Source organism: Corylus avellana, chromosome ca4 (genome assembly GCF_901000735.1).
Source record: "Corylus avellana chromosome ca4, CavTom2PMs-1.0".
Taxonomy (NCBI): domain Eukaryota; kingdom Viridiplantae; phylum Streptophyta; class Magnoliopsida; order Fagales; family Betulaceae; genus Corylus; species Corylus avellana.
The window spans coordinates 33,740,837-33,877,797 of NC_081544.1; the positions used below are offsets into that span (position 1 = coordinate 33,740,837).

Sequence of the window (136,961 nt, forward strand, 5' to 3'; positions counted from 1 at the left end):
ATAGATTATCGTTAAAAGTTTTGACGTGTATAATTTTATATTAATATTATAATAAAACCAAAATCCTAGCATATATATACAAATTAGTGAATTACTACCCTAAAACAAATGCATGCACGTGAACTCTAAATGGTTTATAGTCACTGGATTAAAGTGGAACACACACGTGGCAGAACATGTGTACTAGTGGCCAAAAAGGCAGAGAGTTGGCTCAAAAACTTTTATCCGTAGGATTTAGGCCAAATCAGAGTTGACACGATGGCCCCAATACATCGTTATTGAACGTGACATTATTAGTCTGGGTGGGTTGGGATATAAGACGACATTTATTGAGTTACATCACAATTCACGGCCTATATTATTATCCCTTGAATACTTTACGCAAAAAGCTGTGTCTTTGATCCAAAACAATACACCTTTCTCAAATAAATACAAGAGAACCCGTATAAGACCCATCTGCTCAATTTAGACAATAATTATAAGAGAACTCATATTACACAAATTATTAGCAATTTGAACAACAATTATTGCATGATTCGTTTTCCCCTGAAACGGGTTGGCGTTCACTACAATGCAAAATAAAAAGGACAATTCAAGAAAGAATGTACTATATAGATTGGAGTATAAATCAAGTTCTCCAAATGGGTGGTCAGATTCTACTAGAGTGCACCACAAAACGTAACTTGGGCATGAGGAAAAATAGGTCAGTAGGTTACAATTATTATGCAAGTACGTTATAGCTATGTTCAAGTTCTATGTGCCGAAAGCAATCCCTCAACCAGATATGTATAGGCGTGACACAACTGCATCAATGTGATATGTATGGCCATCAATGCTTTGATGGACAGCAGTACAAATATTAAATACCTTAATACCCATCAAAAATAACTACTTGCCTATGTTTATTGGACACAAATTTTTAGGAAATTTTTTTCCACCCACTATAATAAATGCTAATAATCATCTAACATATTTGAATTCCTTAAAAATTAATGTTTTGGTTCCGGTCAATCGAAATGTAATAAATGACTTTATGAATGTTGTAGAAAACATGCATTTCTCTAATATTACACGACACTTGATATTTATTAGAACTGGTTTCTGTCCTTTTCTATTCAACCTTTTATTTTATTTTTAGGGTTTAAGCTTCAACATTGACATGTTAATGCTCTTTCCAAACCTTGGAGGTCTCTAAACGTCTTTCTTCCTCCAAATATTTCTAATTGGATGATCTAACAAAAACAGAATGAAATTGGAGAAGGCAAAATCAAAGACAATTTCGATCTCTCTATCTATCGGATGTTGATGCAGATTTTTCACTCTCAGATTGAGAGATGGGGGCACGCACCTCCAAAAACACAGGGAGAGGCCATCGGAGTGATGTCAGCATGGAGATGGCAGTAAGATATTTTCTCTAAAATAATATCTATGAAGAGCTTTTTTTTTTTTTTTTTTTTTTAAGGATATTCTAATATCATATCTTTCATTTAATAACGATCTTAAAAAAAAAAAAAAAAAAATCTAGATGGGTAATTTCATCATTAAATGACATTATCTTTTAAACTATCAATTACGACAATTTACTCTCAAAATTAACAAAACAATGATAGTGTACCCTCCCCAATGCTAGCAAAATGACGAAATTACCTATCTAAAATTTTCAATAAGACAAAAATAACCTTAAAATTTGAAAGAAAAAAAAATTAATATTTTGGTTTTTATTTCAGTGAGGGTAATTTCGTCATTTTGTTAAAATTGTTGGTACATTGTCATTGTTTTGGTAGTTTGAAGGGTAAATTGTCGCAATTGATAGTTTGAAGGGTAAATTATTATTGTGGTGATAATTCGGGTGGGTTAAGTGAATTTTACCCTAATTAAAAAACATGGCTTTAAACAGGAAATTTTACTTTTCATTCTGCAAATACTTTTTTTCAATATTTTGTCCTCCAGCATTGATATCTCACTATGGATGCAGCCTTCATATGGGGGGGGGCGCTACCGTGATAGCTCGTTGTCGGCTAAGAAACCCGTATACTGGTTTTTGGTGGTTTACCTAACTAATTTGTCTGTGTCTTCTCTGCACTCACAATGCTAATTAAATACCATATCTTCACATTTATGCCTTATTTGGTCACGGGGATTAATGAAACAATAGCCTACAACAGCTTATGCCCATTAAATCCTGGGAAGCTTGGATCCATGGTAATTCAATTCCGACAGTAAATATGAGGGAGAGTTTTTACGGACTTATTTTATCTGATCAGATCCTGAATAATCGGTTCACCGGTTCGAATAGTTATATCTTAGAGAAACTCGCTCACATTTGCTGTCAGAAAGCAATTTGCGCGAATAATCCGGATCGAATCACATGCAACATTGCATTTTCGTATCATTTTTTTATTTTGTTGCAGAGGTATTAAAGAAGTTGCCAAACCCTACACAAGAGTTGGTTGAGGTTGAGGCATCAATAAATGAATGATCCTCGTTTATTTCAAATGCAACGTCTATCCTGAGTTTTGGAACACATTTTTTTGTTGGGCACACAATGGGCAGTGCCAATCTCCATGAATGGACCTTAAACTAAACCCTTTTTTTTTTTTCCTGATACTAAGATTTGTACGGCTATGATGACACCAACTGCTCTTTTCATGGCCCATCAATTGCCTTCAATTCTGCTGCACATGGAAACACAGGCCAATAAGTGCGGGGAATGGTTACGATCAAGAGATTGAAGACCTATACCATGTGGGGGACTGAGATCCCCCCCTCCAATTACTGTAATTGGAGGGGATCTCATCCCCGCCAGGTGCCATTTGGTTGCAGTTTCCAAGTTTGAAGTTTGACAGCCAGTAGGCCATTATTAAACTGAGTTTTCCTTTACTTCTGCCAAATTGAATTAGCATCATTCACACTAGTTTAGCAATTTCTTACTTTTATTTAAAATAAATAAAAAACGCTAAAAAAGCTCAAATTATGGATCTCAAATGTAAAATATATTTTGTTGCGTTTGTGACCAGTGCACACCGCTACATGTAATATGCACTGTTCACACATCCATCTTCATTAATATACTATTTCTCTCTCCACATCTCTCTTTACCCAAAAGTTGAAAACAGGATCTTTAAGAAAAATACAATCCTTAGAAAAAAAAAAATAAAGAAATAATATTTAAATGATATAGATAAAAAGAAAAAAAAAATCTGATATATAGTGTCCTTTAAGCCTCATTAATTAAACTAGATAAAGTGGGTTTTAATTAGTCATTCTGCATAAACCAATGTAAATGCTCTTATAGCTTATTTGATAGGAAAATGATGAATTTAATCATTTAATTCAACTTGTTTAAAAAACTTAATCTGCTTGCAATGAAAGGTGCACAATTTCTGTCTCTGTGGATCATTTTCAGCAACAAAATTTAAGCTTGATCTTTCAAATTTGGGTATTTCTTCCAATAAAATTGATCAAAATTTCAAATCATAATAGGATAAAGCATCAGTGATTTGGTGAGGTCTATCATCTATTGTTTTGGGTAAGTGATCTACTGGGATATCTCTCAAGAAGAGAAAGATTGCCCTGTTGGTCTCTAATGCTGTTGCAGATAATGTCCATTTTTTTTTTTTTTTAACATTTGTTTGCAACCCAATTCTTTTCCTTCTCAAATCTGTTTTAACCCTTCCACATTTTGTCTAAACTACTTCTATGTATCTCATTTTTCCAACTCTATCCTATTGACTTTACACGTGTGGGAGTGAATGATTAATATAGTTAGGCTTAAACCCATATGCTTAAACACTTAGATATGATTAAGCGATTTTCTATTATGCTTTTCCTTAAAAACGCCCCATTATGTCAATCTCCTTTGCCATATTCCATCTCCCAGGCCCCAAGTACTTGATGAATCACCGAAAAAAAAAACCTTATCAATCATATCCATTTACAAACAAAACCCCACCATATAGAATATCGAAAACCTTTCTTATTCGGTTATTCCCAGAGATTATCCAATCTCAACTTTATGTGTGGTGTGGGACACGCGGAAAACATTTTCCCTGATAAAGAAAATGCATAGTGCCTTTCATATTCAGGCTAGCTAGTATTCATTCACCACTGCTTCCAGCTTTTCCCATACATGATCCTGTTTAATTCATTCTCTCTCATTTTCAATGACATTTGAACAACGATCCTGCAGGCAAAAAGTGAAATCGCTATTTTTTAAACCGAAACGAGCGTTTTGAAGTGGCTAAAACCAAGTGGAGCATACAAAAATTAACATATATAATGGTTTAGGTGCAGGGCCGATCGAAAACCCACATGCCACCCCACCCCCCCCATTAGTTAATATCTCTGTCATGATCGATCCCTCATCTCTCCCCCTCTGTATACCAACTCCAATAGGCAATAGAGAAAGAAAGGAGCCCCATTATTTAAAAAGGGAACCAGATTCTTGCGTTCACATTGCCTATAACTTTGATATCTCGCTAGAGAGCAGTCTTATGAATATTGCTTTCTGACTGGTGAATTCTGCTTTCTATTTTCTAGCAATGGACCACATTTCTCTGCCTGCAAACCATGTGTGCCCGTGCCACTCTGCTTAACCCGCAAAATGGGAACCGTTGTTGATTGTTTTATAAAAGCTTTTTCTTCTTATTCTTGTTTTATTTGAATAGTAATAAGAATTGACTTATACATATAAACATGAAAAGAGTTTTGAATTTTTTTAGAGAAAAAAGTAACCAAGACCAAGTTTTGATCTATGAATCCACATGTTATATATATAAAACAAGTTGGCTCTCTCTCTTTTTGTGTGTGTAGAACAGACACTGACACCAATGCACCTCCGCATTTCATTCTGATACATCTCCCTGGCCTTCAATTTGGACATGGATCAGTAGACTTTCATTTGGGTTTCTGTTTAATTAGTCATAAATCATATAAAAGTACTCCAGCATATATAAATATATATATAGACTAGTTTTGGAATCTTTTTTAGAGCTGATGATATTAATAAACAAAAGTTAGATATTGGTGATTGTGATTGGCCGTGGAAAATGTGCAATGGGGGGAGTTAACAAGACTGTCCATTTTGATACTCTTAAGGAAGGTTCTGAATAATCTAAGAGGTCTCCTCTCCTGTCACAAAGAAAAGGATAAAAGTTTTCTTTTTATAAGAAACAACAGTTCTATCATTAGGAGGAGAGGAGAGTAGTTCTTGATGCGGATCTCGAAGTGATCTCACATGTACACCCAATATTGATCTCGAGATATGACAACCCATCACAAATTTCGAGGTTAATTAAGTTTATGATTATATTTGGAAAAGATTCTACCAACTCCCTACAAGTTGTGCCAACATTGGGTATAATTTTGGAGTTTAATTTTCTGTCAGAGTATCTCAGTTATAATTAAGGTGATGCCTTTTTTTTTTTTTCTTTTCTAACAAAATACTTTGAGAGAGATCTAGAGATCAGAGAGAGAGAGAGATGCTTGCTGCATATATATATATCATAATTCCTGCATTATTATATGATTAATTACATATATTTAAGCAACATACTAAATAATTTCTCAAACTTGAGTACTCAACACTGCTCAAACATTCGAGCCAGTTCAAAAAGATTGAGTGCTCTTTCTATACGGTTTTCAAGATATGCCCATTGGTGTTACTGTCATCTTATCCTACGTACGGGTGAGTGAACATGAAGTAAAAGTTGGTTTGTAGATGTTTTCTCTGTGCCTTTCCACAGTGCAATTGAACTTTCCAAAAGAAGCTACCTGCAAATGGGATTTTGATAGATGTGGACCAGGAGATGATATCATATCAAATATTGTTATACAACTTATTTCCTTTAATACATTGATAATCTCTCTTCATTATAAAGTAGCTGTTTCCGCATTCAAAAATTAGGGTTTGTTGAAGATCACTTACTCCAGAAATGTGTTGTACCATATGAGCTTAATGCCATCAAGTACAATGCTTGAAAAATCTATGTGCATAATGTACAAAGGCCCACAGCATGCTAATTTCAGCAGTCTAGGAGCTTTTTAACATGTGCAGATCCACCCACGCCAGGCAAAGCCTGAACATAAACATATACACGTACACTCAAATGTATGTTGAAGATCATGGCTACTAAAATAATTCAAAGCACTATCGAGAAATCGATCTTAGCTGCCAAGCACATGATTTATCCATGGAGATCGAGCCACTACAGCAGAACTAGGTAGCTAGCTAGGCTTGAATGACGTAATCATGACAATCAGAGAATGATAAAAAGAAACTTTCCAAGTAACTAAAAATGGAGCAGAGAATAAAGGACATGCCCTATATCCAGTATCGTTAGATTAATTATATGGTTTTCTGTCTGTCTTCTTGACATCATTCTCCTCACCACCCTTTCTAATTCAATATATATTCGTGTGACGTCTCTGAATCGTAATGCCCATGATCGATCACATATTTGTTTCTCTATTTTGCGGGTGCATTATTATTATTTTTTTTTCATTTTATAAGCCATGTGAGTGGTCCTTTCGCTAGTGTTGAGGGAATGATAATGTGTGGAGCTAGAGACCCACTTGTGTGCAAAGACAAATTAAGAGGGTGGTAGTTAGAAGTAGGGCCAATTGTTCCCATAAACAGTTATACAACACATCCACTTCTTCTAGGCTAAGGCCACTGACCCATGAGAAGCATTGTACTGATGGATAAGCTGTTGTTTCTTCTACATACTCAGAATTGTTTATTTTGTCGCAAAATGGGTGTATTCAGAACCTCTAATCTGTCACTTCAAAAGTTTATATTATCATAATTAATCAAGCGTTTAATTATCGCATGATACATCTACTTTCAAACTAACTCTTTCTTCTCTTAAGCATTGCAGCCACTTCATACACTTTGTCTCCAACATAATACCTGGATTGAAATTTTCTGCCCGCAGACAATTGAGAGAAGCTCTTAATATAACTTATTTGTTTGAGCAAGCTTTAGACTACTCGAGCACCTGTACGGGCAAATTGACCCTATGGAATGCTTTTCTTATGCAGGGGTGGATCGGGCTGCAATCTAAGCAAGCAATTGCAACCGATCCCAATTGCACAACGCTCTACATCCAACAGGCTAGGGTTACAAACAGGCAACCGGGTTGTGTTCGTATGAGTGAGCATATTTCATACGAAGCATTAGGCGAGCAAACTACCTGTCTACAACAGAATAAATCAATTGGGTTGTTCAACATGGAAAAGTACATAAACAGTTCTACAAGTTCGACCAGGCACTCATGATGGCTATTTTCAAACCAAATATGAGTTAAAACACTCGCAGAAGGGTATGATATTCACCAAACGTTAAACACTACGCATGGCATTTTTTTAATTTAATCACTGTGAAAAGAAGAGAGGGCTGGCCCATTTCAAATCTTCCTCTTTTTATATTACCACCTCTAAACCTACTATGGCATTACACATATAGTTGGTCACCAAACCCTTGTGGTCCGAGTGGTGTAATTGGAGAACAGAAACCTCATTCTCACCAAACTAATTAGTCCCAACCACTAACAACTGTTTCTCCTTTACTGTTAATAGTGGAGTTGTTTAGAGGTATCATAGATGGATGGAGATGCTCTACAATTCCCTCAACAAATTGTAAAGGGCAAGTAAAATTGTAGATCCAGAGGGAGGAGGCTGCTCCCTGCCCAAGCAGAAACCAAGTAATGAAACAAGCGGTTTCATCTATTAATTTCAGAGAAAATCCTAACAGAGGCCATAAAAATTTTCAAATTCATCAATTTTCCCCCACAGAAAACAACCTAAAAACAGGTGAGCTGTGAGCAGGATCTTGTTCATTCCCATTTCAATTTCCAAACCAAACCAGGAAATTTCGTCGTATCCTCTTCCTACGACCCTTTTTGCCCATCAAGAATAATGAATTTTGCAGGTGGACACGCAGATACAACTTCACAGCAAAAGAACGTGAAATAGAAACGTCATGCAGCCAAAAATATTTGAAGGTATACAGAGTATTAGAGACATGGAGCGCATAATATTAATATCAAATGCATAATGTGATGGGCAATAACATATACTCTTCCAAAAAGAAAAAGATAGTAAAGAAACAAAAGCAAGATCCAAAAGCCAGTTGCTCCATCTTAATCAAGCTGCAGCCATCGATCGCCATCTGCTTGGAGGTTCAACCGATGGTTCCACCGCATCTGCAGCAAAGGTAGAAACAACTTTGGTCGTACTAGCTTCCAGATTTCTTCTACCTAAACGTGAACTTTAACAAGCATTTGAGAGAATTCGGGTGCGCCATAGAGAACAGTAATTTTCTTTTTTCTGCATTGATTTTATTTTTGGGTCAGGGTGTAATAGGAAAGTAGACACTGTCCCGGAAAGTCACTCTTCCACAACATTCACAAGTTCATATTCAATCAGTGACAGGTTGTTATCCTCCTTCACGGTGAAATCGGCAGGTTCAGTGACTTCAACACGGCCCCACTTGTCCACAGCAAGCCTCATCGATCCTTTGAACATGTCAATTTTAGCATTACGCAGGATCACAGTGCTACCCTCTTTCATCAAGTCCACTAAACAACATCAACAATAAACAGAACAATTAAAGAAGGGAAATTCAAACAAATGACGGTATTTAGTTAGTGGTTATTCACGAAAAAAAATAAAAAAGAGAGGTTAAACCTTCATGCCTGTCCAAAAGTAATCACAAATTAATATATTCGTAAAATTTAACCAGTTATACGCATACTGACTCTTAACAATAATTACAATTGAATTACATATAAAAAAGAAGAAAAAAAGTTAAATTTCGGTCATTTGCAAATCCCTCCAGTTCAAATAAATTCAACAAAGTTGGATAATTCAAATTTGCTAGAAAAAGTGCTCCTTTAAAGCTATACAGTTGACATACATGGGGTAAAGCATTTAAAACTATACAATTGACAGGTTACTGTTTATGTAAAGCAAATGATCAGTTAGATCTTGTTATGATAAATTGATAGTTTGGATCGCAAAGTAGAAGAAATAAAATAAATTAAAATATACCAATCATATAAAACAACAAGAATTACGTGGTTCGGCTTGAAAAGCCTACATCCACAAGCTAAGATGATCAAAAGAAGAAATTCCACTATCATACAATGAAGTACAAAATAGTGGTGAAGAAAAAAACCACGCAAACCCAAAATCGCAATAGACACAAAGCTTCATATTCTCCCAAAAGAGAGCTTTTCATAAAAGACAATTTTCTCTAACTCTCTTGTGCAATGGCCTGATCCAAAACTAAGAAGCCAAAGAAAAAAATTATTTGCTTCACGTGAGCCATAGAGTGACTGAAAATTCTCTCTCGTTTCACTTTTTTTTTTTCTTTCTGGCAAAATGCAAGTCCCTTTTTGCAAGAGTGAAAGGTGACTAGGCCTTTAGTGTAGGCTGCCAAAAAAAATCCACTTCAGAGAAGGACTACATATTCGGTTAGGAAAAGGACTTCTACAAGAGTATTTAATGCTTTCTTATCCCATATAGGAAAAAAAAAACTTGTACTTTTCATGTGATTTAGACTTGATAGATTTCAAGTCACATCACAAATCTCCACCGTCACTTGAATTTTATCAAGTCACAACACAAAATCTCCTCATGACTTTTCCTCTTAAACTCACAATATGCAAACATCAGTCATGTCCAAACAATGCTTAAACTTTAGAACAGGAATTGGTTTAGTCAACATATCTACTAAATTTACTGCTGTGGCAATTTTCTTCATTGTAATGTCACCATGTGTCATAACCTTCCAAAAAGAATCAATAATAATTGTATAAATTCACCATGAGTCATGCAAATGATAGTAACCTTGAGCTTAGGGGAAAGAAATGTATATTTTATAGATGTCTACGGAGTGAAAGGATACATCTTATGGCACTCCGATCCTAACTCACCCAAAATAATAGTAGTAGAGATGTTTTTTTTTTTTATGAATTGTTTGGACTTGATTGGTGTTTCATAACAGAATATAAGGAACATATGCCACTCCAATCCTAAATCACCCAAATTTATATTCATAGAGACAATTTTCAGATGGTTCTTCTGTTACTTATTGCCCTATGTGAATGATATACTTATTGCTGCCAAAAGCATGATACAGATTAACAGATTGAAGACTCAACTGAGTAATGAGTTTGTAAAGAAAGATTTGGGCGATGCATGGGGGAAAAAAAATTAGGGATGGAGATTCACCAGAATAGGAAGCAGGAAAATTGTCCTTATCACACAAAAAGTACATTGAGAAGGTGTTTCAAGGTTTTGGTATGTCGAATTCCAAACTAGTGTATACTCCACTTGATGCTAATTTTAAACTTTCAGCAGCTTGATCACCGCAGAATGAGGAGTCCGTGCCATGTGTTCCTTATTCTAGTGCAACTAAGAGCATTAAATATGCTAAGATTTGCACTTGTCCAAACATTTCACATAAAATTAGCATTGTTGATTGCCATATGGCCAATTTTGGAAAGGTTCATAGGCAAGCGGTGAAATGAATACTTTGATATCAACGATGCACTATAATTGCTAATTAAGAGTGATGCAAAGCCATTATATTGGGGCATTCATTGACAATGAATCACAGCTTACCACATTGCTGGTGGAAAGAATCTCCTAAATGTTTCACAACCTACCCAGATATCCATAATGTTCATATCAGATTGATTGAACAAGTATTCTAATCCTGGCCCCACAAGGTTAAATACTAACCAGCCAATCTAATTACTTGTAGAAACTTCTCAATACTCTTATCACCTATACTAAAAAGCACCCCATTTCAAAGCAGAGGATCTAGAATGGAAAAGAAAAGGCTCAGTTGGTGCTCCCTTGCTGGAATCATCAAAGATGTACATATAGAATTTAAACAATGGTTTGCAGGACAGAGCTTACACCGTTAAATGCATTTGCATGCAATAGTTCCAATATTAGCACAGTATTCTAACTCTAAAAAGTTCATATTTAGACAGTCCATAACATAAAAACCAGTCTAAAACTGAAGAAGAGGGCCACTCTTTTGATTGCATAAACACACCCACCAAGAGCAACACTTGCATTATTTGAACAGTACTCTAGCCTCTTGAACCAATTGGGAATCAGGTCTATCAATCAAATAACTGCATCAGGCCATCTATAGGAACACCCAGCCACAAGCCAACTTTCCTCTTCACAAAGATGGTTGACTGTTCAATAAAAAAAGTAAAACTTAAAGCTTATTTCTTTTTTACCAAATGACAGGTTAATCAGCCATGTTAATTACTCCCTAATCTGCCATTCAGATACGTGCCACCAACCTATGTCTACAGTCACCTCTTAAATGCATAATATGAAAATTTTCTAGAAAAAAAAAATGTTCTATGGACAGACAGACATTGATCAATACAGCATGATCTTATAAAACACTTACAAACCATACCAAAGAGATTAGACAAAACACTGTACTCTTCTTTTGTTATGAGTACTCTCTACACTTGATGCATGTTATATAAATCCACTACAGATCTAAAAACCCCTTCAAAAATGAAAACAGCAACAATACACTGCCACAACATAGAAAAATTATAAATAGTCCATAGTTCAAAGATACATACCTTGATCATTTCTAGCTGTAAAAATAATCATTCCTGTCTCATCACCCACCAAGCATTCAGCAATTCGCATTTGGCGTACTTGAGGACCATCGGCACGACCCTTCTGCAATACCATCTTGGTACTGACAACCTTCACTGTGAGAGTATGCCCAGTAGTGCCTGGGCGAAGCTGGTCAACCTTAGTGAACACTGGTTTCCTCAATCCTGGTTTAGATTCTGCCATTTTTGACAAGTCTACAAGAACACACAGCAGTAAATCATTTCGTAAGACAAAAACATAAACTAGAATTGAACACTGTAACAGATACAGAACTGGCGGGGCAGGGGGAATATTGTAGTTTTTATGGCTTTCTCAATTTTTCTTAACCAGAAAGAAAAGCCCATTATGCTTATTTTGGTTGCTGAGTAGACAAACAAAAGAAAAGAGAAAATTAAATATTGGAAGCGATAGATGATTTCGTCATTTGGAAACCAATCCACCTCAAGTTACGTCTTCCACCAAATTGAGTTGGCCCCTCAGTTTCTCTAAAAAAAAAAAAAAAAAAAAAAAAAGATCCAACTTCTAATGACTATCTTTCTACCACATCTTCTCATCCACCAAACAAATCATAGATATATTCGTGGGATCAAATGCAGGACTTGCATATAAATTGCATACACACATTCAAGGATTCTTCTAAATCTCAAAATTACACCTTTAAAACTCATGCATATTATCAATCACCTTCTATATTCCTCAATCGAACACAAACAAAAAATCCCTAATTTTCCTCCGAAAATTTCAGATTTCGATGGTTGAAGTAACGGATCAAAGAGAAATCAGAGCAAAATACGAACTAAACATCCAACATCGAGACGCCAATTGCTTTTACAGATAAGAAACAAATAAGGAGAAATTAGAATGTTAAATAAGATCTCAAATTGTACTTACCAAAAATAAAAAAATAAATAAAAAGATCTCAAATTCTAGATAACGAAAAGCTTTAGATTTAAAGTGAAGAAGAATGAGATCGAAAAAATAAGGGTTGTGGATCACCTTGCTTCGAAGAGCCCTTTGAGAGAATGTGCGAATTGGAGAGAGGGATCTGAAAATGCGAAGACGCCGTCACAGTCGGCTCTAGAAAAGGTTTGGTATGAATAAAGAATAATGACCCTTGGTCTCAATCACGTGACGACAAATCTTGACCTTACACGTGCTTACTCTCTCTCTCTCTCTCTCTCGCTCTCTAAACGCTGTTCGGCTGTTCCCAACTTCGATTTTGGAAAATGCGTTAAAATTGACCACATTTTCATTGAAAGTGTTTTTTTTGTTTATCAAAAATGGATTCCCAAATATTTTTTACTAACAGAATTTAAATAACAAAAATTTATTTAATTTCATTTTGAAAAGACATATATGTAATATTGCCAAAATGTTTAAAGAAGGAACAAATTAATAATAAGTAATTTATTTCATTAATCTTTTTTTTTTTTTTTTTTTTTTTTTTTATGTTTTGAAGGTAATTAGAAAGTTAATATAATTATCAAAGCATTGATCTTTACATATTTTGAGCAAATAGAGAAAAGTAAACATAGATAATATAGAAACTTATTCTTCCTTGCTTAATTTCCATCTTGCATTACATTATTTGAGTAATATCAATGTATTCTTAAATAAGTTATTGTTAGAGCATTCACGTTGATTTATGTATATTTTTATGCGAAATAGCTATTCAGAATCCACTTTATTTAGTTTAGCTAATGAGTTTTAAAAGACACCATACATCTAATTATCTATTTTTTTATCTATATCATTTAATTTTTTTTTTCCCTAAAGATCTAATTTTTTTTTTCTTATTGTATTTTTCCTAAATATCTTATTTTTCAACTTTTTTTTTTTATAAAAAATATATATATAGATGTGGAGAGATAAATAATATAAGAAAATTTTAGGAAAAGAGAGATATGAAAAAGAAATAGTATATTAATGAGATAATATGTAAAGTACCTGTTTACAAATGCAAAAATAATAAAATAATTACGTGATATATAGTATTTAACAAATGCAGATAGGTGATAGTGTTTTAAAACTATACAAATACGTTCAAAATAGTATTTGTTTTTATCTTTAATTTTCTTTAATTGAAAACTCAGAAGTTATCTTATCATTTGCCGAAGATTGGTTTGTTGAATTAGTTCTTGATCAATATCCTTAACAACATCTTAAACATTTTTAGGAATAAATTTACTTTTGATCTTTGTAGCTTGGGGTTGTGACAATAAGATAATTAAATATTTAATTACTCTATTTTAATTAAATAACTCAATAAGCTAATTATAAAAATTATAATTTATTAGTATACAACTTGGATATGCAAGAAAGAAAAAAATATATATAAGCGTGAGAGTATGTTTAATCCATTTTATGCAGGCCAAACAACGCCTATTTTGATATCTGATTTGGCAAGCAACTATTGGAGGACATGGATTACGAAGGAGGTAACCTCCACACAAATGCTTCTCTGTTGCCCATTCGGTACGGGCACACACTGTACGGTAAGCGTCGTATAAAAATGTCAGAAAAACAGAGCGAACAGATAAGCCGTTAGAGGCAGTTGGAAAAATTGGGAGCCAAGCCATGCTCACATCCACAGCTTCTCAACTCAGAACCTTCCACTCTCTCTCACCACAACAACCAAACCCACTTTCTCCCTTCAGATTTTCCCTCACTTTCCGAGAAAATAGGAAGAAAACCACTTCCACCACCACCAGCCCTACTTCTCTCGCCCAAACCCGGGTTCCTACGCTCCCTCTCAGAGTCTCTGCTAATTCCCAAGCTGCGCCTGCTTCTACTGATGCGTCTAAGCTGTCCCCCGTACCCTCTGAAATGAAGGCGTGGGTATATGGGGAATACGGCGGTGTGGATGTTTTGAAGCTTGACTCCAAGGTGTCGGTGCCGGAAGTGAAGGAGGATCAGGTTCTGATCAAGGTTGTCGCGGCGGCACTTAACCCTGTCGATTTTAAGAGGAGGCAGGGGAAGTTCAAGGCCACTGATTCACCTCTTCCGGTAATTGTCTTTGTCAGTTTTCTTTTGGGATGTTTGTTTGGTTACTGAGATAATGCGAGGAAGACTAGGAATTAACAAATTTGATCAAATTTGTTTGTTGGTTATCGACCCAAGAATCCATTCTTAACTTAAAAAGAAATGGAGGTCTTGAGATTGAATTTTTGGGTATGGTTTTTCCATAATTTTTACTTTTTTTTCAGCAATTAAGTATAATGTGTTAGGGAATTTTTGTTATTATCTGTTGGGATTTCAATGTTTTTTGATGTTTTTTGTTGTTTATTGGATGAGTTTGAGAAATTTGTGGGCTTATGATGTCTATCTATCATATATGATATTGTGGTGTGTGGTGGGTTCTTTTGAATATTGACTATGGGGCTTCAATTTGTTTGGCCGTAGACTGTTCCAGGCTATGATGTTGCTGGTGTGGTGGTAAAAGTAGGCAGTCAAGTAAAGGACCTAAAAGTGGGGGATGAAGTATATGGAGACATAAATGAGAAAGCATTGGAAGGGCCTAACCAGTTTGGCTCTCTTGCGGAATACACAGCCGTTGAGGAAAAATTATTGGCTCCAAAGCCAAAGAATCTGGATTTTGTTCAGGCTGCTGCGCTACCTCTTGCAATCGAGACTGCCTACGAGGGTCTAGAAAGGACAGGGTTTTCTGCTGGTAAATCTATTCTTGTGTTGAATGGTGCTGGTGGAGTTGGAAGCTTGGTAATTCAGGTATGACTTATGAGGCTTTCTAACTAATTGGTGAAAAACTTAGTTGTATTTTGTTAATCTCAAATTTTGTTTAAAGAATGCCTTTTAATTTTTGTTCTGTGCATCCTTTTCAATTTGATGAGGTGTTATTTGTTCAATCTGCATATCTGATTAAATCTCGGATTGAGCTATAACTAATGCCATCTCTTGTACCTTTACAACATTATATATCCTCTTATTTTCACTTGTCTCGTGTTCTTCCATGGAAGTGATTGATCTCAATCTGTCATCATATCCAATCTGTTTGCACTTTTATTACTGATGGGGGTGTGTTTGCTGGCAAATTTGTTCTGTCATCTACTTACTACTTGCGTGAACATGTTTACATAACATTGATGATTCTCTCCTGCTTTTGATTTCTGGTTTTCCTATGTTATTCATCAGCCTATTAACTACCATTAGAAAAAGAGGAAAATTACATGCCTAAGTGAAGATAAAACCTTTAAGTGAGGCATTTCCAGATATCCCACTTCTCTATTTTCTTTTTCTTTTTTAATTATTGTTTTATTATTTGTTCTGTTGATGCAGCTAGCAAAACAAGTATTCGGTGCTTCAAGAGTTGCAGCCACTTCAAGCACTGGGAAATTGGAGTTGTTGAAGAGCTTGGGTGCTGATTTGGCTATTGATTACACCAAGGAGAACTTTGAAGATTTGACAGAAAAGTTTGATGTTGTCTATGATGCTATTGGTAAGATTTTGGTACTTGTCTTCCATGCCTCCATCGTTTAGATTAATTCATGATAGGTTGGTGAAAATTATTTATATTTGTTTTCTATAATGACAGGGCAGTGTGATAAGGCAGTGAAGGTAGTGAAAGAAGGGGGCAGCGTTGTGGCCCTAACCGGTGCTGTCACCCCTCCTGGCTTCAGATTTGTGGTCACTTCCAATGGAGCTGTTCTGAGAAAACTGAACCCATTTTTAGAGAGTGGAAAGGTGAAGGCGGTTATTGACCCCAAGGGGCCATTTCCATTCACCCAGATTGTGGAGGCTTTCTCATATATTGAGACAAACAGAGCAACTGGAAAGGTAGTCATACACCCAATTCCATGAGAAGAATGGAAAACTAGTCAATTTTGCATCGTATTGAATACTATTATCTCTGTATTAGAATGACAGAGTGAGAATGAATATCAAGATCAGCAGTGCTGAGTGCTCTTAATCATTTTCATTCCTTTTGTTTGTGGCCCATTATTCTGTGGTTCTTGCTGTCGATGGATGAAATTATCCTAATTATTTTGAATGATTCAGGAACAAATCCTCCCCAGAAAAGGGAAAGCAATCAATCTACAAATATTGTGTTGGGAGACTAATGTTAAGAACTATTTTTTTATCTTCCTAAAGTTGATGTGACTTTTAAAATTACCATTTAATCAAAATTCAAATATGGTTCCTAGCATTACTTATGTTGATAAACGTTGGAACTTGGAACACTGTAGTAAAAAATTCAATTCAAAAGTTTGAATTAATTATAAATAAGCCTAGATTCAACTAACATAAAAGCGTACTCGTTAAAAAGGCTAAAAAGCCTAGGAATATCTACAATCACGAGCTCACCAGGTGACAATTAAACAAAAAATCTAGTATAAAAGAGGGTCACCATCCCAAATCGATAAAGAGTTGATTTCTTCCTAATAGAGGTTTCTCTGTAGGCCTCTAGCCGATATATTGTTTCCTTGTTTTGCAGGTGGTAGTTGACCAATCCTACCGTCCAAGAATCTACTTTCGCATCTACTATTAACATTATGAATCTATGATCACTACACAATACCGTCTTCAATGTCTTGCCTGGACGGATTTCCATTTCTCTCCCTCATTCCCCCTGTTTGTTGTACTTGCCAGAAAAAGAAAAAAAAAAAAATTATATATATAGAAACTGTGTAATATTGAACAGGGCTTGAAGGTCCATTGCACTGCCTCCAGGCCTGAAGAAGTGGAATGGACCCATTCGGTGAATTGAACGTGTTGGGCTCGTTTCTGACTTGTGAAACTAAAACTCCATAAGTTTCTCCTATGTTTTTTTAGTCATTTTTAAAATTATTATTTAATCAAAATTTAATAATAATTTATCATAAACTAAATAATAATTTAAAAAAAGTTACATTATTTTTAAAAGAATACAAGAAAACGTCCAACACTACTCTGAAACTCTACAGCCGGACTACGGTATGGTACGAAGAATTAATATATTTTTGACTAATCTTTATGGAGTAGATCTATGCAGACAGATCTGAATCTTCTCTAATCCATAATGAATTGAAAGATATTTAGTTCATAACTAAAATTTTTTTAAAAAAATCGTAGCACCACGAATATGTCATGTGACATTTCAGTAAAAAAATATTAAAATATTAATTAAAACTTTTAAAAAAAAAACTACAATAATAATAAAAAAAAATGGTGGCCGGCCACCACGGTTGGACCTTGGGTGGTCCGGCCACTCCCAATGAAAACTAAAATAATAAATGAAAAATGATATATATTTATTCGTTTTGACCATTGGGGTGGCCGAAATACCCTCAAGGGTTATGGAGTGTTCTGGCTACTTTAATTTTTATTTTTTAAGTTTTAATTAATATTTTATTATTTTTTATTGATGCTACAATTTTTTTTTAAAAAAATTAATCATGAATTAAATACCTCCCGTCAATAATTGACTAAAGGGGATATTGTACCATGCATGCAGCTCCCCTAGTAGGTCATATCCATATCGACCATTTAATTGCTCTCAGGTGCGGCGCAGGAAGGGCAATAATTATATATGATATTTCTACATCATTTAAAGCTAAGTCTACAGTGGATTACTCATTACATATTCGACTACCAACATCTCGCGCAACACTTAAAAAAATAAAATAAAAATAAAAATTATAAAAATAAAAATAAAATAATGTGACTATTAAAATTATAATTTATTCAAAATTTAATAATAATTAATTATAAATTTAATGGTAATTTTAATAGTTACATTATTCTTGAAGGAATCGAACTTAAGAGGGATATAAGAAAAACTTGTAACATTACTCTTTTTATATATATATATATATAGACAGAAACTTTTTTCAAATCAATCTGAATGAAATATCTTCAAACTCATATAAAATAAACACAACCTTTAAAAAAAAAAATTATGTAAAGTAGTGTTAAGTGTATGTAAATATTTAAAATACACATTATATGTTGCCTAAGTTAATAAAGTGCTATTAATGAGATTAAGAATTTAATGTATATTTTAAATATTTATAAATACTTGACACTATTTTACATAGGTCAGAAAATATTTCCTCCCTACTGGTTCAGAGAAAATTTATATATATATTGTAAGGCAATTGATGAAACCAACCTCTGTCGGTGAACAGGTGAAGGTATTAATGCAATTACACCATGCATGGTACTAGATGTTTGGCACTACTGAGCATATTTATTTTGCGCTACCTACTTTGATTGCTTCCATCGCGCCGCGGGCGATTTTTTTTTTTTGTTTTTTAAGCAAAAAAGGAAAGGGGAGACTTTGATTACTTAAATATTTCTAAAACGCCACACAATTAAGTATAATGTAGCCTCTTTTTATTTATGTATTTATTTACAAATCATAAGTTAACCCAACAAAAATTGAATCCAATCTTAACCCAAACTACAGAGCTCTCGGCCCTTCTCCTCATAAAATAGTTTTGAGAACATTTCCCTTCTATTCTCCGCTCCTACCTTCCCCTCTTTTTTTATTTTATTTTTTATTTTTTATGTTTGTAGGTGTTCTCCGACCTCTCCGTTATGCGTTCGTTCACCTTCCACTGTGTTGTGCCGTAACCCGTTCACCTCCTCCTCGGCTTTTGCTGCTGCTGCTTGCTGGTTGTTTATTTTGAATAAGTGGTTTCTTCTCGTTACATTTGCCCTCATGAGTGAGGAGGAATAATTAGATGTGACGGATAATTAGGTGTAAGGGGCTATCTTTCATGGCCGATTTAAATAAATTTTTTTTGAAAATTTGGCTACTAATGTCTTAGATCTAATCTGCTCGGAGCAGATCTACTCTTTAACCATATTGAAGTTATAGATAACACCTAATTGTAATAATTTTTTTTTTATATCTATGACTTTGTAATTTTATAGCATGTGGTTGTAATTTTTGCAGAGTTTTATACTTTCTGTTGTAAGAGCTTTTACTCTGCTCTGTAAGAGCTTTATGCTCGTAATTTTTAATCAATGAAATTATCAAATTTATGTAAAAACAAAAAAAAAATTAAAAATTAAAAAAAATCCCAAAACGGAGGAAAAACCAAGTTGGTGCGTGCGACATGCTGCAGATTGAAGAACCGAAGAAGAAAATTAATAAACACTAGTGATGGATGCATATTTCTGAGAGAAGCAAAATAATAGAACAAAGCGATGCCCTAGATTTACAGGAGCTAGGAGGATCTGCAAGTCAATGACTCGATGGTCAGTTTACTCATGAGTTGGTCTGTCTTTTTTTGAACAATAAAAGGCAACGTGCTTTCCGAAAAAGAAATGACCACAATAAAAGACAACGTGGGAAAGGAAATAAAAGTGAAGGCTTTGGTATCGGGCCGAAGAGGACAATAGAGGGGATGGCCACAAGTGTGGGGCGGGGCCTCGTCACTCCTTGCATGATTGAAGGTCTTTCTGGTTAAGCAAATTAATGTGTTGCATCGGCCGCCTGACATGTACATGGAACTCCCATGCTGTTTACATTTTAAGTCATCACTTGCATGTTTTAATTTGCTTTCATTAGGTTCTAGAATCACAGAATACATGTCCATTCACATTTAATTTATTGGGGAAAAAAATCGCAAGCTTCCCACATTAATTGGTAATTGAGAATGAGTGGCATTCCAAGCTTGCATCTCCTGCACGTCTCACCCAATACGATTCTATATATGAACTATCAATTCATCTCTCATTTTTTTGTCAAGAGAAGAGACAAATTAATAGTACGATCCAATTCCAAGCAAGAGGATCCAGTCTTTCATTTTGCATTTGTCACAAGACAAATCAAATCAAGAGGAGTCGAAATAAGGACACTAACTATATGGTACCGATTGATGGGGAAGAGATATATATATATATATATATATATATATATAAGCCAGATTCAAAGAGATACCGTATTGGTTTTGCTTTTTACCATTGTGCTGATTAGTCTATATATTGAATAAAGTGACAATTCACATAAAATATGTTTTTTTCTTCGATAGACAATTAACTTAATTAACATAGTTAGGCATAGAAAACAAACCAAAGCCCTCCATGGTTTAACTCTCTAATTATCAACAATTGTATAGTACTAGTGGCCTGTTATAGGAATAGTTCCATTTGGGTTTCCTAGCTGTAAATGTAATAAATAGTACAAAAATCATTTCATTATTGACAATAATTCAATAAACAAATAATAAAAAGCAAATTAACAGTGTATGGTGTAGGCAAAAGAACAGCATCCCTATGCCAATAAATTACTCGAATTTATTGGTAGCATTTTTGTCGTTGTTTGTGTAGTCTTAATGCACCTACCACAAATAAACAATGAAATAAAGAACGTTTTAGTCTTAACTGCTGTCTCCCTCTGCTTCATTTTAAATACAAACCAAAAAATCCATGGCCTCTTCCAAAACTACAAGGGCTTCGTTGACAAAAACTCACCCATGTGCTTCACAGCGCCCAAAGCTAAACAAAAGCCCAAAACGTTAGACATACAAAGCCTTTACAGGAGTCATATCCAGGCTTACTTCACTAGCCCCAGCCTCCATCTCTCTCTCTCTCTCTCAGAAAAACACAAAAATGGAAGCAGAGAAAGAGAATCAGTATAAGAAAGGGCTGTGGACAGAGGAGGAGGACCGGATTCTGCTAGAATACATACAGGTGCACGGGAGAGGAAAGTGGAACCGCATCCCTAAGGTGACAGGTAATTAAGAAACTAAACTAAGATATGATCTATTTTCATCATCAATCATTCCTTCTTATATATATATCTGAAATATGGCTCTCGTAGGTTTAAAGAGGTGTGGGAAGAGCTGTAGGTTAAGATGGCTCAATTATCTCAGCCCCACTGTGAAACGCGGCGGTTTCTCGGAGGAAGAAGAAGATCTCATTATCAGACTCCATAATCTCCTTGGAAACAGGTTCCCATCATCATCTCCTTCATTTTTTTTTTTTTCTTTTCTTTTTTTTTTTTTCCATTTTTTCTATTTTTCTGTAGAGATGAGATTGGTATGTTGTTTGACTAGTAGTATTAGTCGTTTGTTTGACTCAGATCATGCTTCCAACGTCAATGTTTTTGTTGGAATTTCATTTATTAATTTCGTTTCTTCCATGCTCATTTGAAGCATCATCAAACATGTAGTACTACAAGAACAATGTCCATGGAAGCAATCACAATGCCCTTAAAAGTATCCTTTTCCAAAAGCTTTTTGTCAATCGAAGGATATTTTTCCAGAAAGAAAACTACCTTTCTGGAGGAGACACTTTACATGCCTACAAAACTGTGTTTGATCAAATTTTAAACAAAATTTTATTCATTTCACACTATTTCTGTAATTGGGTGTGTGAAAATGAAGTTAAAAAAAAAAAAATAAAAAAAAAAATGAAGTCATCAGAAACTGAAAGGTAGTAAATGCTGATACTTAAATGTGTCTGCTGTGTAGGTGGTCGTTGATTGCGGGGAGGGTGCCGGGAAGAACCGACAACCAAGTAAAGAACCACTGGAACACTCATTTGCGCAAGAAACTTGGCATCAAAAAGCAAAACAGGAAAGTTGTGGGCGCGTCCAAACAGCACTCTACTGATGAGGCGGAAGAGAGACACCAACTGTCTTCGGAAAATTCGCAATATTCTAAGGTCTCTCACAAGAGTGACGCCAAATTGATGGAAGTGAGGACAAATGACAAGGCATTGACTGCCGGGACTGAGGCATCTAATGGAGAATCACAATGGATCATGAGCAGGCATTTTGCAGAATCTTCGCCGTTGATTTCGGTTGATCATCATCCGATTCTGGACAGTCCAGGCTTCCTGGAACTTCTGGATGGGTATCCTTTTGACCTAGGGTGGCAAAGCCTCTGATTTTTTTTTTTTTTGGGTTAATAAATAATCCATTTTTGTCGCTAATCATTCACCTCTATCTTGTACGTCCTTCGGATAATTTTTTATTTTTGTTCCATTAATTTACTTACAGTTGTACGTATATCATATCACATTATTATAAAAAATTAAATAATGTGATAACATATTCATCCTGTATGTATATTGACATGTACATCATTAAATTTATAAGATCTAATCTAAATCATAAAACAATTACTAATTCGAGTTTTGTAATAAAATATTACAACCCAATATTTTAAAATTTAGAAAGACATTGAAAATGCAGGATACTTTAGGAGTAAGTGAGATATTCTTAAAAATTAAAAAATTAAAAAATTAAAAAAGGTAATGGCTTTTGGATAATTTAGGAGGCCAAGGATTAAGTGCGCTTGGGAGTCATGAATCATGATAATCTGAGCTGCCTTAAAAACAAGAAGGCAATAGACTAATAATTAATTAATCAACATGGGGAGGACATAGAAATTGTAATTTGAAAAATAAATAAAATTGTAATTTGATTAATCAACAACAAGTGGCACGCATCTCTTGCTAATTAATTACTTAAAAACTATATTCCTTGGGAAGATTGAAATAGCACTTATGGCTGTCAATAAGACACCCATTATGAATTATGATTGCGGTTCTGATTTTATCGAAACGATCAGTGTATGTATCTTTAAACCATTTGTTAGTGCTCTTATTATTACAATCACTCTGTGGGTCTTCTCAAGTAATTATTATCCTATAAATTTTATTTTAATGTAATTAATTTGCTCTGTTAGGATATGGAAAGTGAACAATCAAATTAATCTTGAAAATTAGCTCTTTCTTTAGCTAGGTTTTTGTTTGCTTTTAAGTAGGTCTCTTCATAAATTTACAGTTTATTTAATTAACAATATATCGCATAACACAAATTATTCTATATATTATATTTATATTTTATTGAACTGATGTAACAGTATTTATCATTTATTTTATTAAAATTAGGGCATGAATTCAATGATTTTTCGGCTCTCGTCGTTTGACATGTATATGCCACATGATTGATAGATAGATAGATAAGAGGTTACACTTGCTCATTTATTTCGTCAATACGTGACGATAACTTGGAAGTGTGAGCCATTTGAGTCAAACAGAAAGGTGGAGGTTGGAGCTTTAGCGAGGCCCGAGGGCATGGGTCTCACTTCACGTGGTTGGGTCCATTATCCAGAAGTTTGTCTCTTGAGAGTTGGTGCATGACCACAAAAAAATTATTACGATTAAAATAAATTAACTAGTATTGGAAGATGGGCAACTGCCAAAATTTTACGTTATTGCAAACTTTGTTGTTTTTCTCCCAAATCCCGTTAAACCTTCTACTCGCCCACGCCGTATATATTTTCAGACAAAAGAGAAGTGTCTTTTTGTTTTGTTTTGGATACGATCATGCCCAAATCTCAAAAAATAATTATATAGATATAAAAATGTGTTTTATATATATATATATATATATATAGCAAGCAAAATAGAAAGGGAAACAAGAGGTTAACTTTTGTAACATGCCCTTGTTACAAAACCTGAAACCCATATGGAATAAGAAAGCCCAAAGGGAATTAGTTTAGGTAGACCTAAACCTGTTTGACATTTGTTGTTACAAAATACGCAAAATCTATATTGAGTAAGCCCAAGTTCCCAACTATGAGAAAGTATCCTAGTTGGGAAAGGCCCAAAACAATTCTATTTATTGCACGTGTCTCCATCTCAGTTTCTCAATCTTAACAATATCACTTTTGTTCAAATCTACTTGAAAACTATACCAATAATTAATAAATAGAATAACTTTGAAAACAAATTGGCACATAAACTAGTCTCTTAAAAACGGATACATACATGATAGAGTGTGATGTTGATAAAACTAGGCATAGGGTTCAAAGTCTAAGGTCCAATTAAAATAAAGGTTGAAACTGTCGAAGACTCCCTCGTTAGCATGACCTGAGGCTAACACTACTTTAGTGATTTCTTATTTTGTTGGTGATTCGTCGTCCAATCTAACACTACAAAATCTATTATCATTATATTGTAAGACGGGGGTGTGGCAAAACCATCTTAATGTGTGGGATTCTTTTGTCACCTCAAATAAGGTATTTTTTTTTTTAGGTTCTGTCTCTCCTCCCGCTCAAGTGCTAAGTCCACCCTTGACTGGGGTTGTTTGATAGGCATATTAGAATAGAGAAAGAAAAAAGATGAAACACATAGATTTTATGTGGTTCAACCTATGGCCTAGTTATGTCTACACATCAAAGTCTTTTCTTTGGTACATATTTTCTTTTCACTTGATTATTCGATTGTATATAAACTCTATTTATAGAGAAATAATTTGAATGTTACATGTCTATTTTACTTCTACATTAACAACCATAATTGTAACTATTGTCTATTGTCTCTTGAAATGTTGGAACAACTTGAGATCTTGTAACTATTGTCTCTTAAACTAGCTTTTGTAACTATTGTCTTAATAACGCGAACGTTTAAAAATCAATCGTCCAACAAACAATTAGTTAAATTAATGATAACACAATAAAAAGTGAGTTTAGATGATTAATAATAATAATAATAATAATAAAAAGTATTATTCAAGTCATATACCATAATATTATATAATTTATTTCCAAGTGTTATTTCATGGACTACTGCAATATGTGTCCAAACGTTATTTATGACAACATATACACAGTACGCACGGTCGGAAAACAAAAAAAGCTTTACGAGACCAGGACGACAATGGCAGATGCTCATTCCGACAAAAAGAGTGAAATTTTGGACTCAAGATCCCAGAGCTTAAACGTTCCATTGACAAAATCGTAATGTGCACCCTTGAGAGCTAATGTTTTCTTCCCCACAGCATCTTTCACAAACGGATACGTCAGTAAGTTTCCCAGTGACACATTCACAGCCTCCTGCATTAGGTCAATTAATTCACATATTTTGAGCATTTTCATTTGCCTTAATTAATTGTGATTATATAATAATATGGTGCATCGTAATTTACCTTCTCGCAGTTGGTGCACTGCTCCGTGAAGCTCAACTCACTGTGATCTGTCTTGATCTTGGCCTTTGCAGGCGAGCAGATTTGGACCCATTGCTCAATGAATTCACTGAAATTTCAATACACATAAACAAATATTTTTAATTAATGCCACGTGTCCGTCATTAATTTTTCAGTTTTGGGTATAATTACCCATATCCATAATGTACAGTAAACTATATGTATCCCGAATCCTATGTTGACATGCGAAGCCATAATGGATTAATATTAATTAAAAAAACAAACATATCATATATCATATGAGTACTCCTAGCTATCTCTTTCTGATAAGTTTGAAAGATGCCATTCTTGCTTTATCTTACTTTTTGTACGCTTCCAAGAATATGGCACCACTGGAAAGTGAAACATAAAATGTTTTTTTGGTTGACATGCTTATATATATATAGTTTTTTTTTTTTTTGTTCTCAATTTTTTGGATATTGGAATAGGTTTAACTTTATAGTATGAATTTTATTTAATTAATCGTGCTAAAAAAACTATGCTCTTCACGGGTCATCATGTTAGAAGACTTGTACCTGGCCGTGGTCCCATCGTCCGGGATATTCATGAGTCCCTTTATACCACCACAACAGCTGTGTCCAATTACCAAAATATTTTCCACCTGAAATTACATTATTCTCTTTTGGATCAGTACTATTAGAATAAAGGGCAAAAATAAAAAATAAAATAAAAAAAAGTCATGCAAGTACTTTTTCTTTTTAGCCAAACTATTCTTACTTTATTTTTTATCTTCTTAAAACAATTCAACCAGCGCAATCATTTATTACGAGTTTCATAATTTATAGGACTACTATGAACAGTTGCTTAATGTTTCTCTTTATCTTTAGAGTAATGGTAAGTATTATTTTTTTATCCTTTTAAATTTTGTTTAAAACTGATGTAGCTTTTAAAATTACTATTTGATCAAAATTCAAGTATAATTCATCTAAAATTTAATGGTGATTTTAAAAGTCAACTTTAAGAGAATTTTAGAATGACAAAAAAATGGTACCTAGCATTACTCTTATCTTTAATGGTCTATCTCTCAAATTGAAGTACAGACAATGAAAAATGAGCGAAAAGGGAAATGTTTATTATAAACATGATAAATGATTACGATTCCTCTCAAATAACAAGTAAGTTTTAGATATCGAAACGCTTGAAAAATGTTATGTATTACAGTTGAAAATTAAACATATTTTTATCAGGTTTTTGCTCTCTTATGTTGTAAAAAAGCTTTGAACAAAAACTTATCTTTGATTTTTATGAAGAAAAAAAAAAGCATTTGTACAAAAGTGAAAAATGAAACTTTTTGGAAGAAAATTCTATTTGGTTACCTCGATAACATGTTACATTTTAATATATAGCATTTTTCAAGTGTTTCGATGCCTAAAAATGATTTAAATTATGTAATTTAAGAATAAGAAATAATTTGTTCATATTTTTTTTCTTCATATTCTCTTATAAATTAAATAGATCAATTATTAAATTTGTAGGATATATCATTGACTTATGTAAAGTTTCTGTAAGCCTACAAATTTAATAATTAATTTATAATATAAGAGAAAAAACAAATATGAGCAAAATATTTAAAGAAATTGCGTTTACTTTGGAAACAGTGACTAGACATCACGTTTCCCCCACGACGAAGAAACGAGTGTCCCTCCCACCAAAAGAGAAACTACCACTAAAGAAATAGATGACGTGTAAGAATATAGGTGGACGGCAGAAAGAGTAGGAGGGTATCGTATTCACCTTCAGATGCAAAACTGCATATTCAATGGCCGCTCCCGCGCCTGAGTATTTGTTCTGTAGTAACCAAACAGATATAATTAAAAAAAAAAAAAGATATTAGAAAAATTAAAACACGGCTTTCTGAGGAATTGATTAAGAGTTAGGTTAATGTCCTTCTCCATAATTCATGACCACCTGCCGGTTGTCGGCTGTCGCCAAGCGTGGCAACATCCAACCCAATCAATATATGACACCTAGCAGATAACTGGAAGTAATCTAGCTAGAAACGAAAACAAAAATATATTTCTGGGCAAACCTTGTCGTATGGCGGGACCATATTGGCAATGTTTCGTACCATAAAGGCTTCCCCCGGTTGGAAATTCAGGATATGGGAGGGGCAAACACGGGAGTCTGAGCATGCAAATACCATAAACTGCGCATCAAAAACTATGTTAGAAATTAAATATAGCAAGTGAAAATAATTATAACTTATTTTATAATGTTTTTATTTGGAAAAAGAAAAAGGAAAAAAATTGTTACCAACAGCAAAAATCAGATAAAATTACTTCGTGCAATCTTTTTGGGAAAATGATATAAATGCCATTTTAAACTAAAAAACAAAACGTTACTGATAATAGGATAACAAACCTTGGGCTTCTGTGTTTTGGCAAGTTCACCGTACAGTACAGGATTCTGTCTGAAAAAAGGCAACGCCGTAACACCAATCAGTGTCTAAAAAAGTAAATTACTAATACAGACAATCCCTCAGTTAAATAACTTTATCCATCAATTAAATAAATTTTCCATGTTTTTCTACGGATACAACTTTTTTTTTTTTTCAGGAATCCTTGAAGCTTACTGAGCCCCAACAATCCGGGAATATCCCAATTATTTATGCTTTTGGCATCTTAAAAGTACCATAAAGTATCATGCTATTTCAACCATACAAATGTCTGCATCACGAACATTTAAAATAAGTGAACCGCATAACTTCCATATGTACCTTCAAATGCCTACACAAATTCATTGATGCCATTGCAGATAGAATTTTGAAAAGCTTTGTACTTGTGGACTAAAATTTAGGATAATTATAAATTATACTACAAATATCTTTATAAACTGTATGACAATCTATTATTAATAGGGTTAATTACTTTTTTAGTAGTTATGTTTTCACGCTTTTATTTTTTTCACATAGGTTTCAATTCATATCATAGATGGTAACTGACTTATAGGTAAATACCAGTTTAATATTCGGTATTCCTTATCGCCATTCCGTCAGCCAAACTAACAAACTGCAATATATGTAGTTTTGGCCACCAACTTTTTGGCCATTCGGGGTGGCTGAACCACTCCTTAGTATATTACCATGGCAGGGGTGGCCAAAACTATTACCATGGCAGTCTGTTAGTTTGACTGATTTAATGGTGCCAGATGTATTAAATTAGTATTTACCCATAAGTTAAATACCATCTATAATACAAATTCAAACGTATGTGAGAAAAAATAAAAACATGAAAAGCTATGTACTAAAAATGTAATTAAACCTAATTATTAAAATAATAAAATAAAAAATTGACTTATCAATTTAATTAATTAGTGGCTTATATATCAACGGTATACCCTTGATAATTTCATGGATTATAAACTGGCGCCTTAAATTTGTAACTAATTTATAATTAAAAAAAAATCCATTAGTGATTTACCTACCAAATGGTAGTTTGTTAAACCGAAAAGGACCAAAGCCATATCCGAATCTACTAGTTATATATAAATTACCAATTAATGGACATGGAAAGGGTAATTTGGGCATTTGGAAGCAAAATGAGGGAATTTAAACAAACAGCATGTTCCAGCTACAGCTTTCCAAGGACTTTGAGAACGTACTCGAAATTCTGTTTCTTGAAGTGGAGGAACCCGCTTTTGATCCTCTCGACCGGATCTGACGGCATCGAATCGGTCGCCTCCAACTCGGCCGTTATCTGTTTGATCTTTGCGGCGGCGATGCCCTCGAGGTCAGCTTTGTCACTGTAACAGAAAATTGTTTACCAGAGTCAGATTCTCAGACTACAATCAGTTCAGGTGGGACCCGTGTGACGAACGGCTGATCTAAGCCGTCCATTCTGGGTCCCACTTAGAAAAATAACGACCTCAAACGCGTCCACAAATGTTGTCTGAATTAATGATGGGAGCTCAAGAATGGAATGCAAAATGACAGTATAGGACGGAAAATTGTTGAATATTTACTGAAATGAGAAACTACGGTCCAAGAGGACTGCTTGTTTGAACGATAAAGCAAAGAGAAGACCGCGTACCTGAGAAGGTTCGTGAGTTTTGCAATGGCCTCCTCGTATGACTCCGTCGCCATGTCTTCTTTCTGCTAATTCCAAGAATTAACATAGGAAAGTAATAAGTTGTGATTCACCGAAGGAAATGAACAAAGAATAAACTAAACCGTTTGATATTTCTGATAAGAAACTGAACCGTTTGATATTTCTTTCAGATTTAAAAAAAAAATAATAATAATAAATAAAAATCGGAGCATGGTTAATCAAAGAGAATTGATCGGATTCATTTCTTTAATGGGTCGGCCCCAAAATCAGATAAAACACAGTTACACAAACATGTTGTTTTGAAAATCGTCAGATTCGTGTAAAATTGTAGGCATAAGAATTCAGCTCAAACGATTACAGCAGGATCGCATTTCTTGTTTGGATGAACAACACCAAATTCTCAGAAACAACGTTGGGAGAGAGAGAGAAATTAGATTCAGAAAAGAGCCCAAAACAGCAAAGCAAGGCTTACGAGTCGCCCAAATTCGAAATGAAAGGAACAAGAACCGTGGGCGAGAATCAGATCGAAATCGTTTCATAAAGACGTAAAAACACCGAGAAAGCGTGAGTACTTGCAGAGACAGGAAAAAAAGAAGATCAAAGAGCATCTGTACGGACCTTTCTCAGAGATTCTTGCTGGTTTCGAGTTTTGGAAGAGAATTAAGAACCTAATTAATCACGCACTCACTTTCTAACAGGCTCGCCTCACGTATGTATAGGGTGCCCTGAGAAAGCCAAGGCATGCCTCTCGCACTTTATTGTATTGACCAATCCAGCTCAACTTCATCGCTTGGACGATTAAGCCCCAGGTTAATTCTACAAATTACGTACAGTTACGTCTTCTATATGCATACCTTCTTCTTCTTTTTTTGTTGTCTCGAGGGCAATATTTATTGATCAAATTGTAACCGATAAAGCTTATCTATTTGTACAAGTGTCTGAACAGTTCAAAGTGCTTGTTTGAATAAGTAAGACTCATAAAATAATAATAGGAAATGCTAGATGTTTTTGTATTTTTAACTGTGATTTAATTTTTAAAATTACCAATAGATTAAAAGTTAATAATGTTAATATTAAATTTAGTGATACTTTTAAAAGTCACATCACAATTGAAAAGACACGAAGCAAACACTAGAAGAGCACCTACCAGTGCCCTAAAAAAATATAATTAGTCGTTTAAATATTTCATGTTAGTATTTTAATAAGAATAATAATAATATTCTCTATAATTATTCTATATCGGTTTAAATAGAGTATTTTAAAGTTATTTTTATGTAAGTTGTTTAAACAAAATAAAAAGAAAGACACATATAAAATAGGGAAATGTTAGGTGTTCTTATAGTATTTTTTTGATGTTCGTAGCTTTTAAAATTATCATTATTAATTTTTAATTTATTAGTGATTTTAAAAGCCACATCACAGTTGAAATGAGACCAAAAAAACACTAAAAAAAAATACCTCATATTTTCCTATAAAATAATAGGTCGGTGTGAAGTTGACGCATTAAATAGGATGATATTACAGCGTCACATTCCATAGTTTTATCCCAAAAGAACAAAAATAAAAATCCAAAAATGACAGAGATGAAAAACGCATTATATGGTGACATGTTTTTGTGCGTGGCCGGAAATTAATAGCAACGATTTTATCGTTTCAGTGTAGATGGGGTGTGACAACCGGCCATGGACCAGGCACTCAAGACCGTGAGATGGAGACGGGTCTGCGAGCAGCGGTTGTGATTGGGCTTCAAATATTTTACTCCTGACTGATGGGAGACCAGCTCAACAAGAGGAAAAAGTAAAACCGATGGCTTAAAATATGGCCAGCGGGTGTTGAGGTGGCTAAAAGTCAACTAAAGACGACGTATGTGGTAACCACGTGGTGGGTCAGGAGTGGATGACGACCAATAATTTGGCTCACCTTTGTTTTTTCTGAAAGATAACATGACCCACATTTAAATATATAAAAATGGGAAAGTAGAAAATAATTGATGGCTGTGATCAGAAAGTTGAGTGGGTTGAGCGCGCGACTGGATTTTGTATGATTATAGAGGCTTAGTATGAGTCACGGGAAATAAACTATTTTAAATAACATAAGAAATATATATTTTTTTAATTTCAATTATGAAATTGTTTTTCTTCATCTAATCACGTTCCTATAGTTATGGCATGACCTAATCAAGGGGGGTATTTTGTTTAATCCGATCCTATTCTTGCTCTACCATTGTCATACACTCATCATAGTCAAGATTAGAGTAACGTATAAATCGGATGATACAATGGCCAATTGGATATTCCTTGGAGTAACTAATTAGGGCCATTTTGGAGGGTTTTAGTTTTAGTTTTAGGTTTTTTTTAGCTATGGTTTAAATAAACAATTGACCTTGGGGTCGTTTTTTCAAAAAAATAAACCTGTCAATAAAATCTACTTCATAAAATTGACAAAAGCAAAAATTTGTCAAACAGTCTAAAATAAGAGGTTGCGAGACTCGCTCGCTATGTTTTAAAAGTTGAACTTTCCTTGAAAATTCTATCCAATAATTAGAGTTTGACCTATATTATCCTTTGGATGTAATACTCCACTTCATTGACACATAATATTGTTCGTTTTTGGCTTTTCCTCAAACCAGACTTTTCAGGAGGTCACCCATCCCTCTATTACTTTCGCAGAAGCACGCTTAACTATAGAGTTCTGATAGAATCATGACTATCACGGTTTTAAAACACGTTATTAAGGAAGTAAGTATACATTTAAGTACATTTCCATCTCCATGTTCAGGCAATGTGGAACACCACATCGAAGGCCATGATCCTCCAAAAAAAAGAGTCAACATTTTTTCTTTTTAAATATTTTTAGCCCCATAAAGCTAGTTTCTTATGAAGTCCTTTAACAAAGTCAGCATTTTTTATATAAAGTGGTCCTTCAGAACTAATTTTTAGGCCCCCACCCACCACCACCACCCTAGAAAAACTTAATTCCGGCCCTAAGCCAATTAGAGGAGGCTTTTGTACGTCATACACCCTTCCTTGACTATTTTTAATCCCCAACATCTTTTAATTGTTGATATGACTTATCAAATTTTTCATCCAATGAAGAGGCATTTGGAGGAAGACTGTAATGGACCATATCATAAAGTGGGTGCTGATTGGACTTTTGGATATAGGACTAGAAAAGAAATGCATTTTTGGACCGATATTGAAAGTAGGGTACAAAAGTTAGGCAAAAGTTAGAAAAAAAAAAAAAGAAATAGCAAACCATCCAATTAAGCAAGAATGGGAGATACTAATGCGCTTCGATCGGATAAATGGGATTTTTCGTCAACACGGCGTTAGAAACAACCGGGCGAGAAGTTGATGACCCCAGCCCAGGTAGACAAACTTAGCGACAGCCAACAGGTTCATGGGATCTTGTAAAGATTTTCAACGGGCTGGACACGCAGATTAGAAGTTTCATTTGCTGCATTTAAATTAATAAAATAAAGTATTTAATAATAGTTTGGATCGGCTCTTATGGATAACCGAGGAAAACATTTTTCTATTTTTTCCCACTTCGAATTCACATGGCCGTATATTTTCGAGGGTCCGCAATTCACAATGAGTGGCTCACAGCCTCCACGTACACACTGAGCAATGTTATCAATAAGAAGTTAAGATCCAATGAAATTGTCACCCCAATCCAGAACAGTAGAAGGGTTAACGACCTTAAAGCAAGCCAGAAGTGTTTGAACCGATCCTAAAATCATGTTTGATGGTGATTCGACCATTCTCTCACCTCGAAGGGGTGGTCAGGTTAGGTCGATCACCCCCAAAATAAGTGAGAACGAGAGACAATTAAATATTATTGATCTAATTCGTTTCTAAGAGCATTTACAATAATTTTTCTCTCATTTTCTCTAAGTTTAGGGAACTAAACTACTTTTTGCCCCCTATTCAAATACACTCCACAATAGTTTCATTTTATAGTTCCCTATAACATTAAAACATTATTTATTTTACTTTTGTTTTGTTTTTATATTCATTTATTTTGCATTGAAAAGTGTGAGAAGAAAGAATGTCATTTTATAATTATAATAAACTATATGGATTGTTACAGTTGAATCCAATGTAATGTTTAGGGAAGATATAAGGAAGCTATTGTAAGTGAGTTTTTGTGATTTTTTTGAGATTTTTTCTATGTATAGGAAAGGGAAGCAGCTTAAGAGTAGCTGCTGAGAATACTTTAACCGTTCATTATAAATAAACGGTTGAAATTGAGTGAATAGTAATTCTATACAATTCTTAAGAATTACAAGGAATCTCAAATGAGGTATGCTAAAGCAGCATATATAGTAGGCAACAAAGAGTGCATAGTTCTATTGTACACATTATTATTTAAATAGCTTATTTTAGCCCAACTTTTTAACCGTTACAATGCACGCATGACGCAACATTACATGCATGTTGGTGTGAGCTATTGCTAAGATCCCTTTTTTTTTCTTTGTTTCTTTATTTGGCAGATAATATCCTTCCTTTTGGGATCATATGATTAAAATTAAATGACGTAACAAAATCTTAACAAGTGGGCTCCTCTCCTACTTGGATTAATCTCTCTAATTAGTCAAATTAAACTTTCTTCCTAGGTAGTGGACTTGCTTTCCCTTTCCCAATCATTCATCGATTTTAAAATATATATGTTAAGGCGATTAATATTTTAAAGAGGTTTATTTCAAAACCTTGGCTTGAAGGAAGGTTTTAGGTTCCCTCTAAAAACATACCTTAAATTACCTCTTTTTAATATTCATGTTTGTAACCTTAATTAATTATCACTCAATTCAAAAGCTTTTTTATTTTTTAATTATTTTTTTATTAAATTTTAATTTAATTATATTACATTAATCACTCACTCACATTTATAACATTTCTTTTTTGAGACTAATCTCTTAATAGTCTGCCACCGTCTTTACACATTTGATTGTAATACTATACTGAACAATATTCCACTAATTAATTGGAAGAAAAAAAAAATCCATGTGGGTAATTACAGTTAACAGAACTTACGAAACCTTGCTTGTACAGCATAGCATCAGGCACTTCCTAAATGTTCCAGCCATGGTTCCCTTTGGGTAATCCTCAATCTCCCCCCTATTTCAGAACAGAAAATTAAACAAATTATAAATAGTACACGTACAACAGCAAAAACTATACTTGAAATAGGGGGCGGTGCATGATTAAAAGGAAGCCAATAAAGCACTCCATTATTGACTACACTGTGCGCGCAGTGTATGTGTCTGTGTGGTGTAAAATCCATTAATATTTGCTGTAAGCCTGTAACCCTAATAAATCCAAGGGGTAGCATGTTGGGAGAGAGAGTACCAGAGAGAGAGCTAGAAAATTTCCAGCAGGGCTTGTTAGAAATCTGTAGGACGTACGCTTTGTTTGGATTAGATCAGTGGGTGGGAAACATCAAACATAATAAAAGGTCAGGAGCCAGAAAACTGATGGAAGTCGTGGCCATCCATGGCAACGTACGTACATGGAAGAATTGGTGAGGGCCTATGCCCTATGGAGTAAATGGTAATGGGGGAGATAAAGAAAGCGACTACCATCCTCATCCTCATCCTGTGGATGAGATTCCCACGTTCCACATTGCTTAATCGTCTAAAACCAGTCATGGTGCACTGGTTGATAAACATGTCTTTTTTTGTCTTCCTACCAAACAAATTAAAGCTGTCTTATTTTCAGAGAGTGACTTTTATAAGGAGAGGAGGTGGTGTAAACCTACTCCTTTGTGTCCATTGGCCACTCATCAAGTGACGCCTTAGTATTTTAGAATAAATTAGATAGACTCGCCCGCCACTCCAAATGGACTGGGGGTGGCCCGCGCGGCCACCTCTACCCATGGGGTGGCTCGCCGGCCACCCCATATGGGCTGGGGTGGCGGCGAGCCACCCACAGCCCTTCCCCATATTCTTAAAGAAAAAAAAAAACAAGATAAATTCCACTTAATTCCCTCAAACTACCACTCCAATGACAATTTACTTCTCAAACTATTAATTGCAACAATTTACTCCCAAAACTACAAAAACAATGACAACGTACCCCCAAATATTAGCAAAGTGACGAAATTACTCCTATATAATTTTTGATAAGACAAAAATACCCTTAAAATTTTGAAAAAATAAATAAATTTTAGTATTTTTGTTTTTATTTTAGTAAGGATAATTTCATCATTTTGTTAAAAGTAGGGGTACATTGTCATTGTTTTGGTAATTTAGGGAGTAAATTATCGCAATTAACAGTTTGGGGGGTAGATTGTCATTATGGTGATAGTTTGAGGGGATTAAGTGGACTTTACCAAAAAAAAAAAAAAAGTACTAAAGCTATATAATCTGGTGTTTTTGTTGTTATTTGGATTTGTGCAATAATCTTAGGTAGCAACTGCTTATTGGTGGGCACAAATCAGCTCCTTATAGAAGTTATTCTCCTTATTTTCAACATTTGACTCCTAACCTTTTTTTCTCCTCTTGTTAATGTTTTTTATAGATTTTTTTTTTAAAAAAAAAAAATTGAAAAAAGTGTTTGGATGTGATGTAAAAGGAAAAATAATTTTGAAATTGTGTGTTAATATTTTTATTTAAAAGAGAGAGAGAGAGAGAGAGAGAGAGAGAGAAAAAAAAAAAAATCTTCGGGGGAATAGACTAGTTTGAATTTGATTGGACCATATTTGTGGCGGCCCGAAGCTAAACACAACCCATTGAGCCTCCGTACAGTATTCTCATTTTGGGCCAATAAGTTTGGCTGAAAGTAGCTAAAACTCACCGGTGTGTGCTTATGCGCTCGGATAATACTAGACATTTGAGTACTTTTTCTCAAATGATCTAGTCCATTCAATAAATAAATAGATTTATTATTTTTTTTCTTAAATGAATGCGGGGTCCAGATTATTTGGGAAAGGGAATTTGAAAAAAAGTATTGGGATGCCTGGCAGCCCTCTATGTGCTCTTCCAGTCTTCCTTCCCCCTCTTTGTTTAAAAAAAAAAAAAAAAAAAAAAACTACTCCTGCATTTATACACGTACATCAAAATTATAAATAAAAAGGAAAATGTTTGGGTTATAAATTTTAGTATGTTTTTTTATACTTAGTAGAATAATTAAGTAAAAAATCTGGTTAATCATATAATCTTAATTAGTTTATTAATTATGAAAGGTTATATCGATTTGTAGATAACTTTGTAGTACTAAGCACAAATTGAGATGATAGTCTCTGTTATACTTATATTGTTTAGTGGTTGACTGGATAAATATTAGGTGGAGTAACTGTTTGTAAAAAAACTTACAATAAAAGTTGTAGGATTTATAGGAGCACTTAAAATATAGAGACATGATATACATTCTCTTTTGTTTCTTCTCTTATTCTCTTAATTTTTAAAATTACCATTAGATCTCTAGAGTGTACGTGAATCCCACACATAAGCTCGTAAATTTAATGATGATTTTGAAAATGGAGAGGATGAGAAGAACTGAAAGAGAAAAACAATCATTTTTAAAGAGAAATACTACGGTTTCTTGTGGTGTTATGCTAATTTTATATGAATATTATTTTCTAAAAGAATATGAGGGAGAAGTGAGATGAGTTTATTTTCTACTTTTTTATAAAATAGGAAAAATTATAGTTTACTCCCTAAAGTTGACAGCGTTTTGCCGTTTGTCAATTCAAACACCAAAGTTTTAATTTTTGCAATCCACCCTTTCAAAGTTTTATATTTTTGCAATTTGACCAATTGTATAAAAAACTTTCCAGATTACCCATAATTTTTTATTTTTTATAAAAAATAAAAATTATAGGCAATATGAGAATTTTGAGCTAATATTGGTCGAATTAAAAAAAAAAAAAAAAAAACTGAAACTTTGTGGGGTGGATTGCAAAAATTAAAATTTTGATGTTAAAATTGAAAAACGCTGTCAATTTTGGGATAAATAGTAATTTTTCATATCAAATAATATCCGAAAAACACAAAAAGAACTTTTCCCTTTTCCAAATATAAAACACAACTTCGGTCCAAGGAAGAAGTGATGGAGATGGAAGAGAAACTTTATGAGATTCTCACCAATTGTGTGTTCTCAGATAGGAGAAGGCAAATTTACTCAAAATCTCAAACAACCTACCTATTTATTGAAGTGAAATGTTGAAACAATAAATTTCATAAATGTTTTCTCATATTTTGTTCTTCGAATCAATACATCAGGGGCAACAACCCGAATCCGCGGATGAGAATGCCATGGCCAGTGATGACGTCGTAATTTTATTATAGCTGAGTTTAAATCCCATGATGTCGTCTATGGAAAACAACATGAAGACAAAAATGGCAAAACATTCCATGTCGTTTGTAAATAAGACGGAAAAGCCTCAAACTACCGTGCAAAAGATGTCGTAATAAGAGCAACAGTAAAGGATAGCGCAGACGGTATCGCATGTTGAACAGCGAGCTGCGGTGTGAAAAATGAAAATCAGTACGGAAAAATGATGAGCTCTTTGACCTCATTGGAGAAAGAAGGAAGAGAAGCTGACCGCCGAATTTCGATCATCTTCTACTACAGGATTGCTAATCAGCTCGTCCACCAGGTCCTTTCTTTCATCTAACAATCCCTTTTCAACTTTTTCGTTTATTTTCTATATCCTTATGTATATTCATTTGGATTTTGGGTAAGGCAAAAGCATATAGGCATGAGCTTGCGAAATTTTTTATTATTATTATTTTTTTAACTTTAAATTTTTGCGGATGAAACTGTGTTGAAAATATCCCCTTTGGTTAATAATTTCTGTGATTTTAAGGGTGCTTTTAATTGATTAATTTCTCAAAGGGTGCTTATAGCACGTTGTAGTATATGACCCAGATGGTGTCTTAATCTTTGGTAGTTAGTGTTGTTCAGATATGTGCTGGTGTCTTTCTTTGCTTTCAACTATGGCCTTTTAACTTGGATTTTAGTCTTTAGATGTTAGTTTTGGTTTCATTATTGTGATGTTTGAAGATCAGGACTTTTGTGCCTTGTAGTTGTCTTTTATAAAATAAGCATCTTAAGCTGAAGATATATATGACAAAGAATGAAATTTGTGTTAGAGTGTTAGATTAAAGCTAACTTTCTTTCTTTCTTTTCTTTTCTTCCTTCCTTGTTGCCTCTGCCAAGCATCTTTTGCTCACTTTTTCCCCCACCCTTTTTCCCTCTGGGCCTCTGTGGTCTCAGAATTTTTACTGGTTTTTTCTTGGTTTAGTTATCTACCACCATTTCCCTCCCCTGCTTCAGCTATAACTTGCTCTTCCTGTTTTGCTGGTGAATCTTTATGGGCTTTCCTCTCTGCTTTGATTTGTTTGTTTAAGCTAATAGAAAGAGGTAAATTTAATCGTTTAATCAACTCTTTAACAATTTTCTCATTGCAGGAGCCCAAATTTCGTAGGTGACTTGGAATCTTTTTCTCTAGTTTTGCAGAAGGATTGACGTTGATAGGTATGTTTAAAACTGGATTCGCAGGCTCTCTGAAGTTATAAATCAGCATCGGAGTTGGACGACACCATTCAACACAAGAAAAGCTTCGTTATAACAAGGTACATACAACATCTTGAGTCTGCTGTCGTTTGATGGTATCTATCAAATATAGAAGTAGGGAAGATGACAATTGTGAATGAAACATGTGGTCGACATAAAACGACTTGCAAGTTCCACCACTAGCTTTAGGTGTTTGCATTGGCATATGTGTATCTCAATAGGAACAGATGGGTGTGTTTGCTACATGAAGCATGGAGTCTGGATGGCACATGAGAAATGAACATAAACATGAACTTTTTTAGGTCTATCTTCCTTGAAAATGAAATGTTAAATTAGAATTTATTGTGGCTCCAATACTCTCCCTGATTTACAAGGAGTCCATTGAAGAATGGGCAACTTTGAAACCGCTAGTGGCCTGTGGTTCACTATCTCATGAAGGTTATGCCCTTCTAAATGTAAGTAAGATGATGGTAGAAGTGTCACTTGGCAATACTGTTACTTCACTTATGAGTATTTAAGGAAATAAATTTTAAGATTTACTTGTAAGAGCCATGCTTTACTGTTTACAATGTGTTTTTCATTGTTGACTTTATTTCTAAAGAGGGTATTCGGTATTCCCCTGTATTTGGAATTCATGAATGATTGGAAAATGTCTTTGAGAGGGATGGAACTTCCATAGATATTATTACCTCTCAGTGGCCTGTAATTCAAGCTATGATGCTGAAGTTAAAAGATTATAATAAGTTTAGAACTCTCAGGGAGAATAGTCCTTTTTCTTTCATATTTTCTGAGATCCAACTGGGATTGTTTCTCATTTACTGTGATTACTTACACAGGTTAGAAATTCTGTCCTAACAGAATTGAGGGACCCAAGGTATGAGATTTCACTTTTTCCACAGAAAATACGTCCACTTCAGGGAACCCCAATACAAAATTTCAAAGGTTACCATTTCTATGCAGAATCTTCTTCAGTGCCGAATATAAATTTGTGTTTCTGTTTTGCTATAATATGGCCTGGTGATGATTTATTAAGAAAAATCTGGGATGGCATCTATACACTCCATGGATTCTAGAACTAGTTGCTCCCCGCTTGAATTGCATTGTGCAACCATTAAGACAGCCAGCACATGTCAGCGTATTATCGTTCATACTGTTACTCTGTCATCTCCTTCTCCTATAATCTCTTGCATAGAGAGTTTGCCTCAAGGTGCACATGTTTCACATATTCCAGTGGCTGATTCAGAGCATGGACACTCAAAGTCATCTACTGAGTCAACCACATCTCAGGTCTTGCGAGATGTACATATAGTAAGAACACATGAACTGCGCCATTTTTTTGTTTTGATTTATTATTTAAAAAATTCTTTGTTATTTTTATTGTTTGGCATCACTGTATTCTTCTTTTACAAAATCATGCTACTAATCCCATGCTTCTTAGCTTCCTAAAAAATATCTTCTTACTTTCAAGTTCCATGTGTTGCTTTAAGCGCATGCCTACTTTATGGTTATATGTCATTGACTTAAAAAATAGATGGCTAATACGTCAGTGTCATATTCGTTCTTAGTCGCCACGGTTGATGGAGGATTTTCTTGAGCTTGCTAAAGAAAACACGGACAAGGATCTGGAAACCTGTGGAAATCTTGGCGCCTTTCTTGTAAGATTAATGCTTTCTCTCTACATTCTAGAGCCTGAAATATATTGTCATCCTGCTGGAGTTGCATACAGCATGATTGGCCCAATTTTGTTTAGGAAGTTTTATCCATTAATATGGGATGGTGGGGATTGATTTGAGGAGTATGTATTGCTAAGTTAAAGCTATTGTATGATTATTTCCTTCATGTGTCCAGGAAAGAGAAACATTGTACGTAACCACTCTGATCATACCCAAACAGGAATCGACTTCCAGTTCTGTTAGTCTTCAAGGCCTTTTTATTCCTCTTGATTGTGCTTTTCCATAATGTGTAATTCCATTACTGCTTACCTCTGACTTAAATTCTGAATGACAGTGTCAGGCTATAAACGAGGAGGAAGTTTTTGCCATTCAAAATGAGAGATCTCTTCTTCCTGTGGGTTGGATCCATGTATGCACATCCATCTATGCTTTTTTTTTGTATCATTCCTTCTCTTGTTCGCATATTCATGTGTTCTAATGCACTGTCAAAGACTAGAAGTGCTCGAGTCTTGGCATCAATAACACTATAAAGTTTGTCAAGATTGTCTATTTTTGGTAATAGTTTATACATACTATTGTTTTCTTGATGTCTATGTTCATTTTTGCTGCTTCCACACCAACCAGAATGCTTTTGACATCTTTTATGATTATCAGTTATTCTCCTGCTTTTGCTTCATGTTTGATCAGCTAGCTTCTTCTTTTCTTTTCTTCTGTTTTTTTTTTTCTTTCTTTCCTGTTTTTTACTATATTTAGATATCCAGCTCATTCTGGATGGTAGTTAGCTGTATTTGTTCACTGTTGCCTAACCCTTTATATTCATTTTCAGACACATCCTTCCCAAAAATGTTTCATGTCATCAGTAGATTTGCACACTCAGTATTCGTATCAGGTAATTGACTGAGTTAAGTGCGGGCGCCCTTTGTCATTAATTGAGGAATTACATTTATTTATTTATTTTATTTGATTTGAGTGCCCAAATAGTTTGTAGCTTCCTTTCCTTAATGCACTGGGAGTTGCGCCTTGTCCGTACAGGAGATGATTTTATGCCTCATACAGCTCGGGCCGAGGACCAGGGGAATTTTCTGCCTCATAAAATTTATCGTTTTCTTCTCCTGACAATATGGTGGAAGGTTGTCTTGATCTTTTGGGCAGCAAATTGGCATATCATCCTACTTAGTTATTTCCAATGAGCGCTAGTTGGCATTTACTCCCTCCATGAGGATGGTATGGAGGGTGTAGATATTGGCTCAAGAACCTCATATTGCTCGTGTAACTTGCCAATCAGATTAATAGATAAACCCCTACCCAGTTATAGTAATTAGGAAGGACTATGGTGAGACAGTATACTTCAAAAATCATACTGAACTGGGAATTAAAATGGAAAGATATTCAAAATATTTTTGAACAAATATCTTGGCCAAAAAACAAAAGAAACAATTGGCTAATTATTCTGCTAATCGGCCTGCACATAGGATAACCAGAAATTCTGAATGTTTCAAGTCTATATCAGCTTTTATTCAAAATTTGTTATGAGGTAGTTTTAGCTTTTGGGTACTTTGTGTTGATTCAAAATACTTGGCCTTTTTTTTGCATCCTATTCCCCTTTTACTTTCAACTAGTTTTAGTAGTATTACTTGCAAAGACTAAATAATGCATGGAATAGTTTGTTCTGGTTCCCAATTGGTTAATTGGAAGACAAACTTAAAATGCTTCTTCTTTTTTCCCAGGTAATGGTCCCTGAGGCTTTTGCCATTGTCATGGCTCCAACTGATGCATCAAGGTGTGTAACTCTTTACATTGTAGTTTAACTGTCACCAACTTGGGTGGAGGGGAGGGGACTAACAATGCTTGTTATATTAGAAATGAAATCGGCGGTGCCTTCGTCTGTGTTCTGGATTGGACATATGCACCACATACTTTTAACTCTCTACTGATTCTCCTTTTAGTTCTTGTTTATTAATAGTGCTGTCTTTAGCTCACATTTGATGTGACAATTTGTTTTGAAATACAATGTGTGTAGCTCAAGTTTAGTATAAGTTTGTAAAATATGTAAATAAATAATACTGCTTAAGAAATACAAAGTAAAGAGATACTTGGACAGCATCCTTAAGTTTCTTTCTTCATAAAAGTAATTATTTCTACTGCAGTAGAGGCAGTTTCATCTTTTCACATCTGATAAGAGTAAATTTATATGGATAAATAATACTATTCAGAAACTTATGAAAGGAATTTCCTCCAGGAGCTATGGAATATTTCGGGTATCCGACCCGGATGGAATGGGTGTTCTGAAAGAGTGCCAAGAGAATGGATTTCATCCTCACAAAGAACTAGCAGATGGGAGTCCCCTTTATGAGCATTGCTCTTATGTCTATAAAAATTCAAATCTGAGGTTTGAAATCTTTGACTTGCGTTGATATCCTGAGTTGCTTACTCCTTGCAACAGAGCTTGGCTTGAGGGGTTTGTTCCATATAATGCTGCTGCTATTTATAATAATACCTTCCTGTTAATTGTATGTACATATTTACTATTTAGAGTTAAATAATGAAGACGAGCTGCAGCCTTCCGTGTTGATTTAGGAAAAAGAAAATATGAGCTACACTTTTCTTGTCTATTTCCCTGTCGTTGCATTAGATTCTGCCTTGTAATAAGGTTTTTAAGGAACAAATAATCATTGAGTGACTTGAAATATATATATATATATATATATATATATATATATATATATATATATATATATATATTTTAAAGGACAATTTTCTTCAAATCCAATCTATTTAGCTGACACGTGTACAAATTACATGTGATTTTCTTCAATCTTGTTTTAAGAATGAATGTGAGAATCACGTCTTTGTAATTTTTTTTTTTATTGCTTGCTTATGAGTTTCTGGATTGAGATCCTCTAGAATTTTTTTAAAATTTGAGATTTTCAAATTCATAAATCTCAGTTGTTTATTTAATCTAAGCGTCTAAAATAGACTATGTTTTAATATTTAATGAGGAAGCTATCCTCAAAAAAATTTAATAAGTCATATTTTTTCATGGGTAAAATGAGATGAAGGTAGTTTTGAGAGAATGGGCCTGGCTGTGGATATGGTTGGGGCCCAGAAACTTCTACAGTGCTACGTACGTTGTAGTAAGCCTCCCAAGAAAGATCCAAAAGGAAAGAATAAAAAGCGGTGACCCTTACCCCACCCACTTGGCTTGTAAAACAAGAAAAGTTGCTCTCAAATCCTCCTCCTCTCTGAAACTTCCCCACTCACTTCCTTCTTTTTTCTTTTTCTTTTTCTGAGCAACTTCTCGCGCAACTTCATCCTGTTAGAATAAGTTTCCTTTCTCACTTCCTCGTTTGATTTTCCTGTCTAATCTACACGTTGCTTTCAAAGTTTCTCTCAACAAATTTTGGAAGAGGACGGATATTTGTTTCACGCATTCATCCAAACAAGACTTTGAATTTTTCTTTTTCTTTTTTTTTTTTTTTTAAGGTTTTTGTCAAATAATGGGATTTGGTTCCCACCGTTTCCACGTCAACAACTCGAAATTAGATTTCTTGGGGACCATTGGCTAATGTTTACAACTAAAGTAATATTTTTATTTTTTCTATGAGAGAAGCATGCTTATCCCTTGCAATTTTTTAATGAAGTTCCATACTCCCAATAGATTACAAGTTGGCATATGTCATTGACCACCACCGATGACGAATACCTTTTGTTATTTATTTTATATGAAAATAACGTTATTTCCATGATGTTTCTTTCATTCTGAATCAGCTCCCTTGCTCTTCACGTGCCCATTATTAATGCAATGCGAAAAATCTCAAAATCATAAAAGGTAACCAATAATTGAGCCAACCCCACATTAAAGGCTCTTCTTAAATTCAACGGCCATCAATGAAATTTGTATATATATATATATATATATAATAAAAGAGAGAATTCGATAATCTTAAATCCTGAATAACAAAAATATAATTACAATTATTACTGTTAACACTGAAATTTATATTCACGTTAACATCCATCCAGTAATACTAAATCCAGAGCTGAGAATTCGAAAACCCCTACATATACGGAAAGCTTCTATTCTGCTCATATTTACATAAATTAATTATTCAATAAATTAGCTACAACAAATCCCCCTCCCCCAAAAAAAAAATTAATAAAAATTAATTAGATTCGCGCTTAATCAATCAGAAGGGATGCACATTCCTGCTTAACCCGTTCACGTTCGTAAAAAATCCAACTCTGTACGGCAAATAAGATTTCCGCTTATCTCCCTCCCTCTTGGCCCTATTCTTCACGTAGTGCGCCTCGTGCGCCGACGACGCCGTTTTAGCACCCTTCACTACCCTCTTCACTTCCACTTTTCCCACCTTCTCCTTCTTCTCAACGCCGTCGTTTTTCTTAGCCTCCGTCGTTGGTTCGCTGCTTGGCTTTGCGTTAGCCGACGAATGGTTCAGGAACACAAAGGCGTCGTGGCCGTCGCTGTTGCTCCGCCGAACCAAGTCCCGGAACCTCCAGATCTTCGAAAACCCCGTGGAGTTGCTCTTCTTGCTCAGCTCCGCCTTTCCGGACCACTCGCAGAACGGCCCGGCGGGGGCGCTCTCCTCCAGCTCGTCTGATTCCAAGGTCGACGACGACGGAGGATGATCGCGCTCTTCGACGAAGAACCTCCTCAGCGGCGGCCGGAGAGCCGAGGAGGAGCCCTCCTTAGGCTTCGAATCGCCGTCGTAGGCGTCGGCGATAAGGAGATCTTGGTTGAAGAGCGGGAATATCGGCCGGATCTGGCCGTCGGCGAATGCGTCGTCTGCGGAAATCGGAGATCCGTCGGGATTCACGCAAGCAAACGAGAACTCCTCCTCATCTTCATCGTCTTCCTCCTCTTCGCTGTTTTCACCTCCATCTACTAATTTCTCATCCAAAGCTTCCATTTTAGAGGCTTCTTTATCTTCCATATCCCCAGACTCGCAACCAAAAACCTCTAGTTTAAGCTTTGCGCCGAAATCTCCGCTAAGTTTATCCGCTAGCTCTGTGTATTCGCTCGCAGGTGGATAGAGATTAAAGGCCGGAGAGAGTGCCAACACTGAACCCGCTTGCATCTTTTCAAAATACTTCAATCAATGAGGCAAAGAAGGCGGAGGATATATATATAGGGGATTTTGAATCTGTTGGGGATGGGGTGTGGGGTTTAAATAAATAAGGTGGTTGGTGATTGTTGGGGGAAACCAGTACGAAGTTGTTAAGTTTGAACGGGGATTTCTTAATTCTTAATAACAGTGTTCGGGGAAGAAACAATGTTGATTTACGTTGCTAATAAAGCCGAGAAAACGAGTAGCGGAGAGCGCGTAAGTGGGCCCCGCCCCAGGTGTTGGCAGACGGTCCGAAATATCGGTGAGTGTGTGTGTATGTGTGTGTGAGGTATTTACGGTTCTGGCCTTTTCATTTTGACGAGTCGTTGTTGGAGAATAGTACGGATATGGAATGAATGACCCGCTGTTTCTTGGTTCACAAGGACCACGTGTTCACACATACATACACGCGGATTATTCCTGGGTTGCCCACGTGTTTCGTTGGTAGCTTCTGGAAGGACTTGTTAGTGGATCAGATTCCTCCAGGTCTAGAGATGGGTAACTCATGAGAGCCAGTGAGTCACGGATGAAGTAAGGGCTATGCTAACGTAACGGAGTCTGTCAGCCTGTGATTTTGGATAGCAATTGCCAAAACATGACTAGGAGGTTGATTAGACACAAAACATGACTAGGGAGGAGAAACAATTAAAGTACGTAAACCTCGTTATCATCTAATGTCAGTCTGTCACCGTCCCTTGCCAATTCTGGGGAGGTGGCTATATGGGCCGTATCTCCTCCCTTTCGAAATATACCAGTTTTAGGAGAAAATGACTTAGATTAATCACGACCCACGAGCCACATGTATATTATCGGCTGAGAATGTTTCAGATATATTTCGTATCAACGTTGGAGGATAAGGATTTAGACCCCTCCAATTAAAAATAAAAAAATAAAACTGTAATACCAAAAAAAAAATAGATTTTTTTTTTTTTTTTGTAAAAGTCAAGCTGAAAGCTTGAGTTTGAAGAAATGTTAGATTATATAATATATTTGTATATTTGTCTTGATGTTTTTATATATATATAATAATTTTTTGTTTGTAATTAAATATTTAGGATTTGATAAATTTTTAGAAAAATATTAGGTGTTCTTATAGTATTCCCCTGATATCTTCTCAACTGTAATGTGACTTTTAAAATCACCAATAGATTAAAAGTCAATAATGATAATCTCAAATTTAACGATAATTTTAAAAGTCACGTCACAATTAGGAGAACACTAGAAGAATACCTAATATTTTTCAAACTTTTTATATTAGTTTTGATTTTTTCTTTCTTCTAAATATATATCATAATTGTTTGTATGTAATTAAATCTTTGGGATTTGATACATTTTTCAGCTCCAATAGTGATTTTAAAATTACATAATTCTTGAAAGAACATAAAAGTGACATGAAAAGGACACCGAACATTACTCCGCAATTGTATAACATTTCCAATTTTTTCTTTTTGTTCTTTCTGTTGCTTACTAAACATATATTGTATTCATTGTTTTCTTGTCGTAAGTGATGATATCATAGATTCTCCTTTGCTTAGTTGATTATCATAAGGCATGACGCAATTTGATTAGTTGACTCAACGACATATTAATTATATGTTTACACTCTAAATTTGCATACATTTCTCCATTGAATTATTATGTAGATCGATCTCAATTTCCTTACGGCTTAAGGATCGCAGTTATTTACTGACGAAGCCATTTCTTCATTTGGGAGACTTTTAATTAGTAGAAGCAACCCCAACCCCAACCCCACCCCGTTGACAAATCAAACATTTTTGGTGTAGTTACTGCCTAATATACGCTGCCAGCTTCGAAGAAACCCGCTAACGCTTTCTTTCTACGACCAAATTTGGTAAGATGGCAGTCGCTTTGACCGCCATTGATGACCGAAGAAGAAGCTTCTAAATCCATGGAAGTAGGGTCAAACTCATGACTCGCCACCCGTGCTGTGGTTTTATCAACCTTTTAAACAAATGCAAATAAGACCCTTTCAAAATCACGCACGTTCTCCCCCTGCAGCCTTGCTGCGGAAGAGTTGTTTTTATCACAAGTTGCACTTTTCAAATATTCAAGCCTAGCGAGAGGGATGAGACTAAGGCTGATATTTTCAACATGATTTGTAATTCGACACTAATTCAATATAAAATTAACGACGGTTAATATAGAATAAAGGAGAGAGAAAAAAATACAAAAATTAAGGTAGTTCGGCATATAGCTTGCATCCATACATTAAAACCTTAATAAACTACATATTTTCTTAATGTATAATTTGCGTACATAGCTATATTTATAGAGCTTTGACATAATTTTAAAAACAAATCCCTTGAATTAAGGGTAATTAATAACAAATCAAACCAACAATAATGAATCCTTATTAATCAAAATAATTTATATCCTTAATAATGATTATCAATTTTTTACACAACTTGTAAACTCAATATGAAATTAATAAATTAAGATTAAAGATTCTAACATGTTTGATTAAAGTATTAATCCCTTTATATAATCTTATATTTATACATTAATATAAATATAATTAGTAAAAAATATCTTATATTTACATTAATTTGGTCTTAACCCAAATTGAAATATCTTATTATAATTAGTTGCATGTTGAAGATCAATCAAAGAAAAAAAAGGGTTATATAATAAGGGATTTAAAAAACAGAAAAAGGGTGGCGGGGAAGAGGTCAATGTGTACTAAATAATCTCATCAAGAAAGTCCCCCGTTACCTAAAAAATAAATAAATAAAGAAAAATAAAGTCCCCCAACTTCTTGACAAACTCATAAAAGTCAAAATTGGTTATGAGAATCCGAAAGAAACGACCGCCCCGATCGAATCCGGTGGTGCATTCAATGAAGGGGCATCCCTGTGCCCTTATCCCCTAAGGAAAACGACAATTTTTATTTTTATAATTGTTAGCACTAGCTAGCAGACCACCGGTAGGACGGCGGGAGCGTATAAAATCTGTGCTTGCTGGCCTGTTTGGCAGACGGCTGTAAATTCTATTGCCCACTAAATTTGGGGCAAAGAAAGATTTGATTGAAGCCTTATCATCTATATGATAAGGGGATAAGGGGATAATTTCTATATAGACATGGGTATAAATCAGTTTTTTTTTTTTCCCATCAATAAAAATAAGTCACCTAAAATTACTGTACCGTTTCAAATAGACACTAAAACACCAAATTACATAAGTTTTTCCATTTTTTTTTTTAAAGAAATTGTAAAAGGGTTGAGGGTGGCTCGCTGCCCACCCCAACCCCTCTGGGGTGGCCAGCAAGCCACCCCATATGGGTGGAGGTGGCTGCACGGCCACCCCATGGGCGCGGGCCACCTCCAACAAATCTAAGGTGGCTGATAATAGATTTACATCAATTCCTTATAAAAGTTATCCTCGTCTGATAATAGATTTTTTTTTCTTTAAATTTGAGCATAAAAAATCTAAGATGAGGGAGGAGCTCTATGATTTTTTTGGCCAAATGGATAACCGCTAGTTGCGGAGACGTAAATGCTTTCTTAAAAAGATCCGGAGATAATTGTGATATTCAAAAAAGTTAAGTGAACTTTTGTAATTTTTCATGACAAGGACAAGGAGACAGAAATGGAACCGAGGATGTCAGAGGTATAATCGGGGATAGTTTCTAGTGAGCCCATTTTGTTTAAATAAAAGAGAGAACTCATTATTGGAAGGGCTTTATTTGAATGTAACTTACTTTCGACTTCTGAGGCCCATCAAGTGATTGGGCTTTGTCTTAGAGACCACGGTCTGGTTTCCGCTAAAGGTTGGTCTAAGCTTTTTGGGCTAGATTAAGTTAATGAACAACCAAGTACTACTAACCACTCCGCCACGCCACACTTAGGGCCTGTTTGGAATTGCGTTTAAGGGGCCTAAAAGTACTTTTAACACTCAAAAAGCTCATTTGAAGAAAAAAATAATAGTTTGGTAAAAAAATTAAAAGTGCTTTTACGGATATAAAAAGCCTAAAAATGGCCAAAAAAACACTTTTGGCAAAAGCTTAAAAATGAAGCTTTTGCTCAAAAGCTCTTTTTGACTTAAAAGCTCTATTTCTCAAATGCAATCCCAAACATGCTCTTAACTGCAAGCCTAATCGTACAACAGTTGTTATTGGAAAATTTTGCTTAACCCTCTAATTATCATGCTTTTTGTAAATTTTTTGAAAGTTCAAAAATTTGTAGGTAATGTCCTATGTATTAGCCCACATGACCATGGCTAATACATAAAACCAATGTCCTATGTATTATCGCTTTTCACTGTAAGTTAGATAATAAACTTCCATCTTTTTTAGGAGGAAAAGTATCATTAGATTATAAAACCAATGCTATAAAGATTGCAAGTTGAAACTTGCTCAATTTACATAATGGAAATTTAGCCTCTGATATTAAACTAATGGTAATGGTTATAAAAAAAAAAATGAAAGAAAAAATAAACAAACTTCACATATTGGAAAAAGAAAAAGAAAAAGAAAAAGAAAATGGAAACAAACAATGCAACATAACTATTTCTTATGGCCTATAAAAAAATATTTGGAGTACTACATTTTGGACAGAGTTTTTTTTCAAACTGTGTTGGAAGAATTTTATTCAACCTAGTCTATAAAAGTGATATGTGTCCCTTAAACATGTGAAAAACACATTTTTTTTTAATAGTATGGACAAAGTTGAAATAAATTTAATTGAAAGCTCATGTTTATCTTACATGTTATTAAAAAAATGAACTCATATCACTTATATAGATTAGATCTAAATAAATTCTTCCAACCTAGTTTAAAGAAAAACTTAGTCCATACATTTTCACCCATCATAAATTAATTGTGGTATAGCCATCATGGTTGTCGTCATCATCATCTCTCTCCATCTCCGCGAGTCCTTTTATAGTTGTCTTTTTAACTAATTATTTAGTTATAGTTAATATAATTATTTACTACGTACACACCTTTGGGTTGATAGTTCAAAATTAGAGACTTAATATATTAAAAATAAAAAGAACATGAAAGAACGGCCCAATGAGGGAGAGAGACGACAGAAGATAAATTAGAGACATTATTAAAATTGTGTTTAGTGACCTTTTAGACAATGTATTGGGACATGTCAAATGGCACTTTCGCTTGTGTTTCACCTCCACGCTATGCTCCAACCCACTTGCTAAATATTTTGATGACGAAACTCATCAATCATGTGCCTCTAATAGATTTAGTGGTCAGTTTAATTTGTACCAATTATGTACCATGTGTTTTTTTATTTTGGTTATTGCTCTTACAATAACCAAAATTATCCCTCAATGCTAACTTGTCTATTAAATAACTAATTATCCCAAAAGCCTAAATGGAGTCAAGGTTCGATCTCAGGACTTTTGACTTTAATACCATGTTAAATTACCAGATATTCCAAAAGTTTAAACTGGTAGGAAAAGGTAAATCTAATCACTTAACGATTACTTTAACATTGTCAATTCCAATCATTTTTTATTTTTTTTCCTTTAACAATGAAAGATAAAAAGGTTGATTGAAACTGCAACGTCATCATTGTAAATAGTTGAAAGATAAAAAATGTGATTTTTAAGATTACCCTTCTAACAAATGTTGCATTAATATTAAAAAAACACATTTTTATCCTATAATTATCTCATGCTGACGATGCGGCTGTTCCGACCAATCTTTAGGCTTTTTTTTTCTTCATATTTTATTATTTTTGAATCTCTGGCTTTTATTATTTTTTATTTTTTAGTTAAAAAAAACGGAATAAGTTTCGTGATTTATATGGGAGGAGTACTTACAATAGGAAATTAAAACACCATGGAAAATTTGGCGCAAAAGAAATTTCCAGCCAGTTCAAAGGATTATAAGTTGTACGAAGAGGTCGGTGAAGGTGGCAGTGCCACCGTGTACAGAGCTCTCTGCATTCCGCTTAACGAGATCATTGCTGTCAAAGTTTTCGATCTGGAGAAGTGCCATAATGACATGGTATATATATATGTGTGTGTGTGTGTTGCTGCTTTGCAGTTTGTTGTGCTGTAGATAATTGCATGTAGAGTTCCTTTAAGAATGATGTTTGCATTATATTTGTTTTTGGGATCGTTTTGTACAGGAAGCTATTCGTCAAGAAGTACAAACAATGAGCTTGATTGAGCATCCAAATCTTCTGAGAGCATATTGCTCCTTCGCAACTGGCAGCAGCCTCTGGGTTGTGATGCCTTACTTGGCGGGCGGATCATGTCGTTACATAATGCAATCTGCTTATCCAGATGGGTTTGAACAGCCTGTTATTGCCGCCTTGTTGTATGAAGTTGTAAAAGCTCTTGCTCATCTTCATGCCCAAGGACTCATTCATAGAGATATTAAGGTATCCAATCCCTGTCATAATGTTTTGCAAGTTAATTTGTCTACGGATCTTTCAGTTTTTGGTTAATACTGTTGATCTATTATCTCTGCAGGCTGGGAATATATTGGTTGATTCAAAAGGTGCAGTCAAGTTAGCAGACTATGGGTTGGTAGCAAGCATGTTTGATACTGGTAGTAGACAGCGTGCAAGAAAAACGTTTGCCGGAACTCCATGCTGGTGCTGATCAATTCAACCCTGCAAATCTCACTACTGTTGGATTGTCCAAAGCACTACTTATTGCATACTCTGTTTGAGTCGGACTAAAAAATCTTTCTGCACTACTTGTGTTTGTAAAACTCTCACCCTTTTTGATTTTCACAGGATGGCTCCAGAAGTTATGCAGCAATTGCATGGATATGACTTCAAGTGAGTGGGTGATTTAGGGACAATAGCTCCCCCCTTATTGTGGATGTCTATAACTAACCTCTAGCACTTAATAGTTCTTTTGTTTAGAGGGAAACTTTGTAATTGTCACAATGCAACAACTTGTTGGTTTTTGGCTTGGAAAATGCTTGGGTACTACACCTTTTACAACAAATTATTTATGAAATTGAGGTGGAAATCCATAAGTGGTTAAATGATTAAGAGTGTATGGTTGATAAGTCAGCTACTAACTAATTAAATTGATAAGTAAGATTTTTTGCTTAATCATTTTACCAATTATTGATTGCTGACGTTTGTAAAGAATTTTGTAATAAAAGTTGTAGTATCTTTAGGGGCATTCTTTGGTCTTTAATATTGGGTTGTTCCACACAAGTCTTTAAAAAGAAAATGATACTATTAGTGATGCCTTGAAAAAATTTGAATTATGACCTTGATTTGAAGTTTCTACTGTGCTGAATTTAACACTGACGTTTTTGTAATCAGTTAAACTATGTGGAGTTATTATGCATGTGTTCTTATATGAGTTTCTATGAACAGAGCAGACATTTGGTCATTTGGAATAACATCTCTAGAACTTGCTCATGGTCATGCGCCATTCTCCAGGTATCCACCCATGAAGGTAAATCTCTGGACATACTAATCTGTATTTTGCAGATTGAGTCAAGTATTGGTATAATGTGAATTGGGTACAGGCCAGTCATCTCAATTTTTTTTTTTTTGTGTGTGGGTGAAATCCCTTCTTTTTCTGGCATCTTGAATGCTTTATTTCTTGTCCACTGCAGGTATTCCTGATGACCGTACAAAATGCGCCACCTGGTCTTGACTATCACAGGGACAAGAGGTTTTCAAAGGTGTCTGCCATTTAATTGAAACTTTAACTTCTTTTAAGGCAGTAGCTTTTTATGTATTCCTCTGAAACTGACCATCCTTTCCAGTCATTTAAAGAGATTGTAGCTGCTTGCTTAGTAGAGGATCCAGTGAAGCGCCCTACAGCAGAGAAGCTTTTGAAGCACCGCTTCTTCAAACATGCACGCTCAAATGAATTTCTGGCTCGGGGTATTCTTGATGGCCTTTCTCCACTTGGTGAACGTTTTAGGATGCTGAGGGTCTGTATTCTCATTTCAGTACTCATCAACACTTCTTCTGAAAGCGGGCATAATTCACATCATTCATGTTTTTATATGCCTTCTTTGTACAGGAAAAAGAGGCCGACATTGTGCATAATAAGGCAATGTATGAGTCACAGGTAATTACTAACGTTTTGTTTGGCAATTATTGTTTAAGGATCCTAAATAAGAAGTTGCTGCATAACATGTGGATTATTTTTTCTTCATTCCCAAATTAGATTGTCATGCTGGCTTGTGCTATTAGCTGGAACGGGGGTTGGCTGTGGAAATAGTAATGATCTTTCATGCTAATCACAAAAGGTGCCGTAAACATTGTAAACCCACCTAGGATGTTGTTGTGTGACTAGGCAGTCAAATCACTTACGGCCATTTGGGGGTGGCTGATTCACACCCAATGGACCACCGCCTATTTAGTTAAAGCGGGTGATTTGACTATCCCCTCTATTTTTTTATAATTAGTTTTATAATTTTTTTTTAATTGTAAGTGCCACATGTCACAATATAATTGTTGCTAATACGGCACATTAACAAATTTTGTAATTTTTCTTAGCCCAAGAAGTGTTTAGTCACTTTTTAAACCCCATAGAGCTATTTGTCACAATCCCAAACCGCATGGACCAATTTAGCAATTTGTCCTTAGTATTGTTATGTTATATCCCAGCATTTGTACTGTTGTGCATCAATTATCATAGTGCTAATTTCACTCTCTTTCGTCATGCGTTTAAAAACTCATTAGTTACTGCTCAACTTTGATCTCAATGGCCTAATTAGATAGATTTCCTTGGTTGACCTTGCAGCGAGAGTACATACGGGGAATCAGTGCATGGAATTTTGATCTAGAGGATTTGAAAAGGCAGGCTGCTCTTGTAAGTACGGTAATCCCTGCTTGTGGATGTAGGATTAACACCCAACAAAGTCTGTGTGCTGTTTTCTCTTTCTTTCTCTTTTGCTTTTCACTGAATTTGATGGGTTTAACAAACTGATCACAAACATATATACAGAGTGATGCCATGCTGATGCAAAAATATTGTTTTGCGTTCAGATTCAGGATGATGATGGACTTGACGACTTAGCTCTTCTAGCAGAGAAACTGTCAGGGGAAAGGTTGAATCATTCGAATGTAGCAGAATCTGCATCCTCCCAGGAGGTAAAATCCTGTGCTAATTACAAATGCAACTCAATCTTGGGCTTCCAGGAATTTGCATGACTTTTCCAGATATTTATCATCTACTTTCTACTTGTATCAGATTGGGCGTAATTATCTTCATCGTGTTGGTAGTTCTCCAGCTCTATCTCGCGTTCAATCTCGTGAAGCACTTGAGTCGTAAGTATAAAAGAAGCTTTGTTTTGGTATGATCCCATTGACGACTTAAATGTGTTTCATGCTAATTACCTCCACTACATTTGCAGCGATCAATTGCTAACTCCTCAAAATAGAGATAAGAGCAAGCTCCCATCTGGTGTGTTGTTTATGCTCTCTCTGTTTAGTTTACATCTACTCACATTGATTCAATTGTTCACAAATGCTTTGTTAAATTGCTCATGCAGCAGAGGATGCATTCGAAGAAATGGGTTTCCAAAACAAGTCCTGGTTCACAATCAAATTTGCAGATTCCAGACCTAAGGTACCCCGGCAAACCCATTTCATCATGTTGTTCAAATATTTTGAAGCTTGGAATTTTCATCCTTGCAATGGCTTTTCTGAGAATTGCCACTCATTTTTCTCATTCAGGATACTCCAAATAGCTTCACCAATCCCTTTTCCGGACAGTCTATAAATTCTATGGCTTCTGCAGACACCTATGTTCTTGTCAGGGTGCAGTCTATGTTACAGCAGAATGCAATACAAAGGGTGTGCACTATTCTTTGTTTGTCTACTTACTAACTAGCTTATACTTTGGCTTTTTCTCATCATTCTTCATAATTCTGGCAGGAACAAATAGTAAAATTAATTAGATATGTTAATCGAACCACAGGTAATGCTTATTTTATTATTAATCATTTCTTTCTGCATTTTCATGTTGAGTTTCCCACCTTCTGTTTGTTGATGTTGTATTTGCACAATGAAGGTAATAATATAGAGTATGCAGGGGAAGCAGGCAACGATGATCGCCTACAGGTACAAACACCTTCTTATGAACCTCATTTATAACTTGCTGCAATAGTAGCAACAACTCTGGTTGCTTTGAATTTACCCTTTCACAATTTGCAGGCATCTCTAGCCTCTGCAAGGGAGAGTGTCTTACAAGCTCAGGTGATCACCATGGAACAAAGGTGTGTGAGATACACCCAATGCCATTTCACTACAATTGTTTCATTTAATTGATAAATCTTTACTGTCACTTCTCTGTAATGTCAGCATTGAAAAACTTGTTGAAGAGTTACAGAGATGGAAGACAAAAAAAACAGAGGTATGTAGCCATCACTGAAAGATTATGCTTGGTAAAATTTATTCACTTTGGTAACTATGCTTTCCAACATTTAGAGCCTGATATAAGCATATGTGGGCTTCTTCTGTTGATCAAGGATTAGATTTGACATTTAGTAGTAGGGAAAAGGTTTTCTCTAGTGACAGCATGCAAACCCATTTTTGAAATCTGTAGAATAAAGTTTAAATTGGACTTGGTTCTCTGTCATGCAGCTGGAAAAGCAATTAACAGCTTTGCTTGACAAGTAGGGGCCATTGGGCCACTGGGATACTTAAGGACTCATGAGGGATTTGTTTAAACGTAAAAAGTCTCCTATATTCTCAATTTTCAACTTCTTAAGTACACCGTATCTTGGTCAATGTGATCTGTGAGATTCAAATGCATAAATATCCATTTGTAAATTATACTCTATTGACAATGCAACAATTATCTTCCCCAATTGTCTTTTTTTTTTAAGTATGGCTTGTATTCTATGTCGGTGTAATGTAAGTTGAAACTGTCACATTAATAATTAAAGAAGCATTGTACAAAAACCAAAGCTTGTTATTTGTCTATAAGAGCGTTTGAAATTGTCACATCAATAATTGGAGATGCGTCATACATGCATGACGCAAATGAAAGCCTTAAAGGGTATGTTCGACAAAAAAAAATTGTGAGAAAAAATAATTGGACAATCGTAGGAAACAAAACAAACCCTTTAAGAACCAATTGCACTAGAACCATTTCAATCTCTTGGCTAAAACTGGAACGGGAAGAATCCAATATACACTCTCGGTTTTTAACGTCAAAAAAACATCCTTCCTTGCAATGCATCCGCTTCGCTAATATTTGTATTTTGGCCGCATCATCTTGCTGCACAACATGAGAGAAAAATGTCAAACTTAACATCTACATGGGTTTGACATTTGATAAAAGAATGCGATCCATCATGTAGACATGCATGAAGGAGAATTGAACCAAATTAAAACATGTTTAACCAAAAAAAAAAAGAAAAGAAAAGAGAGAATAATATTTTATCAAATGCTGTCCCAAAAGTTATCCAAAAGTCCCTGAAACATCCAACGTGTAAAATGAACTTTCCAACAGAAAAAGGGTCAGCCGTGGGGTTGGAATCGTAATGTTCACCCAAAAAGTAGTTTTTATTTCTCCACAAACTTTCAGAAAGGAAAATAGAAATACTTTTTGAAAATCATTCTTAAATATATCTTTGCCATTAAGCAAAAGCGGGTCGTTAGGACAATGTTGTTTGGGAAAGTTTTTATTTTTATTTTTATTTTTAGTAAATGCACAAAAGTGAGTCAGCAGAAAAACACACCTTGTGCGTGAGTTTTGACTATTTCAGCTAACAACTCATCTCCAACAATGAGCCTCAGAATGTGTACAAATTGGTGTCGCGTGATCTTCAAGTCCTGTGACCAAAAATCATAAGCCCAAAGTTAAGAAAACAAGAACATACATATATACCCCAGAATCACATGAACAATATGATCATAGACTTACCCGTAAATCCTTGTGTCTTTTTTCAATCAAAGCCATTTGAGAAGGATTCAAGGACCTTGAAAGTACAGATATCAGAGCAGGAATACTCATCCGTGGCGTTGTGGATGTGGAAACATTTGCAGGCACGCTTTGAAAATCTGACAAACCAACCAAAAATTATATAAGTTCAATTCAAATTCAACATCATTAAAATCCAAAAAGCAGAGGATTGAAATGGCTTACGATTTAAGCAAGCGGGGGCCCTGAAAGTAATGATGAAAGCAGGAAGGATGTAGGAATTCATGAAAGCACTCCACACAATGAGTCTTCTGGGATCCGAGGGATTGTCCACGCCGGAATCGAAGTTCTGGGAGCTCGGATGAAACTGCTTGGAACCAGGATAAACGACTTCCATGTTGCCCATAATGACGCGGCATAGCAGAATATGCCTTAACCCGTCTTCGTCAGCCACAGAGGAAGATGCACTGTGAAATATTAAAACCATATGATTAAGTAACGCAACAATTAATGCTCTGTTTGATTTCTCGGAAACAGAGGAAAAGAAAATACAATTTCGAAAGTTTTCTTTCACCTTTATTTTTTTTTTTTGGTTTTCTAGTGAATATCCTCTATCTGATTTTCCTTTAAATTGGGTTTGAAGAAATTCTTTCGACCTAATTTATTAAACAAATGTGATTCTTTATAAATAATGCAAGTGACAATTATATGCATTTGAATAGACTTTTGGAAGAATTTCTCTTGCCACCTTTCTTTCTTGGTAATTAGAACAGGGGCATGCACTACAAGTACGCAAGAAATTAATTAAAATTATACTAGTCGTTTTCAGAATTACCTGTCAATGGAAAATTTGGCAGAAGCCAAATGGAGCCCATCACCATACGAAGGGCCATGCATGGGCCTTGTACACAGGCTAAACCCATGTTTCAAAATCCCAAGAATTTCATCCCTCGCACCGCCATACCAAGCATACCTCGTGTTAGCATTGCCTCCACACTTTCTCGCCACCGCCTCGGAGAAAATCTTATACGAGTCCAACCTAGCTTTCTTGGCCAAGCTGGAGCCGGTGTTCCTGTGTATTGCCACAACGTCGGTGTCCTTCGCAGCCGTTCCCATGCCCAAAAGAAATACTCTCTTCAGCAAATCATGCTCCACGCTCCCTTCCCCTATGCGAATCAATTCCTCCCCAGAAAACAACCCCAATTCCTCACGACGAGCACTGCTTTCTTCGGTTACAGACCCGGGATCCGAAATTTCGTCATCATCAATTGTAATAGAGATTTGGTCTTCAACATCAATTACTTCCATCTGTTCATCCACAAAATCGTAACCATTAATATTTCTAATTAAACAATTTACATTTTACCAAAAGCATTAAATAAATATCTTGGAATTTCAAGAACTTAATTCCCCATAAATTTTTTTTTTAAAATAAAATAAAATAAGAAGATTGGGGAGATGATGACAATACAAAGCTAAAACTAACTTCCAAGAATTAAAAGTCTAGGAAAGAAAGAATCCACGAAGAAAAAAGAAAAGGTTGAAGAGAAAAGAAACCTTTTCAAGAAGATTGTGGTGAAGAAACAAATTACAATGCTGATTGTTGAGCAAGTTGCTTGGAGAATCAAGAAGGTAAATAAGAGGGTAGAAGCAGATATATATATATATATATATATATATAGGGAGGTGGTCTTTGGCGGTTGAGAGGTGGCACAAATATCGTGCCGCTGTTTCTCAAGTGGAACAGATCAAAGTCGGCCACGCCTTTCTCTATGACCGTGCAGGTGTCGTATTCACTATTAATTCGATTGCGAAGTTACTGGAATGCCCTAATACTATATATATATATATATATACAAGAAATGAGGTGGATTAGGATTAGGATTTCGGTTACTTACGGGGCAAGTTATGATTAGTTAATACGTCACCTCATGCGTGTTGTGTGTTTTTCTTTTCTTTTTTTTGGTTTTATATGAAAGTATATTAGGGTTTTCGTGATGGGTTTATTTTAGTTAATTTTTTCTTCAATTTTTCTCTTCACGTGGCTTTGGAATACACCATGTTTTGTTTTTTCCAAAACAACAATGGGTTTATTTTAGTTATTTTGTTTTATTTTATTTTTTTAAATAAAAATATTAACAAATAACCAAAAACATCAAAGCACGTACTATTTTCTTGATGATACATCTTGTTGGCCAAGTATCATTTTTTCTTTAAGAAAATCAAATTATATGTGGAAATATATATATATATATATATATATATATATATATATTCTTATTTTGGAGGAATCTATTTTTCAATGTTTTAAATAGTTCCTTCAAAAGAAACGGGCAAAAAAAACATTTTTCCTTTATGTAATTCTGTGAAACAAATATTTCTTTAACAGACAATAGTGAATTGGTCTCTACAAATTCCATGAACTTTTAATTAAGGATATAATTTCTTTCAAATCAGTCTGAAGGAAATATTCTCCAACCCATTTAAAATAGTACCAAGTGTCACATTTTTTTTTTTTTTGAAGGAATATTGAGATATTCATTAAATCAAAAAGATCCAGAAAAGATCACACAAGAAAAAGAGATTGTTCCCTCCTTAATTACAATATCACCTATACTTGGTGGGGTATCCCCACACGGGTGATAGCCAATTTTGCAAGCACATGCCCAACAATATTGGCGTCCCTCAAGACATGTAAAAATCTAGCATTCTCGAAACCACATAGCTCTAACTATATACCTTCTATGACCTGTCTAATGCTACTAAAACACGGTCCTTTTACGTCAATAGCTTTGATAACTTGCACGGCGTCACCTTCGAGAGGAATATTATCAAAGCTTATTTCTTTGCTAAACAAAACGGCATTCAAGGTTGCCATGGCTTCTGTCGTGGTGGGATTTGCTATGGATTTAATATTTAAAATGTACGTTAAATTCTTAACGTCATTATTAGCAGTTTATTAACTTATACTGAATTTAATGTGTCTTTTAAATGTTTACAGACACTTGTCACGATTTTAAATGGGTTGAAAGATATTTTTTTCAGACTAATTTAAAGGAAATTTATGTCCTTTAATTAATTGTTTAAACTTAATGCATATTTATTAGTGATTTCGTGGATGGTAAGTTACTTCTTTTCCTTTTAGATAAGTTAAAAGAAATTTTCTTGTTTTTCTTCTCTTTCTTTTCTCACAAGAAAATTGCTAATATTTATATTTCCTATTTTCTTATCTTAAATTTGAGTTTGACTTGCTTCCAGATAATTTTGTAGAAGCTGCCCCTAATAAAAGAATAACAGAAATTCTTTACCAATCCTGTAATTATTACCATTTACTTTTGCACGAGAGATCTTTAATAATTTTTTTTACTATTTTACCCAAAATCAATTTGTCTCTATGCACAAAAGTAAAAGTGAACCAATCACGTCCATTGGCCTGGAAATTGAGGTGTCAATTTCAGTCAATTGGATCACATTCCATTATTCCAACTTCGCTATTTTTTTTATTTCTTTTGTTCTGTATCAAATAATATAATAAGAAAAGGGGAAAACCTAATCCAAAAAAAAAAAAAAAAAAAAAGGTATTTTCTTTCATTTTATCCAAAGTGCCTATGACCTTCCAAAAGACACTATAGCATCCAATTAGGACCTATTGATTAAGTGATCAAACACAACAAATTTTTGGCATGAATGCTCAATGTTATGTATAAGCATATACCCTCAACATGTTATGGTCAGAGGAGAAGCATAGGATATAGTAAATGATTTGAGAAAAAAAAATGACGTTATTGGAATCGATACGGACAATTGATCGACCCTACAAAAATTATATTAAATAGTTTTCAGTCAGTTATGTAGACCATAACAGAAAAGTAAACGAAGCAACTCATAATGAAAGTGAGTATTCATTCATCTTTGGAAAAATATAAATGAAATATTATTCTATACTTGTTGAACAAGTTGTTTCATTTCTATAATCAAATCCTACAATATTTCCCTAAAAAAACATTCCAAGCATTTTCCAACTAGTGGATCCGAGTGCGATTGCCACACTTGAGTGGATCAAGCCAGGAGGCCCAGTATATATCTATCTTATAATTCTTAGACGCCCCATTATCTAGGCGGGTCCGAATTGAACATCCCCGACCCGGAAAACAACGCGACCGCCTTCACCTATTTTTTCGTTACGCTGTAAGCCGAAATTCAAGGGCTCTCTACCGTTGGATTTAACCAACCGAAAGACATAATACAGCCAAGTAACAGGAGATTAAGACAACGAGGTTAACGAAAGTCTTCTAAAATGTGTACAGTATTTTAGGACTTAGATTTTCTCGTATCATTGTTTTGAAATTCAGAGGTCCAATTTTTATTATATTAATATTTATTATAATATTTCTTAGTAGAGAATTTTCTTTCAAACGAGGTTGAATATATATTTTCTCAATATAACCTATTAAACTGACATATGTTATTAAAATATTTGATTCTCAGATGCATTTATAAATCATATATTAGTTTTAATAGGTTGCGTTGGTGTACAGATTACCACAACGGCTTCAGGTTGCCTTTCAGGTAGGAGTTCTATTTGAAAAAAGATAGAAAACGTAAGAAGCCTGCCGACCCTGAAAGACAGGAGGGACTTCGACGCCCAAGTTAAGAGGGTATAAGAGAAAAACTTTCCTAGTAAGGAGAGTATTATTAATAATGTATAGAATTGTAAAATCGTATACCTTAAGCCTTATATACACGTATATAGAATATTGTAGAGTCTGCAGGAGGGGTCATGGTGGCTTAAGCCCATCGAGCAACAGATTGGTTGGACTTTATATGGGATGTGAGCCTTCTTCTTAGGTGAGTATTTACTTGTAAATCTATTTAGAAAGAATTTTGAAATGTGTGTTTTGAAGTTGGGATGGGCCTTGCTTGGATTTTGTATGGGGAAGTAGGTGGGCCTTACAAGCTGGATTCAAGGAATTAAGTCAGTATTTAGTGTACTCCTAGTTGATCATATTATTTTAAATATAAAAAAAAAAAAAAAAAAATTGTAATATATGAAAATAGTAATAATTTGGTTTGATATAAATGGTTAAGATCTAAGTAGGATACAAAATGGAACACCGTAGAAATTCTAGAACATCCCAATGTACTAAAAAAAGGAAAGAAAAAAAAAGCTGAAAAGAGAATTTCTTGGGTTCTTGTTGTTGTTGGATGGTATTTTGAGCCTCGATGAAACGCGCCGGCCAACTCACAACCAAATTTCGGCAAAACGTGTGAAAAATGGCTCAGAATCCCATGCAAAGCCACGCGTCGTAGCTCCATTTTCATGCAACCCAGGTTGCCATATTTCTCTGGTGCAAGTTTTGTCTCATGGAGTTCAGCTTCCATTGATCATATAAATTTAACGTTTGAAAGAAGGCAGAATAGAAAGATCAATTTGAGAAGCATTTGAAAGGAAAGAAAAAGAAGAATATATACAAAGGAGAATGTCAGGCTCGGCGGGAACGCCGGGTTCTTCTTCAAATGAGTCTCCTCCACCGCCGGAAAGCTCGAACTCGCCGCCATCTTCGGGGTCTTCGCCTCCACCGGAGGCTTCATCGTCGGGTGGGAAAGGAGGTCCTCCCCCACCAATCTCATCCTCTCCTCCACCGGAGGGTTATTCTTCATTCTCTTCGCCACCCAAATCCTCTCCTCTTCCACCGCTGCCTCCTGATTCGGATTCGAAATCAAAGGTGAATGGACCGCCTTCAAAATCTGGTTCCCCGCCGCCTAGTTCGTCGCCAGGCTCAAGTTCTGGTACCCCTCCACCTCCATTGAATTTAGGACCTCCGCCACCATCATCGCCATCGAATTCGAAAGTTCCACCACCACCCCCATCGGCCTCTCCTCCTTCTCCTCCTCCTCCTGGTACTCCTGATAGCCCTGCCAAACAATTCCCACCTCCATCACCATCACAAATACCCTCCCCGCTTTCTCCTCCTCCTCCTTCTCCTTCTCCTCCTCCTCCTCTCCTTCCTACTTCTTTACCCGCTCAAAAATCTCCACCACCTCCATCCCTTTCTCCTCCAATATTAGCCAGCTCTTCGGATGCCAATCCCCGTTCACCGCCGCCCCCCCAGATCTCGCAACATTCCAAGTCTTCCCCACAGCCTCCGCCGTCCCATTCTTCCTCCAACACCAGAACTGACGGTTCCTCCTCCAACTCTAAGGGTGGCTCCAGCTCTCCGTCAGGATCAAGTGGGAGTACTTCTGGGACTTTCGTTGGGGTGGCAACGGCGGGGGTGTTCATCGTAGCCTTAATTGCAGTCTTTTTTGTGGCCTCAATCCGGAAAAAAAGAAGAAGAAAACAACTCTATGGCTCCCATTACATGCCCCCCAAAAAGGTTTCTGTAAGAGCAGGTAAAAATTAATTTTGGGTGGTTTAATTTGAGCTCGATCTGCTGAATTGCTTGAGTTATTTTTATTTATTATTTATTATTTTTATTATTATTATTATTATTTTTTATCATAGATGATGGATATTACTACAACCAGCAATACCCAATGGGGAACAATATTGTAGTAGATGGTTATAATAATTCATCAATTGCAAGTAGCTATGGGAGTCAAAGGGGAGGGAATATGCAGCATGGAGGGGCGGCCGATTCTAGCGGCGGCATAAGCAGTGCAAAGTCCTTTTTCAGCTATGAAGAATTGATGGAAATAACAAGTGGGTTTTCTCGCCAAAATGTTCTGGGTGAGGGTGGGTTTGGGTGCGTTTACAAGGGCTGGCTGCCGGATGGAAAAGTGGTGGCAGTTAAGCAGCTCAAGGCCGGTAGCGGGCAAGGCGAGCGGGAGTTCAGGGCTGAAGTCGAAATTATTAGCCGTGTTCATCATCGGCATTTGGTCTCCTTGGTGGGCTATTGCATCTCTGAGCATCAGAGATTGCTCATCTATGAATTCGTTCCAAATAAAACTCTTGAGCATCATTTGCATGGTAATTAAGTGGAATTAATTTAATTTTGTTTGTTTTCTCACCTTAATTATGATCAAACAACATTCATGTCTTTGAATATTCTTAATTAGGTAATGGAATGCCGGTGTTGGATTGGACCAAAAGAATGAAGATTGCTTTAGGTTCTGCCAAGGGTTTGGCATATTTACATGAAGATTGTATGTATTTATTGAAAATGGAAAACAATTTGTATGAACTCCAGTCAATCTGATATATATCAGTATTTTTTTTTTTTCTTCTCACTGTGATCTGTTTAATTCTAGGCCATCCAAAAATTATTCACAGAGACATCAAGTCAGCAAATATTCTCTTGGATGATGTTTTTGAGGCACAGGTTGCAGACTTTGGACTTGCCAAACTAGCAAATGACACGCATACCCATGTTTCAACTCGAGTCATGGGAACATTTGGGTAGGTTTCAACATCTGGAACACCTGAGCACCATTGCATATTGAAGGTTTTCATGAATATATGTTTCCTAGCTTTCTTCTCTTCCCGAGGAAGATGTAGTCACAGTACTATAAATGGCAAATCCCTCTAACAAATGTGGACAGAGTCGAAGGGGGTTAGGTTAGGAGCTTTCGGTTGCCGTAACAATTTTTTATACAACTCATAAATTAAACACGAAATTAGCAGATTAGAGTTGATGGGTCTAACCAGTTTAATTAAATAGGTCGAGTTAAAGTTGACCTATATAGTCTTTTGCTAATATATCGACTCAACTCGAACATGACATGTGAACACAAATTATCACCCTTTCATGGTAGTGTTTGACCTCTCAAAATTGTTGCAACTTTACATAATCAATGTGGAATTTGGGTTTCAGGTACTTGGCACCCGAGTATGCATCAAGCGGAAAATTGACAGATAGATCAGATGTATTCTCATTTGGAGTTGTGCTTCTTGAGCTTCTCACAGGGCGCAAACCAGTTGACGCAACTCAGCCTTTGGGGGATGAGAGTTTGGTTGAATGGGTATAAATTTTCACTGGACATTCTCTTTAAATGCTTTAGAAGGGTAATGGGTTTTCTCACAATCCTCTCTTGGTTCCTTCTGAACAATGTCTTGTCAGGCTCGCCCACACCTTATTCGTGCCCTTGAAACCGGTGATTTTGGTGAATTAGTAGATCCACGGCTTGAAAAGCATTATGTGGAGAGTGAAATGTTCCGAATGATCGAGTCAGCTGCTGCTTGTGTTCGCCATTCTGCTCCAAAACGGCCTCGCATGGCGCAGGTGATACTAATAAACAGCAATTTCTGATTCCTTTTTGTTGCATGCAGTCAATAGAGAAACTTACTTTCACCTCCATCAATCTTGTGGGTGTTAATTTCAGGTGGTGAGAGCACTAGACAGTGAAGGTGAAATGTCTGATCTCTCTAATGGGGTGAAATATGGGCAGAGCACTATATATGATTCAGGCCAATACAACCATGAAATTTCAAGATTCAGGAGGATGGCAAACGGCAGCGATAGCTCGGACTATGACATGTACAGTGGAGAATTCAATTATAGAGAAACATCTGGACCTCAACCTTCAACGAGGTTCCGGGATGCTTCAAGTGGTGAATCAGAAACTAGAGCCATTAATCCACAGAGCGGTGAACACAGATATGGCAATGGCCGTCGGTTTTAACTAATTCGATCTGATTTCTTCTGCACATTATTTGACTAGAAAAAAAAGCCTATCTTCTGCTTTGTTTGACTTTTAATCTCACTTAACTATTGTGTAAAGCTTTTTTATTTTTATTTAATGTTTTCTTTGAGAATCTTGGTTTGATCATAAGTCCTTCAAATCATCATCAGAGTGGGGGAAGCTTGTAAAGTGCAAGTTTTATTGGAAGATAATTTTTAGGGACAAATACATTTTACCCACCACCCATTTGTACTTTGACTTTTAATATTTAAAAAGTGACACTTAACTACCTCAAACTTTCAAATTATTGCAATTCGACTATTCTGACTTTTTTTTTTTCCCCAAAATGCCCCCATCCCAAGTTAAAAAAAATAATAATAAAAAAAATTAAATTAAAATTAAAATTAAGGGGTGTCCAATCTGGGGTGGCCGGCCACCCCTTAATTAAATTTTTTTTTTTTTTTTTTTTTAAAAAAAAAAACTTGGGATTGGGGCATTTTGAGAAAAAAAAAAAAAAGTCAGAAGGTCAAATTGCAACAATTTGAAAATTTGGAAGGTTCAAGTGTCACTTTTTAAACATTGGAGATTAAAATACAATTGGGTGGATAGTTCAGGGGTAAAATGTATTTTCCCCTAATTTTTAATATCAACAATCGTGTCTTATCAACACCTGGGTAAGACTACTTTTGTGAGAATACTTGTGATAAAGTTTTTTCTTATGGTGTAAAAAGCATGTTTGGAATTGTGTCTGAAAAATAGAAATTTTAAATCAAAAAATGTTTTTTGGCAAAAGCTTCATTTTTAGGCTTTCATCAAAAGTGTGTTTTGACCATTTTTAGGCTTTTTAGACCCTTATAAGCGCTTGTAATTTTTTTTACCAAATGGGTATTTTTTTTTTCTTTTCAAATGGACTTTTCGAGTGTTATACACACTTTTAAACATCTCAAACTCACACCCAAACAGACCCCAAGTATATTACATATTTAACTCGTTTCTGCTAGAAGAAATCACCTTAGAGTGTATGGTTTTAAATTCCAATTGAAGCTTTTTCTGAAAGCTATTATCCTATAATAATATGAAAATTAGGGACGGAACCAGGGGCAGGGGGCCATGACCCTCCCTAATCTTGAAATTTTCGATTTCATGTGCTTACTGTAGGTGGATTATCATATCAAAAGCTATTACCAGGGAACATAAGTGTTAATGTGACATGGTAGTTTTATGTACAAGAATCAAGTTATTGGTTTGAGAAGGAACAAAAGGCAATACATGAGTGTAAAATCCGCTAATTCATTCAAAATAAGAGTTTGCATGCCTATATTTCTCACAAATGAAACAAAAGGTAAGAAAGTTACGGATAAGACCAACTTGATGAACCCCGACCATCATGATTCATAAACCAAATGAAGAAAAAGTACAAAATAAGAAAGTTACAATATCAGCATTTTCTACTTTCATTTTTTCCAAGATATATTTCACTAAATTTGAAGTTCACAGCACGTGTCAACAATCATGCAGCATCAAGTGATGCTATATGGATAGAGGAGGTGTAAGAAAAAACTTTGTCAAACACTTCGCTTTCTGGAGTCAATACAGAATACTCGATCTACTGTCTGATGTTCGAGTCTATTCTTAGCTAGGTCGATCAAACACTCCCTCAATTTTTGTGGTTGAATGTCCTTCTTAGCCTGGGGAACACATACAATGTTGTTTTGTATCAGAAAGATGATCCAGTGAAATATGATCCCATAACACATACAATGTTTTTTTTATGGTTTTGGTTATGAATTTGGACTGGCAAATCCAAGACATTTAAGCAGTTTACCACTGATTTCATATCTCCTAATTCCATGTTGGTATTCCATTGCTTGAATCTTACCTCAACCTTGAGAATGTTCAGGACCTTTCCACAGAATGTGGTGATATTGGCATCAGCTACTTGAAGCCCTAACGAATTTAAAGCCTCCATCAACCTCATAAACCCACCTCGTTTCTGCTCACAGTAGAATTTAATCAAGAGTTCTGTTTGGCTCACTTGGTTCACTTCCACTTGCACCTAAGGAAAGGTTTCAGCACATAAGAGAATGGAGCATTTACTGAGACATATTAAAATAGCAAACTGATCGATCACAGACATTAGTAGTCATGACATCTAAAGGTTATGCTAACTCGGTGTTAAAATATTAATTAAATGATTAAATTCACATTCCTTTCTAACAACTTAAACTTTTGGGATAAATGGTAATTTGAAACTATTTACCTCTGTTTGCTTCTGTTCTACAAAGCTTGATGAACCGTGGTTCTGCTCAGTAGGAGGCAAACATACGGTGCTGCCATAGCGTATTCTATCTGATGTTGCAATCTTCAACTCTGCTATATTCTTCTTGTAGTCCTCTTCTTCCACTTCCCTGAGCACATCCTGAAGTTGCTCCACCTCCGTCTGCAACTCTTGTATATATTCAATTGCATCTCCGAGAATCGAAGCTCTATCCATCTAGAAATTCATTAAGTGAAACAGAATAAAAACGGAGTAAAAATGGAGAAAAAAAGAGCAATGTATTAAAGGAGACCCATTCAATATTGTAGTATTTGACAGATATCAATTATCTTAACCTTGGTTATCTTTGGGACTAAAGAGCGTAGAGTGAAAAGCCCATCTTTAATCCGGTTCCTCCTTTTCCTCTCGGTGACAAGATTTTTGGAATGGAAACGTCTATCTGGCTTCTTGATAACATTTCCTTCACCATTTTCTATCATATTGCCACAGTGTGAAACCAAATCTGCCTGTCGCTTCAATGAACTCTCGTTTTGCTTGTTTTTTTTAGAGCCAGAAGATTGTCCAATTGACTGCTTCACAGAGCCATGTAGATTTATATAATCAGAGTTTAAATCAAACAAGGGACAATCATTCGAAGGATTGGAACTGCTGGATGATCCCTCAGCACTAGGATAGGAGCTGGACTGGGTCACTGGAGGCAGAACCTGTATCTTTGGATTGGAACTTAACAAGTGCAGGGTAAGTGGCCAATGTTGTAAATACTCCTCAGACAATTGATCAAGATGATTTTCATTGAGGGTCAGACTGGTATAGCTACAGGCACTCATGGCTCCTTGGTCCAAAGAGAGATCACACTTAGTGGTGATTAAGTCTATGATCTTTTGATCTTTTGGTATCTGAAAAGAAGAATTATATATTTTCAGAAACTGGAGGAGAATATCCAAACTACCAATGCAGAAATTAAAACAAAGAGCAAAGCAAATCTTACATGCTTGGCGACAAAGAGCTCAATAAGCCCACCAGCAACTGGGATCAGAACTTGGGTTCCAATTGAATCCTGTCAAAATAACATTTTGGGCAAGTTAAAGCATGTCTTATTGGATGAAGTACTAACACCTCTAAGCGTTCTGATAGTCTGTCTAAATTCAGTCATGATCCTTTGAAACATGGTGAACTATGATGTAGAAGCTCTACAGGATGTCCTATGTCTTAGCAGCATAGTCAATTTTTCAAGCATATCATCAACTACTTGATAAGGGACTTTTAAGGAAAATGTGTCTTACAGCCTGAAGCCTGGATCTCTAGGCTTTCGGCTTTCGGTTCTCAGTTTTCGGTCACTAGGAAGCTGGCATGGGCACAAACTCGATCTAATTAATCAATATGAGATAGATAAACTAAAATTTTGTGAAGATCAGAGGACTTTCGAAGTACAACTGGCTTAAAAGCTATGGTTGAAACCTAATACGAATGGACCAAAGCTCCACTGAAACATGCCATGCATTCTATGTTATCTTGGGAATATGTGATCAACCTCAAACCCATATCAATAGGCTATGTTATCTGAAAGCAAATTGGTATACCCACATTTGAAGTATCTGAATCTGAGGCACAAATCCACCTGGGTTGGGCTGATATCACAACCTCTCCATGCAACCTGGTTCCCAATCTTTCATATTAGTGCTTCTTGATCCTTTTATGGCAGAATGAAAGGCCAAGAATTTGAGACGGGAGAAAGAAAGAGAGTTTGTACCCAGAATACAGTGGCATGGAAGAAGGAAGCAGAGCAAGAGCCTCACAGGCTTTTGTCCTCATGGGATGCTGAAAGTGAGTATCCCTGCAAAGGGGAGTAAAAGTAATTTGCTCTTTGACATTGGCATTCTCACAACCACCACCACTACAACAGCAACCGATCCATTCAACAAACCTATAAAAGCAATGAAACACTGAAAAATTAACAGAGAAGAGTGAAACTTGCAAAGAGTGTCGAGAAAACTGATCATAATGGGTGTGGTTGGAAATGTTTGGAGACAACACTAAAACCTGGAGGGATCATCTCCCAATTTCCAAACAACACAATAGTCCCAACATTTGGTCTCAATAAAGGGTCTAAGCCACTCCACGGCTCCATCAAATTCCAAACCCTCCATTGTCTTCTCCATCTGCAACACTTTCCCCTTTGTTCAAAACTCTGCAACGAGTACGAGTACGCTCACAAAGGCCCTTTTATGTCTCCCTTTATAACAGTCTCCGAAGTTGAGACAAAATGGTACAAGACAAAGCTAACCAACTTTTTTTCCTTTTAAAATGGGTGGGAGGGTCTCAGACTAGTCAGTGGCAAATCTGTGACAGTGGGAATCTGCAGCAGCCTGCAGAGAGGGAGAGAGAGAGTTTTGACCGACTACCAGAGTCGGTGTATAAAACAACCATCGAATGGTTCAAAAGCAACAGCGAAAGCAACCCATAACCGCATATATAATCATCAAGATTCATGTTCTTTGGAGAAGGAATGCTAGCTTCCCACTCTATTTTCAAGCAGGTTCATGACACGCCCCACTTACTGTAGCCGGTTTGTTGTTTTAAATTAACTTTTGTTCGAAAAATTTAAGTGGATAGAAATAGGTAAATTTAATTACTTAATTATTAATTAGTTAAACATTTTATCTCACGTGTGAGGTCAAACTTTTTTTTAATAGGTGAAGTTCAATGGGTGAATTGACGAAGTCAAGGTTCGATGTCAAAACCTTTGATTATAATACCATGTTAAATTATCAGTTGCCCTAAAAACTTAAACTGATAGGTTAATAATTAAAATTGTATTTTCAATTCAAAAATTAACACAGGTTGATAACGAAAACTGAATTGTTATTGAACTCAAAAAACTGTGTTCTCCGTACAATCATGATCATCTTATAATAATCCTATGAGCTTAGAAATGTAAGATACTAATTTTTTAGCACTGACCTCAAGTAGACCAAATCAAGTAAAGATAGAAACTTATGGAAATTAAGAAAAGTCTAAATGTCAAAAAGTCCACCAAATCAAGAAAAAACTCAAAATGGATGAAATTAGTTTCTTCCCAAAAGTAGGAGATGGCTCAAATTATTCTACATAAGAGAAATTCAATGAGTGAATTTCTAGCCTACCATTCTATTGGAACTTAGTTAGAGTTGGACTTCTAGTGAAGCATTCTCTCTTGACTTGGCTCGAGCAAACTTCTAGTAAATTTATAGTATAGCATTTTGTCATAACTTGGCTCGAGCCAACTTCTAGTATACTTTTAATGGAGTTCAAGCCAACTTTTAGCGGAGTGTCCGACACTTTCTGTAAGAAATTTGTAGTAAAAATTGTAATAAACATGACAATACTTATAGATCTGACTGTCCATGATCGATCATGATGAGCTAAATTAATGGATTCTTATGAAGAAGAAATAATGGGATGTACAATAAAAGGCCCTATGTTGAGGCGATCGATCTACCCCTAGAATTGGGTATATGGAGTGATTTGTAGTTTTGATCAAGTTGGATTAACACACTGTTCTGTTTTAATGCTATATTAAATAAATAATTATTCTAAAAGTTTTTATTGGATAATTTTTTTTAATAATTTATTTATTTTTTTGGTAAAAATAATGAATTTATAAACTGTAACAATCTAACACCAAAACATCATTGTGTGTAGTTTAAGTTATACCAAAGTCTCTTAATTAAATAGAATTACCTTCAGGCTTCAGAAATCAGATTAGTTGCGCGTGGTGAACATACATGATGGAGAAGGATGTCAGAGAAGGGAATATTTGCACGGTTTGGGTAATATGTACAATGCTTCACCAGAGCAGGTACAATTCTGTTTTCTTCCTACACGGTACAATTATGGAAGCCCATCTATTTATATATAGTTTACTAGATTATAATCATTAAAATATGGATGCAATTTTAGTAATTTGGACAAGTAATTATGTGTATCCCTTGCAGCTTCATGAGCTATTGCAATTAGGTTGGCACTATTCAACAGAGTTTTGGTATGTGACAAGGCCCATTACAATAACCCCAAAAAGAATATAGATAATGTATATATAAAATTAAGATTAGGCCCAATGAGCCTAGCCATTTCATAAACCACAACGACAGTCGTATAGCTATGTAGCAAATACGATGGTCGTCCACTATAGGCCATTGAAACAGAGAGACCTCAAAACTTGTTGTAACCATCAGCCATGCCGTGACAGGGGCCGGATATATAATTCAAATTGCTGCACGTTACAACACCATATGTAATTACATATTTCAAGTTTCGCCTGGAAATAATGTAAGGATACAGTCGAAAAACTTCGAAAAAAAGAAAAAAAGAAAAACGAAGGGGGTGATGGAAATGCGATTCGGGTAGATATAGCTATAATTATGTAGATCGAAGCTCCTGTTTCTGCACCCATTATCATGCACCGGATCTGTGGGCTCCTTCACGCTCAACAGGTTTAATTCCGCCTTTGATGTGGTCACCATTTTCGAATGTCTTGTGTCCTCTGCTTCCTCCATTTCCACCCGGTTTAGGAGCCGGACCTTTCTTATTATCAAACCCGAACTCGATGTCCCCACCTCCAGATTCCTTGGGACGGACGTGGTGGTTTTGCTTGGGTTTTTGGCTGCGGTGGCGCCGGTTGCAGAGCCGGCCAAGAAAGCAAGCAATTGCCGAGACAACAATGATTACGGCCAGGACAATGAAAACCGACCCGAAGGACCCATTTGAATGGTGAGAAGGTGGCGCCTGACCCGTGACGGTGCTGGGGTAAACCACAACGGGCTGCTGTTGCTGCTGCGGCTGCGGCTGCAGCAGTGGCTGCTGCTGCTGCTGTGGTTGAAAAGACATCTTCCCCCCCTTCGGGCTTGGCTGAGAGAAAGTGAAAGGGTGGTGTTTGGCTTTAGTATTAGCCGTCTGCAGCTCTTGTTCTTTGAGTGCAGACAGAGGGAATTCTTGGTTTACTCATGAAACAAGCAATTACATTCCCTGTGTGAGGGGGTTATGTATAACTGGGTTCAAGCCTGTGGGGTTATCAATTCAATAAAGGAGCAACTTTCTTTAATAAAGACACAACTAAAGATATATTCCTTGTATTCTTTACTGCGGAAGATTGGGGAGTGCCATTGCTTTGTATGAAGAGAAAGTAAGATTTTGGCCCCTTTGGACACCACAATCCCAAGGGGCAAGGCCCCATAGAAGAGCACCAATTATTTCATTTGACCATCCCTTTTAATCACAACTTTATTTATTTATTTGTGTGCAGTGTGTGTATATATTACACATACTTGTGCACATCTCTGATATGGGTAAAAAGAAGCCATTTGATTCGTTGGTCAAGAACTCTACAGGTTTTGTTGCAGATATTTTCAAAAGAAGTAACGATTATGGGGGTTCAAAATCGGGATTTGTGTAAGAAATCACGCACCATTTCCCCAAGCACAAGAGCTTATCTGCCTTAATGGGGTTCACTCTGCATAATGCTTGCTTTTATTCCTTTTTCTTTTTCAAAGAAAGGATTCTGCTAGAGTGCGCGAAAGCTTGATTTTATGTCTTTTAATGATTGGAGAGTTATAGTATAATTTCTCACAGTGCACTGGTAACAGCTTGTACAAGTTAGTACGAATCCAACCACCCAATCAGGGGACCCAATGAATCAGACATGTCAGATGAACAAAAATAGAGGTGTCCTTGCCGCTTTATACGTGTTGAAGACCGGAATACGATACCCTCAATTTCAAATGATAGTATTTAGTTATTATTTTTTTAAAAAAATAAATAAAATTGTTATTTTAATTTTTTTAAATAATCTTATTCTTACAAAATACTCTAAACAGATATTATTCATTTCAAATGAAATGAAAATAATCATTTTACTTGAAGACGTACATGCGGTGCTTAAGAGTGATCACATTAGATTCAATAAATTTATTTTTTTATTATATATATATATATATATATATATATATATATTATTTTTTAAGTTTTGGGTAGTATAATTTTAATATAATTTTCTTACCACTTAAAAAGAGTAAAAAAACACAATGAGGCTGGTCCAAACCCTATGCCAAGAATTCAAAGGATCAGCTAGAATGAATGGCCAAATTAAACAAGATAAATCAATTTTTTAACAATTTTTGTCAACTATTTTAACGATAGTGACTAATTTTTTTTCTTATCGTGAGGAGCTATTAATCACTTTTTAAAATTAAGTAAACTATTTGTTAAAACCTCTACTAACATGGACCAAAAGCACTTTTATCCCTAAAATTAAATCCCCCAAATCCAAGAAGAAGAGGTTGAGTCAGCTCCAATGTGTGAGATGTGTGACACGTGTCACTTGTGAGGGTCACAGTGCAACCACAGGTCAACTGGTCAAGGGGTAAACGATATATGTAATGCCAAGCCAGTGAGCCACACAAACTATTCACTTGTATCCAAATTCGAACCAAAACTTTGCAAATTGCAACCAAATGATATCTGCTCCACACTCTCTATTGTAACTAAATCCATCAGCATCAGAGACCTTCCTTTCTTTTCTTTGGCATCCTGGTCTCTGACATTCAGAATGCAATAATGTCCACAAGAATTGTCCCTGCCATTCTCAACCTCTTCCAAGCACTCCAAACCCTTGGTCTCTCCGACTCCATCAAGCTCTCATTGCCACAAGCAGCCTCTGTTGTCTCTAACTCATACCCTCCATCTTTTGCAACCTCTGACCCCTACCTTTTTTCGGCTATACTTCCTCTTCTACAATTCCTATACGAGAGTCGTTCGTCGTTCATGGTTAACGTGTATCCCTAGTTTAGCTACGCAAACAATGAGAACCGTGTTTCTTTGGATTACACATTGTTTAAATCTGAGAACGCGATTGGAGATGGTGTGTTAAGGTATTGTAATCTTTTCAACACGAGTGTGGACGCGTTTGTGTATGCAATGGAGAAGACAGGGTTTGAGAGAGTGCCAGTCGTAGTGACGGAGACAGGGTGGCCAACAAGCGGTGGCGAGGCAGCGAATGCCGAGAATGCGTTGGTGTATAACACGAATGTGGTGAGGCAGACGATGAACATCATCGGGATGCCACGGAGGCCTATGGGGGGACCAGAGATTTACTTATTTGATCTCTTTAATGAGAAGGGTGGGGAAGAGTACAAGAAGCATTTTGGGATTGTTGGTCTTGATGGGGTTAAGGCCTATGATCTTAATTTCAACTGAGAGGCTTGTTTTGTAGTAGTATTCAATGGTTGTTTAATATCTTTTGAACGCACCAAAAAAAAAAAAACCTAGTTAGCGCCGCACAGTTGGCCTTCCCCCGCGCCTTTCTTTTTGTTTACTTTTCTTTTGTTTTACAGGCTCAAGCTCCACCGCGTTGGGTGTGCCGTCCACCATTTCTGCCGTGTCTTTTTTCAGGGTTGATGGGGCTATTTGGATTGGACTGTTCAAAGCTCGATTTACGTCCATCCGTTAGATCCACCTCGACACACGCACCTCCACCGCACGCTTCGGCCCCGCTTGCATCCAACGGCTCTTGCCACTTTTGATTCCGGCAACCCGCAACGAATCGTGACTGGCACACGCTTGTGCGTGATTTTTTCGCGCTCTGGCCAGAATCCTCTGGCAGCCTTCCTCCGACAGTGTTTTGTGGGCCTTTATGCCTTTGCTTTATTTTTCATGTTTTTTTGATATATTTTGTGATCCTGACCTTTTGGGTTGAGGATATGAATAATTTCCTGGTTTATGAGTTGAGGAGTATGGATGTTTCTACCTATGTATCAGTTTGTTTATCTAGAGCAGACCTGTTTTTACAACTGAAGATTAGTTATAGGTTAGCGGATATTGATGTTATAGATTGGTCTTGAATGTAAAATTGTTATGTATGTATCTATGATGTTGTAACCCAGTAGCTTCGGCTATGAATTTCTCATAACTTTATGTTCATGATCCTTTCTATTAATGAGATCGGAATAATTTTCCTTAAAAAAAAAAATTTTAAAAAAATCTTTTGGACACATATAAATATCTGTTTTACTTTCTTCACAATAGCCTATAGGAATTTCAATACCAACATTTGGCAAGGCTGTACTTCCAACGCTTTCTACCTAATACATTTTTTAGCAGTTTTTATTATAAAAGTCCCTCCTAAACTAACGTGGCATTTCATATCGCATGAATTTACATGTTAAGTTTTTTTGTTTAATTTTTTCACATCTAAAATATTGTCACGTAATTTTACAAGAGAATTGTAACAAAAATTAAAAATTATAGTACTTCAAGATTCAATTAAACGAAACATGCACCTTAATAACAATGAATTATCCTACAAATAGATAAAACGTTTCGAATACTACAATTTCCTTATTTCCTTACAAACATGTCAAGTTAGATTTTTTATTAATCATTTCACCAATCTCGAATGGTTATGTCAGTTTGTAAACGACTTTATAGTAGAAGTTGTAGTATCTCTAAGTACTCTACAAAATAAATTCCATAAAAAGAAAAGTGTTGGAGAGAGGTTATTAACTTTCGAAAACTTTTACAACAAGTTTCTTACAAATTCACTTGATAGTCCACGTGTCACTTACCACGACGTACAATTACTAAATAATTAAATTTATCTAACAAATCTTGTTGCTTAACTTTTTAAAATACATAATGCAACGTTTGTACACTCCTACCCCTTGAACTAGGATCCTCTCCATCACAAATGAATTATATAATATCCAATAAGTTATAAATGAGGGGTATATTTATCCCATGAAGATGATCTTTTTCCCTACCCCTTATTATCGTGGGTTTACAGACATAATGCGAGCCACAAGCCACCCCTCCTCCGATACAAAAATTGAAAAGGTGCATCTTAAATTTTCTGGTGGGTTTGTGTAGTCGACAGAGAAATGAAGATAAAACTAGTTTATTAATCGAAGCCTTAGGTTTCAAAATCTTCATTTTAATGTCTACATTTTATTATATTGTGTTATTTAAATATGATGCACATTATTTAAAAATTTAAATAACATAATAATATATACATAATTCTATTTGTAAAATTTAATTTGAATCATGAAATGACAAGGAGTACAAGTCTAAATTTGCCAAAAAAAAAAGTAATTTCTAGCAGAAATATTAAAGTTTGTATCATTGAAACCCAATAAATTAGTGTCAAGATTGGGTATGCATGATCCCATTGATCACAAGTGTTACTAAAATAATTTATTGGAGAAACTTTACTTTAAACCCTTCAATTACCACGCGTTTTGAGAAGACTTACTCAAATTAAAATTAAAATTAAAATTAAAATAAAAAATAAAAAAAAACTCAATTTCAACTCCTAAACTTTCAATTTGATGCAACATACCCTCATCCGTCAGTTTTTTTAACGTTAAAAGTGATAAAAATGACTATTATACCATAACTTTTTTATAAAATTCTAAATTTACCCTTAATTTCAATTTTTTTTTTTTTTTTTATAAAAAAAATAAGGTTATTAAATTTTTTTTAAAAAAAAAATCACAAGGTGATCGAACCGTGTGACCCTTTTTTTTTCTTCATTTTGTTCATTTAAAGAAAACGAAAATTGAAGGGTAATTTGATTTTTTTTTAGGGGGTTTCTGTAAGGGTTTAGTCTTAAAAATTGACGGATGAGGTAAATTGCATCAAATTAAAAGTTCGAATGGTAAAATTAAGAGTTTTTGAAATTTTATGAGTTTTTTCAAAACACGTAATAATTCAGGGTTCTTTATGAAGTTTCTCGTAATTTATTTGAGACAGCTCAAATTTGGACAATTTAATGTTAGATTAGAAATTGAAAGGATCACAATTAACTCTCCTCCAGTAAATGCATGTCACATTAAGCTTCAAAAAAAATTATTTAGTGTTAGGAAATTTTTTGGACTTACCCATTGGAAACTCTCCGCCCATATGCAGTCTTCTAATTTATGCATGTCAACATCTACGTTGGTCCAAGGAAAAGATAAAAAAACAAAAGCAATAATGAAGATTAATGGAAAAACCATGTGCCATTGAAGAAACTATGTAAGCAGCCAGATCTTTTTCCGGCCGCATTTTCATGTATTCCTTTCCTTGTTATCATTGTTAGTGGGAAAGATCCCCCTCACCTTCTTCTTTTCTTTTAGCTTTTCTCTTGTTGTTTCCTTCGGTTTTGTTTGTTTGTTTCTTAGGTATTAAAAAGGAAAGAAACTATGTCCAAGTTCACTTGGAAACGATGGATCAATGGGAACTTTGGAAAGCATGGGTCAAAGAGTCCACACGGTAGAATTTGTAGTGTAGGGGGATGTCCGCCGGGTGGGGTGGGAAATGTCCCATGGGTCAAAGAGACGGTAGAATTTGTGGTATAGGGGGGAATGTCCAATGGTAATATTCCCATGACATCATGTGTTTGGCTTTACGAGAAGGATGCTTTCGTCTTTTTATTTTTGTCACGAAATCAAATGACTTTTATATATATATATATATATATATATATATAGAGCCGTGATAAACGTTACATGGCGTGCAAGAAATTTTGTTTTTTTAATATTTTAATGCCAAAAAAGAGAAAAAAAAAAAATTTTTTTGCACACGCACGCGTACACCGTACGCTGTTTTCATTCACTCATATATATATATATATATTTTAAAAAAAGACTTAGAATTTTTCAAAGTCGACTTAGACCAAAAAAAAAAAATCATTTATTTTATTTCTTTAAAATAAGAGATATACTATAGTGTAATAAAAAATTTATTTTTGACCTATAAAAATCTTAAATAACAATAGACCATAAGTCCATCAATAAATAGAGTCACAGTAATTATGGATGGAACTTATAACCTTTTGTCATCTAAAACTTTTATAAACAAAAAATAATTTTTTTATTACATTATATCATTTCTCTTAAAATAAAGATCCAAGATAAAGGAAAAAATGCCAAATTGATGCCTTGATGGCGATAAAGAAGCCAGCTGGCATTGATACCTTTTGGATCAAATTCATCATTATTTTTTTGACTAGAGATAAAAGTCATTATTAATCTTTCAAAATGTATAGAAATTAGCTAAAAATTGGTTTATACTTAAGGAAAATGCTAAAGGCTTAATTATTTTACTCAGCTTTAAACCAACTTTTGCCTTATTTTTTAATTTAAAAAATAATGAAATGAAAAATGAAAAAAATGTGTGAAGCAATAATATATATATTTTTTTGTCCTTCTCTTATTTGGTATTTTTTAAAAAATAAAAATGATATTTTTCTTCATAATAATGTCTTTTTTATTATTATTTTTGACACTTCCATGAATCTACATCACATCTCAATGTATTTAAACATTTTATTAAATATGCTAACTTGATGCGTTTGCATTTGATACATGGTCACATCTTGTTTTAAGAATGAGTGTTGCTACGTATACCATAACTTTTATTATCAATTTTTAGTAATTTAGGAGGACTTTATCGTAATTAAGAATTTGAGGAGACATTGTCAATTATGAAAGTATGTGAACTTTTTCCAAAAAAATATAACTTGTCAATTTAATTAATTAATAATTAACTTAATATGGCAGGTGGTAACAGCTATGAAGTCACGAGAGATACAAACGTCTTGATATGGCCAGCTCATAGATGATACGAAATTGCTCCTAAACTCTTTCTCAAACTGGGTGTGTTATCATTTACCCCGTAAGATTAATTATGCGGCACATGGTTTGACCAAAGAAAATTGTAAACACGTCATTAAGAGGTCTTGGATAAGTGAAGTTCAATGATTTATCCGTAATATTGTTTTGACAGAATAATCTGCCCTATCTTGATTTCTGAAATATCAACTATTACTCCCAAGTCCTAATATTATTTGGCCAATTGTAAAAATGTGATCCCGTTGAATCCGATTCCGAACATATTCCGTCAGGAATTGCACGTGACTTAACCAAAAAGCATTGCAGAAAAGACAAAACTGCAATGGTGCCAGTTTAAGCTTCTGCAAAAAGCCATAGACCCAATTGGTCAATGTGTATCCAATTCCACGTAGTACCCACAGAAGATAAGCGGGATTTCTTACCCACCAAGAAAGAAAACTCTAGAAACCTTTCTGGTTCCCTTATATATATGTGAACCTCTCTCACACTGAGCTTCTTGCGCAGAACTTTGACGAGCACTGAGAAGAGAACGAAATGGCGGGTGGTGAACAAAGCGTGACCCAGATCAACAACGGGGATGCTCTTGACTGTCGCTCTCTCCTCTCTTCTTCGGAGAGGGACTTTCTTGTCCGCAACAACGGTGATAAGGTATTTAATTTGTTTTTGTTTTTTTGATGGTTCAGGTATTTGAGTTTTCTCCTTGAATTTCCATTTTCTCGGGAATATATGGTCTGGGAAAGTTAATAAAGTACACACACACACACACCGAGGCACTTTTTGTTAGCCTTCTTGTTGGTTTGTTTACGTAAATTGAGCTTGTGAGATCAGGCCATACCCTGATTATAAGTTGATTTGATCAGACGCCTTGGTGCTTGGTTTTTTTACTTTTCAGTATTTGTTATTTTTGGAATAGGGGTTGAGAAATTTGGGCATTTTCTAATTCTGATTAGTTCCTCAATCACACCCACAGAGCATTGAAAAGAAAAAACAAAAAAGGAGTTTGTGAGCAAGAGCTTCTATCATGGCTAATTCAAATATTTCTTTGACGAAGATCGTGAGATTTACAGTAGAACCCCATATCTTATAGTGCTTTTTATTTTGGATGAGGCTAGGCTGCTCAATGCCATTGAGGATATGTTTTCGTGAAAATGATCTTTCCATTTGTAAAGAAATTCAGCTCTCAGGTGAAATTTTGAGAAAAATCGCAGCAGTTATCTAAGTTCGTGGGGAAAGAAAATTTAACAAATGGGGAAGATTTTAATTGGCTAGTAGGCCTATGTAAATTTTTATTTAGTTCTAAAATAGACCAGTTTTTTACTTTTTACTATATTCTGTAGCAAACTAAGAAAAAAAGTTGAAGATGCTGAAGTAGGATTGGCTATTTATTCATCGATGGACTTTGAATATCATGTGACATCTATTATTATATCAAAACCAATGATGGGCTCGGTAGAGAATATTATGAATTTGTTAATAACATTATCATAATTTGCATTAAGTTTTCCTTTTGGTGGGATGATCAGTTCCGTTGACTGAGTATGGGTAGTTGTAGCCATATGAATGTTATGGGGATGAGTTAAGAGGGAATCATTTCTGGAATTGTGAAATTTTACAGGTTACAATTGACAGCTTGAAGGGGAAGAAGCTTTGGTTGTATTTTTCAGCATCATGGTGTGGCCCTTGTCGCCATTTCACCCCAACTTTAGTCGAGGTGTACAAAGAACTCTCAACAAAAGGTGATTTTGAGATCATTTTCATCTCGGCTGACGAGGACGAGGAGTCGTTCAATGGGTACTTCTCCAAAATGCCATGGCTTGCGATTCCATTTTCTGATTCAGATAAACGTGATCTCTTGAATGAGGAGTACAAGGTTAGGGGGATACCGACCCTTGTAATCATTGGTGAAGATGGGAAAGTTGTGAGTGACAGTGGAGTTGAGATCATTCGAGAGTATGGAGTTGAAGGCTACCCTTTTACAGAAGAAAGGATCAAAGAGCTGAAAGATCAAGAGGAAGCAGCCAGGAGGAATCAGTCGTTGACATCTCTCTTGGTCACCCGCTCACGCGACTTTGTAATTTCACCTAATGGAAACAGGGTAACTTTCGAACTTTGATGGTGTTGCCTGTTATATAAAATATATTATTCCTCTCCCCTAATCTCTGTATTTGTTCTTAATGTACAAGGTGCCTGTCTCTGAACTTGAAGGGAAGACAGTGGGTCTGTATTTCTCGTTGTTCTCATTCAAGTCATGTGGTGATTTTACTCCAATGCTTGTTGACGTTTATGAAAAATTGAAAGCAAAGGGAGAGGGCTTTGAGGTTGTGTTGATACCGCTTGATGATGAGGAGGAATTATTCAATCAAGGTTTCAGAAACATGCCTTGGTTTTCACTGCCCGTGAAGGACAAGGGCTGTGAGAAGCTGGCTCGATACTTTGAGCTCTCAACCCTCCCCACTGTGGTTATTATTGGGCCGGATGGAAAGACTGTTCATTCCAATGTTGCTGAAGCCATCGAAGAACACGGTGTTCTGGCATACCCATTCACCCCAGAAAAGTTTGCAGAGCTTGCTGAGATAGAGAAGGCAAAACGGGAAGCTCAAACGCTGGAGTCAATTTTGGTTTCAGGAGATCGAGATTTTGTCATTGGGAAAAATGGAGCCAAGGTAAAATCTATGATTTATTCAATGCTGCAAACTTTATGATAGCATGTTTATTATTTCATATGTTCTATCCAAACTCTTTGGTTGAACATGTGGTATTCTATTCTATGTTCTCTGTGAAGGACTTTCTCTGTCCCTTTGCAGCATGCATCTCCGTTTCTTCCTCATTTACCTGTTTCCTTTTTCAGATTCCAGTGTCGGATTTAGTGGGAAAGAACATCCTTATTTACTTCTCGGCACATTGGTGCCCGCCATGTCGCGCCTTTCTTCCAAAACTTATTGAAGCATACCACAAGATTAAGGCAAAGGATGATGCATTTGAAGTGATTTTCGTCTCTAGTGACAGGGACCAGGCGTCCTTTGATGAATTCTTTTCAGGAATGCCATGGCTAGCACTTCCCTTTGGTGACTCAAGGAAGGCATCACTGGGTCGCACTTTTAAGGTCTCTGGCATCCCCATGCTTGTAGCCATTGGACCAAGTGGCAGGACCGTCACAACAGAAGCCAGAGATCTCATCTCGAGTCATGGAGCCAATGCTTACCCTTTCAATGAGGAGCGGGTGAAGGAGATCGAGGCAGAATTTGAGGAGATGGCAAAGGGGTGGCCTAAGAAGGTAAAACACCCACTCCATGAGGAGCATGAGCTTGTTCTCTCTCGCCGTAGGACCTTTGTATGTGACGGTTGCAATGAGCAGGGAAATGGCTGGTCCTATTACTGTGATGAGTGTGACTTTGATCTTCATCCCAAGTGTGCCTTGGAAGAAAACAAAGATGATTCTATGGGAGGAGGAGAAAATCCCAAAGAAGGGTGGGTCTGTGATGGGGAAGTCTGCTCCAAAGCTTGACAGAGTCGCATGTGATACATGCAAGTCATCCTTTTTTTCTCTTTCCAGGAGTGATTGTGATATGCGTGTAAGCTTCCAAGGTTACCTTCTCCTTAAGGTATCTTTGGAGTATTTAATAAATTATAATATGGATTTGGGTGTGCGATTGTGTTAATATAATAATATGATGTTGTGGATGGATGTCACAGTATTTGTGCCTCCTAAGCTCTAACTTGTTGCTTTGCTGCCATTTTGGTGAAAATTGAACTCAAGAGTATGAGCTTTTTTCGTAATTAGACGAGAATGCAATTGGGATGGATGGCTTTTATCACAATTTTTGCTCAAGTTATTGGTGGTGGGGTCGCCTCATGGGCTTATCAAGGTGTTAGGGCCATCTAGTTAAGAAGAAGTCCATTGGCTTGGTTCGAAAACCTATTCTAGGACTAAAATATACATATACTACAATAGAATGCGCAACACCCAATTCTTCCTCTTGCTAGGTTGTACATAGTTATCGGACCAAATACATAAGGGCTTAAAAGGCCAACATTATACAATTGCATAAGGATCCAGTTGAATTTAAGATTTTTTCCATACTTTCTAAATGAAAGATAGAATTGTCAAAAAAAAATTATAAATTGACAATTTTGCCTTTCTAAATGAAGGGATTGGTTCCTCTTCAAAATTCAACTCGAGAGAATCTCTTTTCTATACAACTGAACTAGCACTGGTTTAAAATTGAACCCAAGAAAGAGTGAATACGATTTATAGTGCGTTTCGCATTACGGTTTTATAGTCAAAATATGTGATTTTAAATTAAATTGTAAAAAATATTTTTCGAAATTACATTTTTAAAAAATTACGATTTAAAAACTCAAATTTATGTTTTCAATAGTATGTAAAGACGTTTTCTTTAAAACACATAATTTTAAGTATTAAACTGCGCTTTTTTCCAAGCTCTTCAAACCCTTAGCCTCTCTAATTCCATCAACCTCTCATCGCCATAAGCAGCCTCTATCGTCTCTAACTCATAGCCTTCATCTTCTGAAACCTTTGACCCTTACCTTTTTTCCAATATTCTTCCTCTTCTACAATTCCTATGCGACAATCGTTCGCTGTTCACAATGCAATAATGTCCACAAGAATTGATGATCAGCTCACCTTTCTCATCCTCATCAATCTTCATCTCCTCTTGATCCTTCTGCCACCTTCAACAGGTTTCTCTCAACCCCTTCCATGATGTTCATTTACTCATGTACGCAAATACAGGGCCTCTCTTTTCTTGCTCTAATGAAATTTAATTTCCTGTTCATCTCTATATGGATTTGGCTTCTATACAGTAGTCACAAACTACCGCATAGGTGCTGTTAAACTAAAACGACACTGTTTTGAGACTCACAATAAAAGTGAGTCTCAAAACTGTGTCGTTTTTTAGAATAGCGAAGGTCCCTTTTATGAGACTAAAATCGTGAGTTGACGCCGTAAGACTAACTTTACGATTCAAGACTCCATCAGTCCATCCCTGCAGAATCTCAGCATTACTTCCATTCATGAAACAACATTTATACATGGAGGTTATCTTCATATCGTCCTCACAAAACAGAGGAAGAGAGAGACGAATCTATAATATTGGCTTCTTCTTGTGCCTTTCCTGATATATTTTGCTGGGTTCAGAACTTTCCTGATATGTTTCCCTATCACCACTATGTGGACCTAAAAAACCATTCAAGCTCCGTTCCAAATCGACAAAGTTCATAGACGAGGAAACCACGCCTCAATCTGTTGATATTAAACTTCATTTTCAATTTCACTGTTTCTCTGCATATATTTTTCAAGTTCATCCCAACCATCCCTCAATCTCTCCATTGCCAAAAATAACCAAACCCCAACACTTTGTTTTTCTATCATTGCAGATTTGAATCTCCCTGTCGCTCTGTGAACCTCAAAACCATTCAAGCTCGGTTCCAAATCAACAAAGTTGATAGATGAGGAAACCATGTCGTTCAACATCTTGGTCAATTTCATTGAAGATGTCCTTGGCTCAAACAAGAACAACTCCTTCTCGACTAGATTCCATGTCCAACCTCAAAGACATGTTCAATTTCGCGTTTCTCACTCTAGCATTCCTCATCTGCATCTATGAAGTTCCGAAAAATCTCCGTTCAGGATGTCTTAATGATCTCAAGAGTCATCTGGCAAATTGTCAGCAGGGGCAGAACCAGAATTTTCAACTCGGAAGATGAACTTAAATAAATACAAGATTACATAGAAATATATAATCTGTATTTATATATGCCGAGTGTGTTCCCTATATATGCACTCAAAAGTTACAAAATATTTGACCGAATATATAAAAGAACAAAAAAAAAAAAAAACAAATCGAAAATGCTTAAAAATTTAGTTTCCATTTTCTTTGACAATTAGTAGGAGGCAAACATGAAAAAAGTACAGTCCAATATGGCAAGCCGATAAATACCCCTCTATTTTTATACCCAATGTGTCGTGTGGTCTCAGACTTTCAGTTACCTAAGCCAAGCTTACCACTCTACTCTAAAACATTCTAACTGCAATTAGTAGAAAAATAAGCACACTCCTATACTCCGTTTTTTTGTACATCAAAATACAAAAACTCACATTTACAATTCACTCAGCAATCAACTATATTCTATACTATGCACCAACTATAGTATCTAGCAAATATTGTAGTTGATTAGACGTTTCCTTATTAAATTTCAGACTTGGTCTCAAGCAAATGAAAAAAAAAAAAAAAAAAAAGTAAAATTAGTCATTATGATTTTGCTGACTTACAATTAGCTTCCTATGGTATTAAAATGAACTCAAAGGTCTCTGAGATATGCCAAAAAAATAATTTAGTCCTTACAATCAAATTTTGTCTACTAATTTAACAGATTCTGTTAGTATGACATTCACTTAAATATGACAAGTATTACAATTTTATTGATTTTAATATTTTACGCTATCAGAATCTATTAAGTCAGTGAACGAAATTTGATTATAGGAACCAAATTATTATTTTTTGGATAACTTAAGGACCTTTGAATTCATTTTGATTCCACCTAAAATTAATTGCAAATCAAATAAACCACGTCAACTGATTTTGCAATTTTTTTTTTTTAAAAGAAAAAAAATTGGAAATTTTGTGGGACTTGATTATGGTAGGTTCAGCTTTGAGCAAAAAATAAATCACCTGAAATAGCAAATCCAGTGTATTGGACCCAACAAAGAAATGTTATTTCTTGAGCGTAATGACTTGATGCTATGCAGAGTGCAGAGCTCAAAGTCCTACAAAAAAGTAGTTTCAAGTCTCAAATTAGGTCTGGAGTTTGGTTAGAAGCCAACGGGAAGAAACTAATTGGATGGGGGTATTTCCGGTTTTCTACGTTGCAAGAGGGGGGAAAATGTGAAAAGAAAAATTATGGGAGGTGTTGATGCACAGTTTTTCCAAATGATGACGTGGTACGCCTGCCGAGCTTGAGCTGACCAAGGCACGAACCATTTGACTGCACAATAAAGAAGAAGAAAGAAGGATCGAAGTGACCGGGGTGAGCCGGCGGGAACAATTCGATGCCTAAGTCAGAATGAGAAAGAAAGATGATATTGTCAACAACTACAGAGCAAGAGTTGCGATTACCTTTGCTTTGATAATATGACTTGTATTTATAGGCATCTGAGATAATTAGATTTCCCATTCATCAAGGAATCTTATCCCTTCATATCGGCTAAACAAACATTTGAATGAAAGATCATGTTTGTTAGTTGTTCCACGATTTCAGCGACTTGAGATCAGAGGATCAACTTTGTAACCTTTTAGGCGATGCTAAATTAGAGCGTTCGAGTAGGACTTGATCGCCTTTGTGATCTTAGATATCAACTGACATATCTTCATGGATATATGCAAGATCTAGATTGTAAAAAATATGATAACAAGATTACCTAGATATTAAAAGTAACATCTTTCAGGATATTGGAGTTATTCCTTTTACCGAGACTTACATGTCCTGAATTATTCTCGGACTTTATGGTCTCGGCTAGAGGTTGCCTCGGATTCGTGGTCTCGGATCACATGAGTAGGTCTCGTCTCGGATCACATGAGTAGGTCTCGGATTTGGGCCTCCCATAAGCAGGTCCCGGATTTGGGTCCCTTCTGGCTGGGCCCAAGGACTGCTCAATAAATAGTAGGCTGGTTCATGACCTAACAGGGGGACAGAACAATTTTTAAAAAATGACATATTCTAAGAAGAATTTTAAAACTTTTCTGCCCTGATTGTCAATCAAAACAAGATTTTTGCTTGTATTATATACACCGTAAATTTAGTCTTACGGCGTCAACTTAATTTATGAGACCTTTGCTATCCTAAAAAGTCGACATAGTTTTGAGATTCACTTTTGCTGTGAGTCCCAAAACAGTGTCGATTCAATATAACAAAAATCTATGCGGGCATAGAAGCTGGATCCTTCAAATTAACACCCATTCGGTTTAGACCCAGCAAAACCAAGAGCAACCCTTACGGCTAAGCCTCAATAAATCTAACCAGAAATACCAAAATTAAATATCCAACTTAAAGTACCAACAATCGTCCAAACCTTCAGCAATTCAAGTCTTTGAAAATCTTCCCTTTTCCCGAATCCCTCTTTGATTAGGAAAAAAAAAAAATCTTTGAAAATCTAACTGAATCAAGAATCATAAATAAAAATGATGAACTTAACCTTTAAAGGACCTAGTCAATCCACTCGGCCAAACTCACTTACTACTTTTCTTCTTCTTCTTCTCTCTTTCGTTAATTTCTTGTCTTCTCACTCTTATGATCGGCTGATATAGGAAGGGAAGGGAAGAAGATAGAAAGTGTTAGTTTTTTTGTTGGCTAAATTCGATGATTAAAACGGACACTTCAAGTAACAAGAATTTGTTAAATTGTCAGTTATCCAAAAAACTTAACTTTTGAGACTGATAGTTTAATATGGTATTAGATCCAAAGGTACTGGGATCGAACCTTAACTCCGTCAAATCAACTCCCATTTAAATTAAATATTTCACGTGTTGGGCCGCACCTATTAAAAGGAAGAGTTTGAGTTCACACGTGAGAGGAAGTGTTAAAGTGTTGATTAAGTAATTAAATTTACCTATTTCTATCAGCTTAAGCTTTTGGGATAAATAATAATTTAATATAGTATCAGAGCATGTTAAATTACCTTTTGGACGGCTCGTAGCTTCCAGGTTTATTTTACAATGTAATTATGCTTTAACTAAACTAGGGGTCTTTAAGCTTTTATATATATATATATAGGTACGTATTTCCATCAGGGAATTCGTGATAAGCTGAGCTAAGGGAGTTATCTTATTTGTAAGCTATAACTCATTTCTCTTAAAGTGATTTGTGGTTTGCAGTAGTTCATTGATAAATTACGGTTGAGAAATCTATCGGCAGGGTTCGATAAAAAAGAATCACATTTAAAGAAGATTGTGAGCAAGGCAACAAGTTTGAGGTTTGTCGATAATTTTTTTATAATAATTTCTTGCATTTTGATTGCCCCATAAAAGTTTTACTTTTAGAACGACTTTTAAAATATTTTCTTTTCATCATCAAAATATTTGTGTCTATTTACTTTATTGCTTTACATATTTTAGTACTTCAATTATTTATTAATTCCGCATTAATTGTCATAAACACACATTTAGAGTCGGTATACGTACGTTTTTCAGAAAGTGAAAGTGAAATTGAAGGGAAGGTGTGACCGCGCGGTGAAGAAAGAAAGAGAAGGTTGATTTGCAGATACGAACCCCTTTCCCTCATCTAACCTCTCTCTCCATGGTCACTGTTTCTTTCTCTCTCAAACGCCAGCCCTCTCTCTCTCTCTCGCTTCTGACCCTGACGTATGCTCTCTCTCTCTCTCTCTCTCTCTCTCTCTCTCTCATATCATCTCTCTCCCTCTTGCTCCGTGTTCGAAGTGAGACTAAGGAAAGAATTAAGAAGGAGAAAAGCCTGCCGACAGGGAGAAAAGAAAGAAATATGAGAAAAATGAGAAAAGAAAAGAAATAATTGAGTAGTTAAGAGTGGTTGTCGGTAGACGTGGGCTGGGGGGAAAGAAAAGAAAGAAAGAAAAATAATAAATAAGAAAGAACATGCGTGATTGAGGAAAAATAATAAAATAGTAAAAGAGTGTCGGCCATGTTAAGAAAAATGGGAAAAGTGGAAATGATTCGGGTGCAGGTTTTCCCAAAACTGACCCATCATTCTTAAAATAATTAATCTAATTCTCTCTACTAATAAATCATTCACTATAAAATCATCCTCTAAATTGATAGAATAATATTCTGTTAACCTAATAAAATCATCATATCTCTTAAAACACCAAATAAAATAATCTGCAGATAACCTCATAAAAATAATCAAGGCTTATGATATAATCATCTCAAATCAATCTGTTTAGAAAAAAAAAAAATCATCTCAAATCAATATTCAGACCTATAATATTTATATAACATCGAATTTTTCTCAAAATAAATATCATTATTTAATATAAATATGAAAATAGTCTTTTATCATCAAAATAATATCTTTAAATGAAGATTTTAAATCTGAAACGCTATAGAATATGTTAGAAAAAATTTTGGACTTAACCATTGGAAACTCTCCACCAGTGGCGGATCCAGACAATTCATATTGGGGGTGCCGCTAAAATTTTTTTGGCGTCTTAAAAATTTTTTCCACCCTAAAAATTTTGTAATTTACACAATATATGTATCACAAAAAAAATATATACATAAAAATTCATAAATATGTGCTCAAATTGATATATTAGAAATGTAACATGTCGGCACTATATCAAAAAGACAGAAATACAAAAAAAAAAAAAAAAAGTGTCTAGAATTGCACTTTACGTTCTCTTAAAAGTACAAAATCATCAAGTATCGAATTTAAATCAAAGCTCTCAGCAATTTCCCTTTCAATATAGAGAAATGAACTATTTGCAAGAAAATCATCCTCAATTTTGTTGCAAAGTCAAAGTCGTGTTTTAACAATTTTTATTGCTGAAAATGCTAGTTCGGTAATTACTAAGATATATTCTTCTCTTAATTTGATCAAAGCCTAAAGAGGCTAAACAATATCATAACACAAATATAACACTTCCAGAATAAAAAAAGTAAGCAGATTCTTACACCCTAAAACACAAAAATCTATACTTTGCAGTTCATGACCACCCACGAAATGATAAAAAAAAATGCAAAACTCTACTTCTCTCCCAGTTGTGTTCACCATCAGTCTCCTAGCAGCAACTTGTATTCATATATATATATATATATATATATATGAAGGTTTTATTATTGAGTTCTTCTTCTACTAACTATTTCTTCTTATTTTCTTGGTGTGTATATAAGATCAGAGCGCCAACATGCAAGTGGCCACAGAGCAGGGAAGGGAGTGCCACGGCACCCCCAACCACCAACGTGGCTCCGCCACTGCTCTCCACCCATATGTAGTCTTCTAATTTTTGCATGTGCTCCTCGTTCAAAAAGTAAACATTGACGTGGTCCAAGGAAAAGATAAGAAAACAAAAGCAATAATGAAAATTAATGGAGATATCATGTGCTATTGAAGAAACTATGTCCAAGTTCACTTGGACACGATGGGCCAATGTGAACTTTGGAAAGCATGGGTCAAAGAGTCCACGCGGAAGAATTTGTAGGATAGGGGGATTTCCCAATGGTCCCTAAATTATCATCTTTTTTTATCAAATCACTAGGTTTAAGTTTTGTCAATTTTAGGGTTCCAATCTTTATCAAATTGATCCTTTCATTAGAATTTCGTTGATTTTTTAACATTTGGACACTCTAAATTGCCATGTAAAGTCGTGTTACGTACCATGACATGTAGGGATTTAGGCAGAGTTTGATATGAGTAGGAGCTAAGGGCCAAAAATTTTAATATGTAAGAGCCAATCAACAAAAAAAAAAAAATCTAAGATTTTTTTTTTTTTACCATAATTTTTTAATCTTGTGTTGGGGAAGGGAGCATGGCCTACACCGGCCACCCATCTCCGGCACTAATGGCATGGGCATGTGATCATCAAAGCACCCTCGTTAATTTTTTTCTTAAATTACGATGATGATGTGTCATGTTGATGTAGCATTATGTGACAAGTTAGTGTGTTCAGATACTAAATAGACATATTAATAATGCCATTAGGACACGTTAGCTTTTAATCGAGTATTATATGACATGTACATCAAAAAAATGAAGGGAACTCAGAATAATCTATTTGATAAAGATTAAAAGTTTAGATAGTAAATTGACAAAATTTAAATATTAAGAAGAGATTTGGTTAAAAGTACTAATCAGGGACCTCTAACACGTTTTTACTGTTTAAAAATAAAATAAAAATATTAAAGAAAGAAGAAAGAAAATTACAAACAAGATTAGAGAAATTACCGACCAACATGCAAAGGAGTGGAACTTTATCCCAAAAACAACTAATTCATTCACCTCGGTCCTCGGTTACACAAAAGATTCTATCGGCTTGCGCAAGCATATAATATTCCCATGACATCATGTGTTTAACTTTTCGTTTTGTTTCAATCAAATGACATGGAATTTTTCAAAGTCGTCCTAGACCAAAAAAAAAAAAAATTATTTATTTTATTTCTTTAAAATAAACATCCAATATATTCTCTTTTGCAAAAGAGAATATCCCTTTAAGAAAAAAGGGATATTCTCTTTTGCATTCTACAAGCCATCTCCTCACCATTTCTTCTCTCTTAACCTTTATTTATTTTTTGAAAAAATTAAAATGTTAAACTGAAGAGATGGTTTGTAGAATGCATTGTAACATTCCTCAAAAAAAAAAAGAAAAAAAAAAAGAACATTCTTAGTTTCCGGTCTTTTGCTTTTTGTTGTTGCTATAATTGTCTTGGATTTTGATATGGTTCAGTAGATACTAGGTTGTGCATAACTCACACAAAGTTGATACCTCTTCTCTTTTGAGGCAAATCAAGTTTAGTGTAAAATCCCATGAGCAAGCTTGGGAGAATGCCCTGATGTGGAAAATATATTGAAGGCTCTCCTAAGTCCTAATGGACTTATTTTTTTTTAAGTAACTTATGATGTTGTTATCAGGAAATCATTCCCTGTTATCTCATCACTAGAGTGAATTTTAAATGATTCTTTATTAGATGAACTTACAATTATTTTAGATAACTCTAATTATAAATTAATTAGAGTTTTCATTTATTACACATATATAATTAACACTTCTACGGAGTTTGAATAGGACACTTGGTCACATTCTGTTTTAGGAATAAGCGTTGCAATGTATACTATAACTTTTAGGGGCAAACCCAAGATTTGTAACTTGGAGGGACGAACTTACACAAATACATAGATACATATACTATAGTATCCCTATATATCTATTTGTGTGTTTATATAAAATAAATATAGAGAAGCCTTAAATTTAAGCTATTATTGCATACAAAAGTTACATGTGTTAATATAAATTAAACCCTTTATTTTAATGAGATCCCCCGGAGCTCCAAAAAATGGCAGAGTCAAGTCTAAATAATGTAGTAAACCGAAAGTCATTAATTAAATGGAGAAATTTCGGTTTTTTTAAGTTAATAGAAGGGAAAAAACTAACCGAAAATTTTAGGAGGGCAAAAATATAATTTTGGGGGATAAAAGTAAAATTAAAAAAAAAAAATCCTAAAAAGGGCAAAAATATAATTTTGGGAAGACATATTTCTAAAAGTATTATATATTAAGAAAATTTAGAAAATATTTGGGGACCCCCCCACCCACAACCATTCCCATGATAACTTGATAACTTTTACAATTAATTTTTGGTAGTTTAGTGGATATTATGGTAATTGAAAGTTTGAGAAGATATTGTCAATTGTGTGATAATTTGAGGGAGTATGTGGACTTCTCAAAAAATATAACTTGTCAATTTAATTAATTAATAATTTGAGAATAACTTCTATAAGGTCTTGGTACAAATCAAGACATTTGTGCCAACCAATAAGGACTTGACAAATCAGCGAAGAACACTTTAAGGAAAATAAGCAAAAACATTGAATTTTTATTCTCATATAAAAACCTTTCCTTCACTTTTCCTATTTATTTACCAAGCCATGCACCACAATGCTGCTGCCGGCGGCGGCTGCCACGGATCCAGCATACTTAATTTACTTATTAAGTATGCACTTAATAATTATTTGGCCTCTTATAAAAATGCAACGCTTTATAAAAGAAAATTATAGTAAAAAAATGTCATCCGTTGGATCCGAGCATATTCCGTCAGGAATTGCACGTGATTCAACCAAAAGCATTGCAGAAAAAGGCAAAACTGCATTTGTCCTTCTGCATACAGCCAATAGACCCAATTGGTCAATGTGTCACCAACTCCACATAGTACCCACGGGCCACAGAAGCTAAGCGGGATTTCTTAACCACGATGAAAGAAAACTCTAGAAACTTCTGTGGTTCCCTTATAAGTGATCCTCTCTCACACTGAGCTTCTTGCGCAGAACATTGACGAGCACTGAGAAGAAAAAGAAATGGCGGGTGGTGAACAATGCGTGACCCAGATCAACGACGGGGATGCTCTTGAATCTCCCTCTCTCCTCTCTTCTTCGGAGAGGGACTTTCTTGTCCACAACAACGGTGAGCAGGTACGTGATTTTTTTTTAGAAAATTACAGTTCACCCCTTCAAAGTTGACACCATTTTTTAATTCGAACACTAAAATTTCAATGTTTGCAATCCACTTTCCCAAAGTTTCAAATTTTTGCAATTTGACCAATTTTATCCAAAACTTCTCATATTACTCATAATTCTTATTTTTTATTTTTTATAAAAAAAATTTAAAAAAATTTGGGGTGGTCGTAGCCACCCCTTTGGTCATCTGGTCATTTTTGCACCCCAAATTTGTTTTCGTTTTAAAAAAAAAATACAAAATAAATCAGGGGCAATATGGTAATTTTGAGATGATATTGGTCGAATTGAAAAAAATTAGAACTTTGTGGGGATGGATTGCAAAAATCGAAACTTTGATATTCGAATTGAAAAACGCTGTCAACTTTGAGAGAGTAAACTATAATTTTCACTTTTTTTTTTTTTCGATAGTTCAGAGGTATTTGAATTTCCATTTTCTCATTAATAATTTTGGGGGAGAAGGGTTGTGGAACCAAACAAATGAACCCAGAAAAATTTTCAAACTGACATGGCAGACCGTGACTTGGCAGATCGTGAGTGGCAGAAAAGGAAGAGATAATTGCATTTTTTTTAAGGATAGAGTTTTCCTCCAAACTGTGTTGGATGAAATTCTTGTAACATATTCTATAAAAATAGAGTAGAGATTTTCGGCAGTCTGGGGTCATCCCAGCGTCTGCGAAAGTTTGAAGTGGCCAAATTTATTTATTTATTTTTAATTGAAGAAGAGATATATTAAAGGAAAATCCAAATTTGAGGTATTAGCACTAAAATTGAGGTATTAACACCAAATTTGAGACATTAGCACCAAATTTAAGATGTTCGAATCCCTTTTTGGTGATACAATCTCTAAAAGGTTAACCTTTCACCCCTAGATTTTAGTTTTGAATCAAAAAACAAGTTTAGAGGCATTAGAAATTAAATATTAACTCATAGAAATTTAACTAAGAAAATTTTTATTTTTTATTTTTTTAATATATGTCCAATGCATAACAGGACTCGGAAGAGAGAGATTTTTCCACAAATATATATATATATATATATGCTTAGGAAGTTTGCCTTGTGAGTGAGTACCTATGATCAGATTCTGTAAGACTTTACCCAGTGAGTGATTTTGTATGTCAAAATGTGGAGATCTAATTCCTCTGTTAGCTCTAATTCTAGCTTGTCACCTGACGTGGTGAATTTCGAACAATTTTCTGTTGAAGGTGATAATGATTTTAAATTTGATAAATGGAATATCCCCAAACTCTCTACTTCTGATGTTTATATTACTTCTTGGTTAAAATCTTCTTTTAAGATTTCATATTCTGTAAAAACTGTTGAATAAACATTTGCTATTTCAGGTAAGAATCAAACTATTACCTTGTTTAATAAGAAATTTGTTAATGATTATCTTGCTAAAGGTTACAAATTCTTGCATATTGGTTATGTTCAAGTTGCAGTCAAGCCTTTGACTCGATTTGGTATCAAAGCCTTAATAGACTACCGATCCTCTCACTTTCCCAGTTGGGTACGAAGAGGCTCTCCTGCGGCAGGTTCGTGTTCGTTCAAGTGCTAGGACACGGATGCTTTGGTAGGTACGGGTGTGGGCCATGACGGGGAAAGCCGTCCCTCACGCTTGGAGTTAGGGTTGGTCAGGCATAAGCAACTTGGTGTCATGCCCCTCGAGTCTTTGTCGGACGAGAGCTCCCATTTGGTATCAGAGCCATAAGAGTTCCGGTCTCTTTGTTGCCTTGATGTACACCCTGTTATCTTCTAACCTCCCTGATTATCGTCTTGCTTTTGATCTTTCTGAGTCCTTGCTCCCTATTAACCTTTCTCTGTATAAAGCTCCTAGTTGTTGAACGGTAGTCCACCACCCCGTCATTATATATATATATATATATATATATATATATATATATATATATATATATATATATATATATATATATATAAGTGCACATCAGACTTTGACAATTGTCTGACTCTTGATAAATTTGGATAGTATGACTCATAAAATAACATGTGTCACTTTTCATGTGAGAAGCACATGTTTTTTAAATAGCATGTGAGAAGCACATACTTTTTAAATAAAATTTCTTTCAACTATATCATTACAATTAAAAAAAGCATGTGATTCTCACATGTAAATGACATAAGTCATTTTTATAGAATAGATTTGAGGAATTTCCTCCAACCCAGTTTGAAGGAAAACTCAAACTCCGTCTTTTTTTTTTTTTTTTTTTTTTAATTTAAAAACGTTTGCAACCTCAGTTTGAAATTTTTTTGGGATTCATTTGTTTGGCTTTCTAACACTTCTCATTTAGGGGTGTCAACCCAGTCTCAATTCTGGTTATTGGCCAAAATTGGGAACCGGAACCGGGGTACCCAGTTTTTAAAATTTTTAAAACCGGAACCGAAACTAAGTACCCAGTTATACAATAACCGGCCGGTTTCATTTTTTTAAAAAAAAAAAAAATTCATTTTGGACTTATTTTGGGTATTGGGCTTATTTGAGGTATTAGGTCTATTTTTGTGCTTAATTTAACAATTTTTTACCCATTTTTAAAAAAACACAATTAGCATTTTGTTTCCCAATAAGTTGGGCTTTGTTGTGGTTGTTAAAAAAAAAAAACAAAAAATCTAAAAAATCCCAAAAAAATCCTAAAAAATCTTTGTTTTTGGTATTTTGGTCTTAAAAAAACAAAAATTTAATGTTTAAAAATATCATAAAACTTCGTTGTTTAAAAATGCCCTTAAAATCCAATGTTTACAAATGCCATAAAAATTTAATGTTTTAAAATGCCCTAAAAAATTTAAAAAAATAATAAAAAATATTATTTTATATATATACCGGGTTACCCAGTTATATAGTTATGACCAGGTGCTAAAAATGGGAACCAGAACCGGATACCTAATTACTGAATTTTTCCAACAGATTTTCCAGTTACTAGTTTGTACTCCGTTTCCCGGTTGATACCCGATTTTTTTTTACACCCCTAGTAGTATATGGTCTGGGAAAGTTAATAAAGTACACGTACACACTGAGGCACATTTTGTTAGCCTTGTTGTTGGTTTGTTTAAGTAAAATGAGCTTGTGATCAGGTCATCCCCTGATTATAAGGTGATTTGATTAGACGCCTTGGTGCTTGGCTTTTGTCTTTTCATTATTTGTTATTTTTGGAAGAGGGGTTGAGAAATTTGGGCATTTTCTAATTCTGATTAGTTCTTTGATCACACCCACAGAGCATTTAAAAGAAAAGAAAAGAAAAAATTATGAGCAAGAATTCTGTCATGGAATAGTTTGATAAGTTTAGAAGACCAATTAAGAGTTTGATAAGTTTATGGGGAAAGCAAATTTAACAAATGGGGAAGATTTTAATTGCATAGTAAGGCTATGTAAATTTTTATTTAGTTCTGAAATAGACGAGTTTTTACTATTTAACAAATGGGGAAGGTTGTGATTTTTTACAGGTTAAAATTGACAGCTTGAAGGGGAAGAAGCTTTGGTTGTATTTTTCAGCATCATGGTGTGGCCATTGTCGCCATTTCACCCCGAGTTTAGTCGAGGTGTACAAAGAGCTCTCTACAAAAGGTGATTTTGAGATCATTTTCATCTCGGCTTACGAGGACGAGGAGTCGTTCAATGGGTACTTCTCCAAAATGCCATGGCTTGCGATTCCATTTTCTGATTCAGAGAAACGTGATCTCTTGAATGAGGAGTTCAAGGTTAGGGGGATACCTACCCTTGTAATCATTGGTGAAGATGGGAAAGTTGTGAGTGACAGTGGAGTTGAGATCATTCGAGAGTATGGAGTTGAAGGCTACCCTTTTACAGAAGAAAGGATCAAAGAGCTGAAAGATCAAGAGGAAGCAGCCAGGAGGAATCAGTCGTTGACATCTCTCTTGGTCACCAGCTCACGCGACTTTGTAATTTCACCTAGTGGAAACAGGGTAACTTTCGAATTTCGATGGTGTTGCCTGTTATATAAAATATGTTATTCCTCTCCTCTAATCTCTGTATTTGTTCTTAATGTACAAGGTGCCTGTCTCTGAACTTGAAGGGAAGACAGTGGGTCTGTATTTCTCAGGTGGTGATTTTACTCCAATGCTTGTTGACGTTTATGAAAAATTGAAAGCAAAGGGAGAGGGCTTTGAGGTTGTGTTGATACCGCTTGATGATGAGGAGGAATCATTCAATCAAGGTTTCAGAAACATGCCTTGGTTTTCACTGCCCGTGAAGGACAAGGGCTGTGAGAAGCTGGCTCGATACTTTGAGCTCTCAACCCTCCCCACTGTGGTTATTGTTGGGCCGGATGGAAAGACTGTTCATTCCAATGTTGCTGAAGCCATCGTAGAACACGGTGTTCTGGCATACCCATTCACCCCAGAAAAGTTTGCAGAGCTTGCTGAGATAGAGAAGGCAAAACGGGAAGCTCAAACGCTGGAGTCAATTTTGGTTTCAGGAGATCGAGATTTTGTCATTGGAAAAAATGGAGCCAAGGTAAAATCTATGATTTATTCAATGCTGCAAACTTTATGATAGCATGTCCTATTCTATTCTATGTTCTCTGTCCCTTTGCATCTCCTTTTCTTCCTCATTTACCTGTTTCCTTTTTCAGATTCCAGTGTCGGATTTAGTGGGAAAGAACATCCTTATTTACTTCTCGGCACATTGGTGCCCGCCATGTCGCGCATTTCTTCCAAAACTTATCGAAGCATACCGTAAGATCAAGGCAAAGGTTGATGCATTTGAAGTGATTTTCATCTCTAGTGACAGGGACCAGGCGTCCTTTGATGAATTCTTTTCAGGAATGCCATGGCTAGCACTTCCCTTTGGTGACTCAAGGAAGGCATCACTGAGTCGTACTTTTAAGGTCTCTGGCATCCCCATGCTTGTAGCCATTGGACCAAGTGGCAGGACCGTCACAAGAGAAGCCAGAGATCTCATCCCGAGTCATGGAGCCAATGCTTACCCTTTCAATGACGAGCGAGTGAAGGAGATCGAGGCAGAATTTGAGGAGATGGCAAAGGGGTGGCCTAAGAGGGTAAAACACCCACTCCATGAGGAGCATGAGCTTGTTCTCTCTCGCGGTAAGACCTTTGTATGTGACGGTTGCGATGAGCTGGGAAATGGCTGGTCCTATTACTGTGATGAGTGTGACTTTGATCTTCATCCCAAGTGTGCCTTGGAAGAAAACAAAGATGATTCTATGGGAGGAGGAGAAAATCCCAAAGAAGGGTGGGTTTGTGATGGGGAAGTCTGCTCCAAAGCTTGACAGAGTCGCATGTGATACGAGTCACCCTTTTTTTCTCTTTCCATGAGTGATTGTGATATGAGTGTAAGCTTCCAAGGTTACCTTCTCCTTGAGGTATCTTTGGGGTATATAATATATTATAATATGGATTTAGGTGTGCTATTGTGTATTAATATAATAATATGACGTTGTGGATGGACGTCAAGAGTCTTTGTGCCTTCTATGTTCTAACTTGTTGCTTTGCACCACAACCAATTCTTTCTCTAGCTAGGTCGTACATAGTTATGGGACAAAAAACCAGAAGGGCTTAAAAGACGTTAACGCCATACATCCGACACCAATTTAAATTGAAGTCAAGAGAGAGTGAATACTTATAATCAATATGTGCGATTTTAAATTAAATCGTAAAAAATATTGTTTGGAATTGCATTTTTAAAAAATTGACAAATTGAGATTTAAAAATGCAAATTTACATTTTCAAATTGTATGTAATTAGGTTTTCTTTAAAACGTAGAATTTTAAGGGTTAAATTGCGATTTTAAAGATCAAACTACGCTTTTTCCAAACACTCCAAACCCTTGGCCTCTCCGATTCCATCAAGCTCTCATCGCCACAAGCAGCCTTTATCGTCTCTAACGCATACCCTCCATCTTCAGCAACCTTGGATCCCTACATTTTTTCCGATATCCTTCTTCTTCTACAATTCCTATGAGACTCGTTCACCGTTCATGGTTAAGGTATACCCCTACTTGGCTACTTTAGCTACGCAAATAATGGGAACTATGTTTCTTTGGATTACACATTGTTTAAATCCTAGAACACGGTTGGAGATGGTCCGTTAGCGTATAGTAATCTCTTCAACGCGAGTGTTGACATGTTTGTGTATGCAATGGAGCCTATGGAGAAGGCAGGGTTTGAGGGAGTGCCAATCGTGGTGATGGAGACAGGGTGGCCAACAAGCAGTGGCGAGGCAACGCAACGCATGGTGAGAATGCGTTGGTGTATAACACAAATGTGGTTAGGTGGGCGGTAAACTACGTTGGGACACTGCGGAGGCTTGGGAGTGACTGAAAATTTACGTAATTGATCATTTCACTAAAATTTCGTTAATTTTTTTACATTTGGACACTCTAAATTGCCATGTAATATCGTGTTACGTACTATGGCATACAGAGGCGGAGACAGAGTTTGGTATGGTATGGGCCAATAGGCAAAAAAAAGAAGAAAATTTACCTTATAAATATATATTTTTGTTACTTTATTTTTTTTTTCCTTGTGTTTGGGGGCTATGGCCTACACCGGCCACCCCCTAGCTCTGTCACTAATGGCATGTCATCATTTAAAGCACCCTTGTTAATTTTTTTCTTACGATGATGACGTGTCATGTTGATGTAGCATTATGTGGCAAGTTAGAGTGTTCAGATACTAATTAGACATATTAATTGTGCCGTTAGGACATGTGTCAGCTTTTAATTGATTATTACGTGACATGCACACCAAAAACCGAAGGAAATTCAGAGTAATCCATTTGATAAAGATTAAAAGTTTAGGAAGTAAAATGGACAAATTTTAAATATTAAAAAGGGATTTCTTAAAAAGTATTAAGCAGGACCTCTAACACGTTTTTCCCGTTTAAAAATAAAGTAAAAATACTAAAGAAAGAAGAATGAAAATTACAAACAAGATCAGAGAAATTACCGACCAACAAGGAAAGTAGTGGTACTTTATCCCAAAAACAAGTAATACATTGACCTCGGTTACAAAAAAAATATTCTATCGGCTTGCGCAAGCATTTAATATTCCCATGATATCATGTGCTTGGCTTTTCGAGAATGATATTTTCGTCTTTTTACTATTTTTGTTTTTTTCAAAGTCCGAAATCAAACGACTTTTAGAAAGCAAACATTTTTGTCCCTTCAAAACATCTATCCAGTTTTTGTTTCAAGTTATTATTATTATTTTGCTATAATTGTCTTAGATTTGATATGGTTCAGTAGATACTAGGTTGTGCATAACTCACACAAAGTTGATACCTCTTCTCTTTTGAGGCAAATCAAGTTACTGTAAAATCCCTTGAGCAAGCTTGGGAGAATGCCCTCATGTGGAAAATATATGGAAGGCCCTCCTAATGGACTTTTTAAAAGCAAATTTTGATGTTGTTACCAGGAAATCATTCTCTGTTATCTCATCACTAGAGTGAATTTTCAATGATTCTTTATTAGATGAACTTACAATATTGAAATGATTGTAGACAACTCTAATTATAAATTAATTAGAGTTTTAATTTATCACACATATATAATTAACACTTCTATGAATCGTCATGACATCTCAATTTGTTTAAACATTTTCTTAAATATGTTGATTTGGCGCATTTGCGTTCCGTTTTATGAATGAATGTTGTTACGTATACTATTAACTTTTATTATTAATTTTTTGTAGTGTAGAAGGACATTATTGTAATTGAAAGTTTGAGAAGATTTGTCAATTGAGTGAAAGTACGTGGTACGTGAACTTTCTTTAAAAATATATCTTGTCAATTTAATTAATTAATAACTAACTTATTAAGTATACACTTAATATTATTTGGCCAATTGATTATAAAAATGCATCGCTTTATAAAAGAAAAATTATAGTAAAAATGTTATCCCGTAGGATCCGAGCATATACCAGCAGGTGTTGCACGTGACTCAACCAAAAGCAATGCAGAAAAGACAAAACTGCATTTGTACCGGTTTAAGCTTCTGCATAAAGCAATAGTCCCAATTGGTCGATGTTAAGAATATTATTTACTTCTTTAAGAATTATTAGTCTGCTAAGTTTAACTTTTCTTAGTCTTTTGCCTCTTTATAAATAAAAGCATTTATATTCATTATCATAATCAATATCAATACAATGTAGTTCACTATATGCTTCCGTTCTTCCTATTATTTTTTCGCTCTTTCATACCTCTCCATTATTCCAACATGCTATTAAACCATTCTAACAGTCGATGTGTATCCAACTCTAGTAGTACCACAGAAGCTAAGCGGGATTTCTTGCCCACAAAGAAAGAAAACACTGGAAACTTTTGTGGTTCCCTATGTGGCTATTTGAACCTTCCTCACGCTGAGCTCCTTGCGGAAAACTTTGACGAGCAGAGAAGAGAAAGAAATGGCGGGTGGAGAACAAAGCATGACCCAGATCAACGATGGGGATGCTCTTGACTTTCTTTCTCTCCTCTCTTCTTCGGGGAGGGACTTTCTTGTCCGCAACAACGGCGATCAGGTATTTGATTTTTTTTTTTTTTTTTTTTTTTTTTTTTTAAATTTTCTCGGGAGTATATGGTCTGGGAAAGTTAATAAAGTACACACACACTGAGACACTTTTTGTTAGCCTTATTAATGTTGGTTTGTTTAAGGAAATTGAGCTTGTGAGGATTATAATTAAGGTGATCATTTGATCAGACGCCTTGGTGCTTGTTTTTTTTTTTTTTTTTTTTTTTTTTCGTTACTTGTTATTTTTGGAAAAGGGTTTGAGAAATTTTGGCTTTGTATATCATGTGACATGTATTATTATATGATATATCAAAACCAATGATGGACTCTGTGGAGAATTTTACAGGTTAAAATTGATAGCTTGAAGGGGAAGAAGCTTTGGTTGTATTTTTCAGCATCATGGTGTGGCCCTTGTCGCCATTTCACCCCAAGTTTGGTCGAGGTGTACAAAGAACTCTCAACAAAAGGTGATTTTGAGATCATTTTCATCGCGGTTTACGAGGACGAGGAGTCGTTCAATGGGTACTTCTCCAAAATGCCATGGCTTGCGATTCCATTTTCTGATTCAGATAAACGTGATCTCTTGAATGAGGAGTTCAAGGTTTGGGGGATACCGACCCTTGTAATCATTGGTGAAGATGGGAAAGTTGTGAGTGACAGTGGAGTTGAGATCATTCGAGAGTATGGAGTTGAAGGCTACCCTTTTACAGAAGAAAGGATCAAAGAGCTGAAAGATCAAGAGGAAGCAGCCAGGAGGAATCAGTCGTTGAGATCTCTCTTGGTCACCCGCTCACGCGACTTTGTAATTTCACCTAGTGGAAACAGGGTAACTTTCAAATTACGATGGTGTTGCCCGTGTTGGAGAGCAAACCATGGGAGTCGGATAAGAGTAAGTTAATATAAATATTAAGACACCACTTCTAGCTCAAAAGCCTAAGTTAATGGGCTTGGGTCAACTTAAGTATATTAACCACTCGTATTCTTTATACTTTCTCAATGTGGAATACAAACATCACAAATGCATGCACAACAAATATCTAATCACTTGTGAGTTTTTTTTTCATATTGATCAAACTCTCCAACACACAAGAGTTTCATACGTGCTCGAAGAGAAACTACTCTTTTTACCGGAATCAAACCAAATACGTTAAACCAAAAAACTCATAACAGTAGCAGCAGAAGCAAACCATGGGCTCTGATACTAATCGTTGGGGGAGAGAAACACCAAGGAAGTCAGACAAGAGTCAGTTAATATCAAGACCGACTCGATACATTTTAGGGCCTAAGGTGAAAAATTTTAGTGAGGCATTTTCCTTAAATTTAAGTATTAACTAAATGATATTTATTTTAATATTATATTTTTATTTAAAAAGCATTTTTCTCGCTTTTTTAAATGCAAAATTACTTATTAAGGTTTTATATACAAGTTTTTCTAACATCTCTTTCTTTTTCTTTTTTTTTTTAATCACTAATTAGATATGAAATGATTTTAAGGATTTGAACAATTAGTTGTTGGAAAATAATAAAACTGGAGAAAAAAAAAAAAAGAGAAAAATTTAAATTTGAACAAGAGACTTGAATAGAGAAATAGAGAGGGAAAAAAAAATAGAAACTTATAAATATGAGTTTATAATTGAATAAACTATTTAAAGACTTTCCATCTTCTTAACATTTAATTTTTTTAAGGTTGAAATCCAATCATAAATTCATATTTTGTGGATAAAAGCAACCTATGTCTCACGTTAGAGGAAAAAAAAAAAAAAAAAAACTCATATCTCATATGTAATGACTATCCAATTGCCCGTAGGAATTTGGTATCATAATTTATTGTTGATTAGCTGTCATTGTAAATTATGAGGCGAATCTTTGGTTGCCCATTACAAGATCCAAAATATCTCTACATTCAACATGAAAATTTTATGTAAGAATAACTTTGATATTAATATATTATTTGATTTTCATATTTAATGCTATCAATTATTGTAATACTTGTTTCAAGAATTGAATGTTGGCCATAAATTGGGGGCCTTGGGTGGCCGCCTAAGGCTCCAACTGGCCCCGATTAATATACATACTATGGCATAATTTCTAGCCCAAAAGCTTAAGCTAATATGCTTATGTCTACTTAATTACTTGTATTTTTTATATTTTCTCAATGTGAGATACAAACCACACAAGTACATGTACAATATTAGACAAAAAAAAAAAAGAAAAAAAAAAGTACATCTACAACAACCTATTATATAAAAATATTCGTGACCTTGAAATATGTTATTCGTCTCCCCTAATATATGTATTTGTTCTTAATGTAGAAGGTGTCTGTCTCTAAACTTGAAGGGAAGACAGTGGGTCTGTATTTCTCGTCGTTTGCATTCAAGTCATGTGATGATTTTACTCCAAAGCTTGTTGACGTTTATGAAAAATTGAAAGCAAAGGGAGAGCGGTTTGAGGTCGTGTTCATACCGCTTGATGATGATGAGGAATCATTCAATCAAGGTTTCAAAAGCATGCCTTGGTTTTCACTGCCCGTGAAGGACAAGGGCTGTGAGAAGCTGGCTCGATACTTTGAGTTGTCAACCCTCCCCACTGTGGTTATTATTGGGCCGGATGGAAAGACTGTTCATTCCAATGTTGCTGAAGCCATCGAAGAACACGGTGTTCTGGCATACCCATTCACCCCAGAAAAGTTTGCAGAGCTTGCTGAGATAGAGAAAGCAAAACAGGAAGCTCAAACGCTAAAGTCAATTTTAGTTTCAGGAGATCGAGATTTTGTCATTGGGAAAAATGGAGCCAAGGTAAAATCTATGATTTATTCAATGCTGCAAACTTTATGATAGCATGTCGTATTCTATTCTATGTTCTCTGTCCCTTTGCATCTCCTTTTCTTCCTCATTTACCTGTCTCCTTTTTCAGATTCCAGTGTCGGATTTAGTGGGAAAGAACATCCTTATTTACTTCTCGGCACATTGGTGCCCGCCATGTCGCGCATTTCTTCCAAAACTTATTGAAGCATACCATAAGATCAAGGCAAAGGATGATGCATTTGAAGTGATTTTCATCTCTAGTGACTGGGACCAGGCGTCCTTTGATGAATTCTTTAAAGGAATGCCATGGCTAGCACTTCCCTTTGGCGACTCAAGGAAGGCATCATTGAGTCGCACTTTTAAGGTCTCTGGCATCCCCATGCTTGTAGCCATTGGACCAAGTGGCAGGACCGTCACAACAGAAGCTAGAGATCTCATCATGAGTCATGGAGCCAATGCTTACCCTTTCACTGACGAGCGAATGAAGGAGATCGAGGCAGAAGTTGAGGAGATGGCAAAGGGGTGGCCTGAGAAGGTAAAAACCCCACTCCATGAGGAGCATGAGCTTGTTCTCTCTCGCCGTAAGACCTTTGTATGTGACGGTTGCGATGAGCCGGGAAATGGTTGGTCCTATTACTGTGATGAGTGTGACTTTGATCTTCATCCCAAGTGTGCCTTGGAAGAAAACAAAGATGATTCTATGGGAGGAGGAGAAAATCCCAAAGAAGGGTGGGTTTGTGATGGGGAAGTCTGCTCCAAAGCTTGACAGAGTCGCATGTGATACGAGTCATCCTTTTTTTCTCTTTCCATGAGTGATTGTGATATGAGTGTAAGCTTCCAAGGTTACCTTCTCCTTAAGGTATCTTTGGAGTATTTAATAAATTATAATATGGATTTGGGTGTGCGATTGTGTGCTAATATAATAATATGACGTTGTGGATGGATGTCTCAAGTTCTAACTTGTTGCTTTGCTGCCATTTTGGAGAAAATTGAACTCAAGAGTGAGCTTTTTTCGTAATTAGACGAGAATGCTATTGGGATGGATGGCTTTTATAACAATTTTTGCGCGAGTTATTGGTAATGGGCTCGCCTCGTGGGCCTATCAAGATATTAGGGCGTGCGGGTTCTGAAGAAGTCCATTGGCTTGGTTGGAAGACCTATTGTAGGTCTAAAATAATAAAAATATACCTATACCACAATAGAATGCACCACACCTTCTTCCTCTAACTAGGTCGTACAGACGCCAACACCATACAATCGGCACCGGTTTAGGATCTATTTGGCAGTGCATTTTTTAAAAAAGTAATTTTTTAAATTAAATTGTAATTTTGGAGTGTTTGGAATTGCAATTTTAAAAACGCAAATTTTAAAATCGTGAAAAAATTCATAATTTCTATATTCTGATTAGGAGATGCTTATTTGAAAAAGTGCGAATTTAAACCAAAATCACAATTTCGCTTAAAACAATATTTCGTGCAATATTTACTTATTTTGCTATGAAACCGCAATTATATGCTAATTTTATCTAAACACTCAATTGATAAAAAAAAAATATTCTTTAACATGTTTTACCAAATACTTATGCGATTTTAAAAAATAATAATTTTAAAAACATAAATTTTAAAATTGTAATCTCAAAAATACCTTTAACCAACAATGGTTTAATAGAACAGGCGGATTCATAGGAAGTGTCCTTCATATGGGCCGAAGTGGTGGCCTTAACGTATATGCTACCAAGTGTGAGCCTTCTTATACGATAGAATTTTGGGCCTCGTAGTCCAAAGTATATGAGAAAATTAGAGCCTTATATATAGACCATTTGCAATTTAACAAATCCAGGCTCTTGACGTCAATCCCGGTCCCATTGACTCAAAGTCATTTCTACCGTAAAGGCCAAAGAATTTTGAAAAATGTATTATCCTGAGATAGTGACCCATTACTTTCTTTTTTTTTTTAATTATGTTTGTACAAAAGAATAAAGGTGTGGAGAGATAGTTCACTTGGATGGGGTCATATCTAAGCAAAGTGGAGGTCACTAGTTTAAATCTTACTCTTCTTCTTTTCTTAGTGATATTTGTTTCGTGAGTCATAATCATTAGTCTATTTATTGAGACGGTGACGCATCATTTAAACGATATATATATATATATATATATATATATATATATATATTTTATGTTTTTTGTTTTTTTGGTAAATGTCGCCAAGCGTCGCGCTCTATAATCTTAATGAAAATATAAATGCTTCACGGAACAGAGCCTCATTACTGATCACAGCCTCAAGAGTCAAGACAAACCTGCAGAGACAGACTGGGCGATTAAAAGCATGGCTAACGGCGACGTTGACTGCGTTTCTCACGATCTGATTTCGCTTCTCTCCTCCGATGAGAGGGATTTTGTCGTTCGCAACAACGGTGACCAGGTATGAGATTTGAGACAACAGAACTATGATGCTCAAAATATTACATTTGATTGTTGGTTTTTTTTTTTTTTTTTTTTTTTTGGGAAGAATCTATATGACTGCCCTTTTTAAATTTGATCCGTTGTATATGAATTTTAGAGAGAACCGTGGGAAATAGAAGAAAAGAAAAAAGGAGATACTTTGGTATGTATGTATCATACATCTCACAGATCATATTATAGGACACTTTCCAGTAAAGGGAGAAAGTAGAACGTAAACCAACTCATATTATAGGAGAAACCCAGTTGATCAAATACTTTGATGCTAGGCTGAGCAAGATTAAAGTGATTTTTTTTTTTTTATATGCAGATATTGATCTTTGAGTTTTTTTTTTTTTAAGATGAATAATCTTTGATTTTTTTTTAGATTAATAATATTTGGTTTTTTTTTGTTTTGTTTTCCTAGATGAATAATCTTTGATTTTCTTTCATAGGTTAAAATCAGTGACTTGAGCGGAAAGACGGTGGGGTTGTATTTCTCTGGCTCATGGTGCGGTCCATGTTGCCGTTTTACCCCAAACTTAGTGGAAATTTACGAAGAGCTCTTGCCCAAAGGAGACTTTGAACTGGTCTTCATTTCTTCTGATAGAAATGATGAATCATTCGATGGCTACTTTGCCAAAATGCCTTGGCTTGCCGTTCCATTTTCGGACTCAGAGACCCTGAAACGCCTTAAGGAATTGTTCAAGGTGAGGGGAATCCCTCACCTTGTCATTCTTGATGCCAATGGGAAGGTTTCGACTGATCAAGGGGTGAGAATCGTCAGGGAATATGGAGCGGATGGTTATCCGTTTACTGCAGAAAAAATCCAGTTCTTGAAAGAGGAAGAAGAGGCTGCTAAGAAGAATCAGACCTTGAGTTCTATCTTGGTTTTTGGCTCCCGCGATTATTTGGTTTCAAATGATGGAAACAAGGTACACTTTTGGCTAAGAGTGCATTTGGCATTCTGTTTTCACATACCATAAGTGTAAGTTTAAACCATATCGTAGAAAATGTATTGTTTAGGAGTGTGTTTTAAGAATTGCAATTTGAAAACATACGAGAAACGCAGGAAAAGGGGATACATTTTTTAAAAAAAAACACAATTTTAAAGATTAAATTGTGATTTTAAAGGTCAAACTATGATTTCACCAAATGTTTAACTACATTTTTAAAATCATATGTTTCCAACCCTTCTAGTTTTATCCGAATGACATAATTTCTAGTTGTTAATGTCATTTGTTGGCAGATTCCTGTACCTGAGCTTGAAGGCAAGATAGTTTGCCTGTATTTTTCATTACAGACTCACCCTCTATGCGTTGAATTTACCTCAAAACTTGTGGAGGCTTACAAGAAACTCAAGGAGAGAGGAGAAAATTTTGAGATTGTGTTGATACCTCTGGACTATGAAGATGAAAACTTCAAAAAAGGGTTCGAAACAATGCCATGGTTGGCGGTGCCGTTTAAGGATAAGAGCTGCGAAAAGCTTGCTCGTTACTTTGAGCTTGAAACCCTTCCTACGTTAGTTGTAATTGGCCCAGATGGGAAGACATTACAATCAAATGTGACTGAACTCATTGAGGAACATGGTATTGAAGCCTACCCTTTCACATCCGAGAAGCTTGCTGAGCTTGCTGAGATTGAGAAGGCCAGACTTGAATCACAGACGCTGGAATCAATTTTGGTTTCAGGGGAAAGAGACTTTGTGATTGACAAAAGTGATTCCAAGGTACCATTTTTCTTAATTTTACCATTGGAAGATTTTTGAATCCTTCTTCTATTGAATTTTCCAACCCTGAAAGTTATGGCTATAAGAGGCTGCATGAATGGTACAATTAAGTGATTTTCTTGTGAATTAATTTTCTCTTCTTTCCTTGGTTAGGTGCCAGTGTCTGAACTTGTTGGAAAGAATATTCTGCTTTATTTCTCAGCTCGCTGGTGCCCCCCATGTCGCGCATTCCTGCCTAAGCTTATAGAAGCATACAAAGAGATCAAGGAAAAGGACAATGCATTTGAAATTATATTCATCTCAAGTGACCGTGATCAGTCCTCCTTTGATGATTTCTTTGCAGGAATGCCTTGGTTAGCCCTCCCATTTGGTGACGAGAGGAAGAAGTCCCTGTCACGCAAATTCAAAATTCAAGGCATTCCTGCTGCCGTAGCCATTGGCCCCAGTGGCAGGACAGTCAATAAGGAAGCCCGGCAGCTATTAACAGCTCATGGTGCGGATGCTTATCCATTCACTGAAGAGCATCTGAAGCACTTGGAGGAAAAACTGGAGGAAATTGTAAAGGGGTGGCCAGAGAAGCTGAAACATGAGCTCCATTTGGAGCATGAGCTTGTAAAAACTCGTCGCAATTCATATGCTTGCAATGGTTGCAGGGAGATGGGGCATGGTTGGTCTTTTTACTGCAAGCAGTGTGACTTTGATCTCCATCCCAAGTGTGCTTTGAAGAAGAATGAAGGAACAAAGGATGATGAGAAAGCAGAGGGATTTGTTTGTGAAGGAGATGTGTGCCGTAAAGCTTGATAAAGCACCCAATTACATAATGTGTGGCTTTCAAGTACTATGTAATCCTACTCGTGTGTTCTAAGTAAACTGTATCCTGTGAGATATAAGTGAATAGCTTGTGTTCTAAGTGACTGTATCTTGTTTCATATAAGTGAATAAATTGTGTGTTCTACGTATATACATCAATTTGAATAATATCTGCTTACCAAAAAGTAAAGAAAGCCATGGATGCTGCACTATTTGTGCCTTTCAATTGTTGTTCTCGTTGGCTGGAGCAGTAGCTAGCACCAGTGATGCCCCTTGGACGAGCATTCTTCTGAAAATTGAATGTTTTGACGAGAGCAGTTCTTTGACAAAGATTTCTTGCAAAGGGAGGAGGTGGGAACCAGAGAGGAGTAGTTATACATTGTTATGGACCCAACAAAACATATGGGCCTAAAGGACACCAACACTACACTATTTAACCGGCATTGGTTTGAAATTGAACCCAAAAATTTAAACTTGCTTTTAAATTTGATGACTCTAATCTGTATGCTACCCTTATTGTTTATTTTTAATGTTGTTTTTCTTTTCTTTTCTTTTCTTTTCTTTTTTTATAAGTATTTTAAAAGGTATTTAGTTTTTTTTTTTTTTTTTTTTTTTTTTAATATATTGGTGTTCCAAATTGGAGCATGATATAGGCTGAAACATCAACGGGATAAATCTGGGCTTGTGTGGACATGGACATCAACACGAGGTCCAACTTCGGGGTACCTAACTGCAATTCCTCTAGGATATGCTTTGTTGGGTCTGGGACCCTACGGTCCACAGCAGCTGCTTGAGACCACCGTTATCTTGATTGCAGAAAGTTCTGTTGATTACCACCGTTATCACAGTCAAAACGACAACGTGAAGTGCTGCTGTGCTGGTGGATCACCACGCACTTGTGTATAAGTTGTAACACATGCACCGCGTGCTATTGACTCTCTCAAGTCTCAAGACATGAAAAACCTTTTCTTTTCTTTTTTTGTAATAATAATTCATATCCAACTGCAAATCTTGGATCAGCTTCCATAGAGAGAGCCTACGGTGCACTGGATATTCTTGCGATAAAACCCGCTCGGTAAGTTAATCTATTCACTCTGATTCCCTTTACGGGCTTTCCCCATTTTTTTGTGGGTCCTTCCTTTTACTTTCAGGAGCTCTTAGGGGTTTCTGTGGTGCCGCGTATCTCTGAGTTATGGGTTTCTATCATTGTAATTTTGAATGGTTCCTGCTTGATATTGATTGAAATTGGCCTAAATTTCTTGAATTTGCTTTAAACCTTGATGGGTAATGCTTACTGCAATTATGTCTTTGATACTTCGTTGATCTATAATGGTGATTTGATAGCTGGGCCTTATAATTAGAATGGGGTTGGTTGCTGTCTAGCCAGTAATTAAGTAATTAAATTGAATTAACCTGCTGCAAGCAATTCCAGGGTTTAATGGGGGAGACAGAGTTTTCGAAAACGACCGCAGATGTCCACAATAACAAGAGAAATAGACGCGGCAAGGCGTTTGATTCAGCATTTTCTACATTTGTTGTGCAGTTCCCTCACAGGGTTCAGAATTTTGTTAAGGTTCGTCATCTCGTTTGAAGTCTATAATGGATCACTGGCTTTTAGTCTTATTAGTTGAAAGTTAAAAGGATTCTCCTTTTCTGTCACAGTCTCGGTTCCAAAGGTTAGCAAAAGATATTGAAGGAGTAAACTCAAAGAACCCTCTTCTAAGAAAAGAGAAAGGATCATCTATTTCTTGGGAGGTTGATGTGGAAAAGCAGATGCAAGCGTGGAGAGAAAATCCATCATGGGTTGATCAAACTCCAAAAATAAAGGTGAGGAAATTTTAAGCTGGAGAATTGTTCTTCTCTGTTCCAACTTCGTTATCTTAGGAGCTGTGACAAATTGACTCAAGTTGAGATTTCAGTTAGAAATTTAATAAGAGTCAAGTTTCTCACATGTTTAATCTTGGTTGTGACGCTTTTGCATGCAGGATGAAAATATGATGTACATTTTAGATTGGTATTAGTTTCCTCAGAACAACAAAGGTTGTGTAGAAAAGAATATTGAGACAGAAACTTGAGTGTTTTACTGATGTTAAATATTCAACCTATTGCGTCTGTTTTTAGGATAATCTTGTAAAGTTGGCAGCTTCTCTGCTGTCCCCAAACTGACGCCCGTCAAACTCACGACGTATATGGATTCTAATGACGCTCTTGGCAGGTCAGCGTACCAAAAGGTTCTCTTTGCAACCTCAATGTAAAGGTCAATGTCGGGTTGCCTCCAGATGCAGTATATAATATTGTGACCGACCCTGATAATAAGAGGGTTTTCAAGAATATTAAGGTAAATGGTATCTTTCATCCACTATTTCTTTCAGATTTTACTATTAACTCCATCTCAAGGAAATGGTAATATTAACTTAATAAGAATTTGTCTTTGATATTTGTCGGGCTCTTATAAGTCACGATGCCCGCACTTAAGGGTTTTAAAGCTTTACCATCTCACACAGATTCTAACTTTTGTATGATATATTAAATGTCTTGCCTCAGGAAGTACTGTCCAGAAGGGTTTTGGTTGATGAAGGTCTGAGGCAGGTGGTTGAACTGGAGCAGGCAGCCTTATGGAGATTTCTTTGGTGGTCAGGAACCATATCGGTTCATGTTATAGTAGATCAGAACAGAGAAGATCACTCGGTAAGGAATTGCTGTTATTATTGTTGTCGTGTGGATGGAAATTGCAACTTGCAAGCCCTCTGGTATGAAGTTGCACTGCATAGAGTGATTGTTGGGATTTTGCAATTATTGGCCTGAAGCAGGAGTTGGTTGTATACCTGGTTTATAGAAGACTTTAGGGGTTTTGTTTGTGGTTGCATTTTGTATTTGGTAAGTTCATGTTCAGCTCCAGACAAATGGATACTTTGTCGAAAGCCTGATTCTCCAGTATAAAGCAAACGGATTGTTTCTAGATTTTCTTTTAGGTTGTGTTTCTTTCAACATAAAAAGGTTTAATGCCAGAAAATGATCACTGTTTCTGGATTTTCTTTTATTGGAAAACAAACTCTAAAAAGTCCCTACCCAAAGGTTTTGGAAGCAAACTTACCGACTTATATGCCTATTTATGTTTCCTGGAGTTTCTTTCTGGAAAATATGCTGGCTATACCTAATTGATACCAAATTCAATCTTATAATATGGTTTACATTACTATAGTATTTACCATCATATTGATCCGCAGTGCCTTCTTTATTTATCTGCATAAAGACATTCCAAATTTTGGGCAACCTCATCCTTGCATTATGCAAAGTGAAAATCAATATTTATATTTCTAAAATTGATTTTCAGATGAAGTTCAAGCAAGTGAAAATGGGGTTTATGAAAAAATTTGAAGGGTGCTGGACGGTAGAGCCGGTGTTTGTCGATGAAAAACTTTGCTTTCCCTTCAAGCCTAAGACATGGAAAGATTATTGTGCATGTTCGGGAGGCAAAGGAAGGGTTGGGTCAAAAGTGAGCTTGGAGCAACTGATCCAACCGGCCATTGTCCCACCTCCACCCATTTCCTGGTATCTTAGGGGAATAACCTCCAGGACAACAGAGATGCTGATAAACGATCTGCTTGCGGAAGCTGCCAGAATTAGGGGAGGTTTTGGACCTGAAAGTTCTGAGAAAGAGCTTGTAATATCCAAGGGAATGTCCGATGAACGCGGAATCGATGATAATATATGTGATATCAAAGAAAGATGGGCCCTTCATAGGAGAAATGCAAAGCAATGTCATAGACGGCTGCTCACTGCCAAGTGAACTTGTGTTTAATTTCTGTTTTACTCCTTCGTTTCTTATCTGAATCCATTGTAGCCTATCTGAATAACAATATTTCATAATAATATTCGTATCAAAACTATCTGAATAACAAGTTTTGAGTTATGAAAATCATGAAATTTCAATGAAAACTATTAGAAGAGTCTAAATAACTGTTAAATTGTGAGCTACCATCTTGTTGGATTACTTCCAAATACCATGTTTGTTGATTTAGCAATTTCCGTTGTGAATTAATAATTAATGTTAAGTTACACATAATTATACTTTGTTTTTTCAATCGTTCTCCTAAACTCAGTAAATCATAAACCATAAATATTTTTTGAGAAGAAATCTGTGAGAGACTAATTCTTGCGAGGGAGACACAAAAGGACAAAAATTTATATTAAACTGAAAACTATTTTTAGAGTATGTGATTATTCTATGCCTTTTAAAACTTTGTCCATTAAACTCACATAAATATTTAGAGTCGTAATTTTCACTAGTAAAAATTTGGGAAAAAAAAACTTTGTCCGCATTTGAAGCACTCACCCGAAGTCGTAAATCAGACAGGAGTTCTACCTGTCTTTCGAATTTTGCATCAGTCCAAGTAGAAGAGAGACAAAGGTTGATGTTAAATTGGAAAATAACTCTACAGTTACAGTAAGATATTCATTTTGTTAAGTATCAAAAGTTACAATATGTTGGAATATTACAAAATCTAGACACAGATGAGTTATGGGTTGTTATTCTCTCGGTCTCTCACTCTTTCCACTTAATTTTCCTTTTCAGATATTCTTCCTACAATATTTTTTGCTATGTTACTGTTGTTACACACATTACACAAATTTTAAATTCTTCGACTCACTGAGAGTGCACCCAGGCAACCAAGCATTGCCTTGTCCGGCGTCCTGTATCTATGTGCCCTATAGAAGAAACCGCTGCAAACTTAAGATGCATAGACACTACAGTCTACACTTTCAGTCTCATTCAATTCCCCATTTGGTGGGCTACATATCTTATCTCCTGCAAGGAAAGAAGTGAATGGGAATGGCCGCATTGACTGATGGACCAGCGAGTCATCAGGACCATGCTTATCATAGCTCCTGAAGGCACCCAATGCTCCAAGAAATCCTTCATGCCGCGAAAACATTGCTTTAGCCTCCCCTTTAGACCTGAAAAGAGAAAAGGCAATGTTCACAAAGATGGGGTTTACAAATAGAATGACCCTGAAGAGAAGAAAAGAGGAAAGGCTGGGAAAAACAAGATGAACCCACCACTCAAAAATGAACTCAATACATTTATGAAGACAATTAAATGTCAATTTTGTTGCATGTATGGGGTCATTGGTATGTTTTGACAAAATAATGTTGTTTCACTTAATAATTAAAAGGTCTGCTAATGTCCTTATCATTACTGTAGCAGCTGAAAATTGCAATATCTTACAGTCTCCTTCCTCTATGTAAGAACTAGGAACATGCTAGTGCCTTAAACAGCTACTGTACAAAGAGTGACCAACGTTGAAGCACCACCGAAAATGGAAACTTTTTTTTTTGGCGACCTAAAGAGAGGAAGATGCAGCCGTTGTAATTTCCGAGGGGGTTGTGGGGGGAGTGGTAAAACATGAAAGAATGATCCATATGTGAGGTATGGCCAATGAAACAAACACTCTCATAATTACCAAAAGTGAACCGCAACGGAAATTGTGTCCATGGCATAAGTATGACCCTGAATAAAAAATCCTCCAAAAAATATCCGCTTGAGCCCAAATCGGAGTGCATTCAAGTAGGAGATCTGAAAGTAACAAAGTAAACTAAAACAATATTAGAAACACTATGACGGTAAATTATAGTTACACGATACAATTCTGAGAAAAAAAGAGGAAAAGTTGTCATTTTGTTTTGGACAAAGAAGAATCAGGGGTTACAAATTGCATTTTAAAGGACACGTAGGAAATGGAAAACAGTGTTACTATCTCCAGGCATGGCAAGGGAATATCAACTTGGTTAAGTAGATATGCTTCCAACCCTCGATTCTAGAATGGTTTTCTGATGAAGGGGCATTCAACACCATGATCAAGACCATAAAAATTAAAACCCCGGACACAAGCCTGCTTCAGTAAAATTTCAGACTGATAGATATTTTTGATACACAAATGAATTGCAATGTCAGATTTAAACTCAACCTATCCAGTAGTAGATAAATGAAAGGTAGAATAACTAATGTGTCGGGCACACCAAGGATGCCTGATCAGCAAACATAATTAAGATTTCATGATACTATTCTTATGGTTTTGTTATACTGCTAAATATCATGAAGTTTAGACTAGTCTAGTCTAAGTGCAGCCTGAATCCAAGGTTTGAACCTTGCCACTGAAAACTAACACTTAGAAAAATTGGAAGATCCCAAAATCCAAGGGGATTACTTTAAGAACATGAAAGGAGATGAATGAAGAACAGAAGCCTCACATACTATATCCCAAAATACCCATACAGCAAGATAGTTTTCGCAAAGATAACACGCTCTTCTGTATTCGTTACCTATTAATTTATAGGCTGCAACATGCTATTGTGCAGTATGAAAAGGAAATGTTCAAAATTGACAAGCATATAGAAAATAAAATCAAATGGAGTAACTAAGAAAAATAATAAGCAAGAAAGAAAAGGAGAAACATGGAATGAAATGCTAGTATTGTGAAAAGAACAATATATAGGAAAAAATGAGATGATTACAGGGTTTGCAAAGGAATTATAAAATATAAATTTCACAACCTCACAGACAAAGTATCAATTTTTAAGTAGCTCATTTGAGTAGATTGTTCTTTACTGCATAGACGACTTTGAGAGTTCAGCTTTTTACTTTCAGTAAAAGTCAGACGGAAGATGGAAGCAAGAGGGGAAAAAATACATTAACTATGCATTACATGTGTTATGAAAATAGGTTTCCACTAGCAAATCTTTGCTCGTTTGGTAATCAGTTGGCTACCAAGCTTCTGCAACAGATCGAACAGCACTAATGGACAGGAGCAATGACCAACTGCTATCAAGGATTGGGACAGCTTAATAAAAAGTAAAATAAACTAAAGTCTAGGGTTGGTCCAAAATGATTTCCAAAATTCTTAATACAGGAATATGCTAATTCTTAATCTTTCTTCCAGTATAGACAGACACGCATCACTACTTCTGTACTTCAAACTATATAGGCAAACAAGAAATCTGTCGCACAACTGACCTGTCCAATGTTATTTGAAATCATTCTTAAAAGTGACCGGGCAAGATCCTCAGGTCTGTAATCTTCAAGTTCTTTATTATCAGAAATTGCCTTGCCAAAGCTAGAAGCAATAGCTGTTGATGAAAGGCCAACCTGTTGGCATAAGGAGAGGGGGCAGTGCAGTTAATAATCATAAGATGAAAAGTTGACATGGAAACTAAAAATCTCTCATCATCATCCTCTAATTAGACCAATTTCCATTAAGATTTCAACTTGAAGCATACAAGCACAAAATCCAGCAAGCTCTAAGAAACCTAAATTAAAGCAAAGACCTGTTTGTGAAGAATATTCACCTTTGAATAGTCCATTCCACCATAGATGTCCCCAACAAGCATGTCTATGACTCTATTATTTCCCCGATGGCTTAATTCCAGCAACTCGTCAAAACTGAGTCAGAAAAAAAGAAATGTGTGGTCAGTGAATTAAAAACCATAAAATAAGAAGATCAATCATCATACTGAAACAAGATAACAAAGCAATTACCTCTTGCAATTCGTTAAGAGCCTTCCCAAACCCCAAAAAGTGCCACCGCCAACATTTGTTCCACTCACACGCTCAAACTTCCCGTCTCCATCCACCTATTAAGCACAAGACAGAAATTAACAAGGAATATATACAAATCATTATGATCGAATAACAAGCAAATAGTTTTAAGAACATGAAACGAAAGCAGCAAGTGCAGTGAATAATTTTTTTTTTTTTTGATGTCAAGGAACCTCTCCAAGACAGGGCCCTTCGGACCCACTTCTGTAGAGTAAACCTCGGTCCTGTACACCGCACCCTTGAAAGTTTCTCTACACGGAACTGGTTAAATCGCTGGCTTTTTACTAGGGGGTGTGGCCCCAAGGGATAAGTGCAGTGAATAATATAACTACAATACCTTGAGCATGCTGACACCAGACCCAATGTTAACAAGGAGGTACGGGTACAAATCATTATGGTCAATCTGCACAAACTCCTTCTGCCCATCCATGTATGTAAATGCTTCTTGATGGACTGCCTACTCAAAAAACATATAAAGCCAGTTGACACTATCAGCCAAGACATTGGTAAGGCAAACAAGAAAAGAGATGCAATGAAGAACTTGCTTTAAAACATGAACGAGATAATTTTAATATCAATAATGGTTGTATGCTTGTCATGCAGACATTTGAAACAATACAAACATTTCTTCACCCATTCCCCTCCCCCCAAACAAATTATATTTTGTTCAATGCAAATGAGTGCGTATTTGAGGAGAATCAGAATAACAGAGCTCAAGATAAATGAAGCGCAAGAGACTAAATACTAAATAAGAAGACTTCACTTTATCATATATAAAGGAGAGAAAATAAGTTGTAAATACCAAAATTTGTATTTGGTATTAGGGTCACACCTTAAGTAAAAAATTAACTCCACCAACAAGACAGTTCATTTCATCCTCCTTGTCAAGACTGATGCCAAGCTTTTCTTTGAAGAGATCTGCATACTTGTGTGCCCCACCGCCTGTAGCCTTCTCAAAGACAGCAAGTAGTAAATAAGTTTGCATACTTCATAAGAACATACCATAAAACCAAGTTTCTCACTACATAATCTCTCTCCAAATGCACCCATTCTTCTGCACAATTATTACATGTGCTATTTTGCCAGTAAATCATGAAAAGATATCTAGCTCCTATCTAGAGAATAAAAAAGAGCAACAAATTTGACCCAACTACTTCAAAATTGTATGGTAATGTCAAAGAAAGTTTTACCTTAATTATGATCTTGTCAATTGGAGGAGCCTCAAGATGCTGGTATCCTGAATTAATTTTCAAATATAAGCAGAATGACCAGAAGTAGCAGAAACATCATGAAGAAGAGTGAAAGAGCAACAGAAATCACCTTAAAGAAAAAATGACCTTAAATTGAAGCCTCCTAATCTATATATCTCAAGGGTTGAGAAACTGAATGGCAACATAATGAGAATTTTCTTTGAAAATCAGACTGTTATAACATGCTCCTCCTTAAGTATAATTTTCCATGAAAACGCAGGTGCTACCTGTCTTTTAGGAATTATATAAAAACTGGTGATGAAAGCGGCACAGGGCTGTCAAGCACATTGAGACTAGGCGAGCAGAGTAGGTTAGGTTTTCAAGGAGCTTCTAACCAATCAAAGTTAAGTTCAAGTACCTGTATCTGCCAAGCTAGAGCAACACTTGGATCAAGTAGATTAGACCTTGACCGATTTAGATAGCTTCAAGGAGTTTCCAAAGAGACTCACCCAAAGTTTACAATAGAAAGTCAGTGACAAAGAACGAAGATTTCTTTAAGCTCTAGAGTATATTGTAATTATTAAGTTGCCCGTAAATTAGGACTGTGAGATTCTGACAAACATTTAATCGTGTATCAGGCTGATTCATCAGCTAGGTTAGGCTATAAACAAGCTCAAGCTCAATCAAACATATACGAAACGAGCTTCAAAAGGCTATTTTGAGCTCGGATCACACTCAAACTCAGCTCAAGCTTGATATTTAACTCAGCTGATCTTGAACATCCACGTGATTAGTTCAGTTAAGTTATTTCTTAGTGTCCATTAAAAATATCACTCTTCCTTCAACATGACTCCAATTTCCAAATGTACCGCAAGTTTGGTCACTAATAGGAAAAACAGTTACCGAAATAGCAATAACATGCAAGTGCATTGCACACATACCACCAAGATGTAGCTGCTTGGTTTTTATAAACTCTAAGCAATCATTGATCTTGCTGGTTTGGAATTTCACAAAATGGAGCCTCCCTTTGAGAACCGGATGGTCCCTATTACCACTAGAAACCCCAAGACTCTTCTTTCCCGACCTCCCCACCTCATCATCAACATCATAATTCGTTGAGAAATACACCATCTTAATGAGAGAACCTGCCAACAAACACCAATATTATTTCAATTCGCATGGACAGACTTCTTTAGGAAGAATTAGATAATACGAACATATAAACTACGGTTACGAATTTATCATCACAACGACGAAATTCAGAGCCAAATGAGTATTCTTTTTTTGGTAGGTAGGTATTCTAGCGAATCAATTTTGAATCTCGGGAACTTCTTCTACTCAATAACGGATTTTATATACGTTCAAAGCACCCCTCACTATACCATGTGAAACAGAAAAGAATTGAGGAAATCAAATACATAAATACATACAATTACACGGATGAACAAGAAATTCAAGAGAATTGAATTGAATAGAGCTTGAGGGACCAAAAGAAAACAGCGAGAGTCAAAGAATCACCTCCGATATCCAGAGCCAAATGAGATATTCGACCACCGGGTTGGTTTGGGTCAGAATTCCCTGGAATTTCAACCTCTTTTGGATCCATTTTTCCTCGCTCTCTCTATCTACCTCCTGTATTCGCTGATTCTGAGCTTAAGAAGTATGGAGCGGCTCCTTACCTAACCCCTGGCTGCCTCCTAACGCAGCATTTTCTTCACGTTTTAGGATTTGGGAGGAGGGGGAATAGATCAATAGAATAGACCGGTTACTAATTAATAGGATATTGTTCCTTACCCGCACGAGATACAGGATTTTCGTGCGATGCGTTTCTCTCTTTTGGATGAGTGCTTATTGTCGCAGTCACTGACGCCATTACCAACTTCTTCAACCTTTTTGACTTTCCAAGTAGTGAACGGAGCAAGAGAGCAGCGCATGATGGGCTAATGACAGGTACCAAATTGAATAAAAGTCAACATTGAATGACGTGGCAAAGATGCCCAATTAACGGAATGCCTTCACAAATTATTCTTAAATTTGGTTAAGAGTCTTTCAAACCGATTTGGTTAAGGCCTAACCACAAGGGCTGTGGCTAAGGCCTAACCCCAAAGGCTACTGGACCATCCCCCTAGTGATGTTTTATATGTTTTTCAAACGTTGCAATTCTACCTTCTTTTCTTTTCTTTTCTTTTTTTTTTAGGATTTTTCTAATATTTGGTTACTTTGCAATTTTTCCATTGTGTTTGACGGTCAGAATTTGCTGCGACGGAGAAGCTTATGTTGCAAATAGTGTAAGGAAGAAAGATTAGTGATTTTTGGCACACCGGGTGCTTGAACAATAAGTATGTTGGTGTTAAAATATTATAAAATATTATTAAAATAATATTTAAACAGTAAAAAATAATAATAATAATAATATTTTAACACTGATGTGTTTACTGATGTGTTTACTGTTCAAACACGCTCATATGCCAAAAATCACTGCTTAAGTAACAAATACTTTATTTTCTTAAACATTTGGGACTTTCAGTTACTATTACGAAATTGCTGAACATCTTTAAGATGAGACCAGTAGCCTGGATAATGTATACAGAAGTAAATGAACTAGGTAAACTAGTCTCTTTCTTTTCTTTTTTTGTTTCCTTCAAACAAATAGCACGAGGTGGGTTCTATTCTATAGGGTTGTTTTCTTGGTGGTGGATTCTCTTTTGTGGAGCCATGACAAAAGCTCCACAAGAACACCCATCTTAATGCTCTGTTTGTTTGCCTTGCCTAGGCAATTCAACTGTAGAATGATAACTTAGTCATGGCTCAAGAAGAAAATTATTAGCAAATTCAGAAAGAGAGAAGTCATCACATGAACATTAACTACACAACTACAGCCAGGAATTTGAACAAACCACTGGAGAGTTCTTTGGGAAAGGAGCCCTTGGATGAATGGCATTATTCCCCCATCTCAAACTCCCACAATCTCCCTCTCTCCCTCTTAATCTCTCTCTCTCTCTCTCTCTCTTCTCTTCTCTTCCCCCCTTCTCTCCCGATCTCTCTCTCTGGTTCACTCTTTCCCACTTTTATAGAATGACAGGTGCGTTCCCCCTCTCTCCAATGCACGCTTGGGGATGGTCCTCAAGCCAGCTGCTCCTCAGGCCTTCCTTGTGAAGGCCGGCGTGGGAAGTAGGGGTGTAAAAAAAAATTATAAAAAAAAAAAAGGGGGGGGGGGGGGGGAGAACCGGAGACGGGTTGGGAAAAACCGGTAGCCAGAGTGTCCGGTTCTGGTTTTGGAGTTTTTAAATACCCGGTTATAACCAGGTAACCCGGTATATATATATATATAATAATAATATATATTTTTAATTTTATATATATTTTTTTCGAATTTAGTCTATTGATTATTATTTTTAATTTTTTTTGTTTACATACTTGTTTTTATTTTTTTCTTTGTGTTTGTTTTTAACATGTTAATATTTAGGGTTTAGTGTTTAATATTTACTATTTAGTGTTTAATCTCATAAGAATGAGATTTGTAGTTGAATTGGTTGATATATCATATATGTAATCTATGTAGATATAGTTTAATCTTATGTATTATGCAAGCTTTTAAAATAAAATTTTAGAGCATTTTAAGCCTACTTGTTTTATTGTTTAAAAAGGGCACAAAATGGTTAAATTAAGCCCAAAAATTAGGCCAAATGCCTAAAATAAGCTCAAAATGCAAAAAAAAATTAAAAAAAACCAGTTACTTGGTCCGGATAACCGGGTACCAACTGGAATCGGCCGGTTATTATATAACTGGGTACCCAGTTCCGGTTTTCAAAAATCAAAAATTGGATACCTCGGTTTCAATTGTTAGTTTTAGCCAATAACCGGGAACTAAAACTGGGTATTTACCCCTAGTGGGAAGCATGCTGCCTACCTTAGGGAAACAGCTTTGGGACCATTGATCTTTAGCTTCACGTTATCTCTCTTTGTTTTTGTATTTTGTCTGTGTGGTTTAATAGTATTATCAAAGCAAGATAAATCTACAAATTTCAAATTAAATCCTCTAAAACTATTGAAAATCAAAACTTATAATTAACTCTTCAATGGTGCAAAGTCAAATCTTATAGTTTAATATCACCAATTAAAATTTATCATAATAAATATCGATTTACTCAAAGATATCTCCAAAATAATTATTTTTTCCAAAATATATATATAGAAAATAATTTCGGGGTTTTACAGTGGTGGCGTGAGTGTCCTTCAATGGTGTCGCCGTACAAAGTCTTTGGAATTACTTCAACTAATGGTTCTGTAGGTTGAAAAATGTGGCTATTAGCCACCCCCATTTGGCCTGGGGTGGTTTTAACCACCCCAAACCGGCCGATTTCAAAAGGCCAATTAAAAAAGAAAAAGAAAAAAAGAATTAGGGTTGGCCCTTGGAGTGGCCGAAACCACCCCAGGCCAAACGGGGGTGGCCAAGCTGCCCCCATTTTGCAACTTAGGGGTGGTTTGGCCATCCAAAATCGGCCAGGGGTGGCTCGAACCACCTATTTTCCATATTTTTTTAAATTTAAAATTTTAATCATTTTAGTTTTAATTTTTTAATTTAATTTAATTATTTTTATTTTTAATTAGGTATATAAATATGTGTTGAATTTTTAGAGGTGATGACATGGATTTTCGTCAAATTTTGGACGGAAGTTAGATGAATGTATCATCTCAATTTTTAGCTATTATCAAGGACCATCTGTGATACTAAATGAAGCCGATAAATAGAAAATAAAGTTGTTAAATCACATAGGAAAAAATTAGGGAAAAGTCCACATAACTCCCTCAAACTACCACCAATTGACAATGTTCCCCTCAAACTTTTAATTGTGACAATGTCCCCTTCAAACTACCAAAAATTGTCAATGTTCTTCCCAATGATGAAACTACCCTTGATAAAATAAAAACAAAAAATAATAAAACTTCTAGAAAAAACCTAAAACTAATTAAAAAAAATCCAAAGGGTAGAAAATTAAAAATTATAAAAAAAAAAGATCCTTTTTATAAGAAAAAAATTAAAAAATTTCGATTTTTTTTTTGTTATAAAAATTTCGTTTTTTATTTTGTTTTGTAAATTTTTTAAAATAAAAATTTCCGTTTTAAAAAAAATTCTTCTAAAAAAATTAAAAATTTTCGTTTAAAAATTATTATTATTATTATTTTTTTTAAAAAAATTGTTCTTTTGAAATTAAAATTTTTTTTTTGTTTTTTTTTTTTTTAAATTTATAAGGGTATTTTTGTCTTATTAAGAAATATATAAGGGCATTTTGATTTTTTGTTAATCTTGGAGGAACATTGACAATGTTTTGGTAATTTAGGAGGATATTGTCACAATTAAAAGTTTAAAGAAGACATTATCAATTAGATGGAAGTTTGAAGAGATTATAAAGACTTTACTCAAAAAATTATTTAACCATTTTTTTCCACAACGGGGGTTAACTTTACTAGCCAGCTCAGCAATTGCGGATGATTTCGGAAGGAGTGATACTTCATACCATTACTCTTAAATGGGACCTCAGTCCGGGCCAAGGTTTCGCTTTTCGTGCCCGACCCGTTCCATTCGCAACTGAAAGTCTGAAACCCATTTTAAACAAAGCATTTCAATTTTTCAAAAAAGATGTACGCGGGCGCGAGAGAGCGAGCTCTTCTCTGTTCGCTTCCCAAGAGCCTTCTTCAATGGAATTTGCTTCTGTTCATGCAATCTGTCTGCATGTGAGTTTCTTCAATCTGTAAGGGAAAGCTCGAATTGCTTCATCAATCGATTATCGCAAACTCACTCTTTTTCTAACCATTCGATCGGATTTTTTTTTTTTTTTTTTTGAAAAAAAACGATTACAGTTTATTTCTTCTGCGATTCAAAGATGCCGCTTATCCAGAGAGCTATGCAGACTCTCAGTTATTCTCAAGTGCTCTCCACCATCCGATCATCTTGTTCTTCGAATTTCAAGTAAATCTCTAATATCTACTTATCAACAAAAAAAAAAAAAGTAAATCTCTAACATCTCTCATTATCGATTTGATTTTGCTTCGCTTTTTTTTTTCGATGAATATGAAAGTGCTTAATGTTTGCTGAAATTTCCACTAGCCGTTGATTTTTTTATCTTGTCGTAGAGAAGGAAATAGAGGCTAAACTACGTCGATTTTGCCTATTTTTCCTTTTAACCCAGAGTGAATGCAACAAGAGTAGCTGTAATTAATTTTTGGGGAATTGCGGTTGAGAAGGTTCATATGTGTGATAACATCTAGAATTCAAATGAAAAATGAAATGACGAGAGGTTTTCCTTGGTTTCGTCACGAGCAGTTTCAGATACCGGCGTCGGAAGCTGCTTGGAGGAGTTTCGGGACTTGAAGTTTTCTAGGGAAGGCATCGGTGCCGAAAAGTGGGGTAAGTAGAGGACTGAGATTGCACAAATCTACTAGAAGCTCCTGGTCTTGATCGTTGTATTGTTCTTCTTTTCAAGAGGTTCAATTAATTCTAGCATTGGCTGTATTCATTTTCATGTTCGCGAAAACGCATATAGTTGTTTGAATTTTTGGGAAAATATACATGCTATTTTTGATCGATGTCTGGCATTTTGACGCAGATGGAGTGCTTTCTGTCAGAACAACTAGTAAGTTTAATTTTCTCAGTGTACCTGTGCTTTATTATTATATAGAAACTTCTCCGAAAACTACTTTATCAAAAATGTTTCGTTGCGTATCCATTTTCATCGACCGTGTGGATGAGATATTGTAATGATTGGAATTGAGGAGCTTGAGTTCATAAAGAAATATAGTTCTCTGTTTTTCATGTTTAGCATATATATCAATGTTGCTAACATTTTTGTGGAGATTGCAGGCATATGTGATAATGAGGTATATCATTATCAGTTAAATCTAAAAGAGAGTGCTTCTGCCAGAAGGCTGACCAGACTACCTTCAAACCCCAAGAATGGGGTGAAATTCAGGCATGCAAGTTACTTGAACTTTATATTTTGTTGATTTGTAGATTATCTTGCTAATTGCTTGATGATCATATCTCCAGTGGGACTGAAGTGTTTTTCTCCATCTTCGAAAGTGTTGAGGTTTTACTGCCAGAGATCAATGCCTTCTTTCAAAAGGTTTGTTGACTCTTTTCTGCAGATTCAGTTGTTTCTCTTTTGTTACATAATGCTGGTGAATACTCAGATTGATTGTTAGCTTATGATTAACGATTGTCATCTTACTAGCAACCAAAAACAAACATATACATGGTCTTTCAAATGATTAAAGGAAGAATTTAAGATCATAGCGACTTAGTATTATTGATATTGGGACATCCTTTTTATGTTTTCACACAGTTTGTGGTTAAACACTTATTATTACTCATGTTGGGATTTTTTTTTTTTTTTTTTTTTTTTTTTTACAGGGCTAGTGGTTTAATTAAGTTTATTGTTTGATGTACTTCTAGACTGATGCTAGGATTCTCAAAAATTTTAGTTGATTGAAAAACAATTTCTGCTGCTCAAATTGATTGATATCACATTGTTTCATGGTTTGCATTTCTGAACCCACTTCCCATATATTCTCTGTTAAGTGCCCATTGAAAAATTTCTTTTCTAGTTTTTCCTCTATTTACCAGAATCCATTCCCTATTGGTTTTGCAGATGCTTGTGCTAAGGATTCCTGTGAGTTCTACGTGCTACTCTTTGTTATATGATAAAAGTTTCCATGTTATCAAATACTGTGTATTGCAGTGTAACTTTATCATAAAAGCTGAAGAACTTTCTTACTTTTTTTTTTTGAGAGGTCCCCTTGTGTTTCTGAACACCACCTCCAAAACCTTGTTGATTCCAGTAGAAATGTTCTCTATGACTTTGGAGCTTGATTGATTTGATTTAATATGAAGGTCACACTTTTAATTCTCAATTGATCAGATTTTCTTTTTTCTTTTTTTTTGTCCAGAATGTTGCCTATGAAGTGGTTGTTGAGCATGAAGATGCTTCTGGATCACGATGTGAAAATTTATTTTTAGCAAATGAGCCCTATCCACCACCTTTTTCAGCCTCAAATCTTGAACGTTTGAAGTCAGGCCTTGAAGATTATGTTTTAAAGCATGGAAATAACTCAAATAAGAAGTGTGGCTCTTGTTTTCCAAGTTTGTAAGTTCATACCGAATTCATTGTTAGGTTTCTGTTTATCTTTTGGCTTGCATACTCTAGTCCTTATATCATTACCCGCAAATATTTACTTGGAAATCTACTAGATGAGCTATCTATTTATGAACCTCTTGATAGGGAGTGTGTCAAGGCTGGGAGTGGAATAGCATGCTGCACAGAAGACCATAGGAATGCTGGACGGATGATGGAAGCCATTATAGTGATAAGTGAAATATCAGAGACAACTAGTTGTTGCTTCAGAACATGTGGTGCTAAAAGTGAGGTTTGTTTCACCTCTTCTGTTTTATGTCATTCAGTTCTTAAATAAAGAATAACAATCAAATATATTATGGTGAAATGTGAAGTCTGCATGGGAATTGGGTCACCTGCATTTACTTGTCTTGTGCATTAAGGCCCAGCTACGTAACCTGTTTCTTGTGATAGAACTTTATGATCAACTACATTTATAAATTCATTCCACTGCATGCACAAATTTGCCTGCTACGTATATTTGTTAAATGTTGCTCCTTTGGCCTCACCTGTTATAGTTGAGGTGATGCTTGTTCTTCATCATTAATTCTCAATCAAATATGTATTGACAGAAGATGTAAGTTCCATAACGTAACATAGTACACACACATAGAGTGAGAGCTGACAGCATTATTTCAGAAAACTTTTCAGATCAAGAGAGCCTAAATAAGTCAGTCTGCAAGCTTGTTATTTATCAAACTTATATACAAGCTTATCTGTGCACTAAAATGTTGAATTTTGGGATTTGTGTAATATACAGACCTCAAAAGGCCTTTGCATATCAAGAAAATCAGGCATAAACATTTGAATAGTTCGGTTGATCAGTACAGGTCTTACATTGTCATGTCGTGACCCAGGTTCAGTTCCCATATCTATGCTTAAGAGATATCATCGGACCAAGTTGGAGTTCTGCTAGAGTTTTCTCAACTCTGCTCCCACCTTGATATAGGAAAATTGAAGGATTAAAGCCCATTACTCGGTGTTGGAAAACTTGGTTGGGAAATTATGAGACAATACATCTCTTTATTTAACTTGGATTTTGCATCTCCTTTTATTACTTTAGTTTGTTGAAGTATGCAATAAAGTAGGTAGAAGTCTTAGGCTATGCTGCCCATGGTTCAATCCAAGACCACTTTCTCATATATATCAAATTGAAAAAAGCATGTCGTTGAATTACTACTCAATTAATCTACTGTTGAATTGGTAAGACCCCTATACCATGTCTTTAGGTATGCCATCAAGTACACTTACGTCGTCATACTGGAATTATTGGTTGGCATGCTCCAAACCATGTGCGAATGACTTTCAGCATACCATGTCTTTAGGTATGCCATCAAGTACACTTACGTTGTCATACTGGAATTATTGGTTGGCATACTCCAAACCATGTGCGAATGACTTTCAGCATAGAAGAGTTCGTTTGATATGTTAAGTGTTGAAACTTGAAAGTAACCATCTGAAGAAAGAAGTAAGGACCGAAGGTCATCAGAGAAAATAGAGATTAATGTCTAAGCAAACTACCTTTTATTCTCAGTAATGCTTGTTCTAATTAGTCCTGTGAGTTTGCTTTTTTTCCTTTCTAGTTTGTCTTTAATTTGTATAATCTGGATTTGTTTTCAGGTTTTTTACTTCAAAGATTTCTCACCTTCTGCAATCTCCCCGTCATCTATGAAGGCATTGACTAGCATTGACTGGAGAAGTTATGGGTTGACTTTGGCAAGTATTGTGAATCAAGGTGGCCATGCATTGCTGGAATGGGAAGGCTTGCCACCGTATGCTCATATTGATATTGTCCTCCACTGTTACCATGAGCAATATCCAACATTGTGCTATATGCTTCAGTTCCTAATATGCTAACGTTAACCCTTTCATGCTTTTGATTGTTGTTCTTATTATATGTATGTGTGTTGGTCTCTTTTGGATTTAATTTTTTTTTGCCTGTAAGCTGCTGCCATATGTATGCCTCTTCCTTGACTTCTCACCAAGGTCATGATACCATCGGTGGGGCAAAAAACTCAACTTGATCGAAATCTTATAAAAAGAGCAGTGAAACTTGCATTCGATGATTTGAAGGAGAAGCATGCAGGAGTTCTTCTAAGTGCCCATGCCCTCAAGGTAAATCTCTATCCTTTTCTCACAAAAAGATGATATCTTCGAAGTTTCTACAGCACTGGGTACTAGAAGAAAATAATAATATTATTGTATGTTGCTATTCTCTTATGCAATTGTATATATACATTGGGCGTTTTTGACATGTGCAATCATTATTAAAAACAACTTAGTTTCTGCAGCAAACGATGTGTTCAATGTTCAAATTCAGCAGATCAATTTTGATTCAAAAGAGCTCATGAAATTTCTTTTATTATAAATTTATAATGCTTGGAATGAAATCGATTTCTCCAATTTTTCGATCATAACATTGATTATGTATTAACCTAAAAATGTCTTGGTTATATGGGATATACCTTATGTTTGTGTGGTTATTTGCACTGCCTTGGTTATTTTACTCAATCAACAAATGGCTTAATGGTGTAGCACTATATAAAATCCGTGAACTCTTGCTACTGGACAAAGAGTTCAATGTACTTACCGTCAACAAAACCAAGAGAAAACTCGCAAATATAGTTGTCAAACGCACGCATTGCTTTGAGAAAAACTTTGATCAAATTAACAATATTGCCCCTTCTTGTTGTGTTAATAACAAGTTCGCTCTCATTCCATGAACTATAAATACTGCATGATTGTAATTGCTGTGAGAAAAATGGGACATTTTTCTTATTATTAAGCCTCCCTATTTAGCTACTTGTCTGAAGATCGTAGTTTTCACGATGCATAAATAAGCATCTTGACGAACCCATGTTGGCGAGTTGGACTTGAACTTAATTCTCAGATTTGCAGTTATGCCCCTGATCTTGCAAAAACAATGGCTGGCCTAATCTTGTCATCCGATGACTCAGGCTTCCAGGAAGAATGCTTTTCTCTTTTTGGCTTGCAGTTTCAGGGAGTTGGAGGTGAAATTGTTGAAGATTGTATCAAGGAAAAGATTATCTCAATTATAGAGATGAATGACAGAAAGTCACACCAGAGAAGTGAAGAAGTTGCTCCTTTTCTTTTTAGAGATGACTGCCTCCAGGAGCTAGAGTTGCAAGAAGAGGAATATGAAGAAGGCGAGGATGCCTCAAGTCCCTTGGATATATAGACGTATCCTGTGCATAATGCCTTCGGCCAACCCGAGATAACTGCAAAGTTCTACAAAATATATATGAACGTTTATGTCAGTTGAAGATGCCACTGTCAGCCCGGAAAGTGAATACAGCAAGCTCCAGTCGTGGTTTCTGCTAGTTACAACACCAAGGTATAATTTCTAACCTCAAATAAGTGTGGATTTGGTGTTTTCTGGCCCGTTTGTGTCTGTATTTTAGCCAACTGGACCAACTGATGTTGAAACCCAGAATACTCTCAACTGTGTATTGGGAAGTCCAGCCTGGTTATGACCTGCAACTTGGCAATTGGAAATATCTATGGTGGGCGTGGATGATCCACACGTTACTCTTGTCCATGCCCTCTCAATAGTTAAAATATGTCAAATATGTTGTGGTTGTGCCTTGCCTCTCTCTCCTCCATCAAATTTCTTGAAAATACGCATGGACCATGACAATGTGACCTTGAGTTGGTCCAACTTTTGATTTTTGATTTGATTTTACCAGTTTGATGTGGACTTGAGGTGATTAGTTGGCAAAAGGGTCTCAGGTTATAGGTGGAGTGATTATTCAGAACCATAGTGATTGATGGTCACATGGTTGTAGTTTACTCATTTCTGTCATTTTCGGTAATCTCTACCAAAAGATAATCGAACTCACTGAATAAAAAGAATTACGATCGAGTCCTGTGAAGCTAGAGATCATAAATTGCTTAAGCTGCGACCGCGTGAATTTATTTTTGAGGTGTGTACTTTATAATATATCTGGCTATAAAAGCTTAAAGAATCGCTCAAATTGAGATGGGCCGGCGAAGGATATTATATTCAAGTGGTGTGAAATTGCTAGAAAGTAGAGTCAAACATCGAATTTCCTTTTCTTTCCTTTTCTTTTACCTCCCACCAATCACGTCCTTTTCACCAAATATTGCGGATTTGTCTCCTCACGCTATGGGTTTATTTTTGACATTATTATCATAATTATGATGATTGAAAGCCATTCATTTGCTGATGGTTTTGACATGATGGTCCAGACCCATCACAAGCTGCCACGTCTTTGGTGAAGACAGTTCTCACCCAAACATGGAGCAAATGTAATTTTAGCAGGAGGGGAAAAAGAAAATTGAAACTTGGGGGAAGGCGCCAAGGCAATGCCCATCTCTATTTGACGTCATTTTGTATAATATCGTAGATATTGACACCATTTTTCTTTTTAGAAGTTTTTAGAATTTTTAATTCCTAATTTCCAATTCAAAGCAAACTAATGTATATCTTAACATAGCCTAAAAATTAAGAGCTGTCCCTCAAAGTATCCGTAAGTTGTTTTTGGGCTAAAAGTATTATATGGACTTATTAATGTGTTTTAGGAAGTTTTTTTTTTTTTTTAAAAAAAAATTCTGATGTGACTAAAAAATTATGTTCTGAATTGTTTATTAATATTTTTGTCTTGAAAACAAAAAATAAAAATTATTTATTAAACATATATAGCCTCGTTGAGAATTGTAGGACATCGTTGAGTCTTCCTAATAAAATAACTCCAAAACGAGACGGTGGAAATCCTCTAAAAATTAAGGAGCGGTTGGCGTAAGAGAAAATATTCTAAAATTTTGTGTCATATATATGAAGATCAATATGTAATTATTAATTAATGTACATGTAATACATGAAAGTCTCACAATATATAGAAGTTGTCGATATAAATTCAAGACAGAAGTTATATATATAAGATCAAACATGTTAAGAAAAACTCTACATGTATTAATTTCCTATGAACTCTCACAACATGGAAAGGCCAAGCAGCATAGAAAAAGTATAAAATAGGGAAAAAGATACAAGGAAAAGAAAAGATGGGATTACAACATCACGATCAATATCGTCCAAACACTCTCCGGCCGGATCCCCTTCAAGCGGCAGAGGGAGCAGGAATGTAGGACATTGTGGGCTCAGGCATGGAAGCCATGATCGATGACTTTGAGAATGCCTCTTCCTCTACAACTGGGTTTTCATCCTTCAGATCCAGTGACTCGTCGTTATAAATATCCCACCATTTTGATACGAACATCTTAATGTCCTCTCTGTCCATGTTTACTTCCTTGCCAGTGTACCTCCATGGTTTTGATCCCTATATATATGTTTTTGGCAAATAATATAGAGGCCGAGAAGGTTAATTAAGAGATAATTAAATTATAATTATAATCAATGAGATGATCAGAAGAGTTCTTACAGCAGCACAATAGTGCACCACCTTGACCTTGTCAACCTCCACGTTCTCCGGATGGCGCCATAGCATTGCAAGAACAAGGTTGTATTCCGGGGGGATGGGCTTGTACACCTTTTCGAAGAACATATTCAGGAAATCCTATCATACATGCACACAACAACAAGATTTTAATCAATTTTGTTAATTAATCACCAATATATATACATACATATATTATAAAATAATAAATTAAAAAATGTTTGGGGTACTATATATATCACTTTTACTACAATTTTTCATACGAACTGATATTATGACACTTCATAATTACTACTAATTACTTAAATTGATGAGTCAATTAAACTTGTAGTAATTAAAAGCTGTAGTAGTCCAATCAATTATTTAGAGATTTTATTGGTTCTTTTTCCAAATTGAATCAATTGATCGATAACGACGGTAACGATGATGGCCGGTGATACTTAAACCAAATAAAAGCAAGGTAATGGTGGGGAAATATTAATTAGGTCGATCGTGGCTTTAATGAAGCCAACAAAATGATGGTCACCTATATATGCTTATTAATTGCATGCCCATCATGCAGATTAATTATTCATGAATAAAACAAAAAGAAATCATATATACGCGGGGAAGACATATATAATTATAAAAACCAGCAAATTAGAAAACCAAAATGAATTAATAATAACTCACTTGCTCTGCAAACGGAGTAGGTGGAGTGATTTGGAGGACCTCGAGAAGATTCTCGTAAGTTAAACGGCTAGGCTCGAAGACGAACATGCCGGCGTTGAAGTAAAAGGCAGGAGCAGGACCCAACTCGGCAGGCCATGGCACCCTCTTCGGGCACTGCTGGCAGTACCCAATCTGATGGTGCAGCGCGTGGCTCCATGTCTTCTCGCAAAAGCAGTCCATCACGGCGTAGAAGTAGCCGTCCGGCGTGTCAAAGAGATGGTCTACGTTCTCGAACACTTGAATATCCGCATCCAAATACATCATCTTGCTGTACTCCTCAAACTGCATATAAAGCCCCCGTAAATTAAGCATATAATTAAATTATATTAACCCCGCATCCATCTAAATGTGCAACATGCATGTACGTGTTATATATATACATCCATAGAGAAATATATATATTTATATATAATTACTTACATTCCAAATACGAAGCTTGGAGTAGTTGATAACGTAGTAGGCCATAGCAAACTGAGTTTGGTTTTCAGGCGGATAAATCGGCACGATCTCACGGAGGATGCATCCTTGAGACCGCAAGATCTGACGGTGCTCCTCCGGCACGTCAGGCAACATTGCAACCACCAAAGGGTAAGCACTTTTGACCTTGCGCAGACCCTTTGCCAAACCAACCACCCCCTTGACGTAGTCGCCATTACCGGCCAAAAATGTTATGTACGCCCTCTTAGAGTAGCCGGCGTGAAGCGTAGAAACCTTGCCGGTTCCGGTGAACACGTCTACAGGGATTTCGGGGGCCATTGTATATATATATGTTTTTTTGTGAGATTACTGGAGGTGGGGTTGTTTGGTAACTTGAGGATGCCACGTCCCTACTATATACCCTTTGTTCCTGACTCCCGAGTTCTGCAATGGCAGCCATCGTCTCTTTAAATAGATGTTAAATGACAGGTAAATTAATGCATGCCAAATGAACGCCAAATGAAACTCAAATGCAATTTATGTTGTCCTTTGTTTCTTTATCGTAATATTTTGTTTAGGTCAAGGGTGGTATAATAATAATAAAACAAAAACAAAAACAAAAACAAAAAATGGAAAGGAAAAAAACGAATGAACATAGTTTGCTGCAATCTAGAGCCTTATCGTCAAAATGAAGGGCTGAGATTCGATGAAGTGAGGTCACAGTCGATTGGAGGTTGATTTTCTTGTACTGATATACTTTGTGTTTAATTAATTATACTTATTATAACAAAGTAAATGTAAAGGCATCAAGTAATGGAAGTCATCATTTTTCTTCGGGGAGGGCAAAATCAGAAGGAAGGTAGCATTAATTAATGGAATTAGTCGGCTCTCGTGTGGGGTCTTCTTTCGGAGGTAAAATCATGGGATAATTCAAAAATAAATAAATAAAAATCATGGGATAATGCCAAAATTAGATCATTGAAGTTCTGACAAAACTTGAAGATGTTTTTTTCAAAGCCCAGTTTAGCTCATACACAACATGACAGAACTTACGCATTCCTTCTCCTTTAACAATTTTTTTATTTTAGATATTATTGATTTTTACTATATATATATATATTTAAAAAAAAAAAAAAAAACACATACCCACGTACATGCATATATATCTTATAAAGATTATTTATTTATTAATATTTGGTGAATACAGATGGATGGAAGCATGCATGTTGCCCAATTAATTTTAAGGCACCCAAATTCACATCTTAGATAGCGAGATGTGAATGCTCTAAATCCTCACATTTCATGTACACGTACAATTATTATATTTTTTTATTAATTGAATCATTTAGCACCACTGGCTATAAAATGGAGCCCACTCGATTCTCGAATGAGGATTTTTTTTGAAATTTTTTGTTCGCATGCAATTCGATCGATCGGCATATATACTAGGTGACAATTTGAAAGGCGATTTGTGTAAACTATTTTTCTGGGTTTTTTAATTTTTTTAATTATCCATTTTGAGTTAATTATAAATATTATTTTTATCAACATCTAATAGTACGTAGCAGCTGGCTATACGTTAATGAGAAAGCTAATTAGTGTTTAACAAGTTTTTAGCAGGCAATGTACGTAAATCCTTGGCTGGAAACACCTTTTCTTCTTTTATCTTTTATATTTTTAATGAGAGGATGGCATTGATTTATGATTTTCTTCAATGTTAATCAGTACTTAGAATAGATCCATTCCCTTTTCTTTTTTCTTTCTTTTTCTGAGAAGAGGAGGGAGTAGATTTCCTCACTCTCTCCTTTCCTTTTTACTCCTCGCTCTTATCCTCCTCCTTCCCTTCTCGTTTTTTTCTTCTTTCCTTATGTTTGTAAGTGTTCTCTGACCACATCAGAAACTTTGGCCTATCTGCTATGTGTCCATTCACCGTGTTGTGCCGTTCATCTCTTCCCCGGCCGCTGCTGCTGCTTGCTGGTTGTTTGTTTGTATTTTTTGTTTTGAATAATTAGGTGTGAGGGGTAATTTCTCACACTTGGATAGTTCGGTGTGAGAAGTTATCTCTCACTGCCGGTTTAAATAAATTTTGTTAGGAAATTTGGCTACACTTGTCTTAAATCTAGTCTACTCAGAGCAGATCTGCTCTTTAACTGTATTTATACCTGGGTTAGCGAAAGATTGAAGTCAAAGATAGCATTTGATTGTAAAAAATTTTGTTTGTATCTATAATTTTTGTTTCTATCTGTAAGAGCTTTATGCTCATGATCTTTAATCAATGAAATCTTCAGATTTTCGTTCAAAATAAAAAAGAATAGATCAATCCTTGTTAAAAAAAAAAAAGAGAAATGTTATACTATACACCACACTTTTATTTTATTATACTGACGACTAACATAACAGATAATTACTCTCCCTCACGTATAGGCTCAAACTCTCTGTTTAATACGTGAAATATTTAATTGAAATAAGAAGTAAATGACGGTGTCAAGGTTCGATTTTTTTTTAGATCTGATACCATGTTAAATCACAAATTGTCCAAAAAGCTTAAACTAATAGGAAAAGATAAATTTAATCACTTAATCATTACT

At 35.6% G+C, this 136,961-nt stretch overlaps 19 protein-coding genes and 1 pseudogene across 30 annotated transcripts; 12 read left to right on the forward strand and 8 right to left on the reverse strand.

Moving 5' to 3' along the window:
• Positions 1-7,966: 7,966 nt before the first annotated feature.
• On the reverse strand, positions 7,967-12,772 carry LOC132178996 (uncharacterized protein At4g28440-like). The gene is made up of 3 exons (XM_059591601.1): positions 12,664-12,772; positions 11,628-11,861; positions 7,967-8,579 (listed from the first exon to the last, which is right to left on the reverse strand). The coding sequence occupies exons 2-3, from the start codon at positions 11,848-11,850 to the stop codon at positions 8,389-8,391; spliced, it is 414 nt and encodes a 137-aa protein (XP_059447584.1). The 5' UTR covers positions 11,851-11,861; positions 12,664-12,772; the 3' UTR covers positions 7,967-8,388.
• Positions 12,773-14,167: 1,395 nt separating this feature from the next.
• LOC132177844 (2-methylene-furan-3-one reductase-like) lies at positions 14,168-16,594 on the forward strand. Its single transcript, XM_059590315.1, has 4 exons — positions 14,168-14,673; positions 15,070-15,393; positions 15,961-16,120; positions 16,217-16,594. Exons 1-4 carry the CDS (start codon positions 14,245-14,247, stop codon positions 16,480-16,482), a joined length of 1,179 nt encoding a protein of 392 aa, XP_059446298.1. The 5' UTR covers positions 14,168-14,244; the 3' UTR covers positions 16,483-16,594.
• A 4,451-nt stretch (positions 16,595-21,045) lies between these two features.
• Positions 21,046-22,686, forward strand: LOC132179049 (transcription factor WER-like). Its single transcript, XM_059591670.1, has 3 exons — positions 21,046-21,346; positions 21,434-21,563; positions 22,086-22,686. Exons 1-3 carry the CDS (start codon positions 21,223-21,225, stop codon positions 22,501-22,503), a joined length of 672 nt encoding a protein of 223 aa, XP_059447653.1. The 5' UTR covers positions 21,046-21,222; the 3' UTR covers positions 22,504-22,686.
• A 2,460-nt stretch (positions 22,687-25,146) lies between these two features.
• On the reverse strand, positions 25,147-35,179 carry LOC132179794 (carbonic anhydrase 2-like). Of its 3 annotated transcripts, none has more exons than XM_059592572.1 (10): positions 35,007-35,179; positions 34,691-34,775; positions 29,638-29,699; positions 29,210-29,350; positions 27,971-28,019; positions 27,639-27,755; positions 27,344-27,397; positions 26,125-26,210; positions 25,553-25,658; positions 25,147-25,460 (listed from the first exon to the last, which is right to left on the reverse strand). In XM_059592572.1, exons 2-10 carry the CDS (start codon positions 34,742-34,744, stop codon positions 25,296-25,298), a joined length of 834 nt encoding a protein of 277 aa, XP_059448555.1. In that variant the 5' UTR covers positions 34,745-34,775; positions 35,007-35,179; the 3' UTR covers positions 25,147-25,295. The 3 variants fall into 3 exon arrangements, with proteins under 3 accessions (XP_059448555.1, XP_059448554.1, XP_059448556.1); XM_059592571.1 differs by having other exon boundaries at positions 29,638-29,702; XM_059592573.1 differs by lacking the exons at positions 34,691-34,775; positions 35,007-35,179 and adding an exon at positions 30,274-30,383.
• A 2,828-nt stretch (positions 35,180-38,007) lies between these two features.
• On the forward strand, positions 38,008-43,461 carry LOC132178755 (AMSH-like ubiquitin thioesterase 2). 4 transcript variants are annotated; one of them, XM_059591283.1, is made up of 11 exons: positions 38,008-38,256; positions 39,071-39,083; positions 39,162-39,235; positions 40,013-40,050; positions 40,137-40,484; positions 40,742-40,831; positions 41,025-41,087; positions 41,184-41,258; positions 41,676-41,738; positions 42,577-42,629; positions 43,089-43,461. In XM_059591283.1, the coding sequence occupies exons 5-11, from the start codon at positions 40,221-40,223 to the stop codon at positions 43,261-43,263; spliced, it is 783 nt and encodes a 260-aa protein (XP_059447266.1). In that variant the 5' UTR covers positions 38,008-38,256; positions 39,071-39,083; positions 39,162-39,235; positions 40,013-40,050; positions 40,137-40,220; the 3' UTR covers positions 43,264-43,461. The 4 variants fall into 4 exon arrangements, with proteins under 4 accessions (XP_059447266.1, XP_059447269.1, XP_059447267.1 ...); XM_059591286.1 differs by lacking the exon at positions 39,071-39,083; XM_059591285.1 differs by lacking the exon at positions 38,008-38,256 and adding an exon at positions 38,822-38,963 and having other exon boundaries at positions 39,071-39,235.
• Positions 43,462-44,765: 1,304 nt separating this feature from the next.
• LOC132178753 (uncharacterized) lies at positions 44,766-46,140 on the reverse strand. Its single transcript, XM_059591279.1, has one exon. It carries the CDS (start codon positions 45,943-45,945, stop codon positions 45,037-45,039), a length of 909 nt encoding a protein of 302 aa, XP_059447262.1. The 5' UTR covers positions 45,946-46,140; the 3' UTR covers positions 44,766-45,036.
• A 5,653-nt stretch (positions 46,141-51,793) lies between these two features.
• On the forward strand, positions 51,794-56,826 carry LOC132178738 (serine/threonine-protein kinase BLUS1-like). Of its 4 annotated transcripts, none has more exons than XM_059591256.1 (19): positions 51,794-51,961; positions 52,086-52,340; positions 52,432-52,556; positions 52,701-52,745; positions 53,301-53,382; positions 53,546-53,614; positions 53,699-53,869; positions 53,962-54,009; positions 54,688-54,765; positions 54,933-55,037; positions 55,138-55,214; positions 55,301-55,350; positions 55,439-55,515; positions 55,623-55,742; positions 55,824-55,866; positions 55,960-56,009; positions 56,103-56,164; positions 56,250-56,301; positions 56,532-56,826. In XM_059591256.1, exons 1-19 carry the CDS (start codon positions 51,794-51,796, stop codon positions 56,565-56,567), a joined length of 1,713 nt encoding a protein of 570 aa, XP_059447239.1. In that variant the 3' UTR covers positions 56,568-56,826. The 4 variants fall into 4 exon arrangements, with proteins under 4 accessions (XP_059447239.1, XP_059447243.1, XP_059447241.1 ...); XM_059591260.1 differs by having other exon boundaries at positions 55,972-56,009; XM_059591258.1 differs by having other exon boundaries at positions 55,442-55,515.
• A 15-nt stretch (positions 56,827-56,841) lies between these two features.
• On the reverse strand, positions 56,842-59,460 carry LOC132178739 (probable inactive poly [ADP-ribose] polymerase SRO2). Its single transcript, XM_059591261.1, has 6 exons — positions 59,374-59,460; positions 58,652-59,124; positions 58,042-58,283; positions 57,820-57,956; positions 57,635-57,728; positions 56,842-57,171 (listed from the first exon to the last, which is right to left on the reverse strand). The coding sequence occupies exons 2-6, from the start codon at positions 59,122-59,124 to the stop codon at positions 57,164-57,166; spliced, it is 954 nt and encodes a 317-aa protein (XP_059447244.1). The 5' UTR covers positions 59,374-59,460; the 3' UTR covers positions 56,842-57,163.
• A 3,773-nt stretch (positions 59,461-63,233) lies between these two features.
• LOC132179339 (proline-rich receptor-like protein kinase PERK13) lies at positions 63,234-66,489 on the forward strand. Its single transcript, XM_059592044.1, has 7 exons — positions 63,234-64,209; positions 64,322-64,786; positions 64,876-64,962; positions 65,068-65,215; positions 65,631-65,778; positions 65,877-66,038; positions 66,139-66,489. The coding sequence occupies exons 1-7, from the start codon at positions 63,297-63,299 to the stop codon at positions 66,436-66,438; spliced, it is 2,223 nt and encodes a 740-aa protein (XP_059448027.1). The 5' UTR covers positions 63,234-63,296; the 3' UTR covers positions 66,439-66,489.
• A 1,238-nt stretch (positions 66,490-67,727) lies between these two features.
• LOC132178990 (transcription factor bHLH90) lies at positions 67,728-71,199 on the reverse strand. Of its 2 annotated transcripts, XM_059591590.1 has the most exons (8): positions 70,757-71,199; positions 70,467-70,640; positions 70,301-70,370; positions 69,705-69,773; positions 69,052-69,612; positions 68,699-68,932; positions 68,318-68,494; positions 67,728-68,126 (listed from the first exon to the last, which is right to left on the reverse strand). In XM_059591590.1, the coding sequence occupies exons 1-8, from the start codon at positions 70,873-70,875 to the stop codon at positions 68,004-68,006; spliced, it is 1,527 nt and encodes a 508-aa protein (XP_059447573.1). In that variant the 5' UTR covers positions 70,876-71,199; the 3' UTR covers positions 67,728-68,003. The 2 variants fall into 2 exon arrangements, with proteins under 2 accessions (XP_059447573.1, XP_059447574.1); XM_059591591.1 differs by lacking the exon at positions 68,318-68,494.
• A 1,624-nt stretch (positions 71,200-72,823) lies between these two features.
• LOC132177434 (uncharacterized) lies at positions 72,824-73,706 on the reverse strand. The gene has a single exon (XM_059589758.1). It carries the CDS (start codon positions 73,580-73,582, stop codon positions 73,151-73,153), a length of 432 nt encoding a protein of 143 aa, XP_059445741.1. The 5' UTR covers positions 73,583-73,706; the 3' UTR covers positions 72,824-73,150.
• A 1,601-nt stretch (positions 73,707-75,307) lies between these two features.
• LOC132178453 (glucan endo-1,3-beta-glucosidase 13-like) lies at positions 75,308-75,946 on the forward strand (annotated as a pseudogene).
• Positions 75,947-80,804: 4,858 nt separating this feature from the next.
• On the forward strand, positions 80,805-84,079 carry LOC132177433 (probable nucleoredoxin 1). The gene is made up of 4 exons (XM_059589757.1): positions 80,805-81,009; positions 81,977-82,456; positions 82,545-83,024; positions 83,210-84,079. The coding sequence occupies exons 1-4, from the start codon at positions 80,896-80,898 to the stop codon at positions 83,864-83,866; spliced, it is 1,731 nt and encodes a 576-aa protein (XP_059445740.1). The 5' UTR covers positions 80,805-80,895; the 3' UTR covers positions 83,867-84,079.
• A 10,309-nt stretch (positions 84,080-94,388) lies between these two features.
• Positions 94,389-99,968, forward strand: LOC132178967 (probable nucleoredoxin 1). 2 transcript variants are annotated; one of them, XM_059591561.1, is made up of 4 exons: positions 94,389-94,532; positions 98,031-98,510; positions 98,599-99,060; positions 99,179-99,968. In XM_059591561.1, the coding sequence occupies exons 1-4, from the start codon at positions 94,419-94,421 to the stop codon at positions 99,833-99,835; spliced, it is 1,713 nt and encodes a 570-aa protein (XP_059447544.1). In that variant the 5' UTR covers positions 94,389-94,418; the 3' UTR covers positions 99,836-99,968. The 2 variants fall into 2 exon arrangements, with proteins under 2 accessions (XP_059447544.1, XP_059447545.1); XM_059591562.1 differs by having other exon boundaries at positions 94,399-94,524.
• Positions 99,969-102,967: 2,999 nt separating this feature from the next.
• Positions 102,968-106,827, forward strand: LOC132179245 (probable nucleoredoxin 1). Its single transcript, XM_059591922.1, has 4 exons — positions 102,968-103,081; positions 103,418-103,897; positions 105,387-105,866; positions 105,985-106,827. Exons 1-4 carry the CDS (start codon positions 102,968-102,970, stop codon positions 106,639-106,641), a joined length of 1,731 nt encoding a protein of 576 aa, XP_059447905.1. The 3' UTR covers positions 106,642-106,827.
• Positions 106,828-108,122: 1,295 nt separating this feature from the next.
• On the forward strand, positions 108,123-111,001 carry LOC132178742 (probable nucleoredoxin 1). The gene is made up of 4 exons (XM_059591264.1): positions 108,123-108,296; positions 108,769-109,248; positions 109,563-110,042; positions 110,196-111,001. Exons 1-4 carry the CDS (start codon positions 108,201-108,203, stop codon positions 110,841-110,843), a joined length of 1,704 nt encoding a protein of 567 aa, XP_059447247.1. The 5' UTR covers positions 108,123-108,200; the 3' UTR covers positions 110,844-111,001.
• Positions 111,002-111,753: 752 nt separating this feature from the next.
• Positions 111,754-114,771, forward strand: LOC132179832 (uncharacterized). Its single transcript, XM_059592616.1, has 6 exons — positions 111,754-111,927; positions 112,285-112,425; positions 112,515-112,679; positions 113,068-113,190; positions 113,397-113,540; positions 114,187-114,771. Exons 2-6 carry the CDS (start codon positions 112,291-112,293, stop codon positions 114,640-114,642), a joined length of 1,023 nt encoding a protein of 340 aa, XP_059448599.1. The 5' UTR covers positions 111,754-111,927; positions 112,285-112,290; the 3' UTR covers positions 114,643-114,771.
• Positions 114,772-115,254: 483 nt separating this feature from the next.
• On the reverse strand, positions 115,255-121,552 carry LOC132179359 (pantothenate kinase 1). 2 transcript variants are annotated; one of them, XM_059592065.1, is made up of 11 exons: positions 121,434-121,552; positions 121,158-121,336; positions 120,581-120,784; positions 119,640-119,686; positions 119,282-119,398; positions 118,787-118,906; positions 118,390-118,484; positions 118,200-118,293; positions 117,868-117,999; positions 116,318-116,430; positions 115,255-115,811 (listed from the first exon to the last, which is right to left on the reverse strand). In XM_059592065.1, exons 2-11 carry the CDS (start codon positions 121,243-121,245, stop codon positions 115,586-115,588), a joined length of 1,236 nt encoding a protein of 411 aa, XP_059448048.1. In that variant the 5' UTR covers positions 121,246-121,336; positions 121,434-121,552; the 3' UTR covers positions 115,255-115,585. The 2 variants fall into 2 exon arrangements, with proteins under 2 accessions (XP_059448048.1, XP_059448047.1); XM_059592064.1 differs by having other exon boundaries at positions 121,158-121,552.
• A 3,739-nt stretch (positions 121,553-125,291) lies between these two features.
• Positions 125,292-131,304, forward strand: LOC132179335 (type 2 DNA topoisomerase 6 subunit B-like). Its single transcript, XM_059592040.1, has 12 exons — positions 125,292-125,375; positions 125,502-125,610; positions 125,965-126,048; positions 126,248-126,274; positions 126,502-126,610; positions 126,688-126,763; positions 127,289-127,309; positions 127,587-127,783; positions 127,919-128,063; positions 129,431-129,624; positions 129,793-129,925; positions 130,701-131,304. The coding sequence occupies exons 1-12, from the start codon at positions 125,340-125,342 to the stop codon at positions 131,007-131,009; spliced, it is 1,440 nt and encodes a 479-aa protein (XP_059448023.1). The 5' UTR covers positions 125,292-125,339; the 3' UTR covers positions 131,010-131,304.
• A 1,439-nt stretch (positions 131,305-132,743) lies between these two features.
• Positions 132,744-134,819, reverse strand: LOC132180114 (galactinol synthase 1). The gene is made up of 4 exons (XM_059592969.1): positions 134,377-134,819; positions 133,918-134,238; positions 133,231-133,365; positions 132,744-133,128 (listed from the first exon to the last, which is right to left on the reverse strand). Exons 1-4 carry the CDS (start codon positions 134,710-134,712, stop codon positions 132,910-132,912), a joined length of 1,011 nt encoding a protein of 336 aa, XP_059448952.1. The 5' UTR covers positions 134,713-134,819; the 3' UTR covers positions 132,744-132,909.
• Between the last annotated feature and the right edge of the window lie 2,142 nt (positions 134,820-136,961).

What these genes read in the sequence shown, in the direction of transcription:
- LOC132177844 (XM_059590315.1), top strand. Translation starts at nt 14,245, where the DNA reads ATGCTCACATCCACAGCTTCTCAACTCAGAACCTTCCACTCTCTCTCA. An exon ending in CCACTGATTCACCTCTTCCG is followed by an intron (nt 14,674 to 15,069) that starts GTAATTGTCTTT and finishes GTTTGGCCGTAG; the next exon opens with ACTGTTCCAGGCTATGATGT. An exon ending in TTGGAAGCTTGGTAATTCAG is followed by an intron (nt 15,394 to 15,960) that starts GTATGACTTATG and finishes CTGTTGATGCAG; the next exon opens with CTAGCAAAACAAGTATTCGG.
- LOC132179339 (XM_059592044.1), top strand. Translation starts at nt 63,297, where the DNA reads ATGTCAGGCTCGGCGGGAACGCCGGGTTCTTCTTCAAATGAGTCTCCT. An exon ending in CGAGTCATGGGAACATTTGG is followed by an intron (nt 65,216 to 65,630) that starts GTAGGTTTCAAC and finishes TTTGGGTTTCAG; the next exon opens with GTACTTGGCACCCGAGTATG. An exon ending in ATGAGAGTTTGGTTGAATGG is followed by an intron (nt 65,779 to 65,876) that starts GTATAAATTTTC and finishes ATGTCTTGTCAG; the next exon opens with GCTCGCCCACACCTTATTCG.
- LOC132178755 (XM_059591284.1), top strand. Translation starts at nt 40,221, where the DNA reads ATGGCATCTATACACTCCATGGATTCTAGAACTAGTTGCTCCCCGCTT. An exon ending in GAAATCTTGGCGCCTTTCTT is followed by an intron (nt 40,832 to 41,024) that starts GTAAGATTAATG and finishes TCATGTGTCCAG; the next exon opens with GAAAGAGAAACATTGTACGT. An exon ending in ACACTCAGTATTCGTATCAG is followed by an intron (nt 41,739 to 42,576) that starts GTAATTGACTGA and finishes CTTTTTTCCCAG; the next exon opens with GTAATGGTCCCTGAGGCTTT.
- LOC132179049 (XM_059591670.1), top strand. Translation starts at nt 21,223, where the DNA reads ATGGAAGCAGAGAAAGAGAATCAGTATAAGAAAGGGCTGTGGACAGAG. An exon ending in CCGCATCCCTAAGGTGACAG is followed by an intron (nt 21,347 to 21,433) that starts GTAATTAAGAAA and finishes TGGCTCTCGTAG; the next exon opens with GTTTAAAGAGGTGTGGGAAG. An exon ending in CATAATCTCCTTGGAAACAG is followed by an intron (nt 21,564 to 22,085) that starts GTTCCCATCATC and finishes TCTGCTGTGTAG; the next exon opens with GTGGTCGTTGATTGCGGGGA.
- LOC132177433 (XM_059589757.1), top strand. Translation starts at nt 80,896, where the DNA reads ATGGCGGGTGGTGAACAAAGCGTGACCCAGATCAACAACGGGGATGCT. An exon ending in TTTCACCTAATGGAAACAGG is followed by an intron (nt 82,457 to 82,544) that starts GTAACTTTCGAA and finishes TTAATGTACAAG; the next exon opens with GTGCCTGTCTCTGAACTTGA. An exon ending in TTGGGAAAAATGGAGCCAAG is followed by an intron (nt 83,025 to 83,209) that starts GTAAAATCTATG and finishes TTCCTTTTTCAG; the next exon opens with ATTCCAGTGTCGGATTTAGT.
- LOC132178990 (XM_059591590.1), bottom strand. Translation starts at nt 70,875, where the DNA reads ATGGAGAAGACAATGGAGGGTTTGGAATTTGATGGAGCCGTGGAGTGG. An exon ending in TTGGGAGATGATCCCTCCAG is followed by an intron (nt 70,641 to 70,756) that starts GTTTTAGTGTTG and finishes TTGCTTTTATAG; the next exon opens with GTTTGTTGAATGGATCGGTT. An exon ending in TGAACATTCTCAAGGTTGAG is followed by an intron (nt 68,127 to 68,317) that starts GTAAGATTCAAG and finishes TGTGTTCCCCAG; the next exon opens with GCTAAGAAGGACATTCAACC.
- LOC132180114 (XM_059592969.1), bottom strand. Translation starts at nt 134,712, where the DNA reads ATGGCCCCCGAAATCCCTGTAGACGTGTTCACCGGAACCGGCAAGGTT. An exon ending in CTACTCCGTTTGCAGAGCAA is followed by an intron (nt 133,366 to 133,917) that starts GTGAGTTATTAT and finishes CATGTATGATAG; the next exon opens with GATTTCCTGAATATGTTCTT. An exon ending in TGGTGCACTATTGTGCTGCT is followed by an intron (nt 133,129 to 133,230) that starts GTAAGAACTCTT and finishes ACATATATATAG; the next exon opens with GGATCAAAACCATGGAGGTA.
- LOC132178739 (XM_059591261.1), bottom strand. Translation starts at nt 59,124, where the DNA reads ATGGAAGTAATTGATGTTGAAGACCAAATCTCTATTACAATTGATGAT. An exon ending in GCCAAATTTTCCATTGACAG is followed by an intron (nt 58,284 to 58,651) that starts GTAATTCTGAAA and finishes AATATTTCACAG; the next exon opens with TGCATCTTCCTCTGTGGCTG. An exon ending in AAAGACACAAGGATTTACGG is followed by an intron (nt 57,729 to 57,819) that starts GTAAGTCTATGA and finishes TTTTGGTCACAG; the next exon opens with GACTTGAAGATCACGCGACA.
- LOC132179794 (XM_059592571.1), bottom strand. Translation starts at nt 34,744, where the DNA reads ATGGCTGGAACATTTAGGAAGTGCCTGATGCTATGCTGTACAAGCAAG. An exon ending in GCTGTACAAGCAAGGTTTCG is followed by an intron (nt 29,703 to 34,690) that starts TAAGTTCTGTTA and finishes TCTTGGAATTAG; the next exon opens with CAGAAAGAAGACATGGCGAC. An exon ending in CCAAAACACAGAAGCCCAAG is followed by an intron (nt 27,756 to 27,970) that starts GTTTGTTATCCT and finishes TTTGATGCGCAG; the next exon opens with TTTATGGTATTTGCATGCTC.
- LOC132178996 (XM_059591601.1), bottom strand. Translation starts at nt 11,850, where the DNA reads ATGGCAGAATCTAAACCAGGATTGAGGAAACCAGTGTTCACTAAGGTT. An exon ending in TACAGCTAGAAATGATCAAG is followed by an intron (nt 8,580 to 11,627) that starts GTATGTATCTTT and finishes GATGTTGTTTAG; the next exon opens with TGGACTTGATGAAAGAGGGT.
- LOC132179832 (XM_059592616.1), top strand. Translation starts at nt 112,291, where the DNA reads ATGGGGGAGACAGAGTTTTCGAAAACGACCGCAGATGTCCACAATAAC. An exon ending in GGGTTCAGAATTTTGTTAAG is followed by an intron (nt 112,426 to 112,514) that starts GTTCGTCATCTC and finishes TTTCTGTCACAG; the next exon opens with TCTCGGTTCCAAAGGTTAGC. An exon ending in ATCAAACTCCAAAAATAAAG is followed by an intron (nt 112,680 to 113,067) that starts GTGAGGAAATTT and finishes CGCTCTTGGCAG; the next exon opens with GTCAGCGTACCAAAAGGTTC.
- LOC132177434 (XM_059589758.1), bottom strand. Translation starts at nt 73,582, where the DNA reads ATGTCTTTTCAACCACAGCAGCAGCAGCAGCCACTGCTGCAGCCGCAG.
- LOC132179245 (XM_059591922.1), top strand. Translation starts at nt 102,968, where the DNA reads ATGGCGGGTGGAGAACAAAGCATGACCCAGATCAACGATGGGGATGCT. An exon ending in TCCGCAACAACGGCGATCAG is followed by an intron (nt 103,082 to 103,417) that starts GTATTTGATTTT and finishes AGAATTTTACAG; the next exon opens with GTTAAAATTGATAGCTTGAA. An exon ending in TTTCACCTAGTGGAAACAGG is followed by an intron (nt 103,898 to 105,386) that starts GTAACTTTCAAA and finishes TTAATGTAGAAG; the next exon opens with GTGTCTGTCTCTAAACTTGA.
- LOC132179335 (XM_059592040.1), top strand. Translation starts at nt 125,340, where the DNA reads ATGGAATTTGCTTCTGTTCATGCAATCTGTCTGCAT. An exon ending in TTCATGCAATCTGTCTGCAT is followed by an intron (nt 125,376 to 125,501) that starts GTGAGTTTCTTC and finishes AAACGATTACAG; the next exon opens with TTTATTTCTTCTGCGATTCA. An exon ending in TCAATGCCTTCTTTCAAAAG is followed by an intron (nt 126,764 to 127,288) that starts GTTTGTTGACTC and finishes TTGGTTTTGCAG; the next exon opens with ATGCTTGTGCTAAGGATTCC.
- LOC132178967 (XM_059591561.1), top strand. Translation starts at nt 94,419, where the DNA reads ATGGCGGGTGGTGAACAATGCGTGACCCAGATCAACGACGGGGATGCT. An exon ending in TCCACAACAACGGTGAGCAG is followed by an intron (nt 94,533 to 98,030) that starts GTACGTGATTTT and finishes GATTTTTTACAG; the next exon opens with GTTAAAATTGACAGCTTGAA. An exon ending in TTTCACCTAGTGGAAACAGG is followed by an intron (nt 98,511 to 98,598) that starts GTAACTTTCGAA and finishes TTAATGTACAAG; the next exon opens with GTGCCTGTCTCTGAACTTGA.
- LOC132178742 (XM_059591264.1), top strand. Translation starts at nt 108,201, where the DNA reads ATGGCTAACGGCGACGTTGACTGCGTTTCTCACGATCTGATTTCGCTT. An exon ending in TTTCAAATGATGGAAACAAG is followed by an intron (nt 109,249 to 109,562) that starts GTACACTTTTGG and finishes ATTTGTTGGCAG; the next exon opens with ATTCCTGTACCTGAGCTTGA. An exon ending in TTGACAAAAGTGATTCCAAG is followed by an intron (nt 110,043 to 110,195) that starts GTACCATTTTTC and finishes TTCCTTGGTTAG; the next exon opens with GTGCCAGTGTCTGAACTTGT.
- LOC132178738 (XM_059591256.1), top strand. Translation starts at nt 51,794, where the DNA reads ATGGAAAATTTGGCGCAAAAGAAATTTCCAGCCAGTTCAAAGGATTAT. An exon ending in AGGCTGCTCTTGTAAGTACG is followed by an intron (nt 54,766 to 54,932) that starts GTAATCCCTGCT and finishes TTTTGCGTTCAG; the next exon opens with ATTCAGGATGATGATGGACT. An exon ending in ATATGTTAATCGAACCACAG is followed by an intron (nt 55,867 to 55,959) that starts GTAATGCTTATT and finishes TGCACAATGAAG; the next exon opens with GTAATAATATAGAGTATGCA.
- LOC132178753 (XM_059591279.1), bottom strand. Translation starts at nt 45,945, where the DNA reads ATGCAAGCGGGTTCAGTGTTGGCACTCTCTCCGGCCTTTAATCTCTAT.
- LOC132179359 (XM_059592065.1), bottom strand. Translation starts at nt 121,245, where the DNA reads ATGGATCCAAAAGAGGTTGAAATTCCAGGGAATTCTGACCCAAACCAA. An exon ending in TTTGGCTCTGGATATCGGAG is followed by an intron (nt 120,785 to 121,157) that starts GTGATTCTTTGA and finishes GTTTGTTGGCAG; the next exon opens with GTTCTCTCATTAAGATGGTG. An exon ending in CAAGCAGCTACATCTTGGTG is followed by an intron (nt 119,687 to 120,580) that starts GTATGTGTGCAA and finishes AAATTAATTCAG; the next exon opens with GATACCAGCATCTTGAGGCT.